Source organism: Oryx dammah, unplaced genomic scaffold (assembly GCF_014754425.2).
Source record: "Oryx dammah isolate SB20612 unplaced genomic scaffold, SCBI_Odam_1.1 HiC_scaffold_10, whole genome shotgun sequence".
Taxonomy (NCBI): domain Eukaryota; kingdom Metazoa; phylum Chordata; class Mammalia; order Artiodactyla; family Bovidae; genus Oryx; species Oryx dammah.
In genome coordinates this window covers 45,142,098-45,283,839 of record NW_024070194.1, presented here as the reverse complement: position 1 = coordinate 45,283,839, position 141,742 = coordinate 45,142,098, and the positions used below count along the sequence as shown (strand labels likewise).

At 48.0% G+C, this 141,742-nt stretch overlaps 2 protein-coding genes, 1 long non-coding RNA gene, 1 other non-coding gene and 1 pseudogene across 7 annotated transcripts; 2 read left to right on the top strand and 3 right to left on the bottom strand.

Moving 5' to 3' along the window:
• Positions 1-54,419: 54,419 nt before the first annotated feature.
• LOC120868989 lies at positions 54,420-60,846 on the bottom strand. 3 transcript variants are annotated; one of them, XR_005722374.1, is made up of 6 exons: positions 60,667-60,846; positions 58,858-59,027; positions 58,264-58,451; positions 55,619-55,976; positions 55,129-55,182; positions 54,420-54,738 (listed from the first exon to the last, which is right to left on the bottom strand). It is a non-coding gene; the product is annotated as an uncharacterized LOC120868989 (long non-coding RNA). The 3 variants fall into 3 exon arrangements; XR_005722373.1 differs by lacking the exon at positions 58,858-59,027 and having other exon boundaries at positions 60,667-60,840; XR_005722372.1 differs by lacking the exons at positions 58,264-58,451; positions 58,858-59,027; positions 60,667-60,846 and having other exon boundaries at positions 55,619-56,042.
• Positions 60,847-72,303: 11,457 nt separating this feature from the next.
• On the top strand, positions 72,304-72,762 carry LOC120868609 (annotated as a pseudogene).
• Positions 72,763-85,398: 12,636 nt separating this feature from the next.
• Positions 85,399-110,467, bottom strand: SNX5 (sorting nexin 5). 2 transcript variants are annotated; one of them, XM_040247998.1, is made up of 14 exons: positions 110,274-110,467; positions 109,945-110,022; positions 99,454-99,558; positions 98,297-98,407; positions 97,342-97,463; positions 95,765-95,888; positions 94,948-95,043; positions 93,716-93,821; positions 93,557-93,632; positions 92,559-92,598; positions 92,374-92,460; positions 90,246-90,405; positions 87,283-87,368; positions 85,399-86,136 (listed from the first exon to the last, which is right to left on the bottom strand). In XM_040247998.1, exons 2-14 carry the CDS (start codon positions 109,993-109,995, stop codon positions 86,086-86,088), a joined length of 1,215 nt encoding a protein of 404 aa, XP_040103932.1. In that variant the 5' UTR covers positions 109,996-110,022; positions 110,274-110,467; the 3' UTR covers positions 85,399-86,085. The 2 variants fall into 2 exon arrangements, with proteins under 2 accessions (XP_040103932.1, XP_040103931.1); XM_040247997.1 differs by lacking the exons at positions 109,945-110,022; positions 110,274-110,467 and adding exons at positions 100,661-100,716; positions 102,840-103,013.
• LOC120869604 lies at positions 103,984-104,219 on the bottom strand. The gene has a single exon (XR_005722574.1). It is a non-coding gene; the product is annotated as a small nucleolar RNA SNORD17 (small nucleolar RNA).
• Positions 110,468-110,577: 110 nt separating the features above from the next.
• MGME1 (mitochondrial genome maintenance exonuclease 1) lies at positions 110,578-128,568 on the top strand. The gene is made up of 5 exons (XM_040247996.1): positions 110,578-110,697; positions 120,101-120,682; positions 123,982-124,201; positions 126,931-127,063; positions 127,407-128,568. The coding sequence occupies exons 2-5, from the start codon at positions 120,169-120,171 to the stop codon at positions 127,566-127,568; spliced, it is 1,029 nt and encodes a 342-aa protein (XP_040103930.1). The 5' UTR covers positions 110,578-110,697; positions 120,101-120,168; the 3' UTR covers positions 127,569-128,568.
• Positions 128,569-141,742: the final 13,174 nt, after the last annotated feature.

Genomic DNA, 141,742 nt, shown 5'->3' with positions numbered 1-141,742 from the left:
GTGTGTGTGCATATGGTGTGTAAGGTGTGTGTGTGGTATATGTGTGTATGTGTGTGTGTGTTGGTGTGTACATGTGTGGCATGTGTGTGTATGTATGCTGTGTGTGTGTGCAGGCACAGCCACTCTGCACAAGTGTTTCCTAAATGTCCAGGTGCAACCTGCAAGTTCTCAGGTTGAAGGTCCCAGGTCCCAGCCTGTCTCACTTGGGAGGGAGACAATTGTGACAGGGTGAGAAGGGAGGGGAAGGACCAATGGCCAGATACGCATCTTAGTGAGACTTCTGACGGTCTTTCGAGGCTTCTAGGCAAGAGAGTAACAGACAAGACAGTCACACTCACTGAACTCCCCAGGTGGAGGTGTAGAGCCATCATTACACAGGTCCCTGGGGTGTTGTCTCTGAAGGAGACACAGAAATCTGGAGCACACATGGCCTCCAGGAAGAGACAGAAAAGGAGAGAGACCCTTGAGTATGAATTCTTCTGTATCTTCTGGGTTTTATTTCATGTGAGCAGCTCTTCAAAAGCAGAACTTAAGATCGATCCTGGCAAAGTAGACAATAGTTCACCCGAGTTTCTTCATAAAGAGGAATCAGACAAATCCAAATTGAAGAGAATTCTGCAAAACAAATGAGTTTCCCGGATGGCTCAGCAGGTAAAAAATCTGCCTTCGATGCAGGAGATGTGGGTTCAATCTCTGGATCAGGAAGATCCCCTGGAAAAGAAAATGGCAACCCACTCCAGTATTCTTACCTGAGAAATCCCACAGACAGAGGAGCCTGGCAGGCGGCAATCCATGCGCTCGCAGAGTCAGACACAACTGAGCAACTAAGCATGCACGCATAACTGCCAAATGAACAACCTGAACACTTTAGAATACCAGCGTCTGGAAAGACAAGCGGGGTAGGAGAAGATTCAAATGAGAGGCGGTAGAGAAGACCCAGCAGTGGGGGGAGGTGATGGGCCTTATCTGGACCCCGGATCAAGAGGGAAAGGCCAGGATTAGGAAAACTGGCAAAATCTGAATACTGGCCCCAGAGAGAGACCAGATGTGCCTCTGTGTCAGATTCACTGGTGTGATAAGGGTTTTGTTCTTATAAAGGAGAATGTTCATTTCTTAGAATAGATGTGCAGACTTACCTGCACAAAATGTGCAACTTTCAAATAGTCCAAGGGGAAAAAAAAAGAACCAAGAAGAAAAGAATGAAGGAAATATTACTGATTTTTTTTGGACCAACGTCTGTGTTTCTATAGCGAGACAAAGTAAATGTGGCAAAACGTTAACTGGTGATGAATTTGACAGTTATTATTCTCGCAGTTTTCTGTGACTGAAAATGTTTTCAAATGAAAAGTCAGGGGAAAATTAAGATGAATGTAAAATAAAAATCCTTTTTAAACAATTGCTTATGTAAGGGAAAAGTAACAAGTGTTGGCAGATCCTAGAATGCATGTTGAAACTTTCCATAGTTTAGTCAAAAACACATCCCTCCTCTGGACGGCAGTGGCCAGCTGACCTGCCCCCTCCTGCAGGTGACAGGATGCTCAGGCTTCCAGATGCCTTTTTAAAAACATTCACCTGGACTCCACACAAAGGGAGAAGCAAATCACGGTAAAGGCACTGAGGGAGCCACACGCTCAGAAAATTCTCCATTCTTTGCAAGCATATAGACGTTTCCAACAGTGCAATGACCTGACCTTTTTTACACGCCAAGTCAAAGTCATTTTTCTTTGAATAAGCTCAGATTTAGAACAAGAAAATTATTCAGGTGGCCTTTAAAGCACGAGTGTGATTGTGGGAGCTCCCAGCACCAGAGCAGCGAGAGGGGCCAGGTTGATGGCTGGTGACTTGGGTCCATTGGACCAGTAATGTCCCTCCTTCCACACGCAGGCGCTGGTTGTTTCACCACGAATTCAGAGTGTGGACTGGCCACCACGCTGCATTTCCGGTAAAACTGGAGATATTAAGAAAGAAAACTCATTACCATTCACAGTTGCCCAGCAGTGAGTTGGCCCTGATCGACGTCTGCAGAGGAGGGTGTTGATAGTACCAGGGGGCACCCAGGGAGAGGGGTCCTGGCTGGGCCAGTAGTGCCTGTAGATGGGAATCCTGAGATGCAAAGAGGTGTGGAAAACTAGGGGTGCTGAGAACAAGGTCTTGAATTTGACTCTGGGTATTCAGATTCGGGATCCAATCCTGAGCTGGCACAGTCTCTCCAAGCCTTAAACCAGGTGGGTGAGGAGCCAGCAAGAGGTGTGCTCTGAAGACAAAGAGAGGGGAAGCCTCTGAAGCCCCTGGGTGTGGATGAGCACAGACCAGACCTGGATGTGCTCCACGGGGACCAGACCTGGGTTTCCTCCATCACTGCGCAGGGGCAAGTAGAAGGTGTGTTTTGTGGCCCTGGCAGGGAGAGTGGGGAAGGTGGGACCAAGGAGCCACTCCCCAAGGAGAAAAGAGATGCCTCATGAACTGCAAGGCTTCTGCTTCCCTCAGTGGAATTTGCAAGTTTGGATTCTGAACTGAACCCCTCAAGAAAACAGGGCTGAGACTAAGGCAGGATCTGTCACCCACCTCCCCACCAACTCCCCACTAAATATGTGCTGAAGAAAGCAGTTTCATAGTTTATGTCCATGGAGAAAAGAGGGAGCGTTCAGAAGAGCCTGATTCACTGGGACAATTGAGTGGCCACCTGGGTAAAATAAAGCAGGATCCCCACCTTACTCCTCAGCCCAAAATAGACACAAGAAAAGATGCTCGGCACTGCTACTCATCAGAGAGATGCAAATCAAAACCACAATGAGATGTCAGCTCACACCTGTCAGAATGGCTACCATCAAAAAGACCACAGATAACAAATGCTGGTGACAACGTACAGGAAAGGGAATACTCATACTCTGTTGCTGGGAATGGAAAAAGAGGCAGCCACTATGGAAAACATATGGAGGTTCCTCAAAAAATCAAAAATAGAATTACCATATGAGCCAGCAATACCACTCCTGGGTATTGTCTTGAAGAAAACAAAATACCAATTTGAACTATTATTTAATTTGAAATATTTGTTATATGCACTCCTATGTTCATTGCAGCATTATTTGCAATAGTCAAGATATGGAAGTAACCTAAGTGCCTACCAGTATATGAATAGATACTGATTAGTTTTTATATACAGATACAGTTTAGGTTTTATATATATATATATATATATATACACATACACACACAGAGACACATGGAATATTAGTCATTACAAATAAGTTAATCTTGCCATTTACAACAACACAGATAAATCTAGAGTGTTTTATGCTAAGTGAAATAAGTCAGACAGAGAGGGACAAATACTGCACACGGTATTTTCATTATATGTGGAATCTAACAAACAAAACAGAAACAGATTCATAAATATAAAGAAGAAACAGGTGGTCACCAACAGGTCAGGGGTTGAGTAAAATAGCTGAAGGAGATGAAGAGCCACAAACTTCCAACTACAAAATAAATAATTCACAGGGATATGGTTTACAGCTAATAGAATATAGTAATAAATACTAATTTTTATGTATGGTGACAGATGGTTACTAGAATTATTGCTATGATCATTTCATAATGCATTTGATTATCAATTTACTATGTAATACATCTGACACTAACATAATATTGTTCATCAACTACACTTCAATAAATAAATAAGTACATAAATAAGTAAATTCCAGATGGGTCAGAAATTTAAACATAAAAACAAACCATATAAGCATTAGGAAAATGGAATAAGTTTTTAAAATAAGCTCAGAGTGGGAAAGATTTTTCTCAGCAAAACAAAATTTTGAAGGCATTTTTTAAAGTAATAAATTTAATTATATTAAAAATTTAAATTCAAGTGTCAAATAAAAGTCCAATTATAAACAAAATACAAAGAAATTTACAACTTGGGGGTTGGCAAAGGTCAATTTCCTTAATATATAAAGCACTTCTAAATATCAATAAATAAAAAAGCCAACTGAAGTGAAGTGAAAGTCAGTCAGTCATGTCTGACTCTTTGCGACCCCACGGACTGTAGCCCAGCAGGTTCCCCTGTCCATGGGATTCTCCAGGCAAGAATTCTGGAGTGGGTAGCCATTCCCTTCTCCAAGGGATCTTCCCAACTCAGGGATCGAACCCAGGTCTCCCACATTGCAGGTGGATTCTTTACCATCTGAACCATCAGGGAAGTCCAAAAAAAGGCCAACAATCTAATTTAAAAACAACAACAACAACAACAAGATGGGGAACGCCCTGGTGGTCCAATGTTTAAGACTCCATGTTTCTGCTGCAGGGAGCATGAGTTCAATCCCTGGTCCGGGAACTAAGATCCTACATGCTAGGTGGTACAGCCAAAAAAAAAAAGAAAAATGGGAAAGGTTAGAAAAGAACTTATAGAAATGGGAATAAAGGGTCTTTGAACATAATGAGAAGATGCTTTAACCACACTGGTATAAAGAAGAAAGAATTATAATGACTATACTTACCAATTACTTTTAGCTCCTGGGCTGGTAAATATCAAAAAGTTTGATGGCCCCCTGTGTTGGTGAGGATGTAGAGAAACAGAAGCTCTCAAATATTGTTGATGGGACTTAAGAAATCAGTACAGTCACCCTAGAGGGCATTTTGACAATATTTATCAAAACTAAAACTGCACATATCTTTTGGCCAAGAACACCACTGCCAGGATTTATCCTGCAGACACACAGGCACTTGCGCCAAGCAGTCTAGTTACAAAGATAAAGATGCTCACTGTGGCTTAGAGAGATAGCAAGATTGGGAGCAACCCAAAGGCCTGGAAATACAGAACTGGTTAAACAAATATATATCCTACAAGGGATACTAGCAGCCACTTTTTAAAATGAAGAAGCACTTTCTGTGCCCATATAAAACTATCTCCAAAATATATGAAATGAATATACAGTTGCCCCTCCCACAGTGGGATTGGGTTCAGGCCCCCACCCCCACCTTTAGTCACACCCCAAAATCCTCAGATGCTCAAGTTCCTCGTATAAAATGGTGTAGTGTTTGCATACAATAGACCTCCATCCTCCCATAAACTTTAAACCATCTCTAGATTACCTACAATACCTAATACAATGCTGGCCCACACAGCTAATCCAGGTTTTGCTTTTTGGAAGTTTCTGGAATTGGGGGGAGGAATTTTTTTTAATTTATTTATTTTTAATTGAAAAGTGAAAGTGAAAGTCCCTCAGTCGTATCTAGCTCTTTGGGACCCCATGGACTATACAGTTCATGGAATTCTCCAGGCCAGAATACTGGAGTGGGTAGCCATTCCCTTCTCCAGGGGATCTTCCCAACCCAGGGAATCAAACCCAGGTCTCCCGCATTGCAGGTGGATTCTTTACCAGCTGAGCCACCAGGGAAGCCCAAGAATACTGGAGTGGGTAGACGCTCCCTTCTTCAGCGGATCTTCCCGGCTCAGGAATCGAACTGGGATCTCCTGCATTGCTGGCCAATTCTTTACCAACTGAGCTATCAGGGAACCCTTTTTAACTGAAAGATGATTGCTTTACAGTATTATGTTGGTTTCTGTCAAATATCAACATGAATCAGCCATAGGTATACCTATGTCCCCTCCCTTTTGCTCCCTCCCACCTCCCTCCCCATCCCACCCCTCTAGGTTATTACAGAACCCCCATTTGAGTTCCCTGAGTCACACGGCAAATTCCCATTGGCTATCTATTTTACATAAAGTAATGTATGTTTCCATGTTACACTCTCCATATATTCTACCCTCTCTTTCCTCCTTTGGGGGAATATTTTTGATCCACAATTTACTGAACCCATAGTGTGGAACCTGCAGATAGGAAGGGCTGACTCTGTGTGTGTGTGTGTGCGTGTGTGTCCTGCATATAATATATTTATATGTACATACAAATGTATATAATCTATATTATACATTTGTACATAACTTGCACAAAATATACACATATATATGCTTGCAGGGACTACCTCTGGAAGACGCACAGGTAGTGGTTCTCTCTAGAGAAGAAGGGATAGAGGGATGAAGTCACTCATGTTTCATGTGTGATTATACTAACATGTAGATGTTTTACCTATTTTGAAAAATAACACACTTTACATTTGGGTAGATCAGCCACATCTTCCTCATGGACAAGTTCAATCCCTCAAGACAGAAACCAGACTCTTAGGGGACCCCAAAGGTGATGCAGGCTTGGAAATGGAGAGACCCATTGGAGGGCCCAGTGTACCCCACTGCTCCAGGCTGGAGCCAGCCCCAAACCCAGGGAACATGCTTCTGGCAAACTGGCCAGGCAGAGAGAGATTGGTAGTGTGGGGAGAGGGGTAGTGGGCTCTCCTAAGCCAGGAGCCAGTCACCTCCAAGAGAAAAATGAAGGAGGCAGGGCCAGGACAAGACTCAAGGAGGTGGCTGGGTCGGGGAGGGCTGCTGAGAGGGGCCTGGGTCAGCCCAGGTTGGGGTGGAGGTGCAGAGAGCTCCTTCTCAGACAAAGACCTGGGCCCATCAGCCTCTGAGCAACTCGAAGGTCCCTCAAGGCTGGAAGCAGCCCCCCAACTCCACCAGCCACATTTCCACTGAGAAGTCGGCCTGTGTTTGCAGCCATCACACAGGCTGGACTGAGTCAAGGAATTCCAAGAACAGTCGGCTCCTGCACCACCAAGCAACCCCCCACCCGACGTGCGGTTGAGCTGGACTTGGGTCTGCACTCTGTAACATCAGCCGTGTCTCTGCGCCCAGGTTTTCCCTTCTATGTCTCAGTTAAGTGTTCCTTTTGGAAACTTTCAGCCTTTTTATGGCATAGTTAAGGGGAGAGGAATTTTTCCAGAACTCAAAAGACGCTGGTTTAGCTGGGTTGGGAGGAGAGGGCGATTTAGGGGAGAGGAGCCAGAGCAGCTGTGGCTGGGGTGAGGGTAGAGGGACAACGTAAGACCTTGGGAAGCGGGGGACTGGACTCCTCCAGGCCTGGGCCACCTGTCCCAGGGGCCATGGGTGCTGAGTCTCGATGGCCTTCACACATTACAGCTCTCCAGCCTTTGGTCCTCTGGTACCTCTTGTCACCCCTCAAGTCTCCTGCCCTGGCACTGTCAACCCTCAACACATATGTTCAAACGTTCCCTGCCAGCCCCAGAACCCCATGGTTCCCTTCCTCCCCACAGCTTGCCTTCACTTCTCTCCAGCGACACCAGAGAGAAAAACTGCTGGGAAAAAGAACTTTCTGGAATCCACCCTAGCTAAAGTTGCTAAGAGCAACTTAGAGGAGAGCAAGTAAAGTCCACGGAGGCCACTGACCCACCCAGACTCCAGGGACTTGCAGGGACTTCCGGGGGTCTTTGGAGCCCCGTCCAGTCTGCCCACTCAGACCCCCTTGGCCCAGCCCCTGTGTGAGATGTCTGCTTTCTCCACTCTGTTGTCTTCCTCCCATGGCTTGTTGACTTCCTGCCAAACCATTTCCCTCCTGGCTCCAAACTTCTGTCGGGGAAAAAAATGAAATCAGCACTTGGAGGGCTGGAAGGGGAAAAACAGCTGCTTCTAACAAAGTGGGGTGGGGGAGGGACTGGCGAGCAGCTGGATTCTGGTGGAAAAGGAAGTGTCTGGTAGGGCCGCCGAGCTCATAGCCAGAGGGGCAAACTCACAGCCCAGCGGGCACCAGGATGGAGGCTTCCTATGGGCGTCTTGGGCTGCAGTCTTCAGACGCAAACACATCTCATGTTCACATTAACCATCCTCGGCTGTATGTTTCCCTCCACTTGATAGATGTGAGTCCAGCATCTTTCCTCTTGACTCTCCTATGAAGAAAAACTATAGTGCATGTGTTTGGAACATGATAGAGAACAGTGGGGGCTGTGGCATCAGGACCCTCCACTAATATTGATCGGCACAGGAAGACACGGTGGCCTCCACCAATTGTGGCCACGTGGATCGTGGGCCTCCGATAATAAATCTGACCTAGAGACCTGGATTCTTGTGCACAAATCACCTGAGATTTAAATGTTGGCAACTAGCTTCCCTGTTGGCTCAGATGGTAAAGAATTTGCCTGCAATGCAGGAGACCCAGGTTCAATCCCTGGGTCGGAAAGATCTCCTGGAGAAGGGAATGGACTCTGGTATTCTTGCCTAGAGAACTCCGTGGACAGAGGAGCCTGGAGGGTTACAGTCCAAGGGGTCACAAAGAGTCAGACACAACTGAACGACTAACAAGTGCAGAGGCCTTAAGGCACTGGCAGACCAGCTCACTGAGGGCTGAGTAAAATTCATGTGAGAGCTGGGCTGACAGGTCAGAGGCGGAGACCCTTCTTCAGGGGTGAAAACTGATGAGTGGACTTGGCTGATCGGGCCACTGTGGCCTGGAGTGGGCAACGCCTGGGGCCCCACCCACTTCTTGAGTCTCCTTTTCTCCTCCCCGCTCAAAAGGGCTTTTGCTCTCCGGAGAGTGCCCCTTGGGCTCGTCCTTGAAAGGCTGCCCGCCTGCCACAGAGTTTCCTTGCCTGGAGATGGTGAGCCCGGAGTACTGAACTTCACAGTCTTCTTCCAGACCCCGCTCATCCACCATCTTTGGTGAAGGACTAACAGGAGTATGGACTTTTGGCCCTCTTGCCTTGAGTCAGGATAACCCTGAGCATCCCTCACGCTCCAGAGGTCCCAAGGCTAACACACCCTCTGCGGGACTCTGCCTAAAGGTGCTCCCGCCGTGGCCTTCCCTCTGCCCTGAACTGCTTTCTCCACTCCCCTCGAAGTTTCTCCTGGGAGAACTTCCTTAATAAACCACAGGCACATGAGCCCTTGTCCCAGAATCTGTTCTGGAGGCCCCTCTGGTAGACATAGCCAGGCTAACAGACAACTCCGCCCACAGTGGAAAAAAGAAGTTTGCCAGGAGCTGAAACCACAGTTAGAGAGCCTCAGAACTGTCAAAGGACACTGCCTTTTCTGCGAATCAGCTTAGGATGCTCAGGGCTCCCACAACCCCTCTACTCTCCTGTCCCACCCCACCCCTTCCTCTGCAAGTCATCCTTCTTTTACCTTGTGGTTGCTCCCAAAGCTCCCCCTCCCCCAGGTCCACCCCACCACCACCTGGCAGCCATGCAGACTGTATGTCTGACCCCACCGTAGGCCCAGGGGTGGGACTTGACTGGTAAAACCCAATTTCAGTAAGTCCCAGTCCCGTTGCATAGTGGCTGGTACAAATAACCCACCTGGAAGTCATTTAGAAAACAAAAATAATTCCCAAGGAATGCTCCGGGGAGTGGGGCAGAAGTAACTCAGTTATCTTGAAGATGGAAATTCTAGAAGACAGATGCAACCTTGATATAAAGGCTTGGAAAATGAGGGAAGTCGGTGAGAATAGGGCTTAGGGTTAGCAGCCAGACTGGATGGTTGCGGTGGACTCAACGGCTTCCCTGGTGGCTCGGTGGTAAAGACCCCACCTGCCGATGCAGGAGACACAGGTTTGATTCCTGGGTCAGGAAGATTCCCTGGAGAAGGGAATGGCAACCCACACCAGTATTTTCACTTGGGAAAATCCCATGGACAGAGGAGCCTAGGGGGCTACAGTCCATGGGGTCGCAAACAGTCAGACATGACTGAGCGGGCACTCATGCACAGAAGAGGTTGGATGAGAAAATGGAAGAGAAAGGAGGACAGAGACCAAACCTGGTGTCTGTTGGTTGCAACCAAAAGCACCTAGGAAGTAAAGGACGCCAGTTAGTGCTGTGGGCAGCTGGGACACCCAGGACAGAGCTGACCACCAGAGAGAGGCAAGGGCCTCAGAGTTACCCCAACCAAGGGGAAGGGACCTGGGGCAATACCCATCAATTCCTACCAGCCAGAGCAGCAGGGCTCTGGCTCCTGGGGCCTCCCACTAGAATCCTCGGAGGAAATTTTTTTTAAACTCACGATGGGTCCACGTCCAGAGATCCTGGGTTCACGAGCCCCAGCGCTAGGGCTGGAGAAAGCTCCCCAGGTAATCCATGTGCCCAGTACGGCTTGGGAAGCCCCAGTCTCGCTGACTTCTCGGATTCCCTGGAGCCTGCAGGCTCAGGGCCTCCCTGAATAAGTTCAGCTGAGGATGGAAACCCTGGGAAAGCTGCCAGTGCAGCTGGAGATAAATCACTCACGGGCCGGGACCATAGCCGGTGGAGGCTTGAGAAGCGGGGGTTTTGGCCTTCACTCCACTGTTTGCGCTCCCGTGACCAGAACGGAGCCCGACCCACAGACGTTCTTTTCAGGAGGAAAGAAAAAATGTCAAGCATATTTTCTGAGGTTTAATTTCCTCCCAGTGTCCTGAGGAAACCTTCCTAAAGCTCAGGCACCCTCAACTGAGTCGCCAGTATAACATCAAAGACTTTGAAATCGATACCCAGTGTGATTTTGCTAAAGTAAATAAAAACCAGGGGAGGAGGAAAATTAAAAAGAGCCTGGGTCTAGGAGAGGCCGAACCTCCACTGAGAAAGTGAAAAAAAGAGGCTGGTTGGGGTAGGGGAGGGGGCAGAATTGTAAGAGTTTCAAATTCAGAGAAATGGTTGCCAGATTCAGCAAATAAAAAAAGCCTCATTCAATCAAAACCTGGATGCCTAGTTCAATTTGAATTGCAGATGAACACTGAATAATTCTTTTAGTGTAGAAGTGTGTCCTATGCCATAGGGGTCATACTTATATTAAATATTGCATGGGGCAAATATTAAAAGTTGTATGCATTGCCTATCTGAAATTCAAACTTAACTAGGCATCCTGATTTTATCTGGCAACCCTAAAACCTACAGGTGAGTAGATAGGTCTCAACTGATTGTGCTGTGCTCAGTTGTGTCTGACTCTTTGTGACTCCATGGGCCCTAGCCTGCCATGCTCCTCTGTCCATAGGATTCTCCAGGCAAGAATATTTGAGTGGGTTGCCATTGCCACTCGTTCAGTTCAGTCAGTTCAGTCACTCAGTCAGGTCCAACTCTTTGTGACCCCATGAGCTGCAGCACACCAGGCCTCCTTGTGTATCCCCAGCTCCTGGAGTTTGCTCAAACTCATGTCCATCAAGTCGGTGATGCCATTCAACCATCTCATCCTCCGTCATCCCCTTCTCCTCCTGCCTTCAATCTTTCCCAGCATCATCTTTTCAAATGAGTCAGTTCTTCGCATCAGGTGGCCGAAGTATTGGAGTTTCAGCTTCAGTATCAGTCCTTTCAATGAATATTCAGGACTGATTTTCTTTAGGATGGACTGGTTGGATCTCCTTACTATTCAAGGGACTCTCAAGAGTCTTCTCCAACACCACAGTTCAAAAGCATCAATTCTTCGGTGCTCAGCTTTCTTTTTAGTCCAGCTCTCACATCCATACCTGACTACTGGAAAAACCATAGCCTTGACTAGATGGACCTTTGTTGGCAAAGTAATGTCTCTGTTTTTTAACATGCTATCTAGGTTGGTCATAGCTTTTCTTCCAAGGAGCAAGCATCTTTTAATTTCATGGCTGCAGTCACCATCTGCAGTGATTGGGGGCCCCAAAAAATAAAGTCTGTCACTGTTTCCATTGTTTCCCCATCTATTTGTCATGAAGTGATGGGACCAGATGCCATGATCTTAGTTTTCTGAATGTTGAGTTTTAAGCCAGCTTTTTCACTCTGCTCTTTCACTTTCCTCAAGAGGCTCTTTAGTTCTCTTTGCTTTTTGCCATAAGGGTGGTGTCATCTGCATATCTGAGGTTATTGATATTTCTCCTGGCAATCTTGATTCCAGCTTGTGCTTCATCCAGCCTGGCATTTCGCATGATGTACTCTGCATATAAGTTAAATAAGCAGGGTGACAATATACAGCCTTGACGTACTCCTTTCCCAATTTGGAACCTGTCTGTTGTTCAATGTCCAGTTCTAACTGTTGCTTCCTGACCTGCATACAGATTTCTCAGGAGGCAGGTCAGGTGCTCTGGGATTCCCATGTCTTTAAGAATATTCCACAGTTTGTCATGATACACACAACCAAAGACTTTGGGGTAGTCAATAAAGCAGAATTAGATGTATTTTCTGGAGCTCTCTTGCTTTTTTGATGATCCAGCAGATGTTGGCAATTTGATCTCTGGTTCCTCTGCCTTTTCTAAATCCAGCTTGAACATCTGGAAGTTCACGATTCACCTACTGTTGTGGCCTGGCTTGGAGAATTTTGAGCATTTTGCAATTGTGTAGTAGTTTGAGCAATCTTTGGCATTGTCCTTCTTTGGGACTGGAATGAAAACTGACCTTTTCCAGTCCTGTGGCCACTGCTGAGTTTTCCAAATTTGCTGGCATGCTGAGTGCAGCACTTTAACAGCATCATCTTTTAGGATTTGAAATGGCTCAACTGGAATTCCATCACCTCTGATAGCTTTGTTTGTAGTGATGTTTCCTAAGGCCCACTTGACTTCACACTCCGAAATGTCTGGCTCTAGGTGAGCTGATCACACCATCATGGTTATCTGGGTCATGAAGATCATTTTTGTATAGTTCTTTTGTGTATTCTTGCCACCTTTTCTTAATATCTTCTGCTTCTGTTATGTCCATACCATTTCTGTCCTTTATTGTGCCAATCTTTGTATGAAATATTCCCTTGGCATAATTTTCTTGAAGAGATCTCTAGTCTTTCCCATTCTATTGTTTTCCTCTATTTCTTTGCATCGATCACTGAGGAAAGTTTTCTTATCTCTCCTTCCCATTCTTTGGAACTCTGCATTCAGATGTTTATATCTTTCCTTTTCTCCTTTGCTTTTCGTGTCTCTTCTTTTCTCAGCTATATGTAAGGCCTCCTCAGAAAACCATTTTGCCTTTTTGCATTTCTTTTTTTGGGGATGGTCTTATCACTGCCTCTTGTACAATGTCATGAACCTCTGTCCATAGTTCTTCAGGCACTCTATTAGCTCTAATCCCTGGAATCTATTTCTCATTTTTACTGTTTAATCGTAAGGCATTTGATTTAGATCATACCTGAATGGTCTAGTGGTTTTCCCTACTTTCTTCAACGTAAGTCTGAATTTGGCAATAAGGAGTTCATGATCTAAGCCACAGTTCCCTCCCGGTCTTGCTTTTGCTGACTGTATAGTGCTTCTCCATCTTCGTCTGCAAATCAATCTGATTTCTATATTGACCATCTGGTGATGTCCATGTGTAGAGTCTTTTCTTGTGTTTTGGGAAGAGGGTGTTTGCTATGACCAGTGTGTTCTCTTAGCAAAACTGTTAGCCTTTGCCCTGCTTCATTTTTGTACTCCAAGGCCAAATTTAACTGTTACTCCATGTATCTCTTGACTTCCTACTTTTGCATTCCAGTCCCCTATAATGAAAAGGACATCTTTTGGGGGTATTAGTTCTAGAAGGTCTCGTAGGTCTTCATAGAACTGTTCAACTTCAGCTTCTTCAGCATTACAGGTCAGGGAATAGACTTGGATTACCATGGTATTGAATGGTTTGCCTTGCAAACGAACAGAGATCGTTCTGTTATTTTTGAAGCTGCATCCAAGTACTGCATTTTGGACTCTTTTGTTGACTATGAGGGCTACTCCATTTCTTCGAATGGATTTTTGCTCATAATAGTAGATATAATGGTCCTCTGAGTTAAATTCACCCATTCCAGTCCATTTTAGTTCACGATTCCTAAAATGTCGATGTTCACTCTTGCCATCTCCTGTTTGATCACTTCCAATGTACCTTGATTCATGGACCTAACATTTCCGGTTCCTATGCAATATTGCTCTTTACAGCATCAGACTTTACTTCCATCATAAGTCACATCCACAGCTGGACATTGTTTTTGCTTTGGCCCTGTCTCTTCACTCTTTCTGGAGTTATTTCTCCACTGATCTCCAGTAGCATACGGGTACCTACCAATCTGGGGAGTTCATCTTTCAGTGTCATATATTTTTGCCTTTTCATACTGTTCATGAGGTTCTCAAAGCAAGAATACTGAAGTGGTTTGCCATTCCCTTCTCCCGTGGACCATGTTTTGTCAGAACTCTCCACCATGACCCGCCCGTCTTGGGTGGCCCTACACAGAATGGCTCATAGCTTCATTGAGTTGGATAAGGCTGTGGTCCATGTGATCAGTTTGATTAGTTTTCTATGATTGTGGTTTTCATTCTGTCTGCCCTCTGAGGGATAAAGATAAGAGGCTTATGGAAGCTTCCTGATGGGAGAAACTGAGGGGGAAACTGGGTCTTGTTCTGGTGGGCAACTGGTTAGGACTCCCTTACCTGGGTGTGAGAGTTACTGGTGTCTCTGCTTAGGTAGAGGTCTCTGGTTTCACCTGGGCATCCCTGACGGGGCAGGTTGTCTCTGGCCTTCTATCTGTAGGTAGAGTGGAAATGCCAGAAGAAGATGTGGAAGTAGACGGAAAAGGGAGGAAAGAAGGGAGGAGGGGGTCCAGCTAGGGGTGCGGGGTGAGGGGCTCCACATCCCCTGGCCAGCCCTCCCCACTCCAACTCCACCCCACCCCACCCCGCGCTACAGGCCAGGGTAGAAACTGCCTCTCTCTCTGCCATCCGAGGATGTGGAGCGAAGGTCGGAAGACATCCGGTAGCTGCCCCAGCCCAGCAGCGACGGAGGGAGACTGAAGACTTATTCACCCCGCCCCGATACTCGACACTCGATACTCAGAGCCACCCTTTCCCCGCCCCCCACCCCCACCCCCTACACTTTTCTCCCGGGTTGCCTCCCTCCACCCTCCTCTCTCCCCACCAAATAAGGAACCAAACGGAAGAGCGCCGGCGAGGATGCCCGGGGGCTGCTACCCTTCCTCCAGCAGGATCCGGCTGCCTAGCCGCCGGGGCTGGGGGAGCGCAGCTGGAAGAGGTCCCTCGGGCCAAGGTCAGGGTTGGGGGGCCAGCGGCGGGGGTGAGGCTCGAGCCCCTGCAGGTGAGAAGGGCCCGAGGGCCCTTCGCTGGCCCCGCGCTGCCTGCGGCCCCTTCGTGGAGGATGACGTGGCAGCGTGAGGCAGCGCCACGACATCGGCCCCTTCCATCCCCCGGGATCCTGGGATCCGACCCAGAGAAAAGAACTCAGACCCAGGAGAGATGTGTCCGAAGCCGTCGCCTGTGGTAGGGGACACGGGTTAATAAATGTTGGTACAGCAGCACAGTGCAATGTCTCCTGGAGCTCCTTAGGCGCCCGATGGGTGACGGGCACCCTGCCCAGCCTCGGTACCCAAAGGTAGAGATAAACTCGGTTCTTTGGCTCTTTCCGGGGAGTGAAGGCTCAGGGGCCGGGGTCACAAGGGCAACAACAGGCCTTTAATAAGAGTTCAGTCTCCAGAAGCAGGTAGCCAGTGGCGGGGTTTGGACACGCGACTCTATGCAGCTGTGAGATGCGGACCTCAGAGGGACCTGGGGAGGGTCCGGTGGGGTTCTGCCTGTGAGGCCCTTGGCACAGAGCCTGGCATGTAGGTGAAGCTGCCAACAGTCACGGATTGTCATTATTACTGTTCTGTTACTGTAGGAGTGCAGTAGGTGCTGGGGGCTTCCCAGGTGGCGCTGGTGGTAAAGAGCCTGTCTGCCCATGCAGCAGACATAAAAGACACGGTTTCAACCCCTGCGTCAGGAAGATCCTCTGGAGGAGGAGAGGGCAACCCACTTCAGTATTCTCGCCTGGGAAATCCCGTGGACAGAGGAGCCTGGCGGGCTACCATCCACAGGGTCGCGAAGAGTCAGACATGACTGAATTGACTTAGTACACAAGCAGGCGCTGTAACAGAAGAATGTACGATGTAGGATGCTGGCCCAGAGACCAATGGACTAAGTACCCTAACAAAGGGCACAGAAGCTCCCAGGAGGACACAGAATAGAAGCACACTCTTAGCACAGAGGATGAGGGCGTATCATTCTGTCTGGGGATGTCACCAAAGCTACCATAGGTGGCCGCTCAGCTAGATCATGAAGGATATGAGGTTTGCTGGATAACAAGAAATGAAAAGGTATTTCAGGTGGAAGCGAATATGTGGGCCAAAGAGGAGGAGAGAAGGGGCAGGGCGGATTCCAAGATGGGCTTCTAAGTGTCTGGAGAAGACACAGATGAGTGAAGGGTTGCAGCTCTTCCTTCGTGAGCACATCTGCCCTTGACTGCACATGTGCCAAGCTGGCCCTCCCTCTGTGACCATCTGGACCCCACCAGGCACAGCCTCCATCACAGCGAGGTCCCCGTCCTTTCAGCAACCACGTCAACCCACTCAAGCTGCTCTGAGGCTGACATCCAAAGGGAAGGTTCTGGGTCTTTTATCTTTTTCTTTCCACAATGATTCTTGGCCCTTGTGCAAATCTGCTTACCCTTTTCCAGCCACCTTTGAGCTCTTCACGGGTGAGTCATTTTTATGTCCATTGGCCAAAATCCAAGTGAAAAGATCCCAAGTTCTTGAAAGAAGGGGCTATAATGATAATATTAAGGATAACAGTTAACGAACATGGCAGCTTCCTCTCCATCAAGCACCTTGCTGATGCCTTCTCTGTGAATCACTGTTCTTACCCCCTGGTTTCAGGTAATGCAGCTGAGTTGAAGTGATCTGTTCAAGGGTCACCCAGTTAGTAATGGTGAATCTGAGATTCAAACCCAGGGCTGCCTTACTCCAGAGCTGATTCCAATACCACTGGGCCATCTTTCTTCTTCTTCTTCTTCTTTTTGGCTTGCAGCATGCAGGATCTTAATTCCCAACCAGGGATTGAACCCATGACTCCTACAGTTGAAGCAGAGTCTTAACCACTGGACCACCAGGGAAGTCCCTGGACCATCTACTGAGAAAGCTAAACACGTCTAGTTAGGGCTTAGATCAAGAGAGGGGAGAAAGGAGGGCTCCTAACCTCTTCATTTGGAGGACAAGTTAGCTGGTGAAGATGTCACCAGCCCAACCCCGGCCACAGCCATGGACCTGAGTACCACCTGGTGAGTGTCCTGTAAGCTCCAGATACCACCCTGCACATCATGTCTTTCAACCAAGGGAAATCACATGAGGTCTTTCAACCAAGGGAATTTAACACAGGGAATTTGTTTTGCAGCTTGGACTTCTTGAGGAGCCAAATGGGATGGCGAGGTGACCAGACAGTTTAGTGACAACAGTAAGTCACTGCTGCCAACACTAGGGCCAGGACAGGAAGGGAGAAGCTAGGCTTACCAGAGCCCATGGCTCAGGCCACCTGGCAGGTGCTGCAACCACAGTAGAGATGTAGCCACAGAAGCGCAGGTTTGGGTGGGATGGGGATTTCTGGCAACTACCCTCCAAGGTAGTTATTTTTGCCCCATTTTAGAGATGAGGAAACTGAGACTTGGAGAGGTTTAGTGACTGGCCCAATCATGATGGAGGTCAGTGTGTCTGTCTTCATAGCTCTGGCCAAACCAGTCAGCTCAGGGACTTTGTGAGCCATTGAGAATTCAACAACAGAGGAAGACAACTTAGGAGCCTTCAGGTTTCAAAGACCTGACAACGGTGGGGGTAAGGGATCAAGGGCCCTTGTATGACAACGATGCCTGTGTGTCTCTCCTGTGCTGTCCTGCCAAGTCCCAGCTGTAGCCCAGAGAGGCACATTACATGAAGCCGCAACCTGGACTCTGAGTGTTGGTTCTAAGGGTGATTCTTTTTCCTTTGAGGTCTTCTGTATTTTCCAAATCTTCCCAGGGGAACACGCACATCTTCATTAGCAGGAAGGACAGCTCATCTCCAGGCATCACTGAAAAGGCAGAAGTCTCCAGATGAAGCCTTTAGCAGAAGAAAAGTTGGGGCCAAAGATGGTGACACGAGGGAAGACTGGTCAACACAGGTGGCTCATTACCAGCCTGCAGCCTCCTCCCCGGAAGGGAACACAACCAGGAGGTGAAAACATGCAATGGTAAGAGCCTCCGTTCACACATACACACCCAGCGCTCTTCTGCACAACACACACACATATGACACACACAAATGTACACACACAAACACACTCGTGTGCTCTCGTAAGCAGGCCCAGCATACATATTTGCTTACATGTAGACATGAAACACACATATAAACATACATTCCCATACACACATATCCACAAACGTGCAAATAATAACACACATGTACGTTTACACATGCCAAACAGAAGTCTGTTGTGCACATGCACACATCACTCCCATGTACACACACACACAAACATCACATACACACCAGCTCATTCTGCTTCTTTTCAAATGAGACTTGACAAAATGTTCCTTATCACAGCATCTCCCAGGGAGTGTCTGGCCTCCTTTGAGTAGATCCTGGTATCACCTTCCAGGAACAGAGAAGGCTTCACCTTTCAGCCCCAGAACACAAGCCAAACAAGTGCCGTCTCACAGGTGGGCCCCAGAGAGCACCCCCACCTGTGATGCAAGTGGAGGCCCAGGCAGTCCCCCTGAGCACCCAGCAGTCCTGTAGCACCCATCAGGCAGCCTGGGAGCTCCCTGAGGACCCACACCCTGCTGGGCCACCCCGAAGTCTCAGAAGCAGCTGCAGAATTGGCAGAGTCCATGTGTCCCCAGAGGAAAGTTGTGAGGCCAGACCCAGCTGGGCACCCAGGAAGGCTCCTGGAGTCTCTTTATGAAGCAAGGGGTGCTGGGAAAGTTGAAGAGTTGCATCCAAATCAATGAAGCTGGAACACACCCTCACACCATGCAGAAAAATAAACTCAGAATGGCTTAAAGACTTAAATATAAGACAAGACATCATAAAACGCCTGGCAGAGAACATAGGTAAAACATTCTCTTACATAAATCGCACGGATGTTTTCTTAGGTCGGTTTCCCAAGGCAACAGAAATAAAAGCAAAAATAAACAAATGGAACCTAATCAAACTTACAAGCTTTTGCACAGCAAAGGAAACCAAAAACAAAACAAGAGACAAGACTGGGAGAAAATATTTGCAAATGAGTCGAACAACAAGGGCTTACTTTCCAAAACATACAAACAACTCATACAACTCAATAACAAAAATCAAACAACCCATCAAAAAATGGCAAAAGACCTAAATAGAAATTTCTCCAAAGAAGACATACAGATGGCCAATAGGCACAAGAAAAGATATTCAACATCAAAATTATTATTACAGAAATGCAAATCAAAACCACAATGAGGTATCACCTAACACCTGTCAGAATGGTCATCATTAAAATGATGTCTAAAAACAGTACGTGCTGGAGAGGATGTGGAGAGAAGGGAACCCTTCTATACACTGTGGAAATGTAAATGTGGGAATGTAAATTGATGCAGCCACTATGGAGAACAGTATGGAGGTTCCTTAAAAAACAAGAAGCAGAATTACCATGTGATCCAGTAATCCCACTACTGGGCATATATCCAGAGAAAACTCTAAATAAAAAAATACATGCACCCTAATGTTCATAGCAGTACTATTCACAATAGCCAAAACTTAAATGTACATTGACAGATGAATGGGTAAAGAAGCCGTCATATATATACATACATATATATATATATATATATACATACATATATATATATATAATGGAATGTTACTCAGCCATAAAAAGAATGAAATAATGCCACCTGCATGATCATGGATGGACCTAGAGATGATCACACTAAGTGAAGTAAGTCAGACAGAGAAGACAACTACCATATGATGTCACTGATACGTGGAATCTAAAATATGACACACATGAACTTATCTAAGAAACAGAAACAGATTCACAAACATAGAGAACAGATTTGTGGTTGCCAAGGGGAAGACAGGAAGGGGAGGGATAGAGTAGGAGTCTGGGGATTAGTAGATGCAAACTATTATATGTAGGATGGATAAGCAACAAGGTCCTACTGTAAAGCACAGGGAACTATATTCAATATCCTGGGATAAACCATAATGGAAAAGGATATGAAAAAAAGAAGAAGAAAGAAAGGCCCTTGCTGTAAGAATTCTCAGACCAAGCCCCTGTCCCTAGGTGGGCTCAGTTTCCTCCTCTGTAATGAAGGGGGGCTCTCAGCACATCTCGGCACATCCCTTACCTACTGCATCAGGGTCTTGTAGTTCAAGCTGCAGGTTTAGCCCCTGACCTTTACAAGCAGGGGGAGAGGAATTTAATTCAGAGGCTAAAGTACATCCACCACTGTCAGTGCCACTATAAATATACATGCCGCTCACCACCAGAGCGCCCAGGTGGCTCAGGGAGAGAACGCACCTCACCAAGTGGTACATTTACCTTCGCTGGGCCCCTTCAAGTTAACCACAGCCCCCTGTGGCTTGCCAAACACATGTGCCCATATGTTTCCTGGATGACAATGGAGCAGCAAAGGGCCTGGGATGGGAGGGGCCGCTGGAAGCCGAGGGCCTCCAGGAGGTCTAGAACAGGAAGCGGGTGGCAGGCTGGTCTGCAGGTGTGGGACAGGGTCTCACAGGCTTCTGAGCACCAAGGCAGGGGGCCTGCTCAGGGTGGGCTAAGATTCCCCTCTGTAGAGAGGTAACTTTCCAAAGAGGATGCCCAGCAGAGACTGAATTTAGAGCTTTTGCTTATTTATTTTTTTAATGTATTCATTTTTATTCATTTGGCTGCATCAGGTCTTAGTTGCAGCATGCAAACTCTTAGTTGCAGCATCTGAGATCTAGTTCCCCAACCAGGGATCAAACCCAGGGCCCCTGCATTGGGAGCACAGAGTCTTAGGCACTGGAACACCAGAGAAGTCCTAGAGTTTTCATTTCTTCAGAAAGACCTTGCCCTTTACATGGCAAGATAGGTGAGGACAAGAAATTAGCTTTAAAAGACCTGGACTTGGCATCCCTTGGAAAAGGAGACCTTTGATGGTCCAAGGAGTAAGGAGAGGGCACACAGGGGCAAGGTAACTCAGGGTGCCCAGATAGGGTGCCCTTAACCCTGGTGAGAGCCCCCACGCTGGTCCTTTCTGGGCTCTGTTGGGTAAGGAGTTGGTGAGACAAAGGGGACGTGTACAGCCAGATGACCCATAAGCTGTGTGACCCTCGGCAGGTTACTCAACCTCTCTGATCCTTCATTTCTTTCTCTAAAGTATGATGTCATGTGAAACTTTTACAAGGTTGAATCACAATGAATACTGAATGAAAACAGCTCTTCTAGGGCACACCTTCTTCTTCGAGGGCAGCATCCCCAGGCCCGTGGGGTGGCCCAGGGCCTCTGTCGGCAAGCTGCTTTCCCGGGCAGCTGCGGTAGCCAGAATCCCAACAGAAAAACAAGAGTCCAAGCCAACTGATTCCACAGGGAATTAATGTAGGAAGGAGCAGATGAAAACCTAATAGAAGCGGCAAGAAACCGCTGCTTCCCTCAGGCTGGAAGGACAGAGGAAGGAGGGCAAGATCAGTAGCTAAAACCAAGGAGGAGACACCGCCCGCTCGGGCTGGTTCAGAGCTGAGAGCGCTGGAGGTACCCCGCCGGTTTCTCTCCTCCCGTGGAGGGGGAGGCGGGGCCTATCTCCCTTCCCCGCTTCCGATTGGCTAAACCTAGCGGGGATGCCCGCGTGCAAGGGACCCTGGGAAATGTAGTCCACGGGGTCGGGCCAGGCAGCACTGCAGAGCAGGAGAGCGGGCGGGGGCGGGGGTGGACCCGATGGCTGTAGCTGATGCCCAGTTGTACCGTGGGGCGGAGAAGGGCTGCCTTCGGAGGCAACGGGTTTGCCTCTGCTGAATCTTCAAAGCTCCTCGGTCCACACATCGGTGGAGGGTAAGTCTGGAGAGAGAAGCCGCTGTCACCCCGCACCATCAGGAGGGAGAACGGGAGAATGACCTTGTGGGCACTTCAGGTCACTTGACCCGGGGCCCAGGGAGCTAGTACGGGGATCCCAACCCCGACCTCCCTGCACGATGGCTCCTGAGCCGCCCTGCCGGCCACAGCTGGGCATCTAACGGGCGCCGCCAACATGGGGGGCGGGGAGAGGGTGGGGGAAAGGTGATGGGGGGTTGGTAATAGCAGTTGCTGTTGGTGAAGGCTTTAGGAGTCTAGGCGCTAAGCTTCATGCTTTAGATGGACAGTTTCATCTGTTCTTTTAACAACCCGGAATAGGCACCAAGTATGTCCCCATAAAATCCAGGAGGAAATTTTTTTTATCGTCAAAAAATTTTAAAAGTATGTCCCAGGTGTCCACAAATAACTGAGCAAAGTCAAAATCCTGAAACTGAAAAATGGGAACTTCCAGGAGGTCTGAGCAGGTGTGGTGTGACTGGCTGAGGCCAAACAAGACCTTAGGGTCAACATAATTTTCTGTTAGGTAGATAGAGAACCATTCACTTTGGCCTATGTTCTATGCAATACAGTGGGCATCAGCACTCCCTCTGTTTTCCTTCAGTATTTATCATGATGCAGCGTTATAAAAGTTTCACATGACATTATACTTTAGGGGAAGAAATGAAGGATCAGAGAGGTTGAGTAACCTGCCTAGGTTGTCACACAGCTTGCCCATGAGAGACAGCATGTTACTCTGTGATGGAGTGGCTGCTAATGAACCCCTCCCCCACTACTATTTCCCCACCTATGCAATCAGGTCCAAGGTGCCCGGCACTGAGCTGAGGTGGCAGGCAGGGTGGTGCTGTTGGGTGTTTATATTCTGACAGCATCCCAAGGCCAAATGTAAACTGGGCCATGCCCCAGAGTGTGACGCTACACTGCCTCCAGGTCATGATGGTGAGCACACCATGCGCAGACGGAACAGGGTCAGTGCGAACCCCAGTGGTCAGCTCTCAGAAGCCTCTCTGGCTCTCCCTGACTTTTCCCTTTAAGCCAGTAAGACGACGACAGCAGGAAGAGGCTATGAGGCTCTCCAGTCTCCCTTGCCCTGCAGGCCCAAAGGGGTTGGGTGACTTGTCCAAGGTCACACAGCTGGTGGAGGATAACCCCATACCACACGTGCAGCTGCAAAACCCATTTCATGCCTGCTTCCTCTCTCTGTCTCTGAAATGATGCCCCTTCACCACTTGAGTTTCAGTGGTTCAAACCTAGAAGGCAGAATGGGTTGGGTTGCATTTTTCACAAAAGCCTTCACAGGTCACAGGCAAGATTTTGCTTGTGAACTGAAAGTAGGAATTTATTAAGTATGGTTTAGGGCACAGCTCTCTCCCTCCTCCCCAACTAAATATATCAGGATCTTTTCTCCTACCCCAAAAATTATATGACAGGGTGGAAAAGAGGAATCTGTTTTGTTTTCCCACTCCTAGTGGGACATTTCCCCAAAAAGGCAATTCAATCCTCACTGGAAGATTAGGAAGAGGGCAGCTCCCAGTCTCATGGCTACATGAGACACAGGTAGATGAGAAGAGAGCTCAGATTGAGTCCAAAGCCTTGGGCTCCAGGCCTTTCGTCCACCAGGCCTCTAGTCCAGGCCTCAGCCATTTCATCGAGGGGTCAGGGGGCCACATCTTCCAGGTCCTTCTAGGAGGATTAACATTCTGCTAGAAGTCGTGTACTTGGGGGGCAGCAGTTCTAATACCTGAGTTCACAGCTAATGAGCTGCAGGGAGCAGGAGGCTATTTCAACGCACTCAGAGATAGGCAATCTACTTGAAAACGAGGCTGCTTATGAATGCAAGGATGATATTACATCAGAGCATTTTGGCTGCTTAAAAAGCACCCCCAAACTCAGTGTTTTAAAACAACAGCCACTTACTTAGCTGATGATTCTGCAAGTTAGCAGGTTGGGCTGGGCTCACTTCTATGGCCTGTGGCAGGGTTTGCCTGGCCTGGCTGATGTGTCGATACAATGGCTCAGCCAAAGTGTATGGCTTCATCCTCACAGGGAAGCCTGGGCTTTATATCTTGTAGCTGGCAGGATCCCAAAACAAGAGCCGGGGGTTTCCCTGGAGGCTCAGGGGTAAAGAATCAACCTACCAATGCAGGAGACACGGGTTCGATCCCTAATTTGGGAAGTTCCCACAAAGCCTATGCTCCACAACTATTGAGCCTGTGCTCCAGAGCCCGGGAGCTGCAACTACTGACGTTCGTGCATCCGGAGCCCGTGCTCCACAACAAGAGAAGCCACCACAGTAAGAAGCCCATGCAACACAACTAGAGAGTAGACCCCACTCACCACAACTAGAGAAAAGCCTTCAGAGCAACAAAGACCCAGCACAGCCAAAGGTAAATAAATAAAAATGAAATTAAAAAGACCGGAGCAGAAGAACTCAAGGTCATAGTCACTGTGACTGTATTCCACTGCTAAGGTCAAGTGACAAGGCCAAGCCTGATTTGAGGATTGAGAAACTGGCTCCAGCTCTTCATGGGGGAAGCTGAAAAGTCACATCCCAAAGGGGCATGAACACAGGGAGGAAACAAGGACTGTCACCATGTCCCCAGATGTCCTTTCTAAAGTCTTCTAGGAACAAACTAGAGACTCCTGGCAAGAACAAAAATGTTGAATAGAATAATCCACCCAAGCAAGGATTCTGTGGCATCAGCCCAGTGTGTACCTACTAAGTGCAACTGTAAGTCTTAGCAGTGTTGAACTGGAGCCCCTGAGTCCTGGTGCACAACAGCAACTGTTAAATCCTCAGGAATTTTGTGAGCCCTGTGTTGAACCATCACAGCTTGAAATTGACCATGGCAGGAGTATTTACACCTTGGGAATCAGCAAGCACCACAAATCAGGCAACTGAGTTAGCAGGACTCCACTTGTTCAGTCACTCAGTCGTATCTGACCCTTTGCAACCCCATGGACTGCAGCACGCCAGGCTTCCCTGTCCTTCACTATCTCCCAGAGTTTGCTCAAACTCGTGTCCATTGAGTCAGTGATGCCATCCAACCATCTCATCCTCTGTCATCCCCTTCTCCTCCTGCCTTCAATCTTTTCCAGCATCAGGGTCTTTCCCAGTGAGTTTGCTCTTCATATCAGGTGACCAAACAAACACTACCATAACAAACACTTTCTCTCCCAAACCAATGAGTAAGATGGACAGATAGTGAAAGATTATAAGACTCTAATCAGAACAGGCTGAGCGCAGTGCAAGACAGAAGCCAAGAGACCGGAGGAGCTGGCTTTTTCTCTGGGCCTTGAAGGGTGAATAACGGAAGGCGAGGCTGCAACAGGAGTAAGGGGTGCAGGCAAAAGCAGAGAGCAGGGCTGAGATCACAGAGCATCGTTTAGTCTGAGCTTGGCTTCCAGTGACGGTCAGTTTACTGATCCCATCTCAATCTTGGGAAGTAAGTGGTCCAGGCAGGCACATGGCTCTGCCCCCCACCAGTCCATCCCCCGCCCCGTTGCACGACCTTTTCCCTCCTTCTCCTCTAATTGGCTGCAGTGGGCAGTCCGTATACCCACCTGGATTTGACACCCGGCTGTGTGTGCTTAGACAAGTTGCTCAACCTCTCTGAATCTTTGTTTCCATGTCAGCAAAATGGAGCAAAAGTAACTGCAGGGTCCCTGGGATTCAGGGGCTGATGCCGGTGCGGAACTTAGCATGGTGGCTACCCACAGAGTGGACACTCGGCGGGGAGTGTGTGTGAGAGAGAGAGAGAGACAGGCAGGCAGACAGAAAGATCGGTTCTTCCCTCCTTTCTAGGCCCTGACCAAGCCCATCTCAGCCTCCCTCCACCCACTCTGGAGGGGTTTGGGGACAAGGCCACTCTCCTTCCCAGGCTTGCAGGGTTGGGGGAAGAAGGCCCCAGGTGACCTGGCCTTGTGTTGGTTGATTCTCCGTGGGCAGCCATGCTGAACCTTGACCACCTCAGTCCAGTTCACTGAAGTTGCTGCTTCAAACAAAGCGTCCAGGGGGACTCCTGGCTGCAACCCCCCAGCTTGTCCACCTTGGTCCGCAGTTCAGGAACCCCATGATCAGATATGGCCGCCACACTTGCCTGGAAAGGCCTCTTTAGGAAACAGTACCAACCCCTCCAGGAACAAAAGGTGGGGTGTCTGGTTGGCGCAGGACCTGGATACAAGCCCAGGGGGTGTGAGGGCCAGAAGTCAGCTGGGTCAGTGATCCAAGCAAACATTTGGCAGATCAAGGCTCAAGGCTGACCTTGAGAGTTCATCACTGGGTCCTCGGAGTGTGGGGTCAGGCTGCTCTCCCTCGCCTCCCCCTCACTGCAGGGGCAGGTGTTTCTAGCCCAGAGCGGCCCCCACCCCCCATCTTCCCAGCCCCCAACCTAGAGTTTCTGCCTTGCACACCTCACCCCAGTGGCTCCCCTACAAGTTAGTGTCTTCCCCAGAGTGAGGCGTGGGGGCCGCCAAGCATCTGACGCATCTGACACTATTCATTGGAAGGACTGGTGCTGAAGCTGAAGCTCCAATACTTTGGCCACCTGATGTGAAGAACTGACTCATTGGAAATAGACCCTAGTGCTGGGAAAGATTGAAGGCAGGAGGAGAAGGGGACAACAGAGGATGAGATGGTTGGATTGCATCACCAACTCGATAGACATGAGTTTGAGTAAACTCTGGGAATTGGCGATGGACAGGGAGGCCTGGCATGCTGCAAGCCATGGGATCGCAGAGCCGGACATGACTGAGCCGCTGAATTGATTGATTGATCCCTCCTGAAGAGAGGCCCGCTACTCGCCCCCACCCCTAACATCCCAGCCCGGCTCTCAGTGCCCCCAGCTGGCAAGGATGTCCCCCTCCAAGCCTCTGAGGGAGACAGCCTCGGAGGCATGTGAGGGAGCTGGACACACATCCCCCACATCCCCTGCAATGGAGAAGGCCCCCTGTGCTTTCTTAGAAAGCTGCTGAGCACGGCCTCAGCCAAAGCCAAGAGCACGGCACTGCCTGCCCGGGTGCTTTGTTCCGCTTCCTGGAGGGCTAAAAATACCCTGGCACTGCCAAGGAGCCCAGGGGAGCCAGCAGCGGGAGCGGTGATCAGGCACCTGCCACAGTTAAAAGGAGAAACGAAAAAAAAAAAAAAAAAGGAGAAACGCAGTCACTCCTTCAGAGCAGACTGAGCCAGCTTCCTTTCCCCTGCCCGCTTGGTCCCCAAGACTCTCCCTTCTGTTTCCTCCTCTCACCATCGAGGGGGCTCCCCTGGGCCCCTGCGGCACCCCTCTCCCTTCCTCCTTCCTCCCGCTCAACCACCTCCACCCCAGAGCAGATGACTGGGCTCTGACACGTGTCAGAACAGCCACTGTCCTGCAGAGCACCCCAGAAGCCTCATATTCCTCCAGCAAAGCTGTGATTAGCACCCAGGCTTCAGACAGAAATCCCTTAGTGGGTGAGAACCCAGGGGCTTCAGTTCAAGAGTTGGGTCTTGACATCTGTCCAGCCTCAGTCAGTCTTTATCTTCTCAGGACCTCAGGCCTCTTTGAGAATCTGATGAGAGGTCTGGCCCCAGAGTAGCCTTCTCCAAGCAGTGGGAGGGAATGCACGATGGTCAGAGCCCCATCCAGGACCCCCCAAGCCCCCGCAGGTGAGGAGCCCTCCATGTGTTAGAAGCCAGGCCCTGAGTAACACCCTGAGATGGACGATGGGGAAGGGGCGAGGGGGTGGGTCGGGGCATACAGACAACCGACGGGGCAGGTGTGGGGGAGAGAACCGAGGGCTATGGGGTGGGGGGCTGGAGGGGCCAGGACAAACCGGGGTGCAGAAAGGAAGAGGGCATATTTGAACGGGATTTTGAAGGACAGGCAAAGTTTAACCAGAGAGAAAATGTAGGGTCAGAGAAGGGCATGAAAAAATAGCCTGTCTGGAAGCAAGAGCAGCCAAAGGACTTGCATAGGGCCTGAGGGGCGAGCGTGTCGGTTTTCCATTGCTGTGTAACAAGGAACACACGCTAGTTGTCTCACAGTTTCCGTGGGTCAGAAGTGAGCACAGCTCCGCTGGATTTTCTGCCCATGAGTTGCAGAAGGTGTCTGAGGGCTGTGGTATCCCTGAGGCTTCAAGGGGACAAATCTGCCTCTCACTTCATCCAGGTGACTGGCAGAATCCACTGCCTCACAACTCCAGGACCAAGGGCCCCAGGTTTCTACTGGAGGCCACTGCAGGCTCCTGGAGGCCTTCTCATCACATAAATTGGCTGAGATGGAATCTTATATAAAATAACCTAATCAGGGAAGCTACATTCTATGGTCAAACAGCCAGTCACAGGTCCCACATACACCTAGGTGAGGAGATCACACAGAGGGGTAAAAATAGGGGGTGGAGTTCACCAGGCCATTGCAGAATTCTGCTGACCACAGTAAGACTTAGCTGGAAGACAGGGGCAAAGTCCAGTTGTGAAGACCCTTGATTCAGTGGGAAACAGAAAGCCCTGAAAGGGGCTGGCAGGAAAGGATGAGAGCAGAGGTACAAAGTCAGTGCCCTTTGGGAAGGCAGCTTCCATGGCTTAGTGTCCACTCAGCTGATTCTGATTTCCTTCTGGCCTCTATTCAAGTAAGTAATCAGTAAGTCTGATCAGTAAGTCTTCCCTGTCCACCTGCAGGAGATGCTCACCTGCCTCTTCTCCCAGCTCCTCACTCAGCCTTATTGTCTCACAGCCCTTAGCACCATTGGTCCTGCTCTGTGTTCACCTATCTATCTGCTCATGGTCTTTCTCTCCCTCATAGATTGCAAGAATTCTGTTTGGCTTACTGCTGTATCTCCAGCCACATGAACAGTGCCTGGGGTATAGCACATGCTCAATAAACATTTGTCTGTCACTCCAGACAGAATGAATGGATGAATGAATGGGTTCAAGAAATTCTGGCAAGAGACTTGCTAAAACTGCCTATGATTAAAATTCAGCAGCGGAAGAAGGCTGCACTGGTGATGGACTGAGGTTCGTGTTGATGAGTTGGGTGGTGATGCTCACCGGCATCTCCATGGGGAGGGGATGATCACAATGGAAAATAGACACTGAGTTTAGCTTTGGTGGAATGAATCTGAGATAGCTGGGAGCAGCCAGGTTGGGATAGCTAGTAGGCAGTTGGAAATGTGAGATTCCGAGCTCATGAGATGAGTAGGGAACGGGAAATAAATTCCACAGTTAGTGCTCATAGGGGGCAGATAAGTCATAAGGTTAAATGACAGGAGAGAACCAACGAAGCATCTGGAAAGGAGTCCATCTGAGAGGTAAGAGGAGATGGGGCAGGGGGGTGGGCAGGGCAGAAAAGTTCCTGGAAGAAGGTGGTCCACGCTCAATGATGCAGACGGGCCAAGCAAACAAATGGGGCAGGGGGGCGGGCAGGGCAGAAAAGTTCCTGGAAGAAGGTGGTCCACGCTCAATGATGCAGACAGGCCAAGCAAACAAGACAAGAACCAAAAGACTTTGGTAATGAGGGGCCGCTGATGACCACACGACAGCAATCTCAGAGGCACGAGGGAGTCCAGGTCAGTGAGCGGCTGCAAGTGGTACCAAGTTCCCCTCAAGGAGGAGCCTGGGGTGACACTGAGAACAGACATGATCGTGAGGAAGGGAGGAGGGAAGAAGAGGACAGGTCCCAGGGTGATGAAGGATGTTCTGGGACAGCCAAAGAGCCCAGACTCAGACCCCGCTCACACTGGAATGTTCCCTGTCCTGCCCTGCCTCCAGCCAGCCATCAACACAGAAGGAGCTGAGGAAAGGAGGGACTTGGGTGGAGAACACATGCCGTCCCTTGAACCTGCCCCGGCCCTGGGCTTGAACTAGCTGCTGAGAGAAGCCTAAAAGGGAATCCTCAGGGGGAGTTCAGCATCTGAGGCCTCCTGGTTACTCATGGGGCATTCTCCTCTCACCCGTTCCCTGGGGCTGGAACCCACTGGGAGGAAAGGATGAGAACAGAGGTACAAGGTCAGTGCTTTCTGGGAAGGCGGTTGCCATGGTTCCAGGGAAGTGGATCAGGGGCTGTGGCCATGGGGAGGGAGAAGAAAGACCCAGTAAAAGACCCGTGGCAGATGGCAGCATCTCCCGTCCACGGGCTCTTCCACAATGAGACCTCGACACACCCCTACCGAGAGGTGAGGCCTGAGTCTCTCCACCCTGACCCTGGTGGCCATTGTGACTCGACTAGTAGAGTCTGGCATAAAGCGCAGCAATGACCTCATCCTTGGGGTTGGACCTCACGGCTGAATGGAACCATGCAGCTTCTGAAGGTTTCTCTCTCTGGGAACATGTGTCTTTGTAGCCCTGAGCCACCACATAAGTCTGATTAACCTAAAACCACCACAAAGAAGGCCCTTTGACCTGGCCTCAGCTGAACTCCCAGCTGACACATGCCAGCCACACCTCTCACCAAGGCTCTTGACAGCCATGGCTCTTGACCTTGATCCGCCTTGTTTCTGGGGTGGATCATAAGGCCCAGCCTACCCTCCTCCCCTACCAGCCCTGAGAAGGCTGACTTTACTTCCCCAGGGCCTAGAGTGAGTGATAGGCAAGCAGGCCCTGGGCAGGGTATCGCCCCTGACCCGGTCCCCATGGTGGTGGACACAAGTCACCTGCCAGCTCCCAGACCCCCACCCACTCCCCTCCAGGAAACATGAAAATCCAGAGACCATCCCAGGCCCTGCTGCACTCCAGGAAGAGAAACTGGGCAGCTGCCCAGAATCACACAAAATGGACTTTGGGCTGATTGCCCAAGCTGGACCAATGCCCCCACCTTCTTAGAAAGGGCACTCTTTCCGGAACCAAGGCCACAGCTTGTCACGAAAGCCAGATGTTGGCAGAGCAGGACAGATAGATGGGAGGGGCCGCTTGAGGCAGATGGGGCACCTCCCTGATGCCTCCCCAGCCTGTCATTTGGGGGCAGGGAAGGCGGTCCTCAAGGGCACGGAGTAAGTTGTTATGGAGGACAGTTCCAGCTGCTTCTGAGAACAGGCTGCAAGGGCACTGGGGACTCAACCCCCAAATCTCAGCCTTTAGCAGTGAGATAAACAGAGTTTGGGGAGCATCACAAGATGGTCCTCTTTAGAGCAAAATGGGTAAGGGGAAGTCAGGAAGAAAATGTTTCATACCCTGTGCTTGTATTAGGATACATGTAACCGGCCATTTAGGAGAGGGCTTGATTTATTATTTAAGTTGACTTATTTTCAGTTGGATGGCATCACCAACTCAATGGACATGAGTTTGAGCAAGCTCTGGGAGATGGTGAAGGACAGGGAAGCCTGGCATGCCACAGTCCACAGGGTCGCAAAGAGTCAGAAACGGCTGAACGACTGAACAACAATTCTCAGTTATCCATTCTTTTAAATAACTTTGTAAAATTTATCTTCGGCTATGCTGGGGGTTCCTTGCTTCCCGGGCTTTTCCCTTGTTGCAGAGAGCAGAGGCTATGCCCTAGGTACAGTGTGCAGGCTTCTCATTGTGGTGGCTTCTCTTGTTGTGGAGCACGGGCTTTAGGACACGTGAGCTTCAGTCGTCGTGGTGCACAGGCTTAGTTGTTCCGCGGCATGTGGGATCTTCCCGGATCAGGGATCAAACCTGTGTCCCCTGCACTGGCAGGCAGGTTCTTTACCACCGAGCCACCAGGGAATCCCTATCCATTCTTTTAACAAATACTCATGGAACATCTAATATGTACCCCTCTCCCCAAAAGAGAAAGACATGCTTTCTTGAATACATATATGTGAGAATATGCAGAAGCTATCTCCAGGACAGTGGTCCTCAGCCAGGGTCCCCAGGGACGTTTGTCATTGTCTGGAAATAATTTTGGCATCCGGTGGGTGCTGCTTATATCCTACAATGCACAAGACTGTCCCCATGACATAGAACTGTTTGGTCTGAAATGCCATTAGGGCTGACCCTGAGAAACTCTGGGACTGGAAAGATGAGCATAACACAAGAAACAGGTGAGTGATGCTCACCTGTGGGGCAGAGGAACTGGGAGACCAGGATACATGGAGGTGTGAGATGATTCTTCTCCATTGTGCACTGTTTTGAGCCATTTTGTAGAATGTCTTACCATGTACATGTTTTCCTTAGTTTCTAAAAGGAATAACTATGACTTGTCATAGCCGTACTTATTTGGGAGCCTTCTCCTGGTTGTTGGGGCAAAGGAATGTGAAGAGGAGGGAGTCCCAGGGCGTGCACAGTCTGGAGCGCCTGCAGCTGTGGGCCATCCAGCCTCCTGTGGTCCAGGGCTCCTCAACTTTGCCACTGACACTGGGGCCCCGGTCACCTTTTCCCGTTCACTGTTGGCTGTTCAGCAGCATCCCTGGTTTCTGCCCACTCCTTGCCAGGAGCATGCTCCCCTTCACTGTGAGAGCCAAACATATTTCCAGATATTCCCAAATATCCAAGGGGAGGCGCAAGGGGCAAAATCACATCTGGTTCGGAACCACTATGCCAAACCCACTCTGCAAATCCAAACACAGGGAATTTCCCATTCACTGACCTCACACATTTACAGTGGCCGGGCTGCATCCTCAGAGGGTCATGGAACCATACAAAGCAGCACAAGGACATGGAGTGAGCAGAAGCGTGGGGAGCAGAGAGTGGGCTTTCAGCTACCTGTGGAAACTGACGCTCCCCAATCCCTGAGACAAGAGGGGCCTCGGGACTCCTCTGAACCATCCACCCATTTCACTGAGGAGGAAATAGAGCAGAGAGGTGATGTGGCCAGAGTCACACGGTGCATGATGACTGGTGACACTGGGACCACTATTCCCTGTAGCATGCCGAGATGTCCCTTGGACAGGACATTGCCTTGTTCCTCATCCACTCCCTGTTCTATGGGCACCCTGGAGGCTCCTGGGACACTCTCTTGAAAGTGGACCACCTAAGAGGGTGCAGGGCTAGCGTCCTGTGTTTTCCACATTCACCCTGCCTTTCTTGATAAGCTGTTCCCAGGCAGCACTAGCTTCAGTGTGAACTGGCTTGTTTGTGGACACAGAGTTGTTTCCCAAGGGTTCCTTCTGAGGCCACAGGAGCTGGGACCTGGGGAAAGCTGGTTTATAGAACCCTCTGATGTTTTAGTGACAGAGACCAGCAGGGAGGAATGGCTGAGAATCAAAATCCACCTAGTTTCAGCTCCCTGGGGAAAGGCAAGTCAGGGTGAGCCTGGCTTTGACAACAAAGTCAGCCAAGCCATCTGGTCCCTTCTCTCCTAGTATGAAAAGCCAAGCTGCTTTTTTCATGGTGAAGAACCCAGGCTTGGAAGCTGGACTGCCCGGGTTTGTAATCCTCTTCTGCTACTTTCTTCTGTGTGGTCTCAGGCAAGTTACTCAACCTCTCTGAGCCTGAGTAGTTGCATCAATAACAGTGACCGCTTCATAGTATCATTAGAGTCAGTTAAAATAAAATACGTGACATTCTTAGCACAGCTACCAGCACATTGTACCTACAAGTTACGTGATTCCACTGCTATTGCTGTATGATTCATTCTAAATATAATTAGGAATACATTGCTTACAAATATAATGATATAAATATAATAATACCATGGCTCATGGGCCCAAAACAGGTTTTCATAAATAAATTTCATCTGGGGACAAATGGACTAGAAAACGAATGAGACATTTCTGGTCATTTGTGTGACATTCCTCCCACCCCCCATCCCATACTGGAAAATAAGAGGCACTTTTAAAAACAAATTTTAATGGTGGCCTAGCTCATCTGAACAGGACACAGTCGCCCTGTTCTTGGTTTCGGCTGCTTTCCAGCTGCGGTGTTCGTCTCATTGATCAGAGATCAATCCCCAAGGCCTGGCAAAGGAAGCTTTTAATTGCTCTGGATGGACCGATTTGGGGCTTAGCTGCTCAAGCATATAATTGACTGAGAGACAGGGAGAGAGGATGAATTACTTTGAGATTGCTTTGAGATAAACATGTAGTCAGATCTCCCCCTCCCCAATCTGACCTAAAAGAGACCCCCTCGCCTGTCTCCCCCAGCTCTGGGGCTAGGAGGCCCAAAGCAGGAACCGCGTTTTCCTGCTTTTATCAAAATAACAATGGGTGATGATAACCACCACTCTTCCATCATTTGCACTTGCCGTAGGTTGGATTTCCCCAGGAGAAGACCTGAGACAAACATGGAGTCAACCTTCTTTATTTGGAGGGAAGGCTGGAGGGACCAGGAAGGGAGAAGGAAAGTGAGTCAGAGAATGGGAGTCGGCCAATAAACGGTGTGTTGTCAAGCGCGTAACCACTGGGGCCCCTGGCACTTAATCCTCCAGGGAAATGTGGAGGCCGGCGCAGAACACAGACTTCAGCATCGGCTTGTTCAAGGGACAAGGGAGCTGAGGGAAATTATACACCAGCCCGCTTGGTCACAGCCTCAGGGCTGCTCCTGGTCGAGGGGGAGTCGATTCCTTGGCATGTGCAGCCACTCCCAGGGCAGGCAGCCAGAGGAAGGATGACAGAGACAGAGGGGGGCCCCCTCTGGAAAGGGAATGTGTGGGGTGAAGGGGCACCAAGAGACTCAAATAACAAGCCCCCCAGTAGGATGATTCTATTAGGGGAACCACTGGCTGAAACGACCAGCTGTGACCAGACACCACGGTAACCTTTTATATGAGTTGTTTTACAACAGGAGGTCCCGGTAAGAAACACAGAACTAACAAGCTACCACCAACTGGAAGAATTCAGGAAAGGTCAAAAGGAGAGAGGAAACTCCAGTCCATATGTCCTACCAACCTCCCAAGATCCTTCTGGCTGGAAGCCATCTTGGCTGAGTGGATGCAAGCACCATCAGGAAGGACTCCTGACTCAGAAGGATTAGCCAGAGACAACCTAGGAACTAATCCCATCACCATAAAACACGAGCCACATGGCAGAGCCCTTCTCCTGGTTCCCTTTGCGCTGCTGTTCTCTGCCCAGGCGCCCCTTCCCAAAAAAGCCTCTTGCTTTGTCAGCATGCACATCTCCTTGGACAATTCATTTCCGAGTGTTAGATAAGAGCCCACTCTCGGGCGCTTGGACGGGGTCCCCCTTCCTGTAACAATTCCCTGTTTCCCCACTCAAATATCCAAAGGATGTGTGACCTAACTGAATGTATTTAAGATAATCTTTCAGTCAATGAAATAGTTAATTATCTATTTATAACAAGTAACTTACTTGCCATCTGTGAGGTTGGCAAGTCATGATCACAGGTTATGTGTGACAACGTGTTACTTTAGAAGAGTGCTCTTGTCACCCTATCCTGTCACTCAATTTTTTGCCACCTCATCCACTGCACCTGTGGGCTCAGGGCCTCTGCCATCGTCGAAGCCACCTTTTGAGTCATCTGAGTCGTCTAAGCACGTCTTCTCTCCCTTCTTGGTTCTCTGCGATGCAACATTTTTGAAATCTGTAGGATGCTTTCATGGGCATTTTTATCCAAGCCTCAAGCACCTATTTGCATAACATTAGGGCAGCTGGCGGTCCCATTCATCAGAGGTGTCCCTGCCTGATCCCCATCCTGTAACCACAGATTGCGTGTTAAGTGTCCTCAAAGGATCTGTGCACACTCGCACTGGAGCCTATGACGCCATAGGATCCGTTCCAATCTGGGTTAAACTTGCTAACCGCCTCTCAAACGGTTCCTCAGATGACCTTGGCCAGAAGGACCCATGCAGGTTGTTTTAGGCAGCATATCTCACTGGTTGTTCAAAAGCTAATCACTAAGAGCACTCCACTACATGAAAGAATGTGTGTGTCTTTCTTGAAAATGAACAGCCTCCTGTTTCGGCATCGTTTGGTGAATGGGGAAATTCATGGTATATCCAGAGTGCTTTCGGTGGTTCTGGGCATAAGCTCGTGTAACCTCACGACCCCACCCTGTGAGGTGGGCTCTGGGATACTTCCCATTTTATGGATGGAGAAACTGAGTCTTGGAGATGGGAAGGGACTGGCCCAGAGTCACACAGGAAGAGGCAGTAGAGCGATCTGAATCCTGGGTCTGACTGAAAACAGGAGAGAAGAAGGCTGTAGGGGGCTGGGTACCTCTGGAGTTGGGAAGGGCCCTGGGTGGAGAGGAGAATGCTGTGGAGCTAGACACCTTCGTCACCTAACAGGAGCACAGCTGCTGAGCCTTAAGGGCCTCCATGTCTCCCAGGACCCCCTGACCCCACTGGAGACCACCCCAGTCCAGGCCTGGAACCAATGGCCATGTAGGGGCACCATTGTCTCCCAGGCTGGGGGCGGGGCAGGGCGAGGAAATCCAGCGGCCACATGTGCACCCCTAAGTCCTGGGTGTGTTTCTTCTCTTCTGGAAATCAGGATGAGAAGAGCAAAGAGGAAGAGATGGAAAAGGGGAAACTGAGAGAAGACAGGGGCCTGATTTCCCCTAAAGGGCCACGAGAGGGGACATGGTGCAGCCACAGCTGCCAGATCCCAGACAGAGCTGGATCCTCCCAGGGTTGCCAGCCGTCCCACCAAAAGGCCTCCTTTGGCCTTGCTCTCATGTCTCTTCACAGCTGCAACATGCAGAGGGTTCTCACAGGCAGGGTTTTAGTTTCACAAACATATGCTCAGAAAACGGTGCCTCCCGCACCCCCACCACCACCACCACCCAACAGCAGCCACATCAGCAAATCATGCCACAGAGAAAAGGTCTGCTGCCAGCAGGGCTGGAAGACGGCAGGAGCCAAAGGCCACTCGGGTGGGATGCTCTGTTTTAAATTAGCTAGTGTCTATCCCCTCCCCCAGGGACAGTAACCAGATTTGGGGGTGAGCAGGTTTGCCCCAGCTCATGAACATTTGATGGACGATCCCCAGGGTGTGAGGCTGGGACCATCCACGGCCACACAAAACCTCCAGCTCACGTAGCCCAGTGACCTCAGGACAGACCGCAGAGGACAGGGTGAGGTGGCTTCTGGGACCCGCCCAGTAGGACAGGCTCTAATCCCATATTCTCCTGGTTTCTCCTCATAATGGCTCCACTGGGCCCCTGAGTGGTCCCTGAACTGTCTAAAAAAGGAACACGTGTACTTTGTGGTGAGGACACTTACCACAATTTAGTCTCAAGAAGAGACTGGAAGACAGCTGTCATCTCTGACAACCCTCTTCTTATGGGGTGGGGGCTCCCACTGTGGGGATCTCGGTGAATGGTAGGCGCCTGCCTCCTGGAACAGAGGCAGGGGAGGGCGGGGACCTTGGCCCAGACAATGGGATAACCCTGCCCAAGGCTCCAAATGGTGTGACCTTGGGAAAATTAACCTCTTTAAGTGTCCATTCCTCACTCAGAAAGGGAACAACAACTTATAACAACTTGATACGCTGTTGAGTGAAAATAGCAAAGCCCTAAAAATAATGCCTGACACAAAGTAAGTGCTCAACAAATATTAGATCTAATCTTCAAAACACCTTCAGAGGGTAAATAAGCGTCTTATCCCCATTTCTGGAATGGTAAACTGATGCTTTCCTTGTGGCTCAGCTGGTAAAGAATCTGCCTGCAATGCAGGAGACCTAGGTTCAATTCCTGGGTTGGGAAGATCCCCTGGAGAAGGGAAAGGCTACCCACTCTGGTATTCTGGCCTGGAGAATTCCATGGACGGTATAGTCCATGGGGTCATAAAGGGTTGGACACGACTGAGCAATTTTCACTTTCACTTTCAAACTGATGCTTAGAAAGGGTTAAGGCCTGAAGTAAGTCAGAAAGAAAAACACCAATACAGAATATTAATGCATATATATGGAATTTAGAAAGATGGTAAGGATGACCCTATATGAGAGACAGCAAAAGAGACAGAGGTAAGGAACAGACTTTTGGACTCTGGGAGAAGGCGAGGGTGGGATGATTTGAGAAACTAGCATTGAAACATGTATATTATCATATGTGAAACAGATCACCAGTCCAGGTTCCGTGCATGAGACAGGGTGCTCAGGGCTGGTGCACTGGGATGACCCTGAGGAATGCGATGGGGAGGGAGGTGGGAGGGAAGGTCAGGATGGGGAACACATGTACACCCATGGCTGATTCATGTGAATGTATGGCAAAAACCACCACAATATTGTAAAGTAATTAGCCTCCAATTAAAATAAAAAAAGAAAGAAAGGACTAAATTGTGGTAAGTGTCCTCTTCTGGGCGGTAAGCAGTGGGGCCGGAGTTCAAACCATCCCAGAGATGCCTGCAGGTTATGTTATGTAGATTAAATGCCTGTGTGCACCTACGAGATACACAGTGCAAGGTCCTGGGGATACGACTGTTGCCAGACCCCGCCCAGCCCCGCGCCCTCGCTGGACGATGACCTGGCCGGACCTCGGAGCAGCCCTGGCTGCAGCCAGAGGGATACCCATCGCCCTCAGGCGACTCAGGACTGCGGCTGGGCTGCTGACGTGTCGGGAAGGAAGGGGAAGCCATCACCAAGGTGTGGGGGGTGGGGCACCCTCTTGGGGTGGCCGGAGTCTCCAAGAGCGCCCGCTGTATCGCTTGCTGCAGCTGCTACTGCTAAGTCACTTCAATCGTGTCCGACTCTGTGCGACCCCATAGACAGCAGCCCACCAGGCTCCCTGGTCCCTGGGATTCTCCAGGCAAGAACACTGGAGTGGGTTGCCATTTCCTTCTCCAATGCATGACAGTGAAAAGTGAAAGTGAAGTCGCTCAGTGGTGTCTGACCCTTAGCATGGACTGCAGTCTATCAGCCTCCTCCATCTATGGGATTTTCCAGGCGAGAGTACTGGAGTGGGGTGCCATTGCCTTCTCGCTGCAGCTGGCGACCTTTAAATCCAGCTTTAAATAAACACTAGTCCGAGCTGGAGCAAACCCGAAGGGAGGCGCCTGCTAGGGAAGTCCCGCCGCCCCGGGGCTGGTTGGTGACGAGAGCCGAGCCTGCCCGAGGCCGCCACGTAGCGGAGTCGGCCTTCCGGCCCCCTCCCGGTCCGGCCCTGCTTGGCCCGGCCCACTCCGCAGGTCGCTGTCAGTCAGCCTTCCGAGCATCCCGGACTCCAGCGGTCAGGCCCCGTCCGCTACTGGCGGCTCTCACCGTAGCCCCGCCCACCGGCGCGGCCAACTCCTCCCCGGCTCCTGCCTCCACGTCCCTGATCCTCCATCTGCTCCAGCGCCCGATCTCCGCAGCAGCCTCCGCCTTCGTGCTCACACTCTCACAACACCCAACCCCCAGAGATTCAAGAGCATGCGCTCCAGCATCCGACTGGCTGAGTTCAAATCCCTGCTTGCTGGATCTGTGACTTTGGAGAAGTTATTTCATCTCTCTGCGCCCCAGTTTCTCTGTCTGTAAAATGGGAATGATGGTAACAAGTGCTCACTCCATAAGGTTATTGGGGAGCTCAAATAAAATAACACAAATAATGGGCCTGGCTTAAAACTCAGTGCTGATCTCATATAGCATGGAAAGGGGCTAATCAGAATACAGAGCTTAATCATCCCAAGGAGACTTCAGTTCAGTTCAGTCGCTCAGTTGTGTCCGACTCTTTGTGACCCCATGAATCGCAGAAAGCCAGGCCTCCCTGTCCAGTTTCATGTCCAGTTCTAACTGTTACTTCCTAACCTGCATATAGGTTTCTCAAGAGGCAGGTCAGGTGGTCTGGTATTCCCATCTCTTTCAGAATTTTCCACAGTATATTGTGATCCACACAGTCAAAGGCTTTGGCATAGTCAATAAAGCAGAAATAGATGTTTTTCTGGAACTCTCTTGCTTTTTCGATGATCCAGTGGATGTTGGCAATTTGATCTCTGGTTCCTCTGCCTTTTCTAAATCCAGCTTGAACATCTGGAAGTTCACGGTTCACGTATTGCTGAAGCCTGGCTTGGAGAATGTTGAGCATTACTTTACTAGCGTGTGAGATGAGTGCAATGGTGCAGTCGTTTGAGCATTCTTTGGCATTGCCTTTCTTTGGGACTGGAATGAAAACTGACCTTTTCCAGTCCTGTGGCCACTGCTGAGTTTTCCAAATTTTCCAGCATACTGAGTGCAGCACTTTAGCACTTTCACAGCATCACCTTTCAGGATTTGAAATAGCTCAACTGCAATTCCATCACCTCCACTAGCTTTGTTCATAGTGATCCTTCCTAAGGCCCACTTGACTTCACATTCCAGGATGTCTGGCTCTAGGTGAGTGATCACGCCATCGTGATTATCTGGGTCTTGAAGCTCTTTTTTGTACAGTTCTTCTGTGTATTCTTGCCACCTCTTCTTAATATCTTCTGACTTAGGGTTGACCAAAAAGAGGGGCAGGGGAAGTCCTGTTTCCAGGGACAGGAATTAAGGCTTTGCTCTAGAATAGGCAGGAGGTGGGGGGAGGTGGAGGGGCCCCTCTCTGTCTTCTAGATACCACAAAGGCACTGGAATTCCACGGTCTGTGCTTGTTTATGAAGCACTTATCAAGGACCATCTGTGTGCCAGGCACCGCCAGGGGAAACCACAGCTCCTTGAGATCAAGGAGCTCTCGGAGTCCAGAGGCACCTAGCAACACACTGCTGAAGGCAACAGGGAAGCACATAGAGCCACAGAAACAGGAGAGGAGCCAGCTCCAAGGCCCAGGGAGCAGCTGGAAACCTCCCTGTCAGGGAGCTGGTCTCCAAGGAGGACCGCTCACATGGGCAGAGAGCATCGTCGGCTCTTGGAGGTGTGGAAGGTCTCATTTGCTCAGCTGGGGAGACGGGCTGCATTCCTTAGCCCCATTCAGCTGATGGAAAAGTAGAGGCCCAGAGAGTAAGTAACATCTTCCCCAAGAGTAGGCTTTTAGTGAAAGGGTATTCTCTCAGATCCTAAAGAGCCACTTTGCTCAGCTTCCAGGAGTTTACCAGAAGACCAGAGATGAGAGGGAGGAGAGATGCTGGACAGATAGCCAGGCTGGCTGGCCACAGGCCCGGCGCAGGGTCTGGACTTTGTCCTGTGTGGGCACAGCGAGCCTGCACACACTGTCCACACCCCCACGTTGCTCCACCAGCTGCAAGACCAGACTTTGTCCCTGTGACTCCTAGAACTTCCTGAAACAGGGCTCCTCACCACGACATATGGTTTAAATGTAGTGATTTAGAACAAAGCTGTTGGAGAGAGCAAGGGCCATTCCCACCAAGAAATCCTTTCCTCATCTTCCTGTCTTTGCAGTGTCCACACAGGCACGAGGAGGATGAGGGGGTGCCATCATTTATTGGGCACTGGGTGAGCCAGGCCCTCTGCTGGTACCCTCACAAATATCAGTCCCCTTCATCCTTCAAATCAGAACCCTGGGGCAAGAGTCATGAGCAGGAAGCTACGTGGAATGAGAAGATGGAAGCCTGGCTCTGGCTGAGCCATGCAGACATCTCAGGAGGTTGGGGATGGGGGATTTGACTCCTCTCTCTCCACCAATGCTGCAGGCTGGGGAGGCAGAGGCCTCTCCTGCTTCACTCGGAGCCCAGGCAGGCCGGGGAGCAGGCACAGGGAGCTTCTTGGCAAGGTGATGTCAGACCAAGTAGGAGGCCCTGGCCAGCTTTGGCACCTGGTAGACGGAGCAGCCAGACTTACTGAATAAAAAATGCAAGATGCTATTTACATTTGAATTTCAGATCAATCAGAAATAAGGTGTAGTATAAGGTGTTCCATGGACTATGGCTGTTGGGGTGGGGAACGAAGAGACAGGGACAGATTTAGGATTTGATGAGGAGATAGGCTCTGGGGGATTGCCATGAACTGGATGCAGGAGCCAGAGAAATCGGGATCCCCCAGGCTCCAGGCTTACAGCAATTGTATGGTTAGTGGGACCACTGAGTGAGCAAAGGCAATGGAGCAGGGTCAGATTAGCGAGGGGAACCAGGGGCTCTGTTTCTGGCTGTTAAGTTGAAGGTGTTTATTTGAGCCCCATGTGGAGGTTGCACAAGTCTGGGGCTTGAGAAGGGACCTACTAGGGGCCTATCAGCATGTGGATGTAATTTAAAGCAATGGTTCTGGACGTGACCACCTGGAGCATGAGAGGGCAGAGACAGTGGTCCTGAACTTGACCTTGAAGACTCTCAATATTTGCAGGTCATCCAGAGAGGGAAAGGCAGCCAAGGAAACAGAGTCAGAGTGGCCAGGGAGGTGGGAGGAAAGTCTACTGGGGCAGTAGATGCAACAGAGAAGGATGTTTCTAGAAGGCACAGGCAGACTGTGCTGAATATTGCAAGGAGGTAGGGAGCGGAAGCCAAGGCTGGCCTGCAGTAGACTGAAGGCAGAATAAGAGGGGAAGGTGCAGAGGGCCATCAAGAAATCCTGCAGTGTGGGTGGGGCTGGAGGCAGAGGGAACCAGGAGGCAGTGTGGTCCAGACAGTTCAGCTCAGTTCAGTTCAGTTGCTCAGTCCTGTCCGACTCTTTGCGCCCGCATGAACCGCAGTACCCCAGGCCTCCCTGTCCATCACCAACTCCCGGAGACCACCCAAACCCATGTCCATTGTGTCGGTGATGCCATCCAACCATCTCATCCTCTGTCATCCCCTTCTCCTCCTGCCCTCAATCTTTCCCAGCATCAGGGTCTTTTCCAATGAGTCAGCTCTCCCCATCAGGTGGACAAAGTATTGGAGTTTCAGCTTCAACATCAGTCCCTCCAATGAATACCCAGGATTGATCTCCTTTAGGATGGACTGGTTGGATCTCCTTGCAGTCCAAGGGACTCTCAAGAGTCTTCTCCAACACCACAGTTCAAAAGCATCAAATCTTCAGTGCTCAGCTTTCTTTATACTCCAACTCTCACATCCATACATGACCACTGGAAAAACCATAGATTTGACTATATGGACCTTTGTTGGCAAAGTAATATCTCTGCTTTTTAATATGCTATCTAGGTTGGTCATAACTTTCCTTCCAAGGAGTAAGCGTCTTTTAATTTCATGGTTGCAATCACCATCTGCAGTGATTTTGGAGCCCCCAAAAATAAAGTCTGACACTATTTCCACTGTTTCCCCATCTATTTCCCATGAAGTGATGGGACTGGATGCTATGATCTTAGTTTTCTAAATGTTGAGCTTTAAGCCAACTTTTCCACTCTCTTCTTTCACTTTCATCAAGAGACTCTTTATTTCTTTTTCACTTTCTGCCATAAGGGTGGTGTCACCTGCATATCTAAGGTTATTGATATTTCTTCCGGCAATCTTGATTCCAACTTGTGCTTCCTCCAGCCCAGCGTTTCTCATGATGTACTCTGCATATGTTAAATAAGCAGGGTGACAACATACAGCCTTGAAGTACTCCTTTCCTATTTGGAACCATCTGTTGTTCCATGTCCAGTTCTAACTGTTGCTTCCTAACCTGCATATAGGTTTCTCAAGAGGTAGGTCAGGTGGTCTGGTATTCCCATCTCTTTCAGAATTTTCCACAGTATATTGTGATCCACACAGTCAAAGGCTTTGGCATAGTCAATAAAGCAGAAATAGATGTTTTTCTGGAACTCTCTTGCTTTTTCAATGATCCAGTGGATGTTGGCAATTTGATCTCTGGTTCCTCTGCCTTTTCTAAATCCAGCTTGAACATCTGGAAGTTCACGGTTCACGTATTGCTGAAGCCTGGCTTGGAGAATGTTGAGCATTACTTTACTAGCGTGTGAGATGAGTGCAATGGTGCAGTCGTTTGAGCATTCTTTGGCATTGCCTTTCTTTGGGACTGGAATGAAAACTGACCTTTTCCAGTCCTGTGGCCACTGATGTGTTTTCCAAATTTGCTGGCATATTGAGTGCAGCACTTTCACAGCATCACCTTTCAGTATTTGAAATAACTCAACTGCAATTCCATCTCCTCCACTAGCTTTGTTCATAGTGATCCTTCCTAAGGCCCACTTGACTTCACATTCCAGGATGTCTGGCTCTAGGTGAATGATCACACCATTGTGATTATCTGGGTCTTGAAGCTCTTTTTTGTACAGTTCTTCTGTGTATTCTTGTCACCTCTTCTTAATATCTTCTGCTTCTGTTACGTACATACAATTTCTATCCTTTATCGAGCCCATCTTGCATGAAATGTTCCTTTGGTATCTCTAATTTTCTTGAAGAGCTCTCTAGTCTTTCCCATTCTTTTGTTTTCCTGTATTTCTTTGCATCGATTGCTGAGGAAGGCTTTCTTTTCTCTCCTTGCTATTCTTTGTAACTCTGCATTCAAATGGATATATCTTTCCTTTTCTCCTTTGCTTTTCGCTTCTCTTCTTTTCAGAGCTATTTGTAAGGCCTCCTCAGACAGCCATTTTGCTTTTTTTCATTTCTTTTTCTTGGGGATGGTCTTGATCCCTGTCTCCTGTAAGATGTCACGAACCTCCATCCATAGTTCATCAGGCACTCTGTCTGTCAGATCTAGTCCCTTAAATCTATGTCTCACTTCCACTATATAATCATAAGGGATTTGATTTAGGTCATACCTCAATGGTCTCATGGTTTTCCCCACTTACTTCAATTTAAGTCTGAATTTGGCAATAAAGAGTTCATGATCTGAGCCACAGTCCACTCCGTTTTGTTTTTGCTGACTGTATAGAGCTTCTCCATCTTTGGCTGCAAAAAATATAATCAATCTGATTTCAGTGTTGACCATCTGGTAATGTCCATATGTAGAGTCTTCTCTTGTGTTGTTGGAAGAGCGTGTTTGCTATGACCAGTACGTTCTCTTGGCAGAATTCTGTTAGCCTTTGCCCTGCTTCATTCTGTACTCCAAGGCCAAATTTGCCTGTTACTCCAGGTGTTTCTTGGCTTCCTACTTTTGCATTCCAGTCCCCTATAATGAAAAGGACATCTTTTGGGGGTGTTAGTTCTAGCAGGTCTTGTAGGTCTTCATAGAACTGTTCAACTTCAGCTTCTTCAGCATTACTGGTCAGGCCATAGGCTTGGATTACCGTGATATTGAAGCTTCCATCCATAACTTTTGGGGTACATTGCTACCTGGAGGCATAGAGACAAACCTTGACCACCCCCCTCTAACTGGCAGTGGAACCCTGGACAAATCAAGTCAAATGGAAATGGACTAAGGGCTTTGAAAGTGTGCTAAGTGACGCAAAAGAGTGTGAGGGATGAACACACACAACAATGTGGATGGATTTCAGAACTATTACAGAGTGAGAATCCCATGGAATGAGGAGCCTGGTAGGCTACAGTCCGCGGGGTAGCAAAGAGTCAGACACGACTGAGCGACTTCACTTTCTTTTTCGTTCTTTCTACTTTGTGAGAGAAGCAAGCCTCAAAAGAGTCTCTGCAGTTGGACACCATTTATGTGAAGGTCAAGAACAGGCAAAACTCATGAAAGATAAAATTAAGATGTGAACCATGGCTGCCTCTGGGGGCAGTGTGGGGGTGGGTGGACCAGGAAGGGGCTTGAGGGCACCATCTGGGTGACAGTGGCGATGGTCTGAACCTTGACAGGGTTCTGATTCACACAGGCAGATGCTTTTGTCAAAACTTGGCAGATGGCGTGCTTAAGATTTGGAAACTTCATTGCATGTAAATTTCACCTGAGAAAAATGAACTGTAAAGTAACTATTCAACAGAATGATACATGAGCTGAAGTGTTTAGGGGTGAAGTCTGCAACTCTCCTTGAAAGGTATAAAAAGAGATAAGATGGATTGGTGGTTAGAGAGCTGGACAGATACGCAGTGAAGCAAACAGAGCAAAATGTTATCCAGTGGTAAGTATTTGAATGTTTGCTCAACTTTTTTCAGAATTCACTTAACTTTTCTGTATGTTCAAAAAAATTTTTTTATAATAAAATGTTTGGGAGAGGAATAAAGAAAAAAGGATGTGTGAACACTTTCACCCACTCCCAAGATGTTTGTTGAGTGTTGACTGTACATTGGGTTCTGCGAGACTGGAGTGGTGCTGATGGTGATCCCAGAGCTGTGGTGCCCTCTGAGTGAGTTTTCCTAGAGCAGAGAACTGTCACTGTCCCTTCTCATGGGGGACAGCAAAGACTAAGAAAAGCACACAAGTCTTCCAAATTTAAAGAAAGAAGTCACTGGAGCCAGTGGAGTAGGTGAACAGCCAAGCGAACAAATGAGATTTGGATTGGAATATTCAACACATGCTAGAACATTAAAGATAGTCAGATTTGGAAACAACTGCTTCAACCCCAGAGGTTAAAGGATGCTCCATCTAATTCGCCTACTGTCAAGGGTGGGGGTGGGGAAGTTGAAAAATGTTCCAGTCCCTATGTCTATACAGCAGGAGAACATGAAACCCAGATGCCTCCACCCAGGATGTATCCTCACTGCCTTGTTTTAAGAATCAAAGTTTGGCAGCAGCTGACATGTATGTTGTGGGGGTGGGGTCCTGGTTAAGTCATTTATGCATGCTTAGACACTTCAGTCATGTCCAACTCTTTGTGACCTCAGAGTAGCCTGCCAGGGTTCTCTGTCCATGGGATTTTCCAGAGAAGAATACTGGAGTGGGTTGCCGCTTTCTTCTTCAAGAGGTCTTCCCAACCCGTGTCTCCTATGTCTCCTGGCTTGTAGGCAGATTCTTTACCCACTGAGCCATCAGGGAAGCCCTCAGTCATTTATGGTGGTTTACAAACACAGTGGAATTCTCTGCAGCTGTTAAAAATGAGTGCAGTAGATCTATATGTCCTGGACTTCAAACAGCTGAAATTTTAATGTAAAGTAAAAATAACAATAAATATTTATATAAATGATCTTAATTATATTAATTATGTCAGAAATGTGTGTAGATATATACAGATTAACATAAACATATATCTCTATATATATTATGCTCTTCTGTCCATAGAATTCTCCAGGCACGGGTACTGAAGTGGGTCGCTATTCCCTTCTCCAGGGGATCTTCCCGACCCCGAGGTTGAACCTGGGTCTCCTGCATTGAAGGCAGATTCTTTACCATCTGAGCCACCAGGGAAACCCCATATATTATGTCCTGCATGTCTGCCCAAATCCATGTGTTGAACCTGTAACCCCCAGTGTGGTGGTATGAGGAGGTGGGACCTTTGGGAGGCAATTAGGATTAGATGAGGTCAGGAGGGTGGAGCCTCCAGCATGGAGTTAGTGTCCTTATATGGAGCTCCCTCTCTACCAGGTGAAGACAAGGTGAGAAGTTGGAATCTCCAGCCAAGAACTGGGCCCTTGCCAGACACCAAATCTTCGGGCTTTCTGATCTTGAACTTCCCAGCCTCTGCAACTGTGAGAAGTAAATGTTTATTGTCTAAACTACATAATCTGTGCTATTTTTGTTACAGTAGTCTGAGCTTAGACAGTATATAAATGTACACATACATACACAGCACCATGAAAATGTTCACCAAAATGCCAATAAAGGCACTTTTCTGTGATGGAGTTTGAATTTTTTCTTCACTTGGTCTTCCCTGGTAGCTCAGACAGTAAAGAATCCACCTGCAATGCAGGAGACCTCAGTTTGATCCCAGATCCCCTGGAGAAGGGAACGGCTACCCACTCCAGTATTCTGGCCTGGAGAATTCCATGGACAGAGGAGCCTGGCAGGCTACATACAGTCCTTGGGGTCACAAAGAGTCGGACACGACTGAGCAACTTTCCCTTTCACTTTTTCTTCACTTTCTGTATTTAAAATTTTCACAATAAGCATGTATCATTTTCGTGAAGCAATTCTCTTTAAAAATAATTCTTGGAGTAAACTGACACTTGCAAAATGCCTGCAAATGTGTCCTCCTCACCCTGAGTCCAGGAGCAGGAGGAGCTTTAAGAGGGTGGGTGAGCTGGGGACCCTCTCCTGAGTAATTCAGGGCATTTCTATTTTCTCCTGAGCCCTGAGACAGGAGAAGTGACATCATTTGTGGAGCCAGGGAAAAATCAAATCGCAGAGCTCCTTGTTCAAAAATCATGAAGAATTTCAAGATGCTGATAGCAGAGCATTAAGCCAAGCGTGAGAACCTGGTGAGCATAGGGTCTATATGAGGCCCACCCAGCCTGGAGAGACCATCTGGGAAATAGCCGGCGAGGCAGCCAGAAAAAATGGTCCAGGAGGAACTGACTGTGGCCTTAGGAGGCTGAGTGAGGGACTCTCACGGACCATCAGCTCACCAGGAGTCTCCTCAGGGCCAGCGTGAGAAACATTCCATACCCGAGTCTTGGAAGGCTGCCCTTTGGAGTGTGCAAGCACCACAGCCCCGCTCATGGGGGGTGGGAGTTGTTGAGCTGCTTTAATTAGCAAGGGGGCATCAGGAGAGCCTCCTGCCCTTGGAGGGAGTGAGCCCTTTGGAAGCAGCAGCCACCCACGGTGTGGCACCTTCTCCTGGGAACCCTCAGACACACCCTGGGAGCCCCCAGCCCAGCCTTCCATCCCCCTGGCCAGGTCTCCCTGGGGCCCTGTGACCACCTCATCCAGCTGCTCACGGAAAACCTGCTCCAGTGCCCTGACTCTGGCCACAAGGAGAGCCTGTGTCAGACCACCAGTACAAAGGCCGGTCTGTAAGGGGAAAGCAGGGACCGGGATGAGGGCAGGGGCTCCCGCACGGTCCTTGGGCTATGGATTGGCCTAAGGGCTCCATGAACTCTCTGCTAACCGGTTCCAGCCACTAGCTGTCCACACCCTCCAGCCCAGATGAACGGGACCCCAGAGATGGAAGTGAAGACCAGCGGCACAGAACTGGCCCATCCAGTGGGCACCCGCGTTCCCCTGCTGCCTCCTCCCAGCCGCGCTCCACTGGCAAACCTGTACTTCCACCAACCCCCTTGAGTCCATGCCCAGCCCCTCTCAACCCTTCAAACTCGTCTCCTCCACGTTCCCCAAGACTCCCTCCGCTGCAAGGACCCTTCACTCCAAGACTTCATACTGGGCACCTGCTGCAAGCTCAGGTCCACGGCAGCATCTCCAGGCCAGGTGCCAACCTCAGCAGGTGCCTTGTCTCTGGCTGCCCAAGTGCACACAGCAGGTGCTCAGTAGGTGGGCCTCCTCCAAGCCCACTGAACTGAAGGCTGGGCCTCCACCTTGAGCACCCGCAGGGCTTCCTTCCTCCAGCTGAAGGTGCTCAGACAGCAGCTGTGGGCGATGGGGGACAGACAGAATGGGGGTGGTGAGGTCTGGGAGCGATGTCTGGTGCTGCCAGGAGCCACCTCCACCCACGAGGGTCAGGAGCCTTTGGATGCTTCCTGCAGCTTCCTCTCTGGGTAGGACAATTCTGGGGCGCATCCCACCCACTTCCTCGGGTGGTCCCAGCAGGATGGGGTCCCAGGTGCCCCATAGGAACTGCCCACGAATGCATTGTGACCTCCCCTTCCAGCCTCCTTGCCATCCCTCCCTGTGCTGGGGCATCACCTGGCAAATACCTGCCTTCACTGGGCTGGCACGGGTCCCTCTGGTGCAGAACTTCATCCCAGGCCTCCTTTCAGCCCCTGTTTCCCTCACATGCAAAAAACATTTGTCCCCCATCTGTCAGGCATCAGGCAGGGGTGCCTTGAGCAAGGAGAAACATTCTGTAGGCCCTTCCCCTGCTCTCGGCAGTTGGGGAGGTGGGGAGAAAGAAAGTAGAGCCTGGAAGGAGGGGCAGGGAGAGAAGGTCTGTGTGTTGGGTTCCTGGACACCACAGCCCAGGGATGAGCACCCTCACTGGCTTCTCCAGAAAGGCACTGCAGGCTTAGGACCTGTCCTGCCCTCCAAGCCCTGGAAAGCTCAGCTCTAGGGCAGAAAGCAAAGAGGAACTAAAGAGCCTCTCAAGGAAGGTGATAGAGGAGAGTGAAAAAGCTGGCTTAAAACTCAACATTCAAAAAACTAAGATCACGGCATATGATCCCGTCATTTCATGGCAAACAGATGGGAAACAATGGAAATAGTGACAGATTTTATTTTCTTGGGCTCCAAAATCACTGTGGATGGTGACTGCAGCCACAAAATTAAAAGACAATGCTTGCTCCTTGGAAGAAAAGTTATGACAAGCTTAGACAGCTTATTAAAAAGCAGAGTCATTACTTTTCCAACAAAGGTCCGTATAGTCAAAGCTATGGTTTTTCCAGTAGTCTAAGAGTTGGACAATAAAGAAAGCTGAGCTCTGAAAAATCGATCCTTTCAAACTCTGGTGTTAGAGAAGACTCTTGAGAGTCCCTTGGACTGCAAGGCGATCCAACCAGTCAATCCTAAAGGAAATCAACCCTGAATATTCATTGGAAGGACTGATGCTGAAGCTGAAGCACCAATATTTTGGCTACCTGATATGAAGAGCTGACTCATTGGAAAAGACCCTGATGCTGGGAAAGATTGAAGGCAGGAGGAGAAGGGTACGACAGGGGACAAGATGGTTGGATGGCATCACTGACTCCATGGACATGAGTTTGAGCAAGCTCTGGGAGATAGTGAAGGACAGGGAAGCCTGGCACGTTGCAGTCCATGGGGTCACAAAGAGCGATTGAAGTGAGGGCTTGTGTTGCCTGGGGGTCTGGTCCCCCTCTTCCTGGTGGATACAGCCTTGGGGAGACTGGAAGGAGATGCAGGGAGGGCTCAGGGCATTGATCCACCCCGTCCCCCAGCTAGCCAGCAACTGGAGCTCCTCTCCTTGAGCTCTGCTGGCCAGCGTTGCTAGTGGACACCTCATCAGCCCTTGGAGTTCTCTCCACTCTCCCCACCTGGCTGTGAACAGCCTCTCCATTGGGAAAATGTCCTTCGTGACCGCCACTGAGTTGCTGCTGGTCTGTTGTTGTCCTGACAGAGTGGAGGCCAGGAGGGCATCCCACTCCAGCCTTTGTTTCCATGTCTGGAAAATGCGTGTGACGATAGCAATGCTAACATCTCGATGATCTCAAAACGACAAATGACAGACCCTTCTTCAGACCCACTTGAGGAAGAGGAAATTCTCAGAGGACACTGGGGCCCCCGATGTGACGGAGGAACCCAAGCCAGGGTCTATGACTGGTTCCTTTTGTCTTTCTGTCCTTCTCCCTTCTCTGCTGCATCTCACATACACCCAGCTAAGCTTCCCCTCCAGCTCACCAGTCCTTTCGCTCTCAATAAATATAGACGTTATTGCACAAACCATGACTTCCCTGGTGGCTCAGATGGTAAAGCGTCTGTCTACAATGCGGGAGACCCGGGTTCAATCCCTGGGTTGGGAAGATCCCCTGGAGAAGGAAATGGCAATCCACTCCAGTACTATTGCCTGGAAAATCCCATGGGCAGAGGAGCCTGGTAGGCTACAGTCCGTGGGGTCGCAAAGCGTCAGACACGACTGAGCGACTTCACTCATTTCACTCATTGCACAAAAACAACTCACATGTGTACGGGGAGGGGAGCCTGCTTCTGTTCACTGATCACAGGCACCTCACCCACCTTGCTGTATGTTCCTCTGCTCTGCAGCCACATGGCCCCACATCTTCTGGGTGTCCTACTAATCTTTACTCCCTTGACCTTTACACCCTAACCCCAGGGTGTTTTTGCAGTAACTGTCACCAGTGTCTGGAGCACAAGTCCTTTTAGAGTCCTCTCCCAGGATCCTTTTTTTTTTTTTTTTTTGCCCTCACAGCTTGTGAGATTTTAGTTCCTTGACCAGAGATTGAACCTAGCACCCTCAGCACTGAGCATGTGGAGTCCTAACCTTTAGGCCACCAGGGAAGTCTCAGGGTCCCTTCAGAAGCAGACACTGCCTTCCTCTCCATCCTGACTGCCTCGCTCCATCCCCAGCCCTTGTCCTGGCTTCCGCCTGGAGCTCATGAGACAGTGCGGTGCAAGCATGCCGCCCTGTCCTCCAGTCCTGCCCTGATATTCTCTCCGGGGACAGACCCCTGGGGCACACCATCATCCCATTTGGTCCATGCTCCCCGGCAGCCATGACTTTTAAAACACCGTTGAGCCTTACACTGAACAAAACACCCAGCTACTCTTGTCTCCTCCCGGCCAGGGCACCTCTGCTCTTTAAGTTCAGACAATAGCCATTTGATTGAGCACACACATGCGCATCATTCCTAAGGTTTTCAAAAAAGGAAAAGGACACCCAGAACTTGTTCAAGTATTGCACAAAATACAGTTTCAAATATCGTGTCAGGCACAGTCCCTGGGGGCGCAGAGGGCACTCAAATGGGGCAATTTGAGGGGAGTTTGATAAGCAACTGTTGACAAAGGTGCAGGAGGATTCAGTGCTGAGTTAGGCAGAATCCTGGGGTGAGCAATATCAGGGGTCCTTCCCAGATGATCCAGAGAATGACCCACGTGAATTCCTGGACAGGAGCAGGGGACCTTAGGGGAGGGAGGTCCCTGACCTATGCAGACCCAGAAAGGAAGGAGCTGGGGGGGTGTGGGGTCAATATCCAGACCTTGCTTTTCTCCTACCCTGCACGTACCACTCCCCTGGATGGACCCTGCTGAAAACAGGATGTCCTGGCTTAAATGTCCAGCATCCTGGGACACAGGTCAGAGTAGACAGGGACCAGGGGGTGGGGGCCTGGGTGGGGCACAGGCAGAGAGGAGGAGCAGTGGGAGATACATGCTCACAACAGATTTGAAAGTGCACAGTGCAATTAGAAATGATGAATTTAGTGAAAAGGGAGTAGTTATTTGCACAACTAAATGCTTTTTTGATTTTACAAACATTGCTAACTAGTTATCTTGAAAATAACAAACTCCCCCCTTGCAAGTAAACTTTAGTTCCATTTATGGACAGTTCACCTGACTCAGCACTCCCAACATCCAGGTAAACCAAATCAGGGCACGCTCATGGGTGGGCTTTGAGTGACGCTCACTTCTGGAAAAGGTCCCCTCTAGCAGTGTTTGATGGCATCTGAGTGGGGAGAGGGCAAACAGTTTTCCCAGAAGAAAATTAGAGACTGAGGAAAAAGGAGGCAGATGCTGGAAGGCCAGGAAGCCAGCCAGCCATCCCACAGAGGCACAAGTTGATATGCAAAGCTCACCCCATTCCTTAGCAGCTGAATGTTGATTGAAACACCAGTCTGTCGTCCCCAACAGTTTGCGAGAATATTTCGGGCAGCCTTCCACTTTATCTGTTATCTTTAAGCCTGACCAGCACAATCTTCCCTGGTGGCTCAGACAGTAAAGAATCTGCCTGCAATTCGGGAGACCTGGGTTCCATCCCTGGGTTGGGAAGATCCCCTGGAGAAGGGAACGGCTACCTACTCCAGTGTTCTTGGGCTTCCCTCGTGGATCAGTCAGTAAAGAATCGGCCTCCAGTGCTGGAGACCTGGGTTTGATCACTGGGTTGGGAAGATCCCCTGGAGGAGGGTATGACAACCCACTCCAGTATTCTTGCCTGGAGAATCCCATGGACAGAGGAGCCTGGCAGACCACAGGTTCCTCTGTCCATGGGATCACAAAGAATCAGACACGACTGAGCGACTAAGCACAGCAGTCTTTCCCACAGATGTTCCCTCTTGATGCTCCATCAGGGACAGTCAGGGCCGCCACATGAGCCCCTGCCTTGGGTGACCAGGCAGCCAGTGAACATTTCCCGGGGAAAGTCCTTGTGATGGAATTTCCTCCTGTGCTCTCAGCACTTAGGAGACGTCATTGCCAAGTGGGGCTTCATCTGTAACGTTGTGTCGCATGACACCTACAGGGACAGACCGGCATCCAGCTGGTGGCTCTGCTCAATGCCAAGGCCCAAGCTGCCCACAGCACCCTGGCCAGCAGACTTGTGGCTGAGTCCAGGTCCCCCATCACTGCTCCTGGCACAGCACGTCCATCAGCTCCCTGTTGGACACCCGACCTCAGCTAGAAGTCCCAGACACAGACAGAACCTCCACGTGCTGGCACGGCCGTTCCAAACAGCCTTGTACAAACCCTCTCCTGGTTCCCTGTCTCTTCTCACCTAAAGCGCGTGGGTAACTGCGTTTCACAGACGGAAGACGATAGAGAAGCGCCACCCTGAACTGGGCAGGACAACATGCAGGAAGCCCAGAAGACACTGCAGATTTAAAGAGCCCTTTCGCAAAGAGTCGGACACGACCGAGCGACTTCACTTCAGTTTGAACAAGTTTCCGTTTGAGACAAATCCCAGGGACCTTGGCACAGCCTCTGAGACAGCAGAGTGGGGAGGGATGCAGGCCACGGTGACAGGTCACTGTCTGCTCAGCTGCACCTCCGGTGCCTTCTTGAAATGCCTATTGTTTCCTGACAGCGGTGGTGGCCGTGGACTGGCTGGCTCCCTGTGTCACATCCCCTCAATGGAAGCCTTTGTCTCCAGCCAGCGGCTCCATGGTTCTTGTCTTCACGATGCATCACCCTCACCCGAAGGCCTGCTCTGTGGACCGCGTCCTGGCAGGGCTCCAAGGAAGCCGTCAATCCCTCCTGGCACGTGCAGAAGCACCACTGGCTGAACGGGGAAGCAGAGATCTCCATCCTGGAGTTGGGCTGGGAATAGGCCAACCTGAGTCGGGGAGGATTTCATCACACCCTCCAGCTCCTGATCACCTTCCAGCCACGTGGCATCCCGTCCTCATGTTCCCATGGTAACCAAACTTTCAAATGGACCCCTACCTCTTCCTGGCAATGGGTCCCCCACCACGTTTCATAGGGCTGACCTGTGTGATCAGTTTGGGAAATGGCAGGATGTGACTAGGTTATGATAGACCTCGTGGGGAGAGTCAGCTGCCACATGCTGAGGACCCCCAAGCAGCCCTGTGGAGAGTCTGTAGGGTAAAGATCTGAGGCCTCCTGCCAACAGCCAGCGTGAGCACTTGATCCGTGTGAGTGAGCCGTCTTGGAAGCCAGTCTTCCAACCCCAGTCAAGCCTTCAGATGAGTGCAGACCTTGCACCTTGATGACAACCTCACAGGAGACCCTGAGCCAGAACCACATGGCTAAGCCGCTCTTGAATTCCAGACCCACAGAAATGGTGATACGGTGAACGACTCTTGTTGCCTTAGGCGACTATATTTTATTACACATTAAATGGTGTTATGTAGCTTCATGTTCTGGGTGGTAAAGTTTGAAGGGCTGAGGGGCACGATGCAGAGTGGTGCAAGGGAGAGGATGGACAGGGTCAATGACCCAGCACACTTGTTTCCTGATTCCTTACTTCCTGCCCCTCATTGTAAAAAAAGGAAAGAAGTGTTAAAAATGTAAGGGTTATCCCAGACATTCCAACCAGCAGTCAGTGCCTAGGACCTCCCCCCAAGCCCCCCAAGAACAGGACACTGCCCTCCCACAAAGTGTCCCAAATCCTGTTCTTCTAAAAAACAAAACAAACAAACAAAAAAAACAAACCTATACTCTTGACAAATAGAGCCCTGAGCTCCTTTCCAAAGAAACTACTGCCTGGCCAGAACTCCTCAACCCATTCTGTGCTTGGCAATGGGTTCTTCTGAAAATCTAACCATCTCTCTCATCTGTTTCATCTTAGCTTTGTTCTAAAGTTCCAAGCTATTGAGGGACTTCTCTGGGGTCCAGTGGTAAAGATTCTGAGCTTCCAATGCTAGGGGCATTGGTTCAGTCCCTCATGGGGGAAATAAGATCCCACATGCTGTGCAGTGCAGCAAAAAAAAAAAAAAAAAACACCATAAAGTGCCAAGCTATTGAAATAACTAACTCATCTCAGCTTGGGGACCACTTTCACTCTTACCTCCAACATTGTATCACCTTCATATCCGGTGCCGTAGTCTCTCACCATCTGCGTCTGTAACCTTGATTGAAACAGTGACCTGGGCAGAGCTAACTGCAGAGCCCTCTGGCCCTTCTTTGCAGACCCCACCACGGCTTGGGGCCAGAGACCCCTTCATGACAAACACGTTGCAGAGAGCTGTGCAACCTGCCATAAATCCCCCAGAAATACTCTCATTATCAATGAGTTTATGTTAGTCTCTCAGTCATGTCTGACTCTTTACAACCCCATGGACTGTAGCCCACTAGGCTTCTCTGTCCATGGTATTCTCCAGGCAAGAACACTGGAGTGGGTTGCCATTTCCTTCTCCAGGGGATCTTTCCAACTCAGGGATCGAACCCGGGTCTCCCACATTGCAGCCAAATTCTTTACTGTCTGAGCCACCAGGGAAGTGAGTTTGCCAATCCATTATCTGAATGCTGACTGGACACAGCTCATTCATGCTACTCACCAGCCTGTCTGCAAACAAAGTGATCTTAGCTTGTGTTTTAGTTTCTGCAGCCTCTGTAACAAAGTGCCACAAAGCTGGTGGCTTAAAACTACAGAAATAGAGTCTCTCAAGGTTCCAGAGGTCAGAAATCTGAAATCTGTATCACTGGATGCAAACCAAGGTGTGAGCAGGGTTCTTCTCCCTCTGAAGGCTCTGGGGATGGAACCGGTTCCTCATATCTTCCAGCTCTAGTGCCCACTGGCCTTCCTGGGCTGTGGCTGCATCTCTCCAGCATCCAAGTCCAGCATCTTCAGTCTTTCTCTGCTCTGTCACCAATTCACTCTCTCCTCTCCATGTGTAGGCCCCCCTCTGCCTGTCTCTTATAAGGACACACATGATGGCATTTAGGGTTCAGGCAGACAATCCAAGATAATGTCTCAAAATCCTTGTCATAGCAGATGAGGAGATAAATATGAACAAGAAAGCATATAATATTTTTATATAAAAATACATATTTCAATAATTTTGAAAAAATAAAAAGATCCTTGTTACATCTGCCAAGACCCTTTTTCCTTATAACATTAATAGGTCCAGGGATTAGGATCTGATTTCTCAGTGGGGTGGGAGGATTATTCAGCTCACCCCCACCAAGTTTTCCCACCTCACGGTCATTTCACTCCTTCCTGATGCTTACAAAGAAGCTTCATCACGCTCTGCTGTATATCATTGTCCTAAAGCTAACCTCAAGATTACCAATATCTCTACTTTTATCAGTCCACTGGAGAACTCTACTTCCCCAGACCACATCCCTCTGAACATAAAATTGGGGTCATAATAAATCAAAACAGCATTTCTCAAGTTTGCCATTATTGCTAGCTCTCCAGCCCCCTGGAAGCATCAGGACTCCCTAGAATGCATCTCTTAGGTGGAGGCAGGCTAGAGGTTGAGGTCATGATTTCTCAGTTTGGACTCCCTGGGTCTGAACCCTGGCCCCATCACTGTGGCCAGCTGTACTTTCCAAAGATGGACACCAAAATCTCTCCCGCCCCAATGCTCTTCCTGAGCCCGTCAAGAGGTGGAGTCCATTTCTCCACCCACTTTCATCTGGATTAGCCTATACTGTGCTTTCTCCCACAGAGAAACGTAGTGGGAAAGACACTGGGCCCCTTCCGCTGGGCTGGCAGTTTCCTGTTCCTGCCTCTTGGAATATTCCTTCTTGGGATGCTTCTCTCTGAAGCCAGCTACTGGACTGTGAGCAAGCCCAACACATAGAGACCACTTGTGGCTGCGGTGGCTGACAGCTTCCAGATGGCCAGCCCTGTCGAGCCTTCAGATGCCTCCGGGCCCATCAACATCAGTCTGCAGCCACAGTAGACCTCAAATGAAGACCACCCAGCGAGCCCAGACAATGGGCAGGACCACAAATGACAATAAATTGTTGTCTTGGACTGCAAGGAGATCCAACCAGTCCATTCTAAAGGAGATCAGTCCTGGGTGTTCTTTGGAAGGAATGAGGCTAAAGCTGAAACTCCAGTACTTTGGCCACCTCATGCGAAGAATTGACTCATTAGAAAAGACTGATGCTGGGAGGGATTGGGGGCAGGAGGAGAAGGGACGACAGAGGATGAGATGGCTGGATGACTCGATGGACGTGAGTTTGAGTGAACTCCAGGAGTTGGTAATGGACAGGGAGGCCTGGCATGCTGCAATTCATGGAGTTGCAAAGAGTTGGACAAGACTGAGCGATGGAACTGAATTGAAGCAGTCGAGACTTGGGATGGCTTATTATACAGCAATAGATATTCAGATGAGCCACTTACTAACTGCGTAGCCTCAGGCGAGTGACAGGCCTTAGTTGAGGGTCCGGCCAGAAGCAGACTCTGCAATAAAGACCTGGTGCCTGTAGTTTACCTGGACTCCAGGAAACACAGGTAGGAGAGTGCGGAGAAAGGAAGAGAAGACAGCCAATAGAAGGAGAGCATTTGTGAGCAGGTTACCATGGTGACCAGTCCCTCCGGGACCCACAATTATCTCCTCAATAAGAAGGTGCAGCCTCTGTGGGAAATGCTATGATGTTTCCTCAGAAACTTAAAATTGCCATATGACCCAGCAATCCCACTTCTCGGTATGCATCCAAAATAATTGAAAGCAGGATCTCGAAGGGGTATTTGCACACACATGTTCACAGCAGTATTATTCACAACAGCCAAGAGGTGGAAGCGACCCTGGTGTCCATCGGTAGATGAATGGATAAGCAAGATGTGATATATACATATGGTGGAATATTTTCCAGCTTAAAAAATAAGGAAATTCCGTCACTTGCTGCAACATGGATACACCTTGAGGACTTTATGCTAAATGAAAGAAGCCAGTCACACAAGGACAAATGCTGCATGATTCTACTTAAGCACAGTATCTAAAGTAGTCAAATTCATAGAAACAGAAAGTAGAATGGTGGTTATCAGGGGCTGAGGGAGGGGAACGGGGAGCTATTCAGTGGGCACATGGTTTCAGTTTTGCAAGATGAAAAGTTTTAGAAATCTGTTGCATGACAAAGTGCCTACCGGTAACACTGCAAAGTCAAAAACGGTTAAGATGGTATGTGTGCTTTTATCATAATTAAAAAAAATTGTCTCAGCAAGAAGCAAACAAATTGGGGTATTTACCATCAATTTCCTGGTTGAGGGCATTAACTTGCTCAACCCTCAGAGGATCAGAGGACACCCTTGTGCAGAAATACAGGAAGTCATCAGCCATATATGATTCTCGGGGTGACCTCTGGATGACCAAGGACCTGGGTAGGGAGCTTATGGAGTCTGACACATCACCTACGTTTGAGTTTTGGTTTCCTTGTCTGTAAAACAAAAATGAGAAGGACCCACCTGAAAAAAAAATAGAAATAGCCACCTGGTCAGACGGTTGTGAAGGCTGTTTTGGGTGACATAAGCTCCCTGCCTGCCCCACCCCCCCAGCCTCTCCAGTCTGAATTTAAGTGTGCAGAGCTTAATCTCAAGCTGGGACCTGCCCCCATCACAGACCCTGCCTCCCCCTTTCGTTTTTACAAATCAGTGATGTATTTGCCTAGACCCAAACTTTTGGAATGAGCCTCTGAGTTTTGCAAAGAACGAGGCAGTGGCTCTGGGTCCCAAACCTGCACTCAGCCTCCCCGGACTCGGTTTCCTCCTCCCAGCTCACAGACGACCCGCTGAGGGATGTGGACACACAGGCAGCCCTCTCACCAGTCCCCACCAGCATGACACCAGGTGGAGTCCTTGTGTAACTGGCTTCTTTCATTGAGCATAAAGTCCTCAAGGTGTATCTGTGTTACAGCATGTGACAGAATTTCCTTATTTTGGGGGGCAGACAAGACTTGGCTCTTCTTTATCTCGATTCTTGCTCCAAGCACGGCTTTCAAAGCCCCTTCTGGAAGCTGGGAGAAAAGAAGCCAAAATATTTGCAGCGGTTCCAACTGGTTTTAGGACTCAGAGAGTAGCTATCTTCTTCTTTATGCTTTCAGGATTTTCCACAATAGGCACATTCTATTTTTTTATTGACAGAAAAGCAAATTTATGTTATTTTAAGCAAGCAATTTCAAAGCCCACGTGGTTGCCTCCAGCATTCTTTGTAGCCTCAGCTCATTCTGGGCGTCAGCTTTTCATTATTCTATCTCCTGCCTCTCTGACTTGAGTCCTCCGCCTTTGGACCTCAGCTCCATCCTTCACAAATCTGAGTTAGTCGCAGATGCTTGAACAAACCACATCAGCTTCCCTGTATGCGTCCTTTTGATTTCTTACTTCTCTTTTTAAAATTAATTTTTATTGGAGTATTGCTGCTTTACAATGTTGTGTTAGTTTCTGCCGTACAGCAAAGTGAATCAGCCATATGTATACATATATCCCATCTTTTTAAAAATTTCTTCCCATTTAGGACACCGTAAAGAATCCACCTGCCAATACAGGAGACTCAGGTTCGATCCCTGGGTTGGAAAGTTCCCTGAAGAAGGCAATGGCAACCCACTCCAGTGTTCTTGCCTGGAAAATCCCATGGACAGAGAAGCCCGGTGGGCTACAGTCCATGGGGTCACAAGAGAGTCAAACACGACTGAGCAACTAAACCACAACAACAAGTGAGCAATGAGTAGAGTTCCCTGTGCTCCAGAGTAGGTTCTCATTAGTTACCTATTCATGCGTAGTATCAATAGTATCATAGTATCCAGAGTAGGTTCTCATTAGTTATCATCTATTTATGCATAGTATTGATAGCGTATATATGTCAATGTCATTCTCTCAATTCATCCCATCCCACTACCTGGGTCTTAACTTTCCTTCTCACTGGGAGTGTTTATAACCCAAATTTGCTTTACAATCTCCCAAACCAAGAAACTGCCCTCACATTCTCTCAACACGATGCACTGAGCAGAAAGCAGCATCTCTTCCCTAAAATTCTGGCTGAGAATGCATGACTTGAGTCTAATCTGAGGAAACATCAGACAGCTAAACCAAGAGAGCATCTGTAACATGACCGGCTCTTTCTCTTCAAAGACGTCAGTGTTGTGAAAGCCTGCGGAGTAGCTTAGGAGAGAGAGAACCACCAGAGGCAACTTGCGATCCTAAATGTCATTTTGTTTAAAAGGATAATATTGGGACAGTTGGTGAAATCTGAATCTGAATGAGGCCTGAGGCGACGTCACTGGGTTGACTGAAGTTCCTGAGTCAGGTAACCACCCTGTGATTCCAGGAGAGAATGTCCTTTGTATTTTTTGGAATTATACCACCAAAGCTTTGGGAGGTAGAGTGTCCTAGCTGCAACCTGTTCTCGTATAATTCAGAAACACACACACACACACACAGGGATTGAAGACAATCCTTGCCCGCAGAACATGGATGAAGAGTAAAAAACAAGTTCTTTGTTCTATTCTTGGGATTTTTCTGTAAGCCTGAAGTTATGGTAAAATTAAAAGGGAAAAAAAATCCTGCAAACCTCAGGCAGCACAGGCCCATCACCTGTGGTCTGGGCATTTAGTTCTCTGACCAGAACCTCCCTCCAGTCCACACTCATTCCGCACTCACCACAATGCCCCGCTGATCCGTCAGAACTTCCGTTTGGATCCCTCTTAGGGGCCGTCTCCCTAAGGAAGGCGGTGAGCCCTCTCCCTGTCCCGCTGCAGGGCAGGAAGGCCTCTCTGCTACAGATCCTGGATTCTCAACGTCACAGCAGCGGTTCTCACCCTCGGGAGCCCTGAAAACTCCAGGCTGAGGAAACGCCCTAGATGACAAGACACGCAGTCTCTCGGCAGGGGGGCCCCCAGATCTCCTGAGTCAGAATCTGCACGTTAAACAAGCTTTCTGGATTTCCGGGTAGGGCAGCTTCAAAGGAAATCCCCAGCATCTCACACGTGTGTTGGGGCCCCCAAGCACTTGGGGCTCAGGATGGAGTGACTGAGGCGGGGGAGGGGGCAGGGGGAGAGAAGGGGGCGGAGGGTGTCCCCTCAGGGTGACCCAAAAATCCCTAGTAAAAGATGGTTGACATAACCCAGACAGAGGCACCAGACTGCTGGACCAGAACGGGAGGAAGGAAGCAGACAAAGATCCTGCGGAGTTAACTGTCCAGAGAGCACAGTGGGGATGAAGACAATCCCTGCCCGCCCTGCCCGCCCTGCCCGCCCTGTCCGCCCCGCCCCAAGAGCCCCCTGGTCTGCCCTTTGATTGACCTCCAGAGAATAAAGCTGACACAGCCCCTTGACTCCTAGGAGACGACCCTCTGGTGACACTGAGCAGGAAGACAAGCTCAGAACTAGATGTCTGTCATCGTTGCCTGCAGGGGATGCTCTTACTGTCTGCAGAGGTTACCCTCAGGCAGCACTGCACTCCAGAGTCTCGAGGAAGGTATCATTATCGCCAATTTACAGATGAAGAAACTGAGGCTCAGAGAGATGACTTTGCTTGCCCCAAGCCACAGCAGCTATTAAGTGGCAAGGCCAGACTGACCTCCAAATCGCTCTGGTTCCACTGTCTTGACAATAAACTAACTGAAGCTGAACCCTCATCTGGACGTGGTGAGCAGGGGCCTTAACTGGCTGCTGTGCTGAATCTCCATTTACTCTCTGCTCTCTCCTTTGCTGAAATGACAGAAACAAAGGTTACTCTAAAGCTGTGACCCTCGGGCATGTGTGGCTATTTAAACTTTAATTAAAATTAAATAACATTTACAATTCAGTTTCTCAGTCAGATGAGCCAGGTGTCAAGCACTCAGCAGTTACACAAGGCCAGTGGCTACAGAAATCACACAGGACAGATGGCAAAGCAAACTTCCAAAAGTTCCCTTGAATGGGACTAGTCCAGAAAAAATGTATATGCCCTTCACTACCCACAGTCACTCTTCGTTCCAAGTTAACTTTTTTATTTTTAAATGAAACGTCAGACCCACAAAGTTTACTTTTACCTTCTCATTTGTGGAATAGAAACCGGTATTTTCAGCCAGGAAACATCGGGTGTTATTAATAGAAGGGAGGCACCTGCTGACGTCACGTGGTATTACAACCTAGCGCAATCAGACATTGGAAACTGGCCAGAGGCTGGCGTCCAACAGCCATCACTGTGGGATCCAGGAATCCACAAGCGTGGGAGAAAACCCATGTCAAGAGAAGATCCGGGATGAGGCTCCAGGAGGAGACATGGAGCCAGATAATTCATCCATCAGCAAGCTGAAATCTCCAGCATTATACACCACGTGCCTGACACTAAGGACTCAAATGATTGACTGTTGGATTGATTGCTTGATTCTTAGGATTCTAGAATGGCACCACCGAGCATTTAACCTTCTCATCATTTTTTTTTCTCCAACTGGACATTTCCTTTATGTTATGAAGTCTGTGGAGAAACAAGGGATCTCTGTTTAGCTGACATGAAAGTGTTCAATAACCAAGGGAGGTTAGAACTTCATGAAATCATCAGGAACAAGATGTCAAGTTTTCTGAGTCTCTGTTGTGGACACAGTGGGGGAAGGAGAGGGAGGGATGAATTGGGAGAGTAGAACTGACATATGTATAGTCCCATGTACAAAATAGGTAGCTAGTGGGAAGCTGCTGCAAAGCACAGGGAGCTTAGCTCAGTGCCCTGTGATGAGCTAGAGGAGAGGGATGGGGCAGTGGGAGGGAGGCTCAAGAGGAAAGGAATATATATACACTGATAGCTGACTCACATTGCTGCACAGCAGATACCAGCACAGCACTGTAAATCAATCATCTTCCAATTTAAAAAATCATAAAATAAAAATATCGTTTGCAATCTAAAAAAAATGGCTTTTGAGTCTCTGGTAAAACATGAAAAGACATCCCTGGTTTTTCCTTTGGCCCACAGTGGCAAGAATGAAAGATGGGCTGCCTGATTGGGAGATGAATCAAACCCCAAATCATTCATTCATCCATTCAGTTCACAAATACTGATAGGGCTGTACGGGAGCCAGGTGGCCACTTACCTGGGCCCTGAACACAAACGGACACAAAATCCATCCCTGATCTGGAAGTCACCCTGCGCAAAGCAAGTGCTCAGCAAAGACCTGGACAGGGCAGCCTCTAAGATGTCTCCTGGGGATTAGGGATCCAGGTGCTGGGACACCTGGGCTATTGGTTGTGAATCTTGACACTGAAGAAACTAGAGTGTAGATGGCGATGCAATTCCAGTGCCCCCAGATACTGGGAGGCTTTTCATGGGATCCGAGCAAGCTGATCAGCAGGTTTGAGTCAGGGTTGTATTAGTGATCTGGTGGCCAAAGGCTGCTTACAGGTTGCTGTCCCGAACCGGAGGGGGCCCACGATCTGGCCTAGCTTCAGGGGGATGGGAAAATAGAAAATGGAGAACACCATTTATTACCAGGTCCACAACAGCCTGCTTTCAAATAGGAAAAAAAAAAAAAAAGAACAGTCCCCCTATTTCATGAATTTTATTGACTCTCAGTCTTGCTCGTAGGCTGTTCTCAGTGTTAGGAAATAGATCCATTAACTTCTGGGGCCAGGAGCAGACTCATTACCAAGATCCCTTCTCTCACTCCCATCCTCTGCACAAACCCACTTTAGCCCCCTCTCAACTCCTGGCATAAGTAGGGCACAGTTTCATGATGCTTTTCCCTTAATCAAAATTTCTCAGATACCCAATAGAAAAAGTGGACAAACAACTTAGACATGGCAATTAGCCAAATGGCCGGGAAACATGAAAAGGTGATTCACATTAGTGGTTACAGGGGTTACAGATTAAAACTCCGAGTCCTAGACTGTGTACTCACCAGGATGGCTACAACCAAAGCTCTGAAAACATTCAGGGGAGTGAGGCTGGGGAGTAACAAGGGCACACACATCGTCAGTGAAAAGGTGGGTTGGTCCAATCCCTGCAGAGTCCTGTCAGGTATTTCTGCTAAAATCAAACATACATGTAACATCTGACTGAGCAGATCCCCTTCTGGGGATGAGCCAAAGGAAAGCAGGGTCCTCAGAAGCACCCATTGCAGCTGAACCACAAATAGCCAAACCCTAAACTCAACCCCAGAGAAGGCAATGGCACCCCACTCCAGTACTCTTGCCTGGAAAATCCCATGGATGGAGGAGCCTGGAAGACTGCAGTCCAAGGGGTCTCTGAGGGTCGGACACGACTGAGCGACTTCCCTTTCACTTTTCACTTTCATGCATTGGAGAAGGAAATGGCAACCCACTCCAGTGTTCTTGCCTGGAGAATCCCAGGGACGGGGGAGCCTGGTGGGCTGCCGTCTATGGGGTCGCACAGAGTCGGACACGACTGAAGCGACTTAGCAGCAGCAGCAGCAGCAACAAACTCAACCCAAATGCCCATCAGTGGAAGAACACAGGAATACATGGTGTACAGCACCGAAGGGAGATGAATGAATTGCTCTTACACACAATACTATGGATAAAGCTCAAAAACAATGTAAAGGAAAAGAAACCAGACATGAAAGAGCACATCCCATCTAACTAAATTTATATGGAGTTTGACAGTTTGTTTGTGGCACTGGGGTCACAATAGGGGGGCAGTGGGCGGTGGGGCTTGGGAAGAGGGCTTGAGGGGCCACACTGGATGATGGAACGTCCTCTGTGCTGACCTGGGTGGTGGTCACATGAGTGTAGACAGTGGTAAAAATTTTTCAAACCATCCACTTGAGAATTTTTTGTTTTGTTTTAATATTTGTTTGTTGGGCTACAGTGGGTCTTAGTTGCAGCATGAGAATTCTTCATTGCGGGACATGGGATTTAGTTCCTTAACCAGGGATTGAACCAAAGCTCCCTGCGATGGGAGCCACGGAGTCTTAGCCATCTTAGCCACTGGACCATCAAGTCCCTGTCCACTTAAAATGTGTCCATTTTATTATCTGTAAATGATGCCTCAATAAAAAGGTAAATAACAACAATCAAACATCTTGGTGACCACCCTTGACAGAGGCATGGCTGGACAGCAAAAGTTCACCTGTACTAGTGTGACCCCATCCCCTGGGAGTTTACTAGGGCAGTCTCAAACACCCAGTTCCCAGGCCCTTGGCAACTGTTTCCATCCTTACTGCTCAGCTGGCACCAAAAATGGCGTGTCTCTTTGCAGCCAAGCAGGCTGCGGCACCTCCTGCAGGTCTCCCGGGACTCCCTCCCTGGAGTTGTCCTCCGACAGCTCCCAAGCCCCTGGGCCCGAGTGTTGCCGGCCCCGCCCTGGACCCGGGAGCCAGGCCTGCTCAGAACCTCAGAGCGGGTCCTGCTGGACTTCAGTGAAAGCTTAACGGGGCCACGAGTACACTGGACATGCAGGGCTACTCTAGAAGGGAAGGTTAGACAAAGGAAGAAACGCTTTAGAAGGGTCCTGTATTTAAAACTCCTTTTCTGTCAATCACTTATACTTCAATTTTTTAAAATTTTTAAATAAATAAACCAGACACCTTTTTCTGCTAAAATTGCACGGTTTCAGCCGTGTTACACCCCAGCCCACAGACCGGGGGATGTTAGCTTCAGTTGTACATCAGAATCCCATGGAGCTGTGAAACGTAGGGTGCCAGGCCCACCCCCCAAGACCAGCTGAATCAGACCCTCCCACACAGTGATGCTCAAGGCGTGCTCCTGAAGCAGGAACGTGTTAGAAATGCAAACGCCCACTGAGACCTCCTGGATTCTGGAACTGCTCCCAGCAATCTCTGTCATAATGGTTCTGAGAAGCCCTCCCAGTGACTCTGATACACGCTCAAGCACGAGGCCCTCTCCTGTGGTTAGAAATTTGCATTCCTCACGGGTTCACAGGTGGTACAGACACTGATCTTCTGGGAACCATCACTGTCTAACCGTCTAATGGGCAGGCCCAGCTGTGAGGGGTGGGGATTTAAAGCTGCCCAGGTGAGTGACTCTGACCCAGGTGAGGGTTCATAAATGCTTCCATGGACTGTAATCACTGAACATGGCAGGAGACCCACAGAGGTGAGGACATTACAGGAGGAGAAATGAAATTTGTTCTGGGGGCTTCTTCTCATTCAGTGAAACTGTGACTTGGGGTTCTCGGTGTGGTAGGACTTACTTTCTAGGAGTCCACCCCTAGTGTCTTCTGGCAAGATAGGCACTGGAGAGGTTTCTGGAAGAACACTTTGTACAAAAGCCTCAGCTGGGGGAAAAGCCTGGTTTTATCCTCAAAGGTTAATCTTTGGTCCATGATAGACGTGGAAGCAAGGGTGGGGAAACTGAAGAATAAAGGGGATGGAGAAGAAGAGAGTCGATGCGGGGCTGGGCATGAGCCAGTCACGGGCAGGCAGAGAGAGAGCTGGGGGAGGGGTGGGGGGAGGGGAGGAGACACATCTTTCCAAGTAGAACTGACTCTTAAAAAAAAAATTGAGCCCCAAGAAGGGTTTTGTGTAAGATTAGAGGGAAGAATGGAGCAGGCTGACCTGCAAAGCAGGAAGGAAAAGGATTGAAGTGAGTCCAGAGGGATCTGAAAGGACTGAGGGGGCGGGGAGGCCAGCTGGCCAGGGGAAGGGGTCAGTGGCAGAGGACTGAAGCTTCCTGTTTTCAGACTAATGGACACGGGTGGAGGGGGAGGAAGGAGAGGGTAGGAAGAAAGGAGAGAATAACTTGGAAGCATATATATGACCATGTGTAAAACAGATAACAAATGGGAATTTGCTATTTGAATCAAGGAACTCAAACCGGGGCTCTGTAACAACCTAGAGGGGTGGGAAGGGGTGGGAGGTGGGAGGGAGGTTAAAGAGGAAGGGGATACATATATACCTGTGGCTGACTCATACTGATGTATAGCGGAGGCCAACAGAATATTATGAAGCAATTTTCCTTCGGTTAAAAATGAATACGTTTTGGGGGAAGAAAGCTTCCTGTTCTAAGAAGGCAAACCACAAGGTCGGCAGGAAACAGTCACCACACATAGACCTTAGGAAAAAACTTGCATTTAGAACATAGAGAGTAGTTGCACAGCTTACTGGTAGGAAGGCAGACAACTCAATGAAAAAAAAATGGGCAAAAGACATGAGTAGACACTTCACAAAGGATATACAGATGGCTGACAAGCCCATGAAAAGACGCTCAGCATGACTACTCATCCAGGAAATGCAAAATAAAACCACAGCCAAATACCATGTAATACCCACAAGTATGGCTAAAATTAAGAACTTGCAATACCAAGTGTTGGCAGAAGGGAGAGCATCTGGAATTCTCATATTCTGCTGGCAGAAACTGAAAATTGAACAACCACTTGGGGAAATTCTGGAGTTCCTTTTAACATTAAACATATACCTACCCTGTGACCCAGCAAATCCACTCAGATCTTTCCCAGAGTGCAATTAAAACAAATATCCACAAAAGGACTTGTGGCTATATTTATATATACCACTCCCAAAAAGTCTTTGCAAGTGCCAAGGAGGAAAAACTTTTCTCTGCTTTCTTAGCTTTGTGACTGGGGCCTGTAAATTAAGCTGAAAAAGGCACAGTAGTAAGAGAAAAAGCAGAGCTTATTTATTCATCCATGTAAGAGTCCTCAATAACAAGAGTAGTCCTTAGAATCTGGGCCTTATCTACTTACCCACCTCACTTAGTAGGGGAAATGGAAGAGGAGGGAAAAGACCTCTATAGGAAGAATAAGCAGGTTTCTTTAGGAAAGACAAATGGGTTTTAGGAAAACAAACTGGCCAGTAGAACATTTGTGATGGTGTTTGTTCATGCAGGTCCTTCCATTTTCTTCATACACTGTGAAACTCTCCCAAGAGGGGCTTTTTGGAAGGTTTATTCTTGGTCTCTCTCCTGCCCCAAAGAGGAAATTTATGATGATCCTCATTTCTCAGAAATTTCTCCTTTTAGTCAGATAAAGGAAGCTCCAAGAAGACTTCTTTCTGCATCTGTTGAATCTCAAATATCTTCAGTATAAAATAATCTTATATCAACTCTGGGGCTCTGAGCGGGTCTCACACATGGATGCAGAAAAGTGATAACAGTGGTTATGCATTTGTAGAGCAGGAGCTGGAGGCAGGTAGAAACTGAGAGGCTGGGGACAGGAATAAAAGGAAAATATTTGGGGCACATTTAAAATTTCTTTTAAATTCTAGAAAGATATGAATGTGTTGCCCATTCAGAAAAATTTAAGGTCTAAGCATGTTTCTGATCCTTTTAAAGATAAGTTTCAACTCCCTATTTAAAAAAAGATGGATTTTTGCCTCATTAGCAAGGCCTAATAGGATCCAGCCCTGAGGGAGGTGCAAAGATTTTATCATCATTTGCTGCAACTTCTACTGGGAAAGGTTATAAGAATCAGGTCACCCTTTCCACTTTGCCGGGAAGGATACTTTCAGCAATGTGTTAGCTGTAAGTCCCAGGACTCTCCCTCATTGTCCCTCCTGGTCTCCAGGAGCACAAGGCCAGCTCGAGAGGACTCGGTGGGCTGGTAGTGGGTCTCCAAGAGCCAGCCGACAATGGAAACCATCCCCCTTCAAGCAGATGTCAGCTTATTCCTTGTGTTTTGCACACTAGTAAAAGGACAGGTGAAACTCTGACAAACAGTTGCATCTTGTCCTGACATTCTGACTCACTGCCCTTAAAAGAATCAAGGTACTGTCCAGCTCAGAGAGGGAACTGTTCTTGATCTGAAGAAGACCCCAAAATAAGAATGCAAGGTCAATCAAGGTTTTTCAGATATAGTTGATGACAGGGTCTTACATGCCCTGAAATTTTAAAATACAAACCAGATAGGAAAAGAAAGGATCAAGGTTCTGATTCTGGGGACACATCTCACTTCCAGAACATGCCAAGCACACTCCCATCCAGAGGGCATTGAGCCCCTCATCTCACAATCTTGTCACATTGCCCCTGCATTCCATCCTGAGCTCATTCTTTTAAATGCATCGCCCTCAAAATACATCTCAGATCACCTTAAATATATAAGTCCACCCAAGCAGTCTCTAAAACACATCCCTTTCATCATTTTAGTCCCTTCAGAGTCCATGTGCATGCATGCGTGTTAAGTTGCTTCACTTGTCTCCGACTCTTTGCAACCCCATGGACTGTAGCCTGGCTCTGTCTATGGGATTCTCCAGGCAAATACTGGAGTGCGTTGCCATGCTCTCCTCCAGGGGAACTTCCCCACCCAGGATTAAACCCAGTTCTCTTATGTCTCCTGCATTGGCAGGCAGGCAGGTTCTTTACCACTAGCGCCAACTTCAGAGTCCTTACCACCCTCAAATTCTTTCTTATTTGTTCACCACCTGTCTCCAAGAATGTCTCCAACAGTGCAGCTATAACTGGCTCCTTCTTCCCCTTCCCCAGTGTTTCCAGCAAGTGCCTAGCACATAGTAAGGGCTCAGTATGTGCTCAATGGACGAATAAATGAATAAAAGTTCAACTTGAGATGTCTGCAAAATATCAAAGGAGCAATGTCAAATGAGAACTGTCTAAGGTTTACTGTACAGTACAGAGAACTATATTCAATATCCTATGATAAACCATAATGGAAAGGAATATTAAAAAAAGGTGTATATGTGTATAACTGAAGCACTTTGCTGTACTGCAGAAATTAACACAACATTGTACAACTGTACTTCAACTAAAATTAATTAATTTTTATAAGTATAGTTATGTTGAAATAAAGTTTTCAAAAGCAAAAAAAATTTAATTTTAAAACACCAAGAGAACGAGCAAAAAAAAAAAAAAAAAGGAGAGCTGTTAAGTGTGGGCATCTTTAGAACAAATTCGTTCTTTAAATCTATATCAGTGAACCACCTGAAGAAAGACTTAAAGAAAGAAAGGGTCTGAGCTCCTAGGAACCCAGGCTTTTGAGGGTGAGTAGAGAAAGGGGAGAAAGTGAAGAAGAGCGAGAAGAGTCTGGCGCGGCAGAAGAAAAACCAGGAGAAGCCAGTGTTGTGGAGGCTGAGAGACAAGAGGGTTTGGAGAGGAAGGAGTGGCCGCCCGCGTGGAACGTGACTGCAGGGTGGGCAGCACGGAGGCGGTGAGGATCTGGGCGAGGCAGGTCCAGTGTGGTGATGGGCAGAAACCAGCCAGGAATAGACAGATGCATGAATGGGCCGGGGAGGAGTGAAAGCCCAAGTGTCAAAGACTCTGTGCGGAAGGTTGGCTGTGTCGATCGGTGGAAAAACTGGGTGTAGCTGGAGGCAGACGTGGATCCAGGGAAGATCCTCTTCTGCTTAATATTTTATTGTGAAAACTGTCAAACCTGCAAAAAGTTGAAAGAAGAGTATAACACACATCTTTTCACCCTTTACCTAAATTCATTATTTGTTAACATTCTGCCTCATTTACTACCCCTCCCCGTGACACACACACATAGTCATTTTGGGGTGCAGATACTCCTAAATAGTGACACACACACATAGTCATTTTGGGGTGCAGATACTCCTAAATACTGCAGTGTGCTTTTCCTAGGAACAAGACCATTCTCTTCCGTGAGCTCAATGCCACATCCCACTCAGAGAAACGGACCATTGAATCAATGATGTCATCCTGCGCACAGACCGTGTGGACATGCCCCCGCAACGGACACATTCTTTACACTTGCTTTCTTTTTTCCCATCCTGTAGCCAATCGGGGTTCACGCATTCCCTTTGGTTGTCACATCTCTGTTCTCTCCTTTAATCAGAAACAGTCCTTGGGTTTTTTTTTGTTTGTTTGTCTTTCATGGCACTGACACGCTTGAAGGGTCCGGGTCGATTGTCACGTAGCTCATCCCAAATACTGGGGACTTTGTCTGATTGTTTCCTCATGACTGGACTCAGGTTAAACATTTTTTGGCAGGATTACCACAGAGATGATGTGAGCTTCTCAAGGGAGATTTTAAAGATGGAAAAAAAAATACTCCTTGAATGATGTCAATGATTCAGTAGATCAGGGACGATGCCGGGGAGAGGCAGAAGTAGAGCAATGAAGGAGGTCATGATGTCTTTGAATTTGCTGGATGGGGGTGGGGGGGTGGTTGTGTCATGGGGTCCCAGAATGCAGAATGAATGAATCGATAGACACAAGCATTTGAGAAAATTCAACATCTATCTATAATTTTTAAAAAAACAAAAACTCTCAGAAAAATAGAAATAGAGAGGAACTGACTCAACTTAACCCTAACCCTGGCTGCTGAGCCAGCTAACAACTTCTGCACCCTCTTCAACTCTGAGGGCTTCTCTCCCTTTGCTGTTTCATGTGAGCTGGGATTCAGGAAGGAGCCAAGACTAATACCTTTGCTCAGCCTACCCTCAACTCAGAAGGCAGGAGCTAGAATTTTACTCTCTGTTTGAACCTAAAATCCAAATTCTCTCCTTGACTGGTGGCCCCCTCACACAAGGCTTGTTTATAACCAGCCAGCCAGTCTCCTCCTCCCAGCCTCTCAGGTTGCAACTGTGCCTTCTTTCTCACCAGTCTGCACCTGATTCTTACTGTTCATTTAATCACATCTCACTGCAGGGCAGAGTGGGTGGTTTATCCCTCTGTTAGGAGGTAGGGCAGAGTCTGGAAAATTCACTTTTAAGTGTAACCTGCCTGCCTTAGATCAACGTTGCCTCAGTTCAGTTCAGCTCAGTAGCTCAGTCACGTCCGACTCTTTGCAGCCCCAGGGACTGCAGCACGCCAGGCCTCCCTGTCCATCACCAACTCCCGGGGTTTACTCAAACTCATGTCCATTGAGTCAGTGATGCCATCCAACCATCTCATCCTCTGTTGTCCCCTTCTCCTCCTGCCCCCAATCCCTCCCAACATAAGGGTCTTTTCCAGTGAGTCAGTTCTTCACATCAGATGACCAAAGTATTGGAGTTTCAGCTTCAGCATCAGTCCTTCCAATGAATATTCAGGACTGATTTCCTTTAGGATGGACTGGTTGGATCTCCTTGCAGTCCAAGGGACTCTCAAGAGTCTTCTCCAACACCACAGTTCAGATGTCATATTTTTTACATTATGCAAGTAATATTTGGTTGTGTTCTCTTCATAAACATTAAGCCCTTATGAAAGATTCCCCCTTTACTCACCACTCCCAATACAGGCAGACCTTGGTGATACTGCAGGCTTGGGCCCAGACCACAGCAATAAAGCAGGTCACACAAATTCTTTTGGTTTCCCAGGCACATAAAGATGTTCACACTGTCTCTTAAGTGTGTGATAGCATTATGTCCAAAAGGCAATGTATATACCTTAATTATAAAGTACTTTCCTTTTCACTCAGGCCTGTGATACCGGCAGGATGGGCAAGTGTCACAGTCTTCATACTGCCAGGAAGCTCCATAGCCACTGACCAGTCGAGAAGTGGCATGATAAACAGTACAGAAAGCCCATGCGGGCACAGCACTGAAGTCCAACCCTTTTGGAGGCACTTCTCATGCCAAGGGAATTGTGCTTGAAAAGCAGGGGTTGAAACCAAACAGCCAGATTCTGTCATCAGGAAGTGTGCCAGGGTTCAGCTAATCAAGAATGGTAAAAAAAAAAAGATCACAGCTTTTGTACTCAATGATGGTGGCTTAAATTTTATTGAGGAAAATGATGAAGTTCTGGTTGTTGGCTTTGGTCACAAAGGTCATGCTATTGGCGACATTCCTGGAGTCCACTTTAAGGTTATCAAAGTAGCCATGTATCTGTTTTGACCTTATACAAAGGTAAGAAGGAAAGACCAAGCTCATACATTCTGATGATGAATGCACAATAGTAATAAATTTTCATATGCCAAAAAAAGTACTTTCCTTCCCACAAGCCATGTGGTGCAGCCTCCCCAAAAAAGTTCTTTCTTGATAATAAACAATAACCATCATCTGAGCCTTCAAGGAGTTCATAATCTTTTGCAGTACTAACACTGAAGATCACCACTCACAGATCACCATCACAAACATGATAATAATGAAAAATTCTGAAATATTGCAAGAATTACCCGAATGTGACACAGAGACACGAAGTGAGCAAATGCTGCTGAGAAAGTGGCACCAATAGACATGTTCAACATGGGGTTGGCACAAACGTCGAATTTGTAAAAAAAAAAAACAAAAAACAAGCAATGCCTGCAAAGCACAATAAAGTGACGTGCAACCAAGCAAGGTGTCTGTACCAGACAGATGTGTCTCCAGTCCCGTTCTTATACATTTTCACATGTATTCACAAGCCCATAGGAAACATAAGGTGTTGTTTTATTGTGGGTTGTTTGCTTTTTTTTTTTCTTTTTCTTTTTTTTTTTTTACATTTAACACATAAGAACACTGTATCTTTTCAGTTCTGAGTCTCAGCCACTTTTTTATGTTAGGTCTTATAAATTTCTCACCTTTATTTTTTTTACCCTTACCTGGATTTTATACAGTGCACATAACATGTTTATATAGTCATTCTTTTATTAATAAATATTTAGGTTCTTTCCTGTTTGTTTTGCAAGCAGCACAGCTGAGCATCACAGCACAGGGTCTGTGGTCTTGTACCCCGGGGTGGGGGTAAATACTGAGAAACTTTTATAGCAATTTGGTAGAGTGATGCTATGTCAAATCTCACAATAAAAATCATCACCATCACAAACATGATAATAATGAAAAATTCTGAAATATTGCAAGAATTACCCAAATGTGACACAGAGACACGAGGTGAGCAAATGCTGCTGAGAAAGTGGCACCAATAGACATGTTCAACATGGGGTATTGTATTTTGTAAGCCTTTGTGTTTTAAAAACTTTACTCCTCTAGCAATTCATTTCTACTGTAAGAGTAAAAATGTATTAGTTTGTGACAGGTTGGAAATAAAGGCTGGAGCTTGCTCAGGATCACGGAGAAGTAGTGCTTTTGTGACCAGCCTCACACACCCATGATGTCACGCTTCTGCAGATTCAAAGAAGTGATTCTCTTGGTTATAGGATGTGGACATTTTTGTATTATAATAGACCGTGTCAACTTGCCCCTCAAAGGGGCTAAGACAGCCTCCCCCGACCTCCACACACACACACACACCAATCACTAGTATTTTCTTTTCTTTTGGGCATCCTGAGCAGAATCTTAGTTTCCCCACCAGGGATGAAACCTGGGCCCTTGGCAGTAAAAGCACAGAGTCCTAACCACTGGACTACCAGAGAATTCCCACAGTTGAACTTTTAACTCACATGTTCCCGAAAACCAGGAAGGTAGAACTTCTTTTTATATGTTCATTGTCTCTTTCCGTTTCTCGGAGCCCAGGAAGTCAGCCAGGCCCTGGACTGTGACAACCCTTTTTTCACTTCGTCTGCTTTGAACTCCTAGGTGGTCCCAGGAGGTGGGCCAGACCAGGATGATTCCCTCTTTGTGCAAGGAGGCAGGGCTGCACCCGGGGCCCACAATGAACCACAGACAGCTGACAGCAGAGCCCAGATCTCCCAGCCCAGAATTCTCACTCCAGACCCAGAAGGAAAGCCCAGGCCCAGGAGCTCAGCAGAACAGTCTGGGAATGCAGGTCAGGCTGTGAGGAGTCAGAATAAGAAGCCAGAACTAACTCTAACCCTAAGCTCTGTCTCCCTTCCCCACGCCCTGCCAGGGATCACCACCCTTTAGAAAGCCCTTGCCTTTGAATCCTTGCAACAAGGTCGACTTCTGAGGGAACCCAAACTAAGGACCTTCCCAACTCTCTCAGGAGTTGGTAAGATCAGGTGAAGCTTGTAAACAAAGGTTAAGGTTAACCTCATGACCTCTCGGCACGCCCCCATGTGCCACACAAACGGAGCTTCTAGTCAGTGTGACTCCGGTGTCCTCCAGCTTTCAGACCCCAGAGAGCTCCCTGGGGGGACTCCAAGATAGAAGGGACAGGAACTGTAAAAGGCAGTCATTTTGGAGCTGATTTGGACTCTTCCTGGTTGAACAGCTCCCCATACAGAAATCACAACTTCCAACTCCACGTGGCAGGGATTCATTCAAATACACAGTTCTGCCAACACATCAGTCAACTAAGGAATATGTTTTACGTACAGTCTAGCCCATAATGGATATCAAACAGAAGGTGTGACCTTGCCCTCAAAGGCCCACAGAACCCAAGCAGAATATCTAACGATTAGCCAAGTGAGAAGGAAGGGCAGCAAAATCCCGGGAAACCATAAGGAGCCAGAAAACATGGGGGCTGGTCCACAGGACTCAGGAGTCCTGATGGCGCTCCTAGCAGCCAGGGTTGCAGGACTGGGAATAAAGTAAAAAATGACTGTATAGATTATCAGTCACAGAATAGAAGATCCCTAAGTCCACCTTGATAGAAATAGCTACCTGATTAAATAAGTCCATGGAGCAGAAGGGACAGCTCTTTTTTGCTGTGGAAATCTGATCAATACAATCTGATCAATACACAGAGAGCAGGTGAGGAGGGAGGGAAAAACAGAGCAATGTTGAAGACAAGATCTGCTGGCTGATGGAGGCTAGAACTGTGGAAAGTTTGAGGAGAAAAGGCACCTGAACAGCCTCCAGGAATCTCTCCTGAGGTGTCTGTTCATGGGGCAGGGGTGAGAAGTGACTATGACCTCGCAGAGGGAAAGCCCCTTGGGACCACTTGACCAGAGAGCCCAGTGTGTGCACACGTGTGTGAGTTCAGTCGTGTCCAGCTTTTTGTGACCCCATGGACTGTAGCCCACCAGGCTCCTCTGTCCATGGGATTCTCCAGGCAAGAATAGCGGACTGGTTAGCCACTCCCTCCTCCAGGGGATCTTCCAGACGCAGGGGATCGGACCCTCATTTCCCTGCATCTCCTTTACTGGCAGGCAGGTTCTTTAACCAGCTGAGCCACTGGGGAAGCCGAGAGCCAGGCATCGTCGCACAAGTCAACACCATGGCCCTGTGGCCCGGGATCCCAGGCTCCATGTCTGCGGTGCCCTGGCCAGGCGCAGGTCCTCCACCCAGCTGTGAGGACCCCACCAAGCCTGGGCTGAGAGGCCTTTGGCCAGGTGACCGGTCAACACTCCTCACGGGTATTCAGGTCCCGACAGACAAGGAACAGCTTGGGAACCTTTGCCAAGGGCAACATAGCAGAGACATAGTACAAGCAGATGCATGTGCGGGGCACTGGATGTGTTCCTGGAGCCAAGAAGGACTTTAGTGGAAAAGCTGGCAAGGTTCACGCAGGGTCTCAGCTTGGACTCAGGGTGTTAGTGTCAGTTAAACTTTGACTTGACCACTGGGCTACGTGTTTGTAAGTTTGGGGAGGCTGGTAGAGGAGGATGGGAAGCTTTCTGTACTGTCCTCACAACTTTACTACCAGTACTTCTTGAAATGTAGTTTAAAATGAAAAGTGTTTTAAGAAGCAGCAAATGTCCAGTTTGCCATCAAAGTCCATCTTAGGAAAGGAACAATTGCCACACCTGTGTTGATGTGAGCGATGCTCAAAACTAGGGCGAGGGACCTCAAAATATTCTGCTGTGTATGGGAAGGAGGTAAGAGCCAAGGTCCCTAGGTTCCAAGGAGACAAAAACTACAAGATCCCATCTGAACAGGATGACAGAGGATGAGATGGTTGGATGGCATCACTGACTCAAAGGACATGAGTTTGAGCAAGCTCCAGGAGATGGTAAAGGAAAGGGAAGTCTGGTGTGCTGCAGTCCATGGGGTTGCAAAGAGTCAGACACGACTGAACAACACCAATATGAATAAATTTGGCAGAAAAAAATGTTCAGTGGCCTGTCCGAGGGCCAGTCACACACTAATCAATAGCGTTTTGCAACTCTGGGGTCCCAGCTGGGGCTTCCCGGGCTTGTGTGCCGCACCCACCCAGGCCAGGAGCTGGTTTCCTAGAAAACCACATGCAAATCTGTTTCAAGAGCACATCCTGTCCCCACAGCCTCCATGTGGCTTGTTCAAGCTGGGATCAGGAGCCCTGCTGCAGCCAGGAGCATTTGGGGGACATTTGGGGGAAATGTGCTTGGGACCAGACTCGACGTGTGGGGGGCCAGACGACCCGTTCAATGTGAAGTGACCTGGGAGAGCTGTGCTGGGCCCAGCAGACGCGGGGCTGTCCGAGGAGCCTGTTTGCAGAGAGGAGGGAGCCCCCAGGGCTGCCACGTCTGCTCAGCCCTTTAAGCAAATACTGGGCTGTTTGCAGCCAGGGGAGAAACAAACATTGACGGAGTGAGGAGCAGCACAAGGCCAGGAGGCTGAGGCCACAGAGGGAGCCTGGCTGAAGAAGAGTCCTTGGAAGGAGCCCCCAGATCCCCAGGCCACACAGCTCCCCTCTGCAGGGCCCTAGAGAGAGGCCTTTACACATGTTGCCCTCAAGGCTTTTTGGCTGAGATGCTGCTGGGGCACTTGGGATCAGTGGCCAGGATGGGAGCCACGCCAGGGGCTCGGTCGGTGGGCAGTGTCTGGCAAAGGCGTAGCACCAAAGGGCTGCCCGTGGTCTATGACGAGCGCCAGGTCTGGAAGATCCTAGGTGAATCTGATCCTAATGCAGCGGGTGCTTCATGGGTCCCGGGGGCATCCTCGGGGGGCAAGGAGTTTCTTGATATGCCCGTAGGATATGCGCGCAGGGCTGTCATCAGAGGCCCCCTAAGGGCTCTGGGTATAAATGTACTTTCCTCCCCTGAGCCCTCCCACCCCCATACCCCTCCATTCACCCAGAGATGGAGCCTTGGACTGTGCATTTTTTAGCACCTTTCTTGGTGATTCTAAGCCTGTTCAGGTGTGAGTACCATTAGACACGTTTCACAGAAGAGTAAGTCGAGACCCACAGCGGGAAGTGGGTGTTGGAGGAGGGCAGCTAGGGAGGGTGGAGGGGCCAGGCGTCCTCCTCACCTCTCCCAGCCCCCAGGAGCAGGGAGCTTGCTTCCACCACTTTGGCCAGAAATGCCTTTCCCTCCCTCTGACCAGGGGGTCTCATCCCTGCCTATAGGACCCCCACCTCCAGCCCAGGAAGGAAGCCCTGGGGGTAGGGTGTCAGCAGGGGAGGGGGAAGTCACACTTGTGCAGAAGGAAAGCCTGCAAGACAATTGGGTGTCTCACCTCTATGTCCTGCCACTCAGTGACTTCATTAACTTTTCTGTAGTTTCTCCCTTAGCATGTAATTTGGGGGAAATTAAACAATTTAAGACATTTGGGGGACAAGAAGAACTTTTCATGAAAAAAGCACAAACTGTGGCATTAAACCAGGCTCAGTTGGAGTCTCCGTGGCCATGTGGGCTTGGGTGGGTCATTCTGAGCCCTGGCTGCTCACTTGCAACACGGGATTGTAGGAACTTGCAAATGTGGCCTTGATGTTTGCAGCATCTCCATCAAAAAGCTGGGTCAAATAGCCTTCCCCTTGAATCTTATAAGTTAACAAAATACGTCAGAAGTGACAGTGCTGGGAGGGTGAGATGAATTGGGAGATTGGGATTAACATATACTTAATTATATTAATACTGTGTATTAATATAAAATAGATAATTAACGAGAACCTACTGTATAGCACAGGGAACTCTGCTCTATGGTTACCTAAATGGGGAGGAAACCCAAAAGGGAGGGGATATATGTATATGTATGACTGACTTACTTTGTTGAACAGTAGAAACTAACACCACGTTGTAAAAGCAATTATACTCCAATAGAAATTAATTTAAAAATGGAGTGACAGGGCCGGTTCCAAGCCCAGACTCACTTTCCTGGAAGCTTGTCCAGAGGCCATGAACATATGCTGGGTGAGGCTTGCTGAGGGTCAGGACTCCACAGAGCCGAGACCACCCTTCCCAGGCCCAGTCATTCTAACCCCCAGCCCCCGCCAGCCTGGCAGCCAACCTTGGCTGGTGGAGTAAGCCCAGGTACCAGAAATACTGCCTGGCTGGGCCTAGCCATTAAAAATCAAGAGCTGTTATTTTAAGCTACTAGGTGCTGGAGTGGTTGTTACACAGCACTAGCTAACAGATACAGATTCTAAAAATGCCCCACTGGACAACCATCGTCCTTGCTCTTCCTTTTTTTAAAATTTACTTATTTTTTAACTGAAGGATAATTGCTTTACAGAATTTTGCTGATTTCTGCCGAACATCAACAGGAATCAGCCATGGGTATGTCCCCTCCCTCTTGAATATCCTTGCTCTTTCTTTCCTTTTTCCTCCACCTGGACTCTCTTCCCAAACACCCACGGGCCTTTCTCATCACCTTCAGGCCTCTGATGAGTGAAGCTACCCTTGGCAATTTCATGTAAAATAATGGCTCCAGCCCTGCTCACCCTCCCAGACATGTGTCTCAGCAAAGCAGCATCGCAACACCTCTATGAACCTGCTCGTTTGTTTACTGTTGCTCTTGCCCCCACACTCACAGCAGAATAAAGTCCAGGAGGGCAAGGATGATATGTGTTTCATCCCCTGCTGTCCCTTGCGCCCAGCACGTGGTTCAGGCTGTTGGCAGACTGAGTGATGAGTTCTCCTCATGTTCCTGTGACTCTTATGCATCAGGTTATAGACCACCCTGGGTAGTCATTCTGGGCATCCCCCCCTCAGCCTGCCTCACTCCAGACACTCACTGCCCTGGTCTTTGCCTCTGAACACTGATGCTTTTAGAGTGTGAATGGGTCTCCACGTCGCCTAGTGGTCCCCTTTCCCTCCATCCACCACTGGGGACGCTTTCACCCCTGGGGACACTTCCACTCTTACTTTTCAGATGGGAAATCAGGGGCTGAGTGACTTGTCCAAGGAGATGGGGGTAATTGGAGGCACGTTTTGTCCAGTGCTCAGTCAGAGGCGCCTCCTGATTCCTGGACTCAGGCCCCACAGGACCCCCAGCCAGGAGACCCCAGCAGAACCCTCAAGGTTGCGCCTGACTTGCCCTCCTTGCAGTAGAAGCTCTGGCATCCCTGGCGCCTCAAGATGCTGACCTCAGCTCAGACTTGTTTAGTGTGAAGCCTACAGCGGGGCTCTTGGACCTTGGCCTTGGGGCCCCTCTGCACTGAGACCTTCAGAGACTAAGGGAGAGGGGCAAGGAGGGGGTGCCCTGCCACCTCCGGGCAGCTGCCTCCTGCCCCTCAGCCTCCCTCTCGCCCCTGTGGGCCCCTTGAAGTAGATACTGGTCATTCAGGAGCGCTTGCGTCCTTGGTCCTGTCTGACTCTGCGACCCCACAGGTTGTAGCCCGCCAGACTCCTCTGTAACTGGGGAGGAAAACCACCAAGTGTGAGTCTCTGGAGCTCCTGAGAGCGCTCTGTTTGCTGGGGTTCAGGCTCTTCACACGATCAGGGCGGAGGGTGTGGCTCGGGAGGCCTGGCAGGGGGTGCAGAGGTGAGGGGGCCGGGGTCTGGGCCTGTGGACCCCCACCTCCAACCCACCCACTGTGGCCAAGGACCCCCAGCTCCTGCCCCTTTCTGGGTGGGTCCCTCCCTGGGGGAGCAGCTGGGCCCCGGGACAGAGGGCGCACTGTGTGTGCAGGGGCAGCAGTGGGTGGCCTTGGTGGTTGGTGTGGATCCCAGGGCACCTGCAGTGCCTGGGGAAACAGAGACCAAAGAGTGCCTCCCAGGGCGTGGGGTGTCCACAGAGCAGGGCCAGGGAGCGGAGGGCTCATGCGGTGGACTCGCCTCCTTTGGGGGAAATGCTGGGTTGCCTCTTCCCCACCCCCAGCCAAGGGGCTTCACCTGCTAAACGGCCCCTGTGGGTATGCAGCTCTATAGTCTAGGGCCGGGGTCTAGGGGCTGCAGGGGCTGCCTGCCTGGCCAGAGAAAAGTCACCACCTGTCAATCTCTGACTGCCCTCTGGACGCCTGATAGGAACCCAGGCAGAGTTGGAATTCCTAGAATTAGCCCCCAGTAAATGGCTTCCCAGATGGTATTTTTGTTATTGTTTAGTTGCTAAGTCACGTTTGACTCTTTGCAACCCCATGGACTGCAGCACGCCAGGCTTCCTTGTCCTTCACTATCTCGCACTCAATGAGGAGATGTAAGACATTCGATCCCTGGGTCAGGAAGATCCCCTGGAGAAGGGAATGGCTTTCCACTCCAGTATTCTTGCCTGGAGAATCCCATGGACAGAGGAGCCTGGCGGGCTACAGTCCATGGGGCTGCAGAGAGTTGGACACAATTGAGCGTCTGAGCACCTGTTATTAAATGGCTCCAAACCAGTGGAACAAACAGCCCTAAATGGGAGTCTGCTGTGTGCATGGCCCTTAACCAAGAGCCAGTGGGGACAAATAAGGGGACAACGTCACTTTCAAGAAGCACCTACTATGCACTGAGTACTGTGCTTCCAAAGCCTTTGCCTCGACCACCTCCCTCAGTCTTCACAGCTCGTCCAACTAGTTGGGACTATTACCCAGGACAAGACTGATGTTCCAACGCCCCTTAGGTATACACAGGGGGCCCCAAACCTCTCCATCTTGGCCCTCCTGTTGTGCTCAGAGCAACCCCCCAACCACTAGAGCACCGTGCTCCCCCCCCCCCCAACCCTGCCCTTGTCCCCATGCAAAAGTGCAGAGGTGTGAGCTTTGGGAGTGGCTGGAGGGAGGCAGAAGCAAACCAACTGGGTGATGAGAAAGCATCAGAGTCCTCACCCCCAGGAGACACAGACCAGTCAGAGGAACGAGCCTGGGAAGAAAATGAGCAGGAGAATTAAACCCCAACATGAGGCAGGGATGCAGGAGAGGGAACCACCCAGAGCCAGATGCTGGGCATCCGACTGCCATGCCCCTGCTCTCTTTACAGTCCTATGACGATTCTACAAAGCGTCTGGAAAAGCACCTAGAACAGCACTAGGTGGACCACTAACTCCTGCTCTACTCCAGAGAGCTTGCTAACAGGTTCTCCCTCCCCTTGCAGGACTCCGCACACAGCTGCAGACCACCGCCCGCTCCCCCACCTCCCCGAGAAGTCAGCCAGCTGGAAAAAGCAGCCCCTTCATTAAGGCAAGGAGGGGACTCCCACTGCAGCCCCCAGGTCCTGGGAAACTGCTGAGGAGACAAAATAAAATTAGAGGGAAGGGCAGTGAGCAGCTCATAGGGCAGGAGTGGGCGGTTCAGAGTCTCTCATCAGGCTGATTAGATGTGGTCCCAGCCCAGGCCCTGGGGAGACGTAACCCACCTCCTAAGGGGTTGAGGGCTTCCTTGCAAAACCCAAGGGGGCCCAGCCACAGCCTTCTGGACAGAGCTTGGCTTCTCACTCTAGGACCAAGTGTTCCCACAGGCACCCTCTGACCTGTGTGTCCAGCTTAGATTCATGTTCCTCATCTGTAAAATTGGTCTAATGGCTCATGGTAATGACTGGATTCACCTAAACAAGGGGCTCTGATCCTCCCTCTACATTAGAACCAGGAGTGAGTGCTGTCCACTAACCCCCTACACTGGAATCAGAAACTTGGGGGTCGACCCAGGCATCAGCAATTTTAACACATTTTGTTCTTATTTTTTTTTGGGGGGGGTTAGGTCATGTAGATCTAGGAGTCTAAGCCTGGACACCAGGGGAGCCCCCGGGCTTCAGCATTTTAAGTCTCCCACAGTAGCTCTGAACCAGCTACCACCCCTCTGGACCACACTGAACCTTCCCATCCATCATACAGAAAGTCCCATTGGTCACCGTGGGTCTGGAGATACCTTCATTCACCTGCCTGGCTCCCAGGCTGGGAGGGCTTCAAAGCTGGGCTTAGCTGGCCCCTCCTGCACGTGGCTTGGCTTCTCCCAGCATTCCAGCTGGAGAGACAGATAGACAGACACTGGGAGAGACCAGACGGAGCAGAAAGCAAGGCTTCCTCCTGTCCCTATGGGAAGGTTCCATCCACAGCCACCCACAGTGCTGCTCTGTCCCATCCCATGGATTACAAGCATGTCACCAAAGCCAGCCTGGGTTCCAGGGGAGGGAGACCAGACTCCTGGGGCGGGTGGTCCCATTATAGAAGCACACATGGGGTATGGACGCCTTGGGAGCAAACCTCCTCAGGGCACCGTCTGAAAATCAGGTTGGGGCTTTGCAGTTGAGGACTGGGCCTTTATCTCGCATCAGAAGGGTCTTTTGCAGACAAAGGTCATAATCAGACGTGGCAAGTAAACTTGGGAGACAAAATAAAATTAGAGGGAAGGGCAGTGAGCAGGGGCTTCCTGACAACCCTGACCCCTGCCACCCTCCTCAGCTTGCCCACACTGGCCTGTCTGGGGCCGACTCTGTCCCAGCCCCGCTCTGGGACAAGCGCTCTGCAGACAGTGGACAGGTCCAGAGGATTGAAGACACAAACAAGAAACACTTGTGCAGCAAGCCCCACAGACTTCACAGCAGTTTCCTTCTGGAAAAATCTGACTTGCCACTTTCTGGGCCAGGGCAGCTTCCCGGAACAAATGGACTTCATCCATCACCTGCCTGTGGGTGTTCAGTGGCTGTTTCCTCTGGTCCTCAGGAGCCTCTTCCTGGGTTCTTCCTCCCACTCTTGCCCTTAAGTCCATGCCTGGCCACTTGCCTGCTAAAGAGACTGAAAAGGTTGATGATACAATCAACTGCCCAGAGCAGAGATGAGTGACTCATCCCCGAGTGACTCGCTCAGCTGTCTGCAGGCACCTCCCTTCCCTGGCAGGCCAGGCCTGCGGGGAGCTGAGCATTCCATCACTAGGCCAGGAATTAGCATATTAGGTCTGAATCTGGGAAAAACTGGCCCTAGCCTAAACCTAGCAGGGCTTTAACTTGCTGCTCTGGAATCTCACCTGGTCTCAGAACAGGGAGGAGTCCCCTCCCGTGACTCTGCAGTGTGTTGTTGTCATTGACTCTTTGTGACCCCAGGGACTGCAGCTCGCCAGGTTTCAGACACATCATTCCCACCCGTCTTCAAACTCTACCAAAATGACAAGTCTGCGACAGCCTTTCCTGACCCCCTCAAAACCTCCACCCCTTTGACTGATGCTAAAAACCCTCGTTAGGCTGAGGGTGCACCACATGAATTAATGCAAGAGCTGAAAGGCAGGTGTAGGATGAGTGGCTGTAGGCTGGGATCACGGGCTCTCTTTTCCCAAGATTACAGGTCTCACGATTTAACAAGCTTTAAAAAGAGGTTTTGTAAAGCATGAAAGACCCAGTTAAAATTAAAATCCTCCTAAAATGGCTATGCTAAAACTTTGTGTCTAAGTGAAGCCTTCACAGGATGGGGAGGAAGGCTGCTGGAACAGGGGTAGGGCTGTGTGAGGCCCACCCTCACCTCCTCACTTGCCTGCAGGGGGTCTTGTCAGTCTGGTGGGACTGACAGTCCAGACAAAAAGATGCACAAGTGTTCAGGCTTCTGGACTCCAAGGCTCAAGAGGCAAAGCCCTGGATCATTTTCTGTAAAATACCAACAACCACATGCATAGATAGAGGGGAAATCAGAAACATTCAGTAACTGACTTTCATGGGATGCAGTATGATTGAGGATTTCTCCTTCCTAGTTTATAGCTTGAATTCCTTTCTAGTAGTCAGAAGTAAAGATTATAAACAGAAAGTGAACACCTTTTGAATGGCAACAAGGAATCACTTGACTCTGTCCGTGCTGAGGGGTTTCGGGGTGGGAGCCTGTCCTCTCGGCACCCAGTTCTCCTGGCCCCTGGGGAAGAGCCCAGGTTTGCAGAAGGCAGTAATGGCTTCAGACAGACATGGGGTAAGAGGCGATAGGACTAGAAATGCCCCCACCCACCCAGAACCCCACAGAGCTTCACGACCAGCGAGATGTTAGTGCAGAAGGTAAACACAACACACTACCGTGAGGGGCACCTAGTTTAAAGCTCTGCTGCACTACAGACCTGGCTGGCTCAGAAGGGGAGCCCCTTGAGCCACTAAGCATGACCAGAACTTGGTCCCCAGCATCCTGGCCACCTTTACCACACCCAGCAATGGCTATCCAAACTAAGTGCCCCTCGTTGAGCCCTGAGGCAAGGTGGGCCGGCAGCCACAACTCCTAGGTCCAGGTGCAACCCCAGACACACCTGAGTGTTGGTTACCGGGACACCAGGTGAGCAGGATGGAGACACAGTTAGGAACCCAGACTGTTTAAATCAACAAGAGCAGGAACGACTTGTGTCCAGGCCTGCTGAGTAAATTTTAGCGGCTTAACTGGCTGGGAAGGCAAGACTTCAACATCAGTTTAACATTTGTTCAAAACCAATGTCTTACAACCCCCACACCAGTTACAACTGATTAAGACTGCTAAAAGCAGTGGGGTGGGTAAACTTTTTTACAGTCTCCAAGTATATCTTTCAAAAACTTCAGAGGTGGAAATCTGGCGACCACCACCTCAAGGCTCAGTGACGGATGATGGGGCAGACGGACCCTTATGAACATGCCAGTCCCCTGAATGTGAGGATGAGAAGAGAGGCCAGGACAGTGCCAGGCAACTACCCCACCACCTCAAAGCTGGGCTGCAGCCTCGGCGCACTGGGCCTGTTTCCCCCAGAATCACTCCACAGACAGGAGAGCATGGATTATTTTATTGGATGCTTTATAAAAAGTCCAAGCACACACATTCTGTGCCCCCACCAGGAAGGGAGGGGGTTCACATTAGTTGTTCTTATACCCTCAAGATAAGCCTCTCCCCACAAATATTTGTATCCCAGCTACAAAAATGGAGTTGCAAAGGGTATATATAAAGATATGGTCTTTTTCTTGCTCTTGTTATAGGTACAAACAGCTGAAGGTGACTACCGATCTGTGAGTAAGAAAGGGGAAAATCACTTAACAAAGGGATGGAATGTCTGTTACCTGCAACGAGTAGCTGACTCATCTGCCATTGACAGGTACCTACCCTAAACTACAGGGACGCGGGCACATGAAACTTGAGATGACATGTGCGGGGCCCCTGCTGATTACACTCGCTCCAGAAGGCACGTGATTCCACACCCCTTCTTCATTACTACAAATTAGAGAAGAACCCAGTACTTAAGATTCTACCCACTGAGGTATTAATTGCATCAAGATTAGTTATGTCCAAGGAGCATGCAATAGAAATATTTTTAAACCAACATGGTTAAGTGTTAAGATCTTTAGAAATCAAAATATGTATTCACATAATTTTAAACTGAAGTCAAGATAAATCAAATCAATCTTCTGTGGTAATGATTTGAGTGCAAGTGATGCTGGCTTTCTTCACGTTCAGTCCTTCACTCAGTTGTTCTTGAACAGGTCGATGCAGCTTTGCAGGAGGGACACGTTGTTCTGAAAGAAAGGAATCCAGTGAATGCTCCAGACCTCCCACCTCCAAGTCACCTGAGCTCAGGCCTCAGCCCCACGGACGTCTGGGCTGGTGCTTGTTTTTCATACAGTGACACCTGAGCCACAAGTCCCCTCGCCCTGTCCACTACCCTCAGCACCCTCACCCCACGCCCACCCCAGGTCTGTTCCCACTGTAGCCACGCCAACCACACTCATGTGGTTGAACCTAACTACACACGACATAAATGAGAGGTCAACGGCCTTGGAAAGACTGGATAAAAAGTTGCTAAAAATCAGTTGTGGGTGAGATTACAAATGATAAATATTTACATAGGACTTGGCAGGATATGTTTTACAAAGTTCTCACTTTAAAGGAATTCAAATAACTTAGAATACTCAGAACATTATGTATAAATGACACACAGACGATACTTTAAAACTCAATTTAGAAGGTCAGATATGGTAGGACTTAAAGAACCAAGTGAGGAAACATCTCTGTTGTGGTCAAAATAAAGGAATTCAACACACCACAAATGTCCAGTCTCCCTGCTTTAACCAGTGCAGATGACCCAACCGCCCTGGACCAGACAGCACCCTCGGGGGTCAGGATCAGCTGCACCCAGGAACCACCCAAAGAGCTTTGGGGGAGGGCACAAAAACCCTGAAGAGCTCGAGCAGGACTCTAACGTGCTCCAGCCCTGAGAACCACTGCTCTCCATCTCTTCTGGGCTAAATTATCCTTCACACATTACATATATAAGGACATTTTTCTTCCTTTTTAAACCAAAAAGGAATTAGTAACAGAAGTCTAAAGTTAGCAAATTGGCAAATTTAAGCTTGCAATTACTATGATGGCTGCTTACAAATTACTAGGACAAGCCCTCCACAGCACGGCCCACAGGGCGTCAGGAGGGAAGCAGGGTAACTGCCACCAAGAATGCTCTTCTCACAAAGCAGCTTTTCATCAAGACTACATTTCAGATTTCTGGTTTGCAGTAGAAAAAACACTCCATCAAGTGGCTCCCATCCACCCACAGGGGAGTAAGACCACAAAGCCAGCCCCAACTTTATGACGATATTAGAATAGTGAATTGGAAGTTAATTTGAAAAACACCCTCCAAAGCTGACTCGTGTGAAGATAAGACTTACCCTGGCATGCTTTATTTCCAGTTCAGACATTTCAATTAGATTCTTCCTGAACGCTGCCACTCTCTTCCGTTTGAAATTGATTAGCTCTACAAAACAATGTTTACCAAGAAAAACTGAGCAATTTCAGTCTTTAATTTCCATACCTCATTTTCACAAACAAAATGATCTCCAGAGCTCTGGTTCCCACCACACCTCACCTTTCACTTCTCTCTGCCATCGGAACACACACCTGACATGGAAACCGTCCCTGAGCACCTGGGGTTCCCTGAGCTGAGCTGCTTGGCCTTTTCCCTCCAGGATGCAGTGTGTGTGGCGAGTGGGTGGGGAGGGGGCCACACTGACTTGCAGCAAGGGTCTTTTTATGGGTTTTTTAAACTTCCTTTGATCAAATCCCCCTTAGCCTTAGGGGATGCTGAGGGTCTGAGAAGCAAACTCTCGCTCTCAAACCTTATCTACACAGCACCGAGTAGAAAAGAAAATGTCATGTTAAGAGCCACGTAAAAACTCAGAAACATATACTGATGTTAATGACAGTAGTTCAGATGTTATCAGGCTGGTTATGCAGGATGTCATAATAAGCTCTCCTCCTTCCCTCCAGGACCAGACAGAACTCAAGAGACACCCATCCGTCTCCCAGGACGCCTGCCCACCGTGCTGTGCTTGTTCAACAGCTCCCATCTAGTCAGCTACAACTTTAGAGCCTCAACCTAGGGCCATGAGGCTAAGAGCCACTCGTCTTGGTACCCTACAGAACACTGCACTTTTACAGGCAGTACACCCAGGCTTATCAAATGCCATCAGCACAGACCTTCTGAAACAGAGTTTGGCCTAAATTGGCACCATTTTAAGAAAACACAAAAATTATCAAAGCCACTGACTCTGGTCTATATAATTACCTGAGATTTCAATGCAGTAGCTTTGAAGTGTCCTTTTTCCTTATACATTTAAATTAGCTATTTTTTTTCTTTTAAAGCCAGAAATTTACTTTAAGTACAGGGCACTGAGGAGGAGGTGCCTCTCCAAAAGAAACCCCAAGGGCAGCTGCATGGGCGTGTCCACAGGCCATGAGCAGAGATTCTGCAGAGGAGCCCAGTCCCTCCCAGGGACGGCCCCATGGTCCTGGCCAGACTCAGCCAAAACAAAGGAGCAGAACCCTCCAGATCCACAGAGGAGGGGAACGTTCTGAAAGAACAGTCTTATGATGAGATATGGATTTTACACGGAAACCTAGAGTTTTGAAAGGGGAGGGTGTCTTGAGGATGAATCAAGTACACAATCCACCATAACACACATTCACATTCTGTAAGACCAGTCTTCAACTTTTGCTCTGCTATGTTCTACGGCCCCTAAGAGCTTCACAGTAGTGAGATCCCCTATGGAAAAGACTACCTATTACACTCATGTTTAATGGAAATGGTATGCCATCTCCCAATAAAGTTATAAAACTATGTTTTATCTTCTTACTTTTGACACGTGGAATCTAAGTTTCCTGACCAGGGACTGAACTTGTGCCCCCTGCATTAGAAGTGTGGCATCTTAACCACTGGGTCACCAGGGAAGTCCTAAATTATTTTAAAAAGCCCATTATCCAGGAATGGTAGAGGGCAAGAAAGAACCCTGGAGATGGACCAGAACTGAGTCACTATTATGGACCCATGATCTCTGAGGAGTAGTTGTGTATGTACACACCCTAACACTTCCTCACTGTCAGTGGAAGGGTCTAGGAGAAGCAGCACCCCAGAAGCAATGGGCACACAGAGTACTCAATATGGGCTCCTGGAAGAAGTGGTGATTTTCAGGGCTGGAGCAGGAAAAGTCTAAGACTAAAACAGAGTATCTAAACGCTCAAAAATACTGGGGTGTCATAGGACACGTAGCTTAAAGGCATGCCCACGGGCTCACTCTGGACAATATAAACACCAAAATAGCTTAATACACTGTAAAATTTGAAAACTTCTGGAAAATAGGAATCCAGAATTCTAGTAAAAATGATTTTAAAAAAGTAAGGGAGAGAAGGGAAAACCTGTGCTAATAAAGGATAGACAGCACTGAAGGCTGGCCTGGAAAGGAGGGCTGGAGTGCAGGAGAGAGAACTGCCTCTGGCCACATCCAGGGAGGAAGAGCGATGCCTGGCCTCACAGTCTCCTATAGTCTGTTCATCAGCGGCTCGTAGGGAAAAAAAAGTCAAGTACACAGTGGACAAACCCCTGACGGTGTCATCAACACAGATATGAGGGGATGATGGACTCAACATATCCTCAAATGTGATGCCCTCGAAAGGACACAATTACACAGCATCCAGAACTCAATCGTGAGGAGATAGACCAAACAAAAGTCAGGGACATCTATTAATGTTTGTAAAAAGCAACCAGTCTTCCAAAAGACAAATGTGATTTAAAACAAACAAACCAAAAAACCAAACTAAACTTGAGATGTGTTCCTTCCAGATTAAGGGAGATTTTAGAGTGAAAACTAAATGCAACCCACATTGGTAACTGTATTGCAGAAACATAGCCAAGTTTTTACAGATAAAATGACTAAGGATATAACTTAATCTCAAACAGTTAAAAAAAAACCACCCGGATATGTTTATAAAATTACACAAGTAGGAACTCATGAACGTGTGCAGGTGACACAGAGGATGTGTGCGCATCCTCTGCACCATTTGGACAACTTCTCTCTGTAAACTTTTAAAATTGTTTCCCAATACAAAGTGAAAGGAGGGACTTTCCTGGAGGTCCAGTGAGTTAAGAATCAGCACTGCAATGGTGGGGCTATGAGTTGGATCCCTGGTCAGGAACAAGGATCCCATGTGCCGAGGAGCAACGAAGCCAGCCAGCGTGCCACAACTGGAGTCCATGCACAGCAACGAAATTATCTCACATCCTGCAATGACGATCTGACAGAGCCAATAAAAATATTTTTAAAAAAGAAAGCAAAAAGACAGAAGCAGCCTCACTCACCTTCTTTTGCAGATTCAGAGAGCTGTTCAAACTTCTGGCAGCACTCCTGCTGGTGTGTCTCGGCCAGCCTGACATCTTTGCTCTTTAACCGGGCCTTATCCAGCGCTTTATTTGAATTCTCATAGTCGATGAGGGCTTTGGTGCGTCGGTATAAGAGATCCTAGAAGGCAAATCGACAGACATGATACATGGTAGTTAAACCTATACTGAAAAATCTCTAGAACAGAACAGGAAGACCATCTAAAGCCTCTAAGAACCAGACAAGTACCTTGGTTTACTGCCTGAAAGGTCAGACGGCAGCCACCTCATGTACTTCCACCCCTTAAGATCTCAACATGAGGCAGGGAAGGGCAATTAATTAATGCAATGTTGAGTCTTCCCAGACTTCTCTACGTGCATCAAGAGAAGGAACCAAACAGTGATGACTACAGGGTTATTTCCCAAAAGAAAACATGTCAAAAGACTAATTGCGTAAAATAAAACTAAACTATGGGGAAAAGAATTTCTACTTCCTGATGACCTTTCCCCATTAGCTTAAAATTTTATGCTGCCTAATTTAGTACATTTCATATAAAAATCATATCAACAACCTCAGATATGCAGATAATAATACCACTCTAATGGCAGAAAGTGAAGAGTAACTAAAGAGTCTCTTGATAAGGGTGAAAGAAAGGGAAAAAGTTAGCTTAAAACTCATTCAAAAAAAAAAAAAAAAAAGATCATGGCATCCGGTTCCCAGAACTTCATGGCAAATAGATGGGGAAAAAGTGGAAACACTGACAAACTTTGTTTTCTTGGGCTCCAAAATCACTAGACATGACTGCAGCCACAAAATTAAAACATACTTGCTCCGTGGAAGAAAAGCTATAATGAACTTAGCATATTAAAAAAAAAAGAGACACCACTTTGCCATGGTTTTTCCAGTAGTCATGTACAGATTTGAGATTTGGACCATAAAGAAAGCTGAGAGCCAAACAATTGATACTAACTGTGGCACTGGAGAAGACTCTTGAGAGTCCCGTGGACAGCAAGGAGATTAAACCAGTCAATTCTAAAGGAAGTCAACCCTGAACAGTCACTGGAAGGATTGATGCTGAAGCTCCAATACCCTGGCCACCTGATACAGACAGCCAACTCAATGGAAAAGACCCCAATGCTGGAAAAGACTGGGGACAGAAGGGGGCAACAGAGGACAGATGGTTGGATAGCATCACTGATTCAATGGACATGAGTTTGAGCAACAGACGAATATGAGAGTGAAGGACAGAAAAACCTGGTGTGCTGCAGTTCATGGGGTTGCAAAGAGCTGGACATGACTTAAGTGACTGAAAGATAATGATGACATAAAAATAATTTAAATATGTCATTAGGACAGTGTAGACAGTGAAGAATGCGTGTTCCATTCCCATGTCACTCTGCTTACACTTCACCTTGCTTTTGGTTAACCAATGCTTCACGACTCAAAGGATGCAGTGACAACTTCAATAAAAGATAAATCCCAAAGCCCTTCCTGCCTCAGAAAGAGCCCCTTAGGTGTATGTCCACTTATGTCCCTATCCAGCAGCATATTAACTCCCCCAACTCTTATCTGTCTGTATTAACTCCCCAAACACTTACTGGCTCCAGGCCCCTGAAGAACATGCACTAAGGACTTGGTATCACACCTAAGAAGGCATGTCACTGAGAAGATCTCAATCAAAGATGGACCTGGGAGACACACGCACCCTCAGAATAGAACGAAGGAACTGAGAGACTAACTTCCACAAACACCTGAGGCACAGAAGACCCAGCCTGACCTCCCCTCCCGAGCAGTGAGCGCCCAGCCAATGAGCGTCTGCTCAGGACCAGCGCCCTCATGCCAATGACATGCCTTCCCAGACTCTTTGTCTTTGCACTCCTTGGCCCAAAATACAGCCCACTCCAGACTTTCAATGCAATCTCCTGTGGCTTCCCATGCGGCATGCAATTCCTCTGCTCTTCCTGAATAAACTGGCGCTTGCCTCAGTTTACTTCTTTACTTAGGGTGACATCACTTACATGAATGATCCTAACAAAGTCCCATCTCCCTTCATTTCTAACCCAGAGAATGCACTTGCCTCACCAGGCCCTGTTTGGGAGGAGCGCTCACCTTGGCAGCCTCTATGTTGAGCATGTAGTATCGCAGGAGCTCTGTCAGCTTCAAGTCTTCATCTGAGGAGACTCGACTCTCCACTTTCTGTTAAACAACAAAACAAAACAAAGGCCACCGTCATCTAAGCAGGAATCTACAGACTATAAAATGTATACTATGAAGAACAGTGTAAAAATCCTTACCCTAAGTTTTTCAAACAGTTCAGCCACCTTCAACAGGTACCTGCAAATAGACACAATTCTGACTTAAGGTCTTAAATATACTACCACCCACTAGACCAAGCCTAGTAGAACAGTCATTCCATGGTAACAGCTGGGCAGTGGCTCCAGGACCCAGCCCCACCCTGCCTGGACCCTAGAATCCAGATGCTCAAGCCCCTGATATAGATAATACATGCATACCCTCTTATATATGTTAAATCATCTTTAGATTACTTCCTGTGCCTGATAAAATGTAAATGGATGCAAACAGTTTTAAGTACAACGTAAAGTGCTATGCAAATAGTGGCTGATGTGCAGCAAATTCAAGTTTCGCTTTTTGGAACTTTCTAAAAAATATTTTTCTATCTGCAGTTTCTTCTAGTTTGCAGATGCAGAACCCATGGATATGGAGGGGGCCAACTGTACCATCTCATACCAGAAATAACCTGAATCAGAGACACTGAAAAACCTCACTCAGTGACAACTCCAAATCAAATTAATCAAACCAACCGGTGGTTCAGGTGATAGAAATCTGCCTGCCAACACAGGAGACAACCCCTGGTCTGGGAGGATTCCACATGCTGTGAAAGGGAAACCAAGCCCGTGTGCCACAACTACTGAGGCTGCATGCCTAGAGCCCTGAGCTCCACAAGTCCATGCACCATAATGAGAACAGCCCCAGAGCAGTCCAAGATTAACTTAAAAAAAACCATGAAAACAGACACACATACGTCTGACAGCAATCAACTCCTTGACAACAGTTACCACACTTGGTATAGAAGTGCCCTGAATTCCCTATAGATGGCTTAGAAGTACTCCTGTTTGGATGGTGTATAGAATGCATCCTGGAGACCATCCACCCTCGATGGGCTTGTACTCAAGACAGAACTGAACTATGCAGCCCTTATCCATTATACTCTTAATTGCACAACAGTTTTCAATTAGGGGATGAGAGAAAATGTCTCCCAACAAAAACTTACTTCTTGATGACTGTAGGTTCCTCTAAAGCCAGGCTATGCAAGCAGGCTGCGGTGTGGATATAATCATCTGCGACATCTGTGGGAACAAGGACAGCCCTTTCATGTGAACAGAGCTGGCACTTGAGCAGAGGTATGGGGCTAGTGGGTGAGTGCACTCACTTTTATGAGATCTGGTCATCCTGTCAGCCTTTGCACAGGAATCCTTTATCCTGTTGTAATAGTTGATGAGGAAAGTCTTCTCTTGCTCAAAAAAATCATCTACCTCCTAAAAGGGAAGGAAAAAAAGTTTCAAAGAAGCAAACCTTCTACATAAGAATATATATTTTATATTTTAAAAATAAGCTCGGGCCTAAGAAGTTTAACCTCTAAGGACCACGGAAATTTAAATTAACATCTCACACCAGGGATTAGCGAAAAGTGAAAGGCTGGCAAGAAACATCGAGAGAACCATTTTGAAGAGCCATTTAGCACAGCCCAGTAAACCTTGCTGACCTCCAGCAGCAATTCCACTAAAGTGGTGGTCCGGCTAGGGGGGTTGCTACCTTGCCTCAGATACCTGCATTTCTGAAACATAGCCTGGGATGCAATACTGGCATCTGGGGGGCACTGACCAGGGATGCCGAACACCCCTACTACAGACAGGTATCAGCACACCATCACCACCACCCAGAGACAGCCCAAGAGCTTCCAAACTTCTGACAAGGCCTGTGTTACCCACATCCTAGTCTCCTTACTCAAGACCACAAGTGGCAAAGTCAGACACCAGACAGTAACTGAGGAACAAAGAAATAAATTATACCTAGGATGCTACTGAGAAAATTGGACATCTACTTATGTTCCAGAACAGCACAGTCCAAAAGAAATAAGGTGAGCCAAACATGCCACTTAGAACTTTCTACTTAGTAGCCAGATTATAAAAAGAAACAGGTAAAATTACTTCTCATATTTTGTTTTCTTCATTACCAAAGGCCTACAAATCCAGTGTGTAAACAAAACAGAAACCTCTGTCCCTTAATTACACCAGGGCACCGCACTGGTCAGGTGCTCAGCTCCACACAAGGCTGGGGCTGCAGGGACGCGCAGCTGTGGAGAGCAGCACCAAAGACTGGCCACGAAGCTTATGTTCTTAAGGATAACGGAGTGTCGCTTCCTTACAGAAAAGGAGACAACAAAAACTGAAGCGTGAGGCTCTTATCCCTTCTCCTGGAAAAGAACAGGTATTTTGGGAAAACGAGCCAATGTTCAGTAAGTTGATAAAAATAACCAAAACTTGAAAATATTTCCATTTTGAGAAGCTAATACCATTTGTTTCACAAATACCTATTCTGAAGAAAGAAAAGTTCACTTATTCACACAAAGAGAATTTTTTTAAACAGCTAGAAGCCACTTACTTTAACTCCTGAAAAAAGAACTTCATCAGCACTTTTCACCACACTTTTAAAAAAGCCACCAAACATCTCTTTAGTATTTTTTCGCCTGACACTTAGCTGAAAAGAAATTCAAAATAGTTAATGGTACATATATTTTCCATCAAGTTCTGAACACATCTATAGTAACTGTTCACTAGTATAAGCACATCCAAGACACCTTAAACCCCATTGTAACCGCATCTAAAATATCAAGCAAAACAACTAAACCTAAGGACAGGTGATAATTCTATGATTCAGGAGGTATTCTGAAAAACTATCCACGCGTCAAGTCTTGTGTGTGCGTGCTCAGTCATGTCTGACTCTTTTCGACCCCATGGACTATAGCCCACCAGGTTCCCCTGTCCATGGAATTTTCCCAGCAAGATACTTAAGTGGGCTACCATCTTCTACTCTGGGGGATCTTCCTGGCCCAAGGATTGAACCAGAGTCTCTTGCACATTCTATGACTCCAGAAATACTTTCAAAAACTATCTAGGCATCAAGTCTTGGTGCCCTTAAATTCTGGGCAGAATTGTTATGCTATTATTCATTGGTTAGAAAACTATGAGGAAATTTGTAAGTCAGTGCTTGCCTCATATAAATAAAGATAAAGAATGTATCATTTTAAGGCAACCATGTGTCTCCTTTCAATGAAAAAAACAAATGTGGATCAACTTTCAAATAACTCCAAAATTAACTGAAAGGGAAAAGGGAAATCCAACTTTGAAAGTCAGTTTTTCAGAAACTTTTTTTTGTACATTGCCAATTAGATTGTGGAAATGGAATTAAAATGACTTACATCTTGATCATATTCCAAGAACACGTGGAAGTTGCGGTCCTTACTGAGAACAGGGTGGGCAGAGAGCCGCTGGAGAAAGACTTCGTGTGAAGACACCGTCTTCTTGAAGACAGCAAGGTACTCCCTGCAACACAAGGCACACGGTGCCGCTCAGCCCACCGCCCAGCACTACTCCCGGGCGCCAGGGCACTCCCCCACAGTCACACACACCACCTGAACTGGCCCCAAGCAGCCTGGCGTAATGCAGCATCCAGCTAGGTAATGAGGCAGCTCTAATTTGGGAATTTGTGGAATAGCCGTGGAAGGGGATGGAGCCGGCAATGGCAGCCCACTGCAGCACTCTCGCCTGGAGAATCCCAGGGATGGGGGAGCCTGGTAGGCTGCAGTCCATGGGGTCGTTAAGAGTTGGACACAACTGAAGCTATATGACTGAGAGACTTCACTTTCACGCATTGGAGAAGGAAATGGCAACCCACTGCAGTGCTCTCACCTGGAGAATCCCAGGGACGGAGCAGCCTAGTGGGCTGCCGTCTATGGGGTCGCACAGAGTTGGACACGACTGAAGCGACTTAGCAGCAGCAGCATGGAAAGGGAAGTGGCATAACCAGAGTTGATGGACACATCTGTCAAGCCCAAACCCACGTGCAATCACAGCACACAACAATGGCTTCTTTAAAACCAGGACAGTCCTTTAGTTCTGCAGCCATGTACACAGCCATGAGTCTAACAAAGCTGGGAACTATCAGAAATTACAAAGTGGCTTTATCTCAACCTACACACTCTACGCTCAACAGCAGGAGACCAAGTCTCCAAGTTTGGTGCTCTATCCTCAGAGCTGCCCGTGCAGGCCTGGCAGAGTGTAAGCCCAGGCCTAGCTCACCTGGGCCTGTGGCAGCATATTGGCAAGAACTGCTGAAACGGATCCCAATGAATAGGAGACAGGCAAGACGAAGGAGCAAGACGATAGTTCGTGCAAACCTCCAACTATGGTATAAAGAATCCATTTTTGTTTCAAAGAATTACAATCAGATTAAAGTAAGCTTCTTGCAGACCTGGACTTCTTTCAAGCCATCAATGTAGCCATTGTTAGAATGCTTCCTTGTTAACAGCACTTGCTACAATCTAATTTCAACTGTATTTCCAGTAAACAAACATCAGGGAAGAAAGCTTTTGTACATTACAGTCTAAAGTTTAGTTCTTCACTTTGCCAGACCAACATTCCATGACTAGCATTGTTTACAAAGAGAAAAATTAGTCTATCCAATATCACCAGGTGGTTCAGTTGCTAAGTCGTGTCCAACTCTTGCAACCCCATGGACTGTATGTAGCCTGCCAGGCCTCCTCTGTCCGTGGGATCCTCCAGGCAAGAATACTGGCGTCGGCTGCCATTTCCTTCTCCAAGTATCATCAGGGAATCACCTAGAGACCAGGCCCCCATACCCCCATGCAACTCATTGACAGCAGCCATGTCATTCATTAACTGCTACACTTGAAAACCTTAGCTGGCAGATTCTCTTTGCTGTACAACGTCATTTTTCTCCTCAGAAGACAGGGCCCCATCAAGGAAAATCACTTACGCTTCTAGCTCTTGCTTCATCTTGGCAAATTCTTCTTTTGTCATTGACCCTTCACCCTCTCCCAGCTTCTGCATCTTCTCTCGAGGGCCATCGAAGTCAGGCTTGGTCGGCGCCGGCGGGATCTGCAGGCAAGGTACTGACTTCTGAGCACCCTCACAGCCCACCCCTCACCCCAAAGGAGGCGGGGGAAGCGGGGCTCTCTGAAAGTCAACTGTGCTTTCTCTTACCCTCGTTCCTTTTGGCCATTTAAAAAAGAAGGGTCCTCCCTACAACTGGGCACTCACTTTGACATCTGTTCGGTTAACAACAATTTATAAGGCAAACTGTATATCCTGCTGCAACTATCTAATTGATATATTACAACCAAGGCTAAAATAAAACCAATGAAGAAGCACCATCCAGGTAATAACCTCTGCACTTACAAGTAATTTTTTTTATTCCAGGACAAAAGATTCTAATTTTGCATGAGCATTCTTAAAAGCTTCAGTACTGATTTTGTTTTAACTATTTGGCCAGATTCTTGGCCTGGCAGGTCAAGCCACATTTCTCTGTTGTTTAAAATCAGCTCTCTTTCTGTAGCCAGGCATCAACTCTCCACAGCTGAGCACAAAGACAACTGCCTTCTCAGTAGACTACACACACCAACCACCACCACCACCAGGAATCAATTCAACTCGATGGCTGAAAGGAAATGCCACACCCAAAAGTAGACAAGACTTTACACCACTAAACTGCTTACCCTGTTAGACTGTAGACTATAAAACTGTGCTTCTAACATTGTTTTCACTTACTTTAGACTTTACCAGTAACAGCTAACATATACTCTAGTTGACAGATGAACTCGGGCTACTTTCACACCCATTATACAAAGTGGGTAAATCTCTCAAAACAAAATGAATACCAAGGTATTAGAAACTGGCTTCGATAATTATCTGATTATTCAAAATGCACTTACAATAAGCCCAGCATAGTCTGTAGTTTCAATAAGAGTGTCATGTAGCCACACAAAGTCTTCATGTTGCCTTGTAACAGAAAACTCTGGGCTCTGAAACGTGGGCAGTGTGGTCTGTAAAGAAAAAACCAAGTGACAGTTAACTACCAATTTCCCAAACAAGTGGTTTGGGTTTCATGCAGTGCACAATGGGGAAAATGCACAATAAATCATCTGGTTTTTAAGAGATCTAATAAAGAACAAAGTGGCAACACATGACCTCCCTACCACTAGGAAAGTCAGAGCTAAGATTCAATGTGTTCTTCAAAGAATTCTAGTCACACAGCTCCACCTTTCAGCTTGACTCAAGACACATATACGCACACTGCCTCCTGAGGAACAGGTATGCTAATCACACACCAGGGCAGCAGAGAAACCCATGAGGGAGAGGACCTCAGGGACACACATGTGCTGGGGGAGGCACCCGCCAAGAGTTCTCGCTCCAAGCGTCCCGCCTCAGACTGTGCCTATGCCATTTTATCTAGACCTATACCTCAGTCCCTCACCTGTAAGATGGCCATCAGAAAAAATCATAATGGAAATCATGTCCAGAAAATCATGTCCATGTAACCCCTTTAAAACAGTGCCTGGCGTAAGACAAGCACTGAGTACACTTGACTAGCATGGAAGGAGAAAGGCTAAAAATGTTCCTGAAAGGGCTCTGAGAAGTTAAACTTTCTGTCATTTTCAGACTGGCATAGTGCTTTTGTCAAATTAGAAACCTGGAGGAGAATTAACACAACACGGTAAATCAGTTACACTTGAAAATGAAATTTTTAAAATTTGGAGAAAAAGTCTTGAATCATAACAGGTTTAAGTGATGGCCAAGAACTGAGCAAAGATGGGAAAAGCAAGCACTTGCCACGCATGCAAATTAGAAACAAAGGTGGAGCTGTGCAGGACTGATGTGTTTCCCAGGCAGAACACAAGCCACACTCACACCAGCAGAGTGGGCCCAAGGCTCCTCCACAGTGCATAGAGCTGTAACAGGAGCAGGTATCTGATGAGTGAGGAGGGGCCTCACTCAGGAGTGCTACCCTTCAGCATTACTTCAGCTCACGCCCACTGTAGCACAGATGTAACCTGGCAGTTTTCACTACTGAAGTCATTCTGTCACTTACCTTGGTGTGCACTGTAAATTTGACTTTATCTCTCTCACTGAGTGCATCAGGTATGTCAATCTGAAGCGAGGGATCAACATTCAGGTCCACTGACACAGATCTCAGCTGAAATACATTTTTTAGCTATTAGTCTCAAGTCCACTTTAGTACTAAAAAGCATCCATCCAAAAATGGGGAGCTAGTAATAACTTTTAGTAATCTATCCATGACCATTTAGAACAAAGTCAGTTGAGGTATCTATTTGCAACTGTGGGGACAACTGCTCTTAAGTGCGTGGGTGCATCCAGTGAATTCCTATAATCTAAAAAAAGCAACTATGTGATTCTCATATCATGTACATTACATACTTTGTATGAAAAATACATTTAACCAAATACTTAAAGAACTGTACTAAGAAGGCTTCAAATAGATAAAAATGAAATCGTGAACTTCCTACATACATGCCCAAATTACAAAAACATTCAAGAGGTATTAAAAGTTAGAGGCTGGGATAACCTAGAGACAGAAGGTACAAAAAACAGTCATGTGGTGTGAGATCTTGGATGGAGAAAGAAATCCACTCCAGAATGGATCTATGTATATTCAGGGACTGTCTCAAGGAGATGAGAGATCTAGAACAGGAGATGAGCTGTAAAAACCAACAAAGGCATAAACTATCAGAATTCCACTGTGATTACATATAAATAAAGCAGAAGGGTGAGCACTATCATGGAAACAAAAATAACTTATTTTTGTGAGCTAGAAATTCAAGAGGAAAATAATACTCAACTCCAATTTTACCAGTTTTAAAAGAATTCTTTAAAGAAGTGTATTTTTTGGGAAAAAGTGGCTAAATGGTTTCTCTTAGAAAAAAAATTCCTACTGAATCTAAAATATGGTAAATTCTTTCATTCTTAAGACAGATAGGCTGACAGTGGATCTGAAGGCCTGTCAGATGAGAAATTGCATCGATTAAGCATCTCATCCCTCCCCAGGCCCACAACTGTAAGCTAGAACTGAAGGGAGGCTGCCGGGACATTCTGGGTTACTGAAAACAGGAAGATGGAAATGCCAAGTGGACCTAAGAAGATGAGGGAACAGGGAATCCCAAGTATTTCCCTCTGAATTCTTTTCTTCAAAATAAAACCACCAAAGACAGAAAAGTTGGTTCCATCAGGTATAAAAAGATCAAATATATTTTCTAAAAATGTATGGGATTACTTCTTACTTCTTTGAAGTATCTCAGGAAGAGTCAGTACGTCCTGTTTTTCTTCAGCACTGTGACTAAGAAAAAAATTTTGATTGCAATAGCCAGAGTTAGCCTTATAACAACAGCTTTCCTAGCCGGAAGAACTAAGCCTCATGTTCTTGCCACCAGAACTTGATTTTAACATCAGGTATTTGTGAGACCACAACATACGTAACAGTTCGTGCCATGTCAACCTAAACATGTATTTCAAATAAATTTTTGATGACAACTATTAAATATTTGCTTGTTTGGCTTAATTTTCACATGTCCATTTATAAAATCTCTGCAAACAAAGATAAACCTTCAAGGTCAGGGATACTTCATTTCATCAGAGCTGTGACTCTGGCTCTTGACACGTTTCTGATAAAACCTCCCTCCTGATAATTCATGACTGGGCAAATACAGTATTCAGACAGACCTCAACACACACACAACTCACAACAGTCTGACTGCAGAAAGTACTGGCCACCCGCCTGATCTTAACGTTTCTATGTGTCAGAATCGGTACATGAATAAAGCTGGTCTGGTTAATGGTGGAAAGAAAGGGCAGACCCGGGGCCAGGACTAAGGAGCATTTTCCTGAGCTCAGCAACAAGGGTCACGTTTCCTGAGACTCTGCTGCCTCAAGAGGTCACAAATCCTGGCTTCCTCTCAATTTCTGAACATGCTGACAATTCCATCTAAGTGCCAAGCCCCGTAAGCCAGCAAGCACCACCAGCACTGCCTCTGGAATTAGGGGTGGAGCACCCAGGCGGATGTACATGGGCTCATCACAGCAGGAATCAAAGCTGCAATGGGCTTCACAGGTGGACACTGAGATCGGCCCTGTTCCCACACCTCCAACCACACAGGCAACCCCAGACTTTTCACTGTTTTCCTGTCTTCCTTTCTGGTCAGCAAAGCCATTTCATTTTTTACTGTGAGATAGTGTGATAAGGCAGAGAAGGCAATGGCACCCCACTCCAGTACTTTGCCTGGAAAATCCCATGGATGGAGGAGCCTGGTAGGCTGCAGAGTCGGACACGACTGAAGTGACTTAGCAGTAGCAGCAGCAGCAGTATGATAAGGACACAAAGTTAACAAAGCCCATTCGAGGTTGGAAAGACCGCACCTTAACAAGACATCAAGTACCCAGCTTCTTAATCTCACCCCTTAACATTATATAATACCCTTCTCCCACAAACAAAGCAATCCTCAATTTAAAAAAATCTCACAACAGATAACATGAAAAGTTTGCATTTGGGCCTTAAGGAACTGTCTGAAAAGTTAGGTGCAAAATTCTGAGTATGCAAACCCTCACCAATTCAAAAACCGCCCCTATTCACAAGTCAAAGGAACTTCCTTGTACTGTAGCTCTCCAGACAAGGAAGAGATAAATCACAGAGGAGTAAAAAGTTGCAAAATGTTTCAAGCTTCTAAGTCAGCACTGTATCCTCACTCCGGAAGTATCTGGTGTGACTAAAAGCTCAGCACTCCTTTTTCTGATCCATCAACAGAACCAACACCCCACAGTCCCATGCCACAGTACCTCCTAAATACATAAACCAATGGGGTGGAGGGTACAGGAGCAGGTGGCACACCTCCACACAAAGCCCCTCTCACCACCTGTTCCCTAGTTTCAGCAAGCATCCCCAAGCTGCCTCAGCCCCTCCGGCCGCTGTGTGAAGGGAGGCTTTAGAACCAAGTCTAACCTTAGGCATGTTAATTTTGCTTCTCATCCCCTTAAGCCACTTGTGAGAACCAAATTTAAAACATATTTACTCTATGTGGAAGGCAAGTTGTAAAGGACTACAGTGATCTTTGAGAGAAGAACAGGGAGTAAACAAGCATTTCTTCACTTGGAAAACAAAATTTTAACTGTTTTAAGAAATCTGGGGGGCCTCCCTAATGGTCCAGTAGTTACCAGTTGGTGCTTCCACTATGGGGTGTGCAGATTTGCTCCCTGGTCAGGGAATCAAGATTTCACATGCCTCATGACCCCCCAGAAAGGGAATCTGAATGCATGATAAGAGAACTTGCAAAGGAGAAAACTAAAACCAAACCGCTGTGCACTGCCTCACCTAGTCATCAGAGCTGGGCACCTGACACTGCCCAAAGGACGGCCTGTAGAGTTCTGAGCTGCCGGGACACTTAGGTCCGGGTCTCACACCCGACTCACTTGATACAAGGCCAAGTTAACACCATCTGCAAGACCCCCTCTTCAAAAGGTGAAGCGGTTCAGAGATGGCAAAGAGAACACTTCTGTGGCTGGACAACACACAGAGCTAGATTCAGAACCTTCGATGGAAGATAAAGTATAATAAACGTTACCACTGGGTACCGACTCCAGTTTACACTACTGCCATATGGCCAAATGACCCAAAAAATGTGAAGAAGAAACCATCTCCACAGTGACTCTCATCTGCTAGAATGGGGTCTAGCTGAACATTACTTAAATCTAACCAGTTCTGTATACATGCAAGAAATATGCCAGCCCCGGTATTTCCAGCTTAACGTGAATGTTACAGGGATTGCCACAGGCAGAGGAAAAGCCTGCCTTCCACATTTAAGTGCCTCTCCCTTCTCTAGTCCCAGAGCAGAAAGCACCCAGGCAGCACGGGCTACACCAGGTTCTTCCCATCAAACTGATACTCTCTGAAGGATGTTCCTTTGCTATCCCTTCACCTGACTGCCTAACATACCGAAGACCCCTACTGGGGACAGGACCAAAACCACAGATAACCCATGTAAGCAGCATGGAGCCATTATTTCAGTTGGAAAGGGAGGGATGCCATGCCGAGTCCAATACACTTTAGTAAGGAAATAAATCCCAAAACGCTCTGCTGCAGAAAATCCAAATTACTGGATTTGCAGCAATTTCTGAAAGCAGACTCACATGAGGCAGATTTATGAGACATACATTGCTGTTACTGTTTCAGCTCACAGGAAGGAAGTGTTCCGTAAGAAATTCTAGTATCACATCTATCTTTCTCTGAATTTCTCTTTATGGTTCAAGTTCTTCTGCCCTGAAGCTAACTGAAACCTGTCTGTGTTCTATGCCAGCTCACCCCTAGAGCACCAGTACAGGAAAAACTGAACTATGAGCAACACAAGAGCTCTGCCCTTCCAGGTAGCACTGTATCTGTGGTTTATTTCCTCCCTCCACTACTGTCTCTCCCCTCCCTGTAATTCCAGCCCTGCCAATATTGTACCTCAGTCTTCATGGAACACAGAACCAAAGACTTCGAGAAGATCTGTCTACTCACAAACGTAACAGCTATGGAAAGTCACTTAATTAAAAACTAGGTAAAGAGCTGCAGCAAGTGATCAGATTTCCACCACTCATCTTGGTGAGATGAGCCCACAGGGACCCATCCCTGCTGACACCAGCCATTCTTACCAGTAGTCCACCAACACACAAGCCGTCCACAGTAGAACACAGCAGACTGCAGGGCATTTGGCAACCACGTAACCCAGAGTTCCTAGAACAGGAACCCAGGCTTGGAAGAAGGTCAGTGCAGCACACTCAGCGAATGGATAAACTGAATCATCATTTCACAAGGCTGCAAGCCCATGAGCTAGTCAGATGCCAAGATGGAACCAAAAAGAGATTAAGATGAATCATTGGCTAAAATGAAATTCATTGAGAAATCCATCTAATTACAAGATATCTGGATTATTTTCAAGAGTTCACAAGGTGAAAGGCTGAACTACAAGACCTATAAACATCTCCTAGCACAGAAATTCTATTGAGAATCAACATACCACTGCTACAGAGGATGTAGGTGCCACACACGTGTGGACACACACGCGCGCGCACGCGCACGCACACACACACACACTCACAGACTAGTTTCCTCCTTTCACAGCTGCTGCTGCTAAGTCACTCCAGTCGTGTGCGACCCCAAAGACAGCAGCCCACCAGGCTTCCCAATCCCTGGGTTTCTCCAGGCAAGAACACTGGAGTGGGTTGCCATTTCCTTCTCCAAAGCATGAAAGCAAAAAGTGAAAGTGAAGTCGTTCAGTCGTGTCCGACCCTCAGCGACCCCTTGGACTGCAGCCCACCAGGCTCCTCCGTCCATGGGATTTTCCAGGCAAGAGTACCGGAGTGGCTAAAACCCTTCATCTACTGCTTCCCTGATAGCTCAACTGGTAAAGCACCCGCCTGCAATGCAGGAGACCCCGGTTCAATTCCTGAGTTGGGAAGATCCCCTGGAGAAGGGACAGGCTACCTACTGCAGTATTCTTGGCTTCCCTGGTGGCTCGGCTGGCAAACAATCTGACTGCAATGTGGGAGAGCCGGGTTGGATCCCTGGGTTGGGAAGATCCCCTGGAGAAGGGACAGGCAGAATACTGCAGTATTCTGGCTTGGAGAACGACATGGACTGTATAGTCCATGGGGTCACAAAGAGTCTGACACAACTAAATGACCTTCACGTCACCTACTATTTGATCTCATGAAGTCTCCCTACCAAAAGTTCCCACTCTATCAAGTCCACAACTCTTTACAAAGCAGTCTTACTTTATGTTCAACCCAAGATTAAAGAGAAAAATTTGAGAAAAAAAATTTACCTTTACCACCAACAAAGATTACTCAGCAACATGGACAGAGCTGCCTGAGCTTAGCATTGTGTCGTCTGAGTTTGAGACACAAAAGGCAAAAGAGAGAAGAGAAGGCTGCCTGTTCCTGGTGGAATTCTTGTATTTAGGTAAAGGTACCACATTTCCCAGATCTTTCAGATGTATTTTAATTTCATTTTATCACTCACCAGCTACCCGGCACCCCCCAGCACACATGCGAGCTTTCTGTGTCCTGCTCTTGAGGATAAGGCTGGCAACACTTGCATTTGTGCCCCATACCATGGGCACTATAACTAGACACAAGGGCTTGTGGAGCTACCCCTCAGAAACAAGTAAACCATAAACTCTTCTGACAGAAAACACGTACCACAGGTTAACATAAGCAACTATTGAGAAAACTAGCTTTCTCTCCAGACCATGTATCAGTGTCTGAACAATTTACACCAAACGTGTAAAAAGAAAGAGGGGAAGTCAAGCCAAGAACCCAATGTCTGTACTGAAGGTCAGTTGTTCTTGCACCTTCACTCTTACCTATGTATTTATGTTTTGCCTTTGGGGTACGAGACAGTTGAGAAATTTCACTTTCCCCTTTTAGAGGGGGGAAATCTCTTAAGAGTTACTCCGTGGGGACTTCCTGATGGTACAGTGACTGAGACTGCGCTACCCAGTGCTGGGAGGCGTAGGTTTGATCTCTGGTCAGGGAGCTGGGCAGCTAAAATACATAATCGTGTGTGTATGTGTGGGTTTTTTTTAAGAAGTAACTCAATGGCTAGTTAGAAAACATACAGGTGTTGGGGGTGAAGTATCCTGTTCGGGGTGGGGGTTGAAGGAGCAAGTTTCTCACAGTAATGTAAAGATACTTCTCAATTTAGACCCACAGAAAACAAATCTGCTATTCATGCAAGACAAGCTGTCCCACCATCCCTTCCCTCTATAAAGCTGGGTTCACTGAAAGGTTGCTTCCGTAAATACTACCTAACTTCACTGCCTGTGCCTGTCACCACCGGTCAATGGTACTGTATACTAATTTCCTCAAGCAATCAGGACAAGAGAGAGCAACATATTTAAAAAGCAGGCTTTTAAACCACGTTCTACCCGGCAGCACAGTCTCAGTCAACTTCAATTCTGCCCACACCACTTTGGCATCGGAGCCTCAGGTTTCCACTGTCCAAAGTGGCCAGTGAACTGCAACACGGTAAGTGCAGCAGCCTTTGTAACCCTCCACTACCCAGAACCCTTCAGCATCTTTTGATCAGGTTCCTCAATACTGGGTGAAGGCTAATTCTATTAATGTCAAAGACACTCAACAATGCTTATGTTTTATGCTATTTCTTTAGAATTTCTCAAACATCTAAAAAGCCTAGAAACAAATTGGCACATTAAAGATTAGCCTCTAACATAAGCTGACCTACCCCACCATACCATCTTAGAAAGTCTAAACTGGTGATTCTCAACCAAGACATTTGACAATGTCTGCATTTATTTTTGACGGCCACTAAGGAAGCCCAAAATGTCTGTCAGCAGTGCTCAGATGGCATCCCACTCCAGTACTCTTGCCTGGAAAATCCCATGGATGGAGGAGCCTGGTGGGCTGCAGTCCATGGGGTCGCTAGGAGTCGGACATGACTGAGCAACTTCACTTTCACTTTCACGCACTGGAGAAGGAAATGGCAACCCACTCCAGTGTTCTTGCCTGGAGAATCCCAGGGATGGGGGAGCCTGGTGGGCTGCCGTCTATGGGGTCGAACAAGAGTCGGACACGACTGAAGCGACTTAGCAGCAGCAGCTACATTATTAGATCTTAGTCTTACTAGGTCTCATACCAAAGGAGAACTTAGATCTCAGAATACAAAAAAATTCTCGCATAATCTCCCTGGGCCATTTCTTCCCACAGCAGATCAAGTGGGCAGATCGTGATCTGTCACAGTAATATTCACAAAGGGAGATCTTAAGACACTCTGTGCAAGTTGCTGATCCAGAACTAAGGCGTGGGCAACTCTGAGAAGTCATACTTCTCGAATTTAAAGTCATGCCATAAACACAGTGGAAATTTTCAGCCCATAAAAGAATCAGTTACTCTGGACTTTGCAGTATTGGTGAAAATTCAGGTTGTCCCTGTAATGTTATAGGGCACTCCATCCAGGCTGGTAGAGTGGTGTTCCCTACAGACAACTTCAACATGTGTTAACTGTTACAAACCAGAGCAGCAGCAGGTAAAACATTAATGACTAGCTCTGAAAAGGAAAACACCATCCAAAGCCTAGGTAACCAACTAGTGAAAAGTTAAGGTGAAAGTAACAAGGCTAGGCTGCGGTGGGGAGTGGGCTTCCAAAGCTTCTGTGTACACTGGCACATTGACTTCAGCTCACTCAAGAGAGTCAAAAAATACCCCAGGAGACAATCAGGACCCACACTCCATTTGCCACAGGTTGGCGAGACTCACAGGATCACAACAGCCACACACTGAGTGTGTGGGTGGGAACCTAAGTGTGATGTTTAAAGGACCTTGAGGTGAACAGGAGACCTGGAGAATATGCAAATGATTGGAGGCCTGAATAAATATCTCAGGGGAACAAGGTTCTGCATAACCCATAATGGTTAGGTTTTTCCCCCTAACCATTAAAAACTACAGACACCTTAGGATGTTGATACAGCCAGTGTTTGTTGGGGCGGGGGTGGGGGGTGGGGCGCTCAGTACTGCACTAATTTATCTTGGAATGATCCTAATGGTATCAAATTTTAGTTAACTGTTTCAGGGGCTAGATTTGGCAAAACTTTACTTTTCTAAACTTAAGGACCATAACACAATCTTTCCCATCCATCAGTACAGGATTACTTAAAAACCAAATTAATCATGCAACTGCTTTCTGGGCAAGGGGACAAATCAACACTGTCAGCTCAAACAGAAACCACTAAATGGAAGAACCAGGCTACTGGACACAAGCCAATTCTCCTGTTTTGTGAGCCAAAAAAAGTTCTGCAGACGGATTAAAAATCCTCGAGATAAACTATGCTCCCTGACTTATTAGTGGGGCCAACCTTGAAGAACCCCTATCCTCATGGAAATCCCTAAGCAGACAATCGGAAAGTTTAAACTTCTAATATTTTCAGCAAAAAACCAAAACTTTTCAGTTAACTAAAAAGCTATATTACAGCAATGTAACTGTCTGCCCAAGATCTGTCCGCCTGTTATTTCACTCTTGTCCCATTTGGAACTCCCTTTTTTTGGTGAACATTAAAAACCATTTTATTGTTGGTTTCTTAAAAACCTCAGAGCTCAGTTGGTAAAGAATCTGCCTGCAATGTGGGAGACCTGGGTTCGAACCCTGGGTTGGGAAGAGCCCCTGGAGAAGGGAAAGTCTATCCACTCCAGTATTCTGGCCTGGAGAATTCCATGAACTATACAGTCCATGGGGTAGAAGAGTCAAACAAGCCTGAACTTTCACTTCAAAAACCATCTTAATCCACATCACAGGACCAGTATCTGAGATGAGAAAGAAAAATGAAGCTGTGTTAAGAGTAACATTTAAGTTTCCTATTTCCTTACTTCTCCAATTAAAAAAATCCGGGCAATAATTCTATATAGTCCTTTCCTGTAGTCACTAAAACCAGAAGAAAGTAACCTTCACAATCCTGTCCTGCTGGAGGGTCAGAGGGTGGTGAAGGTGCTTAAAACCAAGCAGGGCTATACAATACTAACAAACAGAAAGGTCGACTGAAGTTTTAAACAGCAGTGTAAAACTAATTATGGGTCGAAAAAGGAGATGCAAGGTGGGGGATATCAAAATTTCTATTCGGTCATCTAAACTTCTAGACAGAAAAGTACCTTTGGAATCGTCTAACAAAAGTCTTCTCAAGTTCCCACTTCCGGCGTTAGGGAGGGAAAAAAATTCTTTCAGCTTTGAAAGAAATAAAAACACCCCCAACGAAAACGCTCTCCTCACACTTTCAGTAACTAACCCAGCAGCCGTACAACCATCACCTACTAGATGAAAAGGTCTGTCCAAAGACCTGTGGACCAAAAAACGTGCTTTGGTTTCTAAAGCGATGACTTTCAGACTAAATCTGAGAACACTTCGAGTTTCTAGATTACCATTTTTCGATTTTCTGTTAGAAAAAATTTTCTGTTGACGGTTCTGCACAAACCGCGGTGGCTCACACCAACCCCTGTATTCTCCAAAGTAGCTGGCCAAAACAGCACCAATAAAAGCGAGGACCTAACTCGATCTCTAATTGGCTACGGTGACACGCATTTATTGCACTGGTTACCTTTTAGATCTCCAGATACGAGTGGCAGGGAAGGATAATTTAACATCCACACACGTGTAAAGGGCGAAAAGTTCAGCTATTTGAGAACCTCATAAAATGACCCAAGTCCCGCAGCGGCGCACTGAGCGCTTAGTGAAGTTGCAGGGCACACGGGTCCGACTTCGGCCTGGGCGGAATTTACCCAGAATTTCTGAAAAGGTGGGGGCGGTTCGGAGCTCCGTTGCACCGTGCAAAGTGGGTCTCACGTGCACCGCCGGGCTCCCCGAGGGAAAGCTGTGTACCACACAGGCGCAGCGTGCGCCCTCAGCCCAGAGCGCCCCGGACCACGCGGAGGGAGGGCGGCGGGGTCCCCTGGGGGCCCGCGAAAGAAGCATGGGGCCCAGAGGTCCGGTGGGGCCTCCCGGCCCGGAGCCCGACCGCGGCCAGGGCCTCACCTTACTGCGGTCCTCCTCCTGCTGCTGCAACACCTCGGGAACCGCGGCCATGGCGACGCGGATCTCGAGCGGGGCCGCCTGGGTGTACGAGGAGAGAAAAGGCTGGGCCGCCGCCACCGCCGGGGCGCCTCTCAGGAGAAGGGGCGGCCGCGGCCCCGCCTCCGCCAGCCTCCCTGCCCGACGGCGGCGGGAAGCCTCGAGATTCCGCCACCGTCCCAGCAGCCCCGGGAAAGGCGAGCGGCGCCCCCACGTGCTCCCCCAGGGCGGCCTCCCCCGTCCCCGCTGCCGTCCATCTTGGAGCCGGGCAAAGAAGCGACGCGGGGGCCTACCCTCGCTCCGGGCCACCCGGAAGCCGCCAACCACAGGGCCGCCCTGGGGACGCGGAAGCCCAGGAACTCTAGTAGCGAGGCACGTCTCAAGAAAGGGCGCACGCAGCTGTGCCGGGGGAATTTATTACTCAGCCAGAGCCCAAGATGGCGACGAGCTCTGACGTCACGAGACCTCGCGAGAGAGAAATGGCGTGATTTGGAGGCACCCGCGCTCCAGCCGGAGGGAGCGTTTCCCCACTGAACGCCGGAGAATGGACGAAGCTGGGGGACCAGGGATAGGGGCGGGACATGAGCGCCGCAGTGCTTGCTGGGGCCGCCGTGCCTGGGCGGGGCCTAGCCTGAGGGCAAAGCGCGGGACGGACGAAAGGAGCAGCCCGCGGGGTCGTTCGCGCGCTGAAGCTAGAGGAGGGCACCGGCTTCTGAGGTACTTCCCTGCCGGCTGTTCCCTACCGTGATTCTGGCGCGAGGGGCCGCCGCCGGCCTGGTCCTGTGGGGCTTCGCCGAAGCGCGTACATGGCGACGGGGCCCTACTGACCGCCCCTGGCGGTTCAAACCGGTCGGGAGCGCGAGTGCCCAGTGTTGAATGGATCCTAGCGGCGCCCACTGGAGAGGGTGTGAGGGGTTAGATGAGAGCTCTCCCTCTGTTAGGGGCCAAACTCCGGCCGTGACAGGCTCAGCGAGGTATACTGGGCCTAGGACCTGAGTTATGTTTCCTTAACAGAGCATTCCTTGACCAAATTAGAACTTCCCATACACACCAACCAAAAAGACAGGACATGCGCTCATCCTGCTTAGCCAATCATGTAACGCCAGCTACCCCTGTAACTGAGACAAAGAACTGCCTGTATGTAAGCCACCATACTCCTTTGTTCGGGGCTCTTGTCGGATTCCACTGTGTTGGATGAGACTTGGGCCCTAGCGCGCTAGAAATAAACTCCCTTCTTGCCTTTGCATTACTGTGGTGGACTTGTTCTCTCGGTCGGTTTGGAGATATGAACGCGGTGCATAATATTTGGGGGCTCGTCGGGGATCTCCATCCAACTGGGGAGAATAACTCTCCTGGGAGAAGGGGGCAACCTCATTAAGAGGTATGAGCTCTGAGCACCGGTGTTAACGCTGTAAAGCCCCAGACTAAGTCCGGGGCCCAGTATCGTACTGGGGAGGCATCTGGGTATAAGCGTAGAGGCAAGTCCAGCGTGAGGCCCAGTCCCCGGTAGCGTACCGGGAGGGCAGCTGGCACTGAGGATGTCCTGACGGTAAGACGCTTGCAAGCGGAGAAGGGGTTTCTAGCAGCATAAAGAGGATTGTTGAGAGTTGGAATTCGTTTGTGTGTTCGTGTGTCGTCCCTGTGTCTCTGTGTGCCGGCACTGTCCTTGTGAGTCTCATCGTTATTTGTGTTCCTTGTACCCATGGGGCAAACTACTTCTACTCTGTTGTCTCTGATGACTGATCACTTCTCTGATTTCAAGTCTAGGGCTCAGAATCTATCGTTACGGGTGAAAAAGAGCCGACTGGTGACTTTCCCTTCCGCCGAATGGCCTACCTTTGATGTCGGGTGGCCTCTAGAGGGAACCGTCAATCCCCAAATTATCCAGGCGGTTAAAGAGAAGTTGCTCACTCCCGGTCCTACCGGGCACCCAGACCAAACTCCATATATTCTGGTCTGGCAAGATCTAATGAGAAACCCGCCAGAATGGCTTAAACCCTTTGTCCTCGCTGCCTCTAAACCTCCCCGTCCCTCTTCCCCTACTGTAACCTCGCCAGGCCCACAGGTGCTAGTCATGAAGGCTTCCGAAGGAAGAAAAGAAGGACGAAAAGCATCTGAAACCGGTGTTCCGGGAATCTTCTCTGTATCCTAATCTGATAGACCTGGAGACCGAGTTGTCTCCACCCCCTTATGTGGATCCACATCCGCCCTTGCTTCCACAGGTTCCACAGGTTTCATCGGGGGAAACCCAGAGGGGAACCGAGCCTTCGGCTCCTCCCCAAGGCTCCTGCCCGGGAAGGAGGCCCCGCCCGGGGAACTCGGGGAAAGACAAGGGAAATAGCCAACGTGGCAGAGGAAGAAGACCCGGAAGTACCCTCCTCCACTGTCCGGGCATTTCCGGTCCGGTTGGGACCAGCCAGGGAGGACGGAGACAGGACATATCAATATTGGCCCTTCTCCACTAGTGATATTTACAACTGGAAGACCCAGACTCCCTCATTTTCTGAAAAGCCGCAGGGACTTATTGATCTTTTAGAGTCTATCCTTTTCACTCACAATCCCACTTAGGATGATTGTCAGCAATTGTTACAGGTGCTTTTTACTACAGAGGAACGCGAACGGATCCTGTCAGAAGCCCGGAAGAATGTGCCCCGGGTAGATGGGAGGCCCACGATACAGCCTAACCTTACTGAGGAGGGGTTCCCTTTGGTGCGACCCAGCTGGGACTTCGAATGCGCTGAAGGTAGGGAGCGTGTCCGGGTGTACCGCCAGACTCTTATGGCCGCCCTCAGAGTGGCTGCCAGGAAGCCAACGAATTTGGCCAAAATAAATTCAGTGAGGCAGGAGCCAAATGAGAGCCCGGCAGCTTTCCTTGAAAGAATAATGGAAGCTTTTAGATAGTATACCCCTATGGACCCACAGGCAGATGAGTCCCGAGCGGCAGTTATGTTAGCATTTGTGAATCAAGCAGCCCCCGATATTAGAAGAAAGTTACAAAAGATAGAGAGGTTAAGTGAACAATCCCTGCAGGATCTAGTGAGGGCAGCCGAGAGAGTTTTTAATCATAGACCCCAGAGGAGAGAGAGGACCGCATTAGACGGGAAGAAAGAGAATTTAGAGCTGAAGAAAACTGTAAAAATAAAAAAGAACTGGCCCAGATATTTTTTGCTGGGATTGAAAACAAAAACAAGTTCCAAAAAGGGAAAAAGATGGACTCAAAAATTGAAGAGAAAACAATAAGGCGTAAGCTTGAGAAAAACCAATGTGCGTTTTGTAAAGAGTTTGGACATTGGAAAGATAAATGCCCCAAGAAAAATCTGAAAGAGAGGCCCAAAACCCCCAAGAATGAGACCCCTTCCCCAGAAAGTCATAGCCTTTACACGGGAGAAGATAGCGATTAGGGGGGTCAGGGCTTGACGCCCCTCCCCGAGTCCTGGGTAACCATAAATGTGGAGGGGAAACCAGTTGGCTTCATGGTAGACATGGGAGCCCAGTACTCAGTCTTAAACCAAAAAGATGGACCTATGTCTAAGAAAAGTAGCTGGGTACAGGGAGCAACCGGGACTAAACGATATGGATGGACCACAAAATGGCATGTGAACTTGGGGGCCCACCAGGTAACCCACTCTTTTCTGGTGATACCCGAATGTCCAGCACCCTTGCTAGGAAGAGACTTACTGTCTAAAGTGAATGCCCAAATTCATTTTCTACCATGGACAGGTGTCAGTCCTGGATGGGACCAGACATCCTCTTCAAGTTCTGTCTCTGGCATTAAAAGATGAATACAGACTATATTTGCCGGAGGCCCCAGCAACAATAAGCCCCGAAGTGCAACCATGGGTTCAAAAATACCCTCAGGCCTGGGCTGAAACAGCAGGAATGGGACTGGCCAAACAGTGACCCCCTATCATTGTGGAGCTAAAGGCCAATGCTTTTCCAGTGAGGGTAAGACAATATCCCATGAGTCAAGAGGCTCAACAAGGAATTACACCTCATATACAGCGCCTCCTGAAAGCAGGGATCCTAAAAAGGTGCCGGTCCCCATGGAACACTCCTCTGTTGCCCATGAAAAAGCCTGGGGGAATGGACTTTAGACTGGTTCAAGATCTACGAGAAGTCAACAAATGGGTGAGTGATATTCATCCCACGGTTCCTAACCCTTACACACTACTAAGCAACTTGCCTCCAAACTACATTTGATATACTGTTTTAGATTTGAAAGATGCCTTTTTCAGTTTGCCTCTTGCCCCTGCAAGCCAAGAGACTTTTTCAGTTTGCCTCTTGACCCTGCAAGCCAAGAGATCTTTGCCTTCGAATGGCTGGAAGACGGTGGCCAGACCCCTGTACAGCTGACATGGACTCGTTTGCCACAGGGCTTCAAAAATTCGCCCACACTGTTTAATGAGGCTCTGGACAAAGACCTCCGTGAGTATCGGGTTGAGCACCCTACCATTGTTTTACTACAATATGTCGATGACCTCATGCTGGCAGCAGCTACAGAGAAAGAATGCCAAGAGGCAACAGGTGACCTTCTCCAAACCTTGGGGACTTTGGGTTACAGGGCCAGTGCCAAAAAGGCCCAGATCGCCAAACAAGAGGTCACATATCTCGGTTATAAGATAAACCAGGGCCAGAGGTGGCTGACACAGGCCATGAAAGAGACCATTCTCCAGATCCCTGAGCCGGCTAACCCTAGGCAAGTGAGAGAATTCCTGGGAACGGTGGGGTATTGCCGGTTGTGGATCTTGGGGTTTGCGGAAAAGGCTAGGCCACTATATGAAGGGAGCAAAGAAAATAAGGACTGGAAATGGACTGAGCCAATAAAAAAGGCCTTCCAAGAACTCAGGCGAGCTTTGCTGGAAGCTCCTGCCCTTGCCCTTCCTGATCCATCTAAGCTTTTCCAATTATTTATAAATGAAAAACGGGGAATAGGAAAAGGGGTACTAACACAGAAATGGGGACCATGGAAGCGACCCGTAGCTTACCTTTCCAAGAGGCTGGACCCAATGGGGGCCGGATGGCCACCTTGCCTCCGTATCATCGCGGCCACCGCCCTCTTGGTCCACGATGCTGATAAACTGACTTATGGACAGAGACTCTTGGTCTACACTCCTCATGCCATAGAGAGAGTCTTAAAGCAACCCCCAGGTAAATGGATTTCTAACGCCCGCTTAACACACTATCAGGCCTTGCTGCTCGACACCCCACGGATACATTTCCAAACGCCCTGTTCTCTAAATCTGGCTACTCTTTTGCCCAATCCGGAGGGAAATGGCCCCCTCCACGATTGTGACGAAATACTGGCCGGGCTGACAACAATACGAAAAGACTTAACAGATATGCCACTGGACAACAGTGAGCTAATATGGTCTACAGATGGAAGCAGTTATATAAAAGATGGACAGAGACGGGCGGGAGCCGCAATAATGGATGACTCTGGACAGACAATATGGGCTGAGGCCCTTCCCCCAGGTACCTCCGCACAAAAAGCAGAATTAGTTGCCTTAATTCAAGCATTAGAGAGGGCCAAGGGAAGGAGGATAACCATTTTCACTGACAGTCGCTATGCCTTTGGCACGGTGCACATTCAGGGCCCAATATATCGGGAACGGGGGGTTTTGACAGCCGAAGGAAAAGAAATTAAGAATTTGCCTGAAATCTGTAGACTTCTGGGAGCTGTGCAGATGCCTCAAGCTGTGTCAATAGTACACGTACCTGGACACCAGAAGGGCGAAGACCCTAAGGCACGAGGAAATCGTGCCACAGACCTGGCAGCTCGAAAGGCAGCTGATGAAGACTACGTCACCCCTGTGTTGACGATCGGACTTCCGCTCCCAAGTATGGAAACTTTGCCCCTGACCCCTGAGTATTCATCCTCAGACCTTGCCTGGATCCAGGAAAACACCAATCTTCAAAAGGGTGAGGATGGATGGTACCAAGACTCAGACGGCTACTTGATACTCCCCACTCATCTGGGACGGCAACTATGTGAACATTTACACTTGACTACTCATCTGGGAGAGAGAAAGACTCTGATGCTCCTTCAAACTGCACGTCTGTGATACCCCCGGCACCAAACAACTGTGAGAGACATAGTTCATGCTTGTAAGGCATGTCAACAGATGAGACCAGGAAAAGGACAACACGCAGGACTGAGGTATCGGGGAGAAGGACCAGGGCAACACTGAGAAATAGATTTTACCGAGGTAAGGCCAGGCAAGTATGGGTACCGGTACTTGTTAGTCTTGGTAGATACCTTCTCGGGGTGGGTAGAAGCTTTTCCTACAAAGGGAGAAACCGCAATGATAGTGGCCAAAAAGATTTTAGAAGAAATAGTTCCCAGGTTTGGCTTGCCGGTGACAGTTGGCTCTGATAATGGACCTGCTTTCATGAGTCAAATAGTTCAGAGCCTTGCCCTAGCTCTGGGGACCAAATGGAAGTTACATTGTGAGTACAGTCCACAGAGCTCGGGGCAAGTTGAAAGAATGAATCAGACCCTAAAAGAAACTTTAACTAAATTGGCTATAGAGACTGGCGGGGACTGGGTGACCCTCCTTCCCTTCGCTCTCTTCCACACACGTAATACTCCTTATCAACTTAATCTGACCCCATTTGAAATTCTGTATGGGAGACCTCCCCCTATATGTCCAATCTTTGAAGGAAAGAAACTACCACCTCCCACGTTGGGACAATTCCAAGAGGCCTTGATGGCCTTAAGTAAGGTGCATTCTTGCATTTGGAAACTGCTCCGAGAAATACACGTAGGTCAAAATAAAGGAACTGTCCCCTCACATGACATTGGGCCAGGAGATTGGGTATGGGTCAAAAGGCACCAAACTAAGGCACTAGAACCCAGATGGAAGGGTCCTTATGTTGTTGTTCTTACCACCCCCACTGCCCTGAAGGTCGACGGCATCGGGCCTTGGGTACATTGCAACCACGTACGTCAAGCCACCCCAGCAGAACAAGCAGACGCCAGGAAAGAATGGGAAGCATCTTTATACCCATCCAATCCCCTCAAGCTGAAGCTCCGCCGCCGACAGGACCAAGACAAACCGTCTGGACCGTCTTATGGATGACCATGTTACTCTGCTCCAAAGCTGCCATCGTAAACCCACATCAACCCATCAGGATCACCTGGAAGCTGCAAAATGGACTGACACGTGAGATACTTAACTCAACCACTGCAATACATCCACCAAATACATGGTGGCCGGACTTGTACTTTGACCTTAGACCAGTAGTAAATGTGCCTTGGGCTAGGGGTTTTCTCCGGATGCAGGGGTTCTGGGCATGCCCAGGCCACCAGAGGACTAACTGGAAGACTTGTGGGGGGACACAAGATTATTTTTGTAAATCATGGGATTGTGTTACTTCTAATGATGGGCCTCGGCGCTGGGAGGTAGGAAATCGGGACCTACTTAACTTCTCGTTCGCAAAGCCCACCCCCAGAACCCTTGGGGATCCAATGTTTCAATGTGAAGAGAGTTGTAACTATGCTCAGGTTAAGATAAGGTTCAATCAGGAAAAAGCAAAAGGAGAGGGGACTTGGATTTCTGGCCTATCTTGGGGAATACAGACAAAGACATATGGAGGCGCATACATTCACGGGGGAATTATAGTCATAAGCCAGATTCTGGAGCCAGCACAGATACACAGTATAGGTCCCAACCCAATGGAAAAAATTGCTGTAACTCCCCACCTGGCAACCTCCCTACCTATATCACAGAGATCAACAGAAGACCCAGAGGCAGAACCCCTTGTTAATCTTGGACATGCAGATCCACTATGGAAATTAGTAAAGGCAGCCTATGATACCTTAAATCAGACCCATCCTGAAGCAACTAAATCCTGTTGGTTATGTTACAACTTAGTTCCCCCTTACTACGAGGCAATAGGCCTCAACGCCTCTTACGACCTAGCTAATGGCACCGATCCTCCTCAGTGTCGATGGGGAGAACGAAAAGTAGGCCTTACAATGAGAGAGGTATGGGGAAAGGGGTTATGCATGGGCAAGGTACCATCAGGGAGATCTCTGCTGTGTGCGCATGTCGCTAAGCCTACGGATTTGCCCATAGCCAGATGGCTAATACCACAGATGGGAGGATGGTGGGTCTGTTCACACACGGGGCTGACTCCATGCATACACAGCTCAGTCTTTGACCCCAAACAAGAATTCTGTGTTATGGTAGCAGTCATACCAAAAATTCTGTATCGACCAGAAGAAACTGTATATGATTACTGGGCCCAAAAGCTGACCTTAAATCCTCAAGAAAGGACTTACAGAGTTAAAAGAGAACCTATTACTGCCATAACTATAGCAACTATGTTCGGTCTTAGAATAGCTGGGGCTGGAACAGGAATAACAGCCTTGTCCCTACAGAGCCAGGGATTTAACTCCCTGAGAGCGGCCATAGATGAAGACATCACCCATATCGAGCAATCTATCAGTCATTTAGAATCGTCTCTAACCTCCCTATCTGAAGTAGTTCTGCAAAATAGAAGAGGATTAGATCTGCTTTTTCTGCAACAAGGGGGACTATGTGCAGCCTTAGGAGAAGAATGTTGTTTTTATGCTGATCACACAGGAATAGTTAGAGAATCTATGGCCAAAGTGAGAGAGGGACTAGCCCAACGCAAACGAGAACGCGAGGCCCAACAAGGGTGGTTCGAGTCCTGGTTTCAACAGTCCCCTTGGTTGACCACTCTAATCTCCACGTTGCTGGGACCCCTGCTAGTGCTTCTACTGATGCTTACTTTTGGTCCCTGTATTATCAATAGACTTGTAGCCTTTGTAAAGGAACGTATAAACACAGTACAGCTGTTTGTGCTTCGGCAACAATATCAAACTGTGTCTCAGAACCAAGAGGAAGATTCCTCTATATGATCTAAGGACAGGGGGGAATGTTAGGGGCCAAACTCCGGCCATGACAGGCTCAGCAAAGTATACTGGGCCCAGGACCTGAGTCATGTTTCCTTAACAGAGCATTCCTTGACCAAATTAGGAGAACTTCCCATACACACCAACCAAAAAGAGACAGGACATGAGCTCATCCTGCTTAGCCAATCATGTAACGCCAGCTACCCCTGTAACTGAGACAAAGAACTACCTGTATATAAGCCACCATACTCCTTTGTTCGGGGCTCTTGTCGGATTCCACTGTGTTGGATGAGACTTGGGCCCTAGCGCGCTAGAAATAAACTCCCTTCTTGCCTTTGCATTACTGTGGTGGACTTGTTCTCTCAGTCGGTTTGGAGATACGGACGCGGTGCATAACACCTCCATGGTGCTTTTCAGAGAGTCTGGTTTTCAATCTTATGGTTACCTGGGGAGAAGGGGGGAGGAATAAATGGGAGATTTGGGAGTGACATATTGTTGCTCTTGTTCAGTCGTGCACGACTCTTTGCGACCCATGGACTGCAGCCCAGCCGGTGGACTGCAGCACACCAGACTTCTGGCATTTGATCAAATCCATGCCCATCAAGTTGGTGACTTGAGCTTCCCTGGTGGCTCAGACGGTGAAGATAGTGATGCTCTCTCACCGTCTTATCTTCTCTTGCCCCCTTCTGCCTTTGCCTTCAATCTTTCCCAGCATCAGGGTCTTATTGGAAAGACTGCTCTTCACATCAGATGGCCTCAAAGAGCCATTTTTCCAGAGTTAGAATTGAGACTCATTTTATCCTAAAGGAGGAGGGAATGTCACTGGTTGTTGCAAACTTCTTGGTGCAGGAATCCTTTGTTCTTGTAGCTGCCCAGGGAGGTCTGGTCACAGTGCTCCTAAATACCTCAAACAAGACAATTATTTTCTGTTCTGTAATTTTTTATGCTTGGAAATGTGTTAATACCTTTAAAGATCAGAACTCTGAGGATGGGCTCTCCTGTATATTCCAAGCTATAGGCATAACATTCTCCTACAAAAGGTGTAAAGACCACATTAAGCCCCGGCAGGGAACTATGGTTAGAATTAAAAGAATAGACCCAATATGGAGTCAAGTTTGTTCTCTGTTAAACATGTCTAAAAAGTTATTGGATGCAGTTTTAAAGAGCAATATACTGTTGCAGCTTTCACTTTCATGGTTCAAACATTTAACACATCTAACACCACTTTCTCTTTAATAGGAAAGCAAAAATTAAAAAGGCCTTCAACGTTACAAGTATACCAGAGGGAAGTGAAAAAAAGTCTAAAGATGAAGGTATTTCAGACCATCTATAGACAGCTTCAAAGTTCAAAGAGGTTTTTTGTAGAAGCAGCCCCCTGTGTTGTTTTCTCCACTTCCTCTTATTTGCATGGCCGGAAGAAAAGAGTGAACCCTTATGAGCAAGTGGACCAGGAAAAATATTCTGATTTGGTCAGGTCTGTCTTGTCGTTCGGAGGCCATGCTCGGACTCCACAGTCTCTGTTCGAGGAAGATGCTTTCCTCTATGGACCAGTGAGTAAGAGTAAGGCCCCAAAGCAAGAAGAAGAAGCAGGAGTTCCACAAAACTGGTTTCCTCTCTTCAATCCAGAGAAAAGCATAAAACCAGACCCAGCAAGGGATCCTCCAGTTCCTCTGAAAATCCCTTTGCAAAGGAATTCGATACCAAGTGTGACCCGAGTCCTGCAGCAGACCATGACGTCAGAACAGACTTTCTACCTGGAGAAGTGGAGGCAGCGCATGATTCTGGAACTGGGAGAGGATGGCTTTGCTGAATATACTTCAAGTAATCTTCTCAATCCTGATTCTTACAGTTATTATGTTTCCCAGAGTAGAAGGCACCCCTATAGCTAGTGAGGAGCTGCTTTCAGATGATAGTATTAACAGCGTTTTTTATAACTCACTTCATTATCATGACAACCCTATGAAGCACAGTTACCATTATCCCCATTTTACAGATAAAGCAGAGAGATCAAGCACTTTGACTAAAAGATGCATAAAATTAATTTGTTTTATGAGCTATAGACTTAAGTATTAGAATTTCCTGTTTTGTTTTTGATGGAATAGTCGATCATCACATAATGGAGTTCTAGTTGTTGCTAGGCATCCTGTTCAGAATCTAGTAAATACCCCCCTGGTCTGCTTATCAGCAGAGATTGACTCGTACATTTAAAGACTGGCAATAAGCCAGAACATGTGATCTGTATTTGGATCTCAGTAAACTGAGGTAGATGTTCAGAGCCTGCAACTCCTGTCCTAACTCACTAACTTGGACAACCAAAGAGAATAGCTTTTGTAAAACAGATTCCACCCAAAAGCAAGGTGAAAGAAGAGGCCATTAGTACAGGTGAATCCGCTGCTCCCCCAGTAGGATCACAGTTGTTAAAGCTAAGTTCGCACTGAGCATCCTTTAGTCCACGCTTCCTAGAGTGCAGGACATGCACCCGCACTGGTCCAGAAGCACTTTAATTTTTAAACAGGAGTAATACTTTGAGGCATCTTAGAACAAAGATATGTGTGTGCATAACACATTAAACTTGTGGTCACATGGGTTTTAAAGGAAAAATGTTAAGTATTTAGGTGGCGTTTGGATATGGCGAAAATGGCCAAGCCCCATATAAATTCCTCAGCAGCCTCAGCCAAGGACTGCATGCCGGGGCTGACTACCTTCTTAACGTGGTTAATTAGTAACAACCACCAAATTTCTCAGCTTGTTAAACGAGCAACATTTAAAAAAAAATATTTTAATGGCATTTTAAGTTTTTTATCTGAAACACTAGCATTTAAAATGGACATTGTTTCCTATGGAAAGTTTTGTTTTGTTTTATTCTCTTTAAACCAGAAATATCATGGCTTGTGGGAATCTAAGAAACCTGCTGGGATGTTGCATACCTAGGTCTGTAGTTCTTGGCACAAAGGAAGGAAGTACTTTGCTGGCTCTTTGATAAAGGAGAGAAGTTGTTTGGTTTGAGCCAGCCCACTATCCCAGGCAGAAAGAAAACTGGTTGGCTCCATGAAGTCAACTTTATAGATCTAGATTACTGTGATATGATTTCTCCGTCAATTTAAGATCAACCTTAAACAGGCAGAATTAATTTTTTTTTTTTTAATAATGGGGCAGTCACATACAGATTCATGTCATGGCCCAAAATAAAGAAGAAAAAGCAGGAAGGGACGTCCCTGGCAGTCCAGTGGCTCCACTGCAGCAGCGCTAGTTCCATCCCTGGTCAGAGAACTAAGATGCCACATGCTGCACAGTGTGACCAAAAAATCCCCCAAAACATAGGGTCATTTTCCCAAGCACCAATTTACCTTTTGAAGATTGCAGAGGATAAGAAAGTCTGACTTTGATTTATACTTGTGTTGATCCTAGAGGGAAAGCTGGGGGTTATTTTTTCCGGGTTTGTTTGTTTGTTTTGCTACATTGAATATTTTTTTAATTCTAAAATACCCATCCTTGTCAGTTAGAATATAGGAGATTCAGGATTTTTTTTGTTGTTAATATAAGACTTGAAAACAGTGCACTTTTATTCCTTTAATTTATTCAAGGAACACTCTAACTTAATTGCTATCTGCAATAACTCTTAAATCTTTTAAAATTTATTTTCACAAGTTGAATCATGTTTAATGTTCTTAGCTTTACAATCCTAAGGGATCCTGTAACCCAGATCCTCATGTTTGTTGCCTCGCACCTTACATGTGAAGAGCTCTCCAGGGATAAAGACTGCACTGGAGAATGATTGTCTCTTAGCTTGGCTCTTGATAAAGCAGTTTTTTTCCTTCCTGTTTTTAACATGTTTGTGTTCTGCTTCATTAAAGCTAATCTGTAGATAAAAACTACACTTCTTTTCCCTGGGTTTTAATTCCATAAGTCGTAAACATTTGTAGGCCTTTTATGTACTGATAAATCCAATTAAGCTAGGTAAATTTGGAGTGGAATAACTGAGGTCCTCAGTTGAATTTCACTTCACTTTCTAAGTTGTGTCCCTAAAACAATTCCATTTTTTGCCAGTAATAGAACTGACCTTTCAAAACCTGTGTAAAAACTACTTGGCAAAGGTAATGTGGTTTGACATTGCCTCATTAGCTGAGATGACTCCCCATTTTCTGTGGGTGTGTCTCTAAGCACATATATTTCCTCCTCTGTTTCTGTGTGTCACTCTACCTGATGGCCCCTGAGTTTTCTTCTTGCTCTACTGGGTGATGGGCTGGAATGAGCTTGGACTCTGAGGCCAGACCCATGCAGCTTTTTGCTTTGGGGCAATTTAATAGCCACTGCCTGGGCCTCATTAAAATGGGGGTGAAGAGCCTTATCTTGCCGGGTTGCTGTGTTTGAAAGTGCCAAACTTAGCGCTTAGCATAGCAACACCCTCTGTCTTTGCTTCCTTAATCAAGAGTCAAGTGAATATATATCTCGCACTTGTTGAATATGTTTGTGTCCTCCTTTCATAATTTAAAAGTGTATGAGAGAAAAAAAAACGAGGACAGAGCCACTGTCTCAGGCTGCTTTCGTCCTAAAAGCAAGGGCAGGTGCAGAATTTCATGTTTTCCTCCCCTCCCCCAAGCCCCACAATGTTAATTCCTGCATGCCTTGATTTTCATGCCTTTCTTGTCACTAAGCCTATTGGTAAAAGATGCTGCCACCAGTGTTCATAAGTCAGATTTGGTTGTAAAAAGAACTATAAACAAGTGCAGTTCTCTAAATGTCTAACAACTATAACAGCTGGTTAACTTACTGGTTACCTACATTAAATGAATTCTAAAATTCACAGTGCTATGTGAATTCACTAGATATGGTCCTGCAGCCCCCAAATCTTCAATTCTAGCTTTGGCCTAATTCTACTAGAAATGCTTCAGTTTAATCCATTGTATTATCTAAGCTCTTCGAGTCCCTTTTGTTCTCAAAGTGCATTCTTAGGTTTCATAGGAGGCTGAAACATGGTTTCTTAGAGGTTATCACTTAAAGGAAATTCATTTGATTTTTAATTTCACTGTTTAGAGTCTTATAGAGTATTTGTTCTTTAGTACTAGCTTTGTTTGGGGTATTTTTTTGTTGTTGTCCCTTTCCTCTGATTTTCTTTTTAGACATGTTTTTACAAGGGAAGCAGTTTCATGGAGCCTTGGAAAGCATACTTTCACCCCAGGGGAACTTAAAAGAGAGAGATGAAAGTCTCCTTGAATCTGGCTACGTCCAAAGTGTGCAGCATGTTTTGAAAGACATCAGTGGAGTGCGGGCCCTGGAAAGTGCAGTTAAACATGAGACCTTACAGTATGTGGGTCTGCTGGACTGTGTGGCTGATTATCAGTAAGTATATTTGGTTTTTCACATCAAGTGTGGAGGTGAGTTAATTCTGGGTGGACGCATGGTTCCCATCCGGCACTAGTTTCTCCTCTCAGCTCCTGCTTCAAGGTAGAGCCTGTGCAAAGTCGCATCAGGTGAGAGCCACATCATCCTTGTCAGTCTCTGTGCCCAAGTCAGGGTGTTTGGCGGAGGAAAGGTGTAACTGTCCAGTATGGCTAGCATGGCCTGTTTTCCAGCATGTCCCCCCGCTCCCCACACTCAGGCAAGGTACCAGTCATAAGATCCAATCTGATTCCTGCATTGTTTTTCCTGTTTTGCTAAAAATGACACCTTGGTCTGTTGGCCCTGAAAATCAGCTTTCTTCAAGGCTTCCATGCAGTGTTTGACATGCATAGGAACACTGAGCTCACTAAAACTTCCTGTGATCTTTAAATTGCTGCTGTTACTGTTTTCCCCACTTATTCCAGATTTCAAGGATAGATATAATCTGTAGATATCCATATTCCCCAAAAAAGCATGTGAGCAATAAAGAGGGTGGGGGCAAAATCTGTTAGTATAACCCATAGAACTCTAGTTAAAAGATACTGGGCTCTGGAGACACGCTGCCTGAGTTTGGTTTCTGGGTTTTCTTCTTAACTTTGGGCTACTTACTTAGCTTCTCTGTACCTCCATTTGTTCATCTGTAAAATAGGACAAATAATAGTACCTACCTCACAGGTTTGTTACAGAGGTTAAATGAGACATTCCTGGTATAGTACTTAAAATGCATACTATCTGCTCAGAAGGTGTTAGCTTTGTTATTTTGACCCTCTTCTCTCTTTTTAACTGCTGTTTAGTATGAATGAACTGTATCCACTTCCATATTGGGAGCTCTGGGTTATTTGTAGAGTTTCACAGTTACAAACTGTAGCAGTGACCAGGTCTCCTCGTGTTCTGTCCGGACAGTTTTTTTCGGCAGGTGCACAGGTTCATTGGTTTGTTTTGGTGAGCGACCTATGAGATATGAATAAATCCAGTCAATCTGAAGTAGGCCTGGGCACGAATAGTTCTTAAATTCTCCAGGCACTTGTCACTTGCACCCGGGATATCAAACCATTGCTCTATGGTACAGACCTGAAAGGGAAATTGGGGGTCACAGGGAACGGGTGTTTTAACACTGTGTCTCGTCCTTCCAGTCTGCGTTTCAAAATGAATTAGACTAAGCACCTTTTCATTTGTTCAAGAGCTATTTGTGGACTGTCTTACTGCAATTTTAATTTGGGTTTATACTAGTAAGATTTTTTTTTCATAATATTAAGTTCTGTAAGTTATAGTACATGTCTAGAAACAGTGGTACATGGCAGAAGTCGATACTGTAGGATATTTTGGTTTTATCAAGGGAGAGAACTGGGAATGGTAGTCCCCTGGGGATGCTGGGACCTCTCTTTGTTTGCAGAGATTGTCAAGCTTTACAGAATGGAAAACAGTTACAAAGATGATGTGTTACCTCTACATCTGCACCATCCAGTAGGGTAGCAGTGGGCCCTATAGGTCGCTAAGCACTTGACTAGGGCTGGTCCAAACTGACGTGTGCTGTAAATACACAAACTAGATTTCAGTGAGTTCGCACAAAAAAGAGTGTAAAATATCTCACTAACAACTTTTTAGTGTTAATCATATACTGAAATGATCATATTTTGGATATATTGGGTTAAATAAAATGTTAAGATTTTACCTGTTTCTTTTTGGATGTAGCTACTGGAAATTTTTAAATGGTGTGTATAGCTCACATTTTCTTTCATTTAGACAGCGCTCCTCTAGCCTGGTTTTATAAATACCTTCAGTTCAGTTCAGTTGCTCAGTCGTGTCTGACTTTGTGACCCCATGAATTGCAGCACGCCAGGCCTCCCTGTCCATCACCAACTCCCGGAGTTCACTAAATACCTTGCATAGGTTCTAACTCCAGGGCTATGTTAACAGGAAAATCTCCCTCTGAACAGCTGGTTTTGAACCTGAAGTCAAGGCAGAGCAGTAAGTGCGCTTGAGGGTCACTGGTTCTCAACCCATCCACCCTGCAGTCCTTTTGACATTTGTGGTTGGCAAGTATAAAACCCCACCAGGATGGGGGAGAGGGAGGAATGTACTGGTTATTTTACTGAAAAAAAAGTGGCAGGACTTTTTTTCTTTTCCCAAGATCCCTAATAGAAAATAATATATACCTTCCCTGTGTGTAAACTTCTAGGACAGGAACCAGGTCTTCTCATTTGAATTTATACATATTGCTGCTACTTTTAAGTGTTGATGGACTTGAACTCCAGCTTTGGTTTCTGAGGCGCCATGATGCTTGGTCCCTTACAATGGGGACTTTGCTGCTGGTCTGTTGTGGTTCATTCTGATAGACATTTGAAGCAAGATCAACTAAGATAATAGCAGATGTAGTTTCAATTCCCTTGTCAACTATTAAACTGTGGAGGTCCAAAGAGAAGCCTAGAAAGTTTAAAGGCTTGCTCTGGGCCCTCGCTGCAGCCCTGTGGTCAACCCCTTCACACCTCGTCACTGACCTGAATGAGGGGCTCAACACCTCTTCAGTTCCAAGGAAAGCTCAGGAACTGGAACTGTCTGCTTGGAACTGGGGGCAATGGAAGCCATAGTCATTGGGTGACAAGCAGCAAACTATAGTAAGAAAAGGGTTAACCTAACAGAGTCTCAGTTTGAGCTGTCACCTTCAAGGGCTTCCTTTGGTTTCTCTCTAGGGGCAAGCTTTGTGTGATTGATTGGAAGACATCAGAGAAGCCAAAGCCTTTCATCCGAAACACATTTGACAACCCACTGCAAGTTGTGGCGTATGTCGGTGCTGTGAACCACGACGCCAACTACAGCTTTCAGGTCAGGACGCAGAGCCTGACTTGCTTCAGGCTTTGCCCATGCCAGGCCATAGCGCTTCAAGTTCTGTCCTGTGTGTATCCGACCGCTTCCTCTGTTCTGTCCTTCTGCACTTCACAGAGCACTTTCCCCAATTCCTGGGCTTTTTGTTAATAGTTCTTTAATGACCACAACGGGTTCTTTATGTTCATCTTTCTGTTCCTGTGTATCATCAGCCCGACTTAGAAATTGAGGTGGGAGCTCTCAGTGCTGATTGTTTTGCTCTGGGCTTGCCCTGGAGTGAAAAGGGAGCGAGCCTCAGTCCTGCTGCCGCTGCAAACTCTGAAATTGCCCTGCTCTTTCCTAGGTTCAGTGCGGCTTGATCGTGGTGGCCTACAAAAACGGTTCCCCCGCCCACCCACATTTCATGGACGCCGAGCTCTGCTCCCAGTACTGGGCAAAGTGGCTTCTTCGACTGGAAGAATATACAAAGAAGGAAAAGAGCCAGAATACCCGGAAACTAGATTAGGGGCAGGAAGCCTCATGGGAACAGGAAGCGCTTGTTCACAGTCAGGAAGTTGTGTCACTGTTTGCTGTGATCTGAGATCAGGTGCCATAGGGTCTGAGAGCTGCATCAACACAGGCGCAACCAGTAACTTGTTGGAATTATTGCAACCAAAAAGGTGAAGCCAGAAAAGTTAAATTCAAAGAATTGGACTCGTGCCCATAAAAGACCAGCTCTGCTACTTCTGGCTGGCATTTCCCTGGATAAGGGGCAGGCAGCACTGGACTGGCACAGTGTTGGTGACTCTCAGACCTTCTGTGTCCAGGGCAGGACATTCAGTTTTCGCACTGAGACATTCAGGGTGCTGAGATTTGGTGTGCCAAGCGCTTTCCTGGGGCACACCGTGGGGATGAGGCCACACACCCCCAGGGTGTGTGTGCAGTGAGAATTCCTATCAGCTAACTGCTTCTGCCAGTGGAGGTTCCTAAGTCATGCCTTAGGTTTTGGGGTTCCCTGTATTTCATATGAGGAAGAAAGCATCCATTTACCATTTTTAAAGAATAAACATGTGATCTCTTAGCCTCCAGTAAATGTTGCTCTCCGGAAAGATGGTGCACACTCCTGATATCGTTGCATTGCCCCTTGGCCTTCCTCCAGGTAATTCTCAGAAGCGGCTGGGCCTTCTCTGAGAATCATACTTCTGGGTATTTTGGTAGCTATCTTCTGGTTTCAATCAAGGAACCGTGTACATGGATAAAATTGTTTACGGAATTTTCCAGCTATGGGGAATAATAATGACATGTTTTGGGTTTTTTTTCTGTGATCAGTGATAAAATTGATTAGTAGTCACTGGGTTTGGGAAACCTAAATAAACGCCCACTACCGCCCTGAGGGATGGCTCCCTGTTTCATGGAGTAGGTTAGCACTTAAGTTACAGTTGCTATCTTAAAATAGTAGGTGCTACAGTCACTTTTTGCTTTCATTAGCCATTAATTATAAGAAATAAAAGATGAAGTAAAGGCTTTTGGTTTTGCTTTTTATTTAAATGTGTGCATTTACAGGGTGATTTCACAAACCTGGAATTATTTAGATTTTGTTTGTAAATTCAGAATCTTAACCCATCTTAATCTTGACCCAGTAGCTTTGGGGTGTGTTATACGTATATGCACACACGGTCACCTCACAGAGAAAGTGAGCTTTGAGTGGGGCGGAGGATTGAGGGAGACTTTGTGATGACTCCCCACACCTCTCATGCTTTTCAAGCAGCCTAGTGAATAAGTGAGTGAAAATCGCTCAGTCGTGTCCAACTCTGCAACCCCATGGACTGTAGAATCCATGGAATTCTCCAGGCCAGAATACTGGGTGGGTAGCCTTTCCCTTCACCAGGGGATCTTCCCAATGCAGGGATCAAACCCAGGTCTCCCACATTGCAGACAGATTCTTTACCAGCTGAGCCACAAAGGAAGCCTCTGAAGCAGCCTATATTCCTGTAATTTCCGAAGTCAGGAATCACGTGAGACTATTCGGAGTGTCCCAGCTGGTGTGGCCCCAGCCCCACCAAGCACCACCCTGGAGTTCAGAAGCCCAGACCCAGCAAGTTCTCTCTGGTGAAGATAGTCACACCCTGGACCTGTCATTCTGTACCCTGAGCTAGTTCAGTTCAGTCCCAAGCTAGTTCAGTTCAATCACTCAGCCATGTCTGAGTCTTTGTGACCCCATGGACTGCAGCACGCCAGGCCTCCCTGTCCATCACCAACTCCCAGAGTTTACTCAAACTCATGTCCATTGGGTTGGTGATGCCATCGAACCATCTCATCCTCTCTTGTCCCCTTCTCCCGCCTTCAGTCTTTCCCAGCATCAGGGTCTTTTCCACTAAATCAGCTCTTCACCTCAAGTGGCCAAAGTATTGGAGTTTCAGTTTCAGCATCAGTCCTTCCAGTGAATATTCAGGACTGATTTCCTTTAGGATGGACTGGTTTGATCTTGCAGTCCAAGGGACTCTCAAGAGTCTTCTCCAACACCACAGTTCAAAAGCATCAGTTCTTCAGCACTCAGGTTTCTTTATGGTCCAACTCACACATCCATACATGACTACTGGAAAAACCATAGATTTGACTATATGGAACTTTGTTGGTAAAGTAATGTCTCTGCTTTTTAATACGCTGTCTAGGTTGACCATAGCTTTTCTTCCAGGGAGCAAGTGTCTTAATTTCATTGCGGCAGTCACTGGAGTGATTTTGGAGCCCAAGAAAATAAAAGTCTGTCACTGTTTCCATTGTTTCCCCATCTGTTTGCCATGAAGTGATGAGACCAGATGCCATGGTCTTAGTGTTTTGAATGTTGAGTTTTAAGCCAGCTTTTTCACTCTTCTCTTTCACTTTCATCAGGAGGCTCTTTAGTTCCTCTTTGCTTTCTGCCATAAGAGTGGTATCATCTGCATATCTGAGGTTACTGATATTCCCCCTGCAATCTTGATCCCAGCTTGTGCTTCATCCAGTCCAGCATTTCGCATGATATACTCTGCATGTAAGTTAAATAAGCAGGGTGACAACATACAGCCTTGACGTATTCCTTTCCCAATTTGGAACCAGTTCATTGTTCCATGTCTGGTTCTACCTATTGCTTCTCGACCTGCATACAGATTTCTCAGGAGGCAGGTAAGGTAGTCTGGTAGCCCCATCTCTTGAAGAATTTTCCACAGTTTGTTGAGATCCATACAGTCAAAAGCTTTAGCATAGTCAGTGAAGCAGAAGTAGATGTTTTTCTGGAGGTCTCTTGCTTTTTCTATGATCAGTGGATGTTGGCAATTTGCTCCCAAGCTAAGGCAGTGCCAATTGTGCCATGAAGGACCCTCAATCTGCTCAGGAAGCCCTGCTGGGAGTGAGGACAATTACAGCTTCCCTGCAGCCCCCACCCCTCAGCCTCCCCAGTGATGGATGCTCAGCTCTGGGGGTGCGGGGGCGGGGGCGGTCAAGCGAAATACAGTTTCACTGCGGAGGCTCAGAAGAGCACATCTAAGGAGCCACAGCTTTTCAAGAGTCGCCGTGGCTGTTACCGGTGTCTGGATTCCTCCGTCTCCCAAGTGTGATGTGGCGTATTAACCTCCAGAGAAGTGAAACAGGACTTGCAGCAAGGAGAGAGTCTAACTGAGGATAATTCAAACATTTTGAAAAGGAGGTGCAGATAGCTCTCACAAAAGTGCAGAACAGCCAAACTGCCCTGAGCTTTGAGAGCATCTGGTAGATGCAAAGCTCTCTGCTCAAAAACTAATCCCCTTTTTCATCTGCAATCCTACACTTTTTTTTTTTTTTTTTTTTTGGCGTGTGGCTTGTGGAATCTTAGTTCCCTGACGAGGGATTGAACCCGAGTCCTGGCACTGAAAGTGCAGAATCCTAACCACTGTACCACTGGGAAACTCCCTACGCCTTATTATTATCAATGCATTTAGCAGCTAGCAAAAGCTCCATAGTGGCACTGAAAGCTAAATTTCAATTTTTCCCCCCCTCAGACTTGGCTTCTCGCTCAGAGCCATTAGCCCCCATTAACCTGGGACCATTAACCTCTATAAACCTCTTCCAGTTCTAGGAAAGCTTGTCAACAAAATCCAACATAACGATTTTCAGTAAGCATTCACCCTAGTGAATACAGGAAGCAGGTTAGTCCTAAGTCATTGTGTTTCTAGGTAACCCATTTGCATGGAGAATCCCCTGGACAGAGGAGCCTGGCGGGCTACACTCCATGGGGTCACAAAGAGTTGGACACGACTGAGAGCACATAAAGTCATTCTTACTTAATTTGCCTACAGGCTTTAGAAGGAGTTGGAGGGGATAATTTGTTTTAATCACTGATCTTTCCACCTGAGCAATTATACATTTGATTATAACCTACCCCACCCTCCTCCTACACACAAAAACTGAAGCAAGGTAGGTTGGACCTTTTATGTTTTAAGAAATACCTTAGTCGTTTGGAGTTGGTGCCTAAGGAGAAACACTGTCTTAAATCAAACCAATCAGTTACTAAGTAAAAGACAGAAGTGACTCTCCTGGGTTCCCACCACCTCCTTCCTTTCCTTCCAGGTTAACAAGATGTCCTGGCTGGCATCTAACCACTCAACTTGAAAGCTATTTACACTAAAGAGAATTTCTAGGGAGATCACCTTATGTGAGCAAAGGCTTCCCTGGTGCCTTGACAATCATAGCTGTCAGGTTTAAGAAATGCATTTGTGAAGATCAATCATAAAACGCTATTCGGAGTTAGAGTGGGATTTGAGATTTTTCCTTTTTGGAGGTTTAGGGAGGGAGATGGGGAGACGGAGAGAAAAAAATAATAGGCATTACACATAAAAGCTCTTCTCCTTAATCCTGTTTCCCTCTCCCTTGCGATGTGTGTATGCCTGTTAAGTCACTTTAGTCGTGTCCGACTCTTTGCAACCCCGTGGACTGTAGCCCGCCAGGCTCCTCTGTCCAAGGGACTCTCCAGGCAAAAATATTGGAATGGGTAGCCATTCCCTTCTCCAGGGGATCTTCCTGACCCAGGGATAGAACTCGGGTCTCTGGCATTGCAGGTAGATTCTTTAACCGTCTGAGCCACCAGGGAAGTCTCCATCATAAATAAATACCATCATAAATTTGGTGCATTCTCTTTCTAGCATGTCCTTTTGCAGTCTTAAAACTTACACCTGTGCTGGTCTCCATGCCTAACAGGCAGTTCTGCTTTCTGTGTTGGTTTCTACCTCTGTCTCAACAGAGTCTCAAGACCATCCAGGTTAATGGCCCTAAATCCAGCGCAGGGCCCCCAGCCACTCTGCATGTCCCCTCCTCCTTCACGGTCTCACCCGTGAGCTGTTTGACTGTTCTCTCCCGCTGACAGCGCTGCAGTGAGCACACCCACGTGTGCCTGTTCACAGGACACGCGAGGCACATGCAGTGCAGCAGAAGCAGATGTGGGTCTTGGCCCTGCCACTTACCAGCTCCGTGACCTTGGGCAAGTTACCTGACCTCTCTGTGGCTGACTTCCTCATTTGTAAGTTGACAGGAAATGAGAGCATTTTTTGAGCTGTGCAGATTAAATGTGGCTGCATACCTGGCACACGACAGGTCTCTTCCTGCCGTGTCCACCGGATCCCCATCCTGCCCAGCGTGAGTGTCACTTCCCAATTCCCCTACCACTGTGATGTCAGCTCTAGCTCCCACCATGCCAGGTCTTTTCAGTAGTATCCAACTCATGGCGACCCCATGGATTGTAGCCCTCCAGGCTCCTCTGTCCATAGGATTCTCCAGGCAAGAATACTGGAGTGGGTTGCCATTTCCTGCTGCAGGGATCTTCCTGACCCAAGGATCGAACCCTCCGCTTCCTAATGTCTCCTGCATTGGCAGGTGGATTCTTTACCACTAGCGCCACCTGGGAAGCCCTTCGCGCTCCCACCAGTGCTGCTGAAATGTCCTGCTTTCCTGCATCTTCGCTAAGAGCGTGTAACATGCTAACACGATGGGGTGAAATTTTTTACTTTATAGCTTCAAAAGTGTTATTGCTTGAATTGTTGTTTGTGTCTCTAAGTCGTGTCCGACTGCAACCCCAATAAATGTAGCCCGCCGGCTCCTCTAAAATCTGTGTTAAAACGGGACTGCCACCTAGTGGTGGGAGAAGATGGCCTGCAGTTAGGGCAAGAAGCCCAAGTATGGGTGGACCCACGCGTACCTCACTGGGCATTTCAGTCATTCACACATATCTGAAGTGAAGTAAACCACATGAGAGTTCTTCTCTTCTCTTCTTCCCATTTGAGGCAGCTTGTGATTCCTCACTTTTTCTGGTATGACAGTGTGGAGACCTGGCTGCCCAGTGCTGGAGTGGGGTAGATTAGGAACAAAGCTGTTTACAGCACCGCGGCTTCTGAGGCTCCAGCCTGGGAGGCTTTCCCTGAGCAAACATCGTCCCATGGGGGTAGATTCAGGAGCAGGCAGTCATCAGGGATGTGCTGAAAAACTGCCTCCTGGGGCTGAGCTGAGCCCCAGTCAACGTCCTTCCAAACCAAGGCCTTGGACAGTCTGCTGTGAAGACTTCTAAGATCACAGCTGAGAAAAATGAGTGCACAAAAATGTTGTTCAGTCTCTAAGTCATGTCCAACTCTTTGCGACCCCATGGCCTGCAGCACACCAGGCTTCTCTGTCCATCACTGACTGATTCCCTGGGTTTCCTCAAAACTCATGTCCGTTGAGTTGATGATGCCATCCAACCATCTCATCCTCTCTCACCCCCTTCTCTTACCCTCAGTTTTTCCCAGCATCAGGATCTTTTCCAATTAGTAAGTTCTTTGCATCAGGTGGCCAAAGTATTGGAGCTTCAGCTTCAGCATCAGTCTTTCCAATGAATATTCAGGGTTGATTTCCTTTAGGATTAACTGGTTGGACCTCCTTGCAGTCCAAGGGACTCTCAAGAGTCTTCTCTGACACCACAGTTCAAAAGCATCAATTTTTAGGTGCTCAGCCTTCTTTATGTTCCAGTATGACTACTAGAAAAACCATAGCTTTGACTAGACAAACCTTAGTCATCAAAGTAATGTCTCTGCTTTTTAAAACACTCTCTAGGTTTGACATAGCTATTCTTCCAAGGAGCAAGTGTCTTTTAATTTTGTGGCTGCAGTCACTGTCTGCACTGATTTTTGGAGCCCAAGAAAATGAAATCTGACACTTTCCAACATGAAAATATTAATCCATACTAATCAAGGTTACTATACATATTAAAAGATCTCTAAAAAAAAATGTTCCATGAACGACAGGGTGTTAAAAAGCAATGACTGGGACTTCTCTGGTGGCACAGTAGATAAGAATCCACCTGTCAATGCAGAGGACATGAATTCAATCCCTGGTCCCAGAAGATTCCACACGCCACAGAGCAGCTAAGCCTGTGCACCACGACTATTGAGCCTGTGCTCTGAAACCTGGGGGCCGCAGCAACTGAGGCCCATGCGCCCCAGAGCTCACGCTCAGCAACACGCGAAGCCACCGCAATGAGGAGCCCGCTCACCACAACCAGAGAAAGACTGCACAGAGCAATGAAGACCCAGCACAGCCAAAAATAAATGAATAAAATTATTTTTTATTAAAGCAACGATTAACATAACACGGTAAAGAAATTGTACTCCAATAAAATTTTTTAATTAATTGATTTCTACACTAAAAAAAAAAAGCAATGATGCTGAGATGTTATATAACATGTCTGTAAGAAGTCAGGACTGTCACTAAATGAATGGGATAGGAAACAATAGAAAAAGAAAGGCTAAACAACAAGGAAAGGTCAACTGTGATTAGAAACATCCATTCAGGCCAGTCCCATCTATAGCATGGGCTCCCACATCTCTGAGCTGTTGTTTGCACTGAAGCCTTTGCCGAAAACAATTTCCCTTCATGCCTTTGTTTGACCGAGCCTTAGCTCTTTAAGTGCTTGGACCTGAACCCCAGCCTGCCCTGACCTGTACAGAGTGGAGACGGGGAGCCTCAGCATCGGGCAGGCTGGACCCAAGTCCAGCCTTGCAGTGTCAGTCAAGTCACTCCCCTCCCCTGTGTCTCTCTCCTCATCAGGTAACGGGGACAGTTCTGACCCCAGTGCTGTCGGGAAAATTAATTCAAAGAAACGTGGTGATACTGGAGATGGAAGGGGTACTGGACAAGCATCCGTCCCATCCTCCTTGGAGCTGGCACCAATCAGCACGTGACTGTTCCACGCTCCTCTGGCCTCCTCTGGGGCCACTGTTTTCACCACCCGTTTGCGTTCTTAGTCGTGTCCTGCTGTTTCTGTCACTTTACCCCTCCAGATGTTTGTGTCGCCTCCCCAATCCCCATTCACAGGGCGCATCAACAGCGCCTGACAGATACAGGGTCTTCAGTACATCCGTGTATGCGCTCATTAAACTGCCCCACATGTGAATGCTTCTTTATCCATCAGCACGATCAGCAGTTACACACAAGGTGGGGAATTTTTTAAAAATCCAAGACTTGGTGACCACCACAGAACACGACACAAGGGCCAGGTGGGCACAAGATGTGAACCTGTGTGCATCCTGAATGCAAGATCAAGAAAGTGAAAGAGGCTGATAAAAGTTACATGGAACAATTTTAAGAGAGATGAGTGGAAAGACAAACAACGAAAGGGAACTAGCCTGCCTGAGAAGAGCAGGAAAAGACCTGGGGGGTCAGAGTGGCCCCCAGAGACATTCTGGTTAGTTCTGGTCAGCTCTTTGCTGAGAGGCTGTGGCTTCACTCGTGAGCTTGGCAATTTGAAAGGTAGTATATGTAGATCTGGAGAAGGCAGTGGCACCCCACTCCAGTACTCTTGCCTGGAAAATCCCATGGATGGAGGAGCCTGGTAGGCAGCAGTCCATGCTAAGGGTCGGACACGACTGAGCGACTTCCCTTTCACTTTTCACTTTCATGCATTGGAGAAGGAAATGGCAACCCACTCCAGTGTTCTTGCCTGGAGAATCCCAGGGACGGGGGAGCCTGGTAGGCTGCTGTCTATGGCGTTGCACAGAGTCAGACACGACTGAAGTGACTTAGCAGCATATGTAGATCTGAGCTCTTCCCTGGTGGCTCAGAGGTTAAAGCGTCTGCCTGCAATGCAGGAGACCTGGGTTCAATCCCTGGGTTGGGAAGATCCCCTGGAGAAGGAAATGGCAACCCACTCCAGTATTCTTGCCTGGAGAATCCCATGGAGAGAGGAGTCTGGTGGCTACAGTCCATGGGGTCGCAAAGAGTCGGACAGGACTGAGCGACTTCACCTTCGCTTTATATGTAGATCTAGGCTAGAGGAGACAGGCCTGTAGAGTGGGCTTTGTGAGGCAGGATAGAGGAGGACAGGATGATGAGAAAAGCACAGGGTGTGAGTTAGAGGTTTATTCACCCCTTCACCCAACAAATGTTTACTGAGTGTCTGTTTTGTGACAACTTGGGCAAGACGCCGAGGACACAAGACAGACATGGAGTTTACAGTCTAGAGCTACAGAAATAAACTCCACCTCTTTTCTTGTTGCTGTTTTATTTATTATTTTTTTTAAACTTTTTATTTTGTATTGGCAAATAGCCAATTAATAACACTGTGATAGTTTCAGGTGAACCACAAAGGGACACAGCTATACATACGCATGTATCCAATTCCTCTCCAAACTCCCCCTCCATCCAGGCTGCCACATAACATTGAGCAAAGTTCCCAGTGCTGTACAGTAGGTCATTTTTGGTATCCATTTTAAATATACCAGTGTTAAACTCTACCTCTTTTAAAGAAAGGCCAAAAAGTTACCTTGCAAAGGTGTGTGAATCCAGGGAAGGGAAGAAATGGGGCTATTTTTACAATCCACCATGCTAATGGCATGACCCAGACAAGTTACACAAAGTCTTTGAGCCTCAGTTTGTAAATGGGCAAGATAATAACTACTTTGTAGGGTTTTTATAGAGATTAGAAATAAATGTAAAATCTCTTGCACATAACCGATACTCAGTAGTAGCTGTGTTATTGTTGTGAGTAATGAAGACATATCATCTCTATTGGGCACGAGTGTTTCCTAAACTTCTGTCAATCCTGTACCACCACCAGGACGTTCACCATACCCAAGGAGCACTTAGACAATTATTTACACAATGTTTTTCTTTCAACACTCTCTTATTTGAAGAAATTTATTTCAAAAGCAAACTGTATCTCACCACCACTCTGAAAAGGAGCTATGACCTGCTGTAAACAGGAGACAATGTAAAACAAAGACAACAGAAATAAAACAGTGCTCTTCATTCTAACTCAGTTCCCTTGCTTTCTGAAGGTCAAATCTGAGGCCCACTTTCTCTTGGTTAAAGAAGCACCAAAAGCTACAGCCTACAGAGGTTTCCTTCTTAGTATAATTGGAGAGGTAAGAGGCCTTTTTCATAGTGCGCTCAGATTATTTGGCACACAGAGTGGCCTCGAGTCGTCAGGAAAACACCGAGTCCAGACCAGAGACCAGAGGGTGAGAATGGCCTGTCTGGCCCCCTCCCACCCTCATGACGGCCGTGGGCCTCTGAGGGACTCTAAGATGGGGGACATACTGTGGGACAAAGTCTCAGGTGTGCCTCCTGGACCTGTCACTTCCTAGCCACATAACCTTGGGCCCATCCATTGGTATGGGCGAAACCTTGGTTTCCTCAATGGCAGAGTGCAGCTGGTAACTTCTTACGTGCCTCATGGAGTGGCCATATGACCCAATTGTGAATGAACTTTTATGTCGCTTTGCTTCTTAATCTGTAAACTACTGTATAAACAGAGCCGGTCATATGGATAGTCCCTGAGGCCAGGCATGAAGAAGTGGAGGCAAAAGGGTGAAGTTAGAGGAAGGGAGAGCCTGCCTGCTAGCCGCTGGTATAGACAGATGACCAAGTGCGGGCACACTGGTGATGGAATCAGTGCCCTTACAGGAAGAAGCCAGACAGCCGGCTTGCTCGCCTCCCCCCTCTCAGGGACACAGTGAGAATTTGGTGGCCATCTGCAACTGGAAAAGGACCTTCACTAGAACTTGCTGACCCCTGATCTTGGACTTGTGGCCTCCAGAACTGGGAGAAATACATTTCTGTTGTTTCTAAGCCACCCCATTTATGGTACTTTGTTGTAGCAGCCTAAGCTAATGCTTCTTAGTAAGAAGCTGAGAACTTCAGCCTACAGGTTTCATGGTGTTGCAGGTGGACCAAAGCTCCATGGGGCTAAATGCCTCATGGGGCCACCCTCAGCCAACAGGTCACATGTGGTGGATAAAGAGTCAGCTCCCTACCCCTCGGGGTGCCCTGAGCCCCCAGCAGTAACCTGCTTCTGGTTAACCCTGGGCTGTCTTCTCTTTCCCTTTAACTTCCCTGGGACCACATCACAGCCCTGTCTGCTGCCCGGACAGTCGTGAGCTGGTCAACTGGATGAACGGACAAGATGCTTGGCAGCAAAGGACAGGGGCGCAGCTTGCCCACCGCCCCATGCAAGCTGCTGCTCCCAGTGCGTCCAGACCACACGGGGCACGTGCGCAGCCTACAGCTCCCGCACAGGAGAAGCGCTTCTCAGCTGTCCCCACCAGCCTGCTATTTGTCATCCCATCCATCTGCTGTCCCCACGAAACACTCCCCCACGTCAGCTAAAATGGTGCACTGGGCTTGGAACCGGTTGAGAAAACGTCAGGCGGATGGAACCGAGGAGAAGCCCGAAATAGCAACCCTGTGGACTGTCGTGGTGGCCGCAGGGCTCGAGCCTCGGCACAGAAGGCCAGACTCCAGGGCCCAGGAGGCCTCTCCAGAGGGATTGTTCCATGGTGTGGGGTGCAGGGAAGGCCCTGGGAGGTGTGAACCGTTGGGCCATCTCCCTCCACTCATCCACCTGAGGCCTGGTGCCTCTGCCCCTTCTTCCAATCTCCTTTCCCTCCTGCTTCTTGTCCCCTCTCTGGGAACAGAGGCAATTCCCCAGATATAAAACAGGACATGTTTAAAGCTGCTATTAAATATGTTTATCTATTCGTTTTCCAATCAATCTTCCATGTGGCAGGAGTACAATAAGAATGTGTGGGTTCTTGGAACTTCCCTGGTGGTCCAGTGGTTAGGACTCTATGCTTCCACTGCAGAGGGCTGCAGGTGGACCAAACTAAGATCTCTGTGTTCTTGCGAGCTGGAGATTGGATGTTTTTTTCCTTAGGGGAAAGGGGTCATTCTCACCAAGGCTGTTTTGATCTCATAAGAGTGGGTCCTTACACATTCATTCATTCAACAAGTATGTACTGAGAGCCTACCATGAACCAGGCAGTGTCCTCGGCCCCAGGGATAACACGATGAGCAGAACAAACAAAATGCCCACCTCGCAGAGATTGCAGGGCAGTGGGAGAGACAAGTAGTAAACAAATGCATGGATAAATGTCATGTTTTAAGTGCTGTGAAGAAAAACAACACAGGAAAGGAAACAGAGAGTCTACCTCTTGAGTGGTAATCAGGCAGTGTTCCAGTTCCATGGGGCCGCATGACAAGCCTCCTCAAATCTGAGTGATGGAAACAACAATCACTTTATTATCACTCAAGATTCTGTGGACTGACTGGGTTCAGCTGGGTGGTTCTTCTGCTCCCCGTAGAGTATTCCTAGGGCTGCTGTCGTATGAGGCTTCACTGGGTGGGAACATTCCGGGTGATTCATTCACACACCTGTACCTCAGATAGATGATGAGAAGCCCAGCCCCTGCTGGGATGTCAAAAGAGCTGAGCCCCTCTGCATGCAGTCTCAGGACTGTTCCCTCTTTGCTTGGCCTGTCCATATGGCCTTTCCCACAGCCTTTCCAGCAGGGTGGTCAGACTTCTTATGTGGCAGCTCAAGGCTCCCCAAATTCAAAAGTAGAAGGTGCCAGGACTTCCCTGATGGTTCAGGGGTTAAGAATCGCCTGCCAGTGCAGGGGACACAGGTTCAGAAGATCCCACATGCCATGGAGCAGCAAAGCCTGTGCACCACAACTACTGAAGCCAGCTCCCTAGAGTCCATGCTCCACCACAAGAGAAGCCACTGCAATGAAAAGCCTTCACACTGCCACTAGAGGGGAGACCCCACTCACAGCCAGAGCAAGCCCTCACAGCAATGAAGACCCAGCATGGCCAAGAAATAACAAAATAAAATTTTTAAAGAAATAAAATTTTATTTAAAAAAAAAAAGCAGAAGCTGCCAGGCCACGTTAAGGCATAGTTCCAGAGTTGGCACAGCATCACCTCTGACACATCATGTTGGTTAAAGTAAGTCACAGGACCAACTCAGATTCCACGTAGAAGGGGGGCTGCATGGGACAGAGCACTGAGGGGCATAGTTCACTGGGTCTCCCAGAGGCCTTGATGATGGTGTGACATTTGGGCAGAGACCAGAATAAAGTGAAAAGGTGAGCATGCAGCTATCCAGGGCGTGCAAAGGCCCTGAGGCAGGGATGTGCTTGGGCTGTGAGAGGAAAGCAGAGTCCACTGTGGCTAGAGCTAAGCTCTGGGCCGTGAGGTCAGGGGCAGCCTGAAGGCCAGGGAAGAGAATCAGGGAGTTGTGACCTCCAGGACCCACAACAGTCACCTGGTCTCAGTGCTGCTGGATCCTGGGCTTTCAGGTCCAGACTCCCCATCACTCTCACCAAGGCCCCAGGACAACCCTGTTTCACCTGCAGCTCCCCTCCACAGCTCTGTGTGTGCCTCCTCTGCTGGATGATGTCTCCACAGCTCTGAACACCCCCTACATGCTTCCAAGTTTTACTCATTTATCTTACCTCTGTCCTGTGTGTGCATGTGCACTCAGTCATGGCCGACTCTTCGCGACCCAGTGGACTGTGGCCCACCAGGCTCCTCTGTCCACTGGGATTCTCCAGGCAAGAATACTGGAGTGGGTTGCCATGCTCTCCTCCAGGGGATCTTCCTTACCTTCTGTAAATCAAAATGTGCTGTGAACAGACAGGCAGGGATTTGGGTTGGCTTTGTGTGCAGGCCCACGAATAATACTTGTGTGAGCAAACTAATCGGTCACTCCCTGCAGCGCCCCCACCCCCGTCCTGATCTGACAACGTTTGGGACATATGGGGCGGGACTGCCTAGTAAATAATGAACAGCTAAATTAACTTGGCAACCGAATAGCTCTTATATTAATAGTTCACTCCATTTAGCTCAGTCACCTTCCAGTAAGCAATTATCCAGGGAGAATGAAGAAGTAAAGAAAATAGCCTTGGAAGTAGCCTCAGTGGAGACTGCAGGTCACAGGACAGCCTCCAATTCACCTGTGACCCCACTGTGCCCCACAAGCCAGTCCTCAGACCAACCATCACAGCCTAGAGAGTCCTGGGTTAAAGGCGGAGGGGTGGTGAGAGGACATGAAGAAAGTGCAGCCAGGGCAGGTGTGGCCTCCTGGGCTGCATGGCGTGGAGACAAGCAGCCCATGGGCCATGGTAGCTCGGGAAGCCTTGCCCATAAATGGTGTGACAGCAGGTGACGTTTATAAAGTGACCAGGTCACTCATAACAGATCAGATTGTGTTCACCATCTTCCATTTAAGATGAAGAAGTACACACATCTGGGAAAGATTTTCATTTGAAGGGACAAGCAGGTGCTCACCTACTTGTGACAGAAAATGTGATAGAAAATACCTGTGAAGTTGTGCCCACCCCATCGCACCCCTCCTTTCCAATGGCAGCTCCTTCGTAGTCCCTGTCG

What these genes read in the sequence shown, in the direction of transcription:
- MGME1 (XM_040247996.1), top strand. Translation starts at nt 120,169, where the DNA reads ATGAAGGTATTTCAGACCATCTATAGACAGCTTCAAAGTTCAAAGAGG. An exon ending in GACTGTGTGGCTGATTATCA is followed by an intron (nt 124,202 to 126,930) that starts GTAAGTATATTT and finishes GTTTCTCTCTAG; the next exon opens with GGGCAAGCTTTGTGTGATTG. An exon ending in ACGCCAACTACAGCTTTCAG is followed by an intron (nt 127,064 to 127,406) that starts GTCAGGACGCAG and finishes GCTCTTTCCTAG; the next exon opens with GTTCAGTGCGGCTTGATCGT.
- SNX5 (XM_040247998.1), bottom strand. Translation starts at nt 109,995, where the DNA reads ATGGCCGCGGTTCCCGAGGTGTTGCAGCAGCAGGAGGAGGACCGCAGT. An exon ending in AATTTACAGTGCACACCAAG is followed by an intron (nt 98,408 to 99,453) that starts GTAAGTGACAGA and finishes TTTTCTTTACAG; the next exon opens with ACCACACTGCCCACGTTTCA. An exon ending in GATGACCAGATCTCATAAAA is followed by an intron (nt 93,633 to 93,715) that starts GTGAGTGCACTC and finishes TTGTTCCCACAG; the next exon opens with ATGTCGCAGATGATTATATC.